This window comes from Cuculus canorus, chromosome 1 (genome assembly GCF_017976375.1).
Source record: "Cuculus canorus isolate bCucCan1 chromosome 1, bCucCan1.pri, whole genome shotgun sequence".
NCBI lineage: Eukaryota > Metazoa > Chordata > Aves > Cuculiformes > Cuculidae > Cuculus > Cuculus canorus.
The window spans coordinates 92,545,987-92,690,165 of record NC_071401.1 but is presented as its reverse complement, the minus strand read 5'-3'; the positions used below and the strand labels follow the sequence as shown (position 1 = coordinate 92,690,165).

The 144,179-nt window shown below is 47.1% G+C and overlaps 2 protein-coding genes across 2 annotated transcripts; both read left to right on the top strand.

Moving 5' to 3' along the window:
* Window positions 1-11,163: 11,163 nt before the first annotated feature.
* Window positions 11,164-52,076, top strand: LOC128851456 (mucin-16-like). The gene is made up of 3 exons (XM_054060506.1): window positions 11,164-13,252; window positions 13,556-35,076; window positions 35,121-52,076. The coding sequence occupies exons 1-3, from the start codon at window positions 11,164-11,166 to the stop codon at window positions 52,074-52,076; spliced, it is 40,566 nt and encodes a 13,521-aa protein (XP_053916481.1).
* A 27,320-nt stretch (window positions 52,077-79,396) lies between these two features.
* ABCG1 (ATP binding cassette subfamily G member 1) lies at window positions 79,397-138,454 on the top strand. The gene is made up of 15 exons (XM_009560876.2): window positions 79,397-79,481; window positions 83,123-83,366; window positions 113,383-113,500; window positions 114,254-114,386; window positions 115,779-115,829; window positions 119,615-119,760; window positions 120,458-120,581; window positions 121,672-121,786; window positions 122,485-122,633; window positions 122,811-122,912; window positions 125,381-125,549; window positions 126,333-126,433; window positions 126,899-127,057; window positions 128,115-128,233; window positions 129,585-138,454. Exons 1-15 carry the CDS (start codon window positions 79,440-79,442, stop codon window positions 129,811-129,813), a joined length of 2,001 nt encoding a protein of 666 aa, XP_009559171.2. The 5' UTR covers window positions 79,397-79,439; the 3' UTR covers window positions 129,814-138,454.
* The last annotated feature ends 5,725 nt before the right edge of the window (window positions 138,455-144,179 follow it).

Genomic DNA, 144,179 nt, shown 5'->3' with positions numbered 1-144,179 from the left:
AAAAAGAGGCTATAGCTATCTTGTTGCTAATGAGCAAAAGTAATACTTCTTTGTGAAAGAAAAGACAAACTGGTGAAAAAAAATTTAAACTAACAGCCTGTGGTTGCTCTACAGGCTGAACTAGTGAGAAATACAGTGTCAGTCACTCTGTCTGAATGATTAGAAGAAAGATGGTCCATGCAACTCTCTGTACGGGGAGGGTGCAATCCAGACTGTAAGAACTTAGCTGAATTCCAAGGTTGTTGAAATAGGGAATTTTTAGCTGCTACACACAGTTGGTTAAGGCAAAGTTATAGGTTGACTTCTTGGAAAGAAATCACTTACCTAACACAGCAACTAATTAATGTTCAACATTTAGATAAGAGAACCCCACACGTTTAGCATGTATTATTCATTATGGTCTCATCTAATTCTGGTCCCGAAATCTTCTAGATCTTGCCCTTGTTAGTGAGACAATGGAAAAAGCATGAATGGAGCCTTTCCTTGCAAAAAATCAGAGAAAAGTTTCCACATATATCTTCTCTGAACAAAAAGAGAGAACACATTCTCACCAGGTGACACCTATGCTTCTAAATAAAAGTGGGCCAGGGAGAGTTCTGACTCACTAAGCCTCTGATCTTTCACAGTACTTAACTGTTAGTTCATTCTCTTTGAGACAAACCTGCTTTAGAGTGATGAGCTTTATGCAGTGTAATTTTGAGCCTTGGGGTCCAGGAGCAGTCCATGGCTTCTATTTAGCAACATTTGTGTTGATCATGACCTTTGGGCACCTCCTTTTCTTTTTCACTTCCCATTTCCAGGAAAACAGATGCCTTTTCTGTAAAATCTTGACCTTGTGCCTTCTGTGCAACCACATGAAGCTAATCACGGCTCTTCTGGAAAAAGTTGATGGAAGTCTGGAATCCTGGTCCTGGCTGTGGTGGTATTCTCTGCATTGTGTTGTAGCAGAGCTAATGCTTTCTAAGGAAAGGCGTGTAGGTATGAAAAAGGACAACCTAAGATGGAGCAAGATTTTTTTGCATAGTTATTACCTATATAAAAGAAAATGATCCACACAGAGGAGACCTTGGCAAAAAAGAGTGCTCCATTCAAAGGTCTTCAACTTTTTTTTTTGCTGGCTTGAGAACAGAACCGTTGCAAGAAAAATCTGTTTATGTGAAAAGAAGCTCTCCCTGAGAAGTGCACTTATTTCACTGCAATTACCGTGGAGAAGATACCACAATTCTTTCAAAAATACTGTCAAAATGGTTTCATTTTCCTTTTATAATTTTGCGTTTTAGATAACATTGCAATTTAATACAATTGGGAAATGAAAGCTTTTAAACTCAGATAAGAGTCAAAGCCATTCAGCCTTACTGTAATCAAACGTTTCCTTAAGACTGATTTTAATTTTTTTAGAACAGTTTATATCACACTTTTTCTGCAGAGAGGTAACATTCTGACTCTTGAGTCAATATGAGGTACAAGTTCAAAATCTTGAAACAACACAGAAATTCCTGTGGCTCTCATGCCTGCTGGCACTTTTGGAAATATTGAGCCCAAATGATTTTCAGGATAGTGTTGCTGACTTCTATGGACAAAGGCTGGTAAGAGGAGAAAGTAAGTTATAAAATACCCTTCCTAAAAATGTCATGAAACACTATCTGTAGCAAAAAAAAAGTGCTTATTGAAACATGCAGTAGGTGAAATAAAAGGATTGATCATGGTAATAGAGTACCAGAGTTCTAGTTTTGGACTATTTCAGTGGAACAATTAGAACTAGCTCAAAATGTTTCTGCACAGCTGCTGATTTTGCACCAGGATTTGTTTCACAGAAAAACACTGTAAGACATGTGCAACATGACATGACTGCCCTACCAACCTGATATCTGGTAGATACCAAAAAAGTCCATCCCACCCTCTTCTCTAGCTGCATGGTTTATGCGCCCAGCAGTTTCTTCAGATTCCATGATTACGTGGCCTCATGGAGAGTCAGCTGGCAGATACTGCTAAAATGAACACTTCAAAAAAAAGATGAAAAATGGCCTAAAAGAGTTTTCTGATAGATCAACTAATTTGGTCCACTAGCTCTTGTGGCTACTTTACTCAGCCTGTGCAAAACCAGCCCTTTTCAGCAGCAGTTTCAGCCTTCCTGTAACAGTGCGCAACATGCTAAACATAATAAATCTCCCTTCTGTTTGCTAATCTGAGCAGCCTAAGTTCTGGAATCCTCAGCTGAAGAAGGTTATGGAACTGTTGGAACGAGTCCAGAGGACAGCTATGAAGTTGACCAGAGGGCTGGAGCACCTTCCATATGAGGACAGGCTGAGAGTTGGGCTTGTTCAGTCTGGAGAAGAGAAAGCTCAGAAGAGAACTTCAGTACCTGAAAGTGGCCTAAAGGAAAGCTGGAGGGGGACTATTCATAAAGGCTTGTGGTGCTAGGACGAGGAGGAACAGGTATAAACTGGAGAGGGGCAGATTTAGACTAGACATTAGCAAGAATTTCTTCACCATGAGAGTGGTGAGACACTGGCACAGGTTGCCAAGGGAAGTTGTGGATGCCCCATCCCTGGAGGTGTTCAAGGCCAGGTTGGATGGGGCATTGGATAGCCTGATCTAGCAGGATGTCCCCGCCCATGGCAGGGTGGTTGGAACTAAGTGATCTTTAAGGTCTCTTCCAACCCTAACTATTCTATGATTCTGTGATTCTATAAAACAGCTGCCCCCCAATGAGTGGTAAGCCACAAGCTCAGGATGTATACATGTTCATGCATCTAAGCAGTAGTCCCGGAAGCTATCTTTTCTGCAAAGAATAGCAATTTCAATAATCAATGTAAAGAAAGTAAATCTCAATTTTGCAGACAGAGGATGGGACCATATGTTCAGGATCCCAAAAGGTGGTTGTAGTAGATCTGGGAAATGACCTAATTTCAGAGAGGCACAATTTAAATGTTTCAATCAAGAGGTTCTCCTAAGGTTCTCCATGACAGCTGTGTCTCTGTATCCGTAGGAAGTTTGACATACTACATAGAGTTGCAACTGTTATGCTACAGGATGTAGATTTTCTTCTAGACATGGGAAACATCTCAGTGATGCTTAGAAGTCCTATTCTGGAGAAAAACGAAATAATTTCAGAATGAGGAGAATGAAACATGAAGAGCAAAACAGCCATTGGAACAACAGGTGACAGTAGCCAGATTGACAGCAGCCAAATCTCCCTGTCTACCATTGTATTTCTGTTAGTTTGTGAGAAAGGCATTAGATCCCATGAAGTAAGACTCCAAGACAGAAGGAACTTCCTTGGGAGGCACCATTTTAGTTTTGTATGCCTGTGCCACTTAGTGAAGTTGTAGTGTTCTTGTTGACAATAAACCTTGACCGAGTGCTGTCTTTCGAATTCTGCCCTGGAACCTACAGCTAATTTCTTAATTATCATCTGTAGCTTATGATTAACATGGATATTTGCTCTCTGCAGTGGTTTATTTGTGTTTCTGAGCGACACACTATGTCAGTGATGCTTCTTGGTGCAGAACTGGACTTTCCTGTTTGGAGTAATTTTCCCTTCTTCCTTTTCCTGTCCAGACCTATGGGCACACTTTTTTCTACACTGCTTTATGCAGTGCTGTGTTAGAAATCCCCCGATACAGCTATGACCAAACTGATGCATCTGCACAGCACAGAAGAAAGATAAGAACGATTGCTAACGAAGTTGAAGAAGCAGCATAGTCTCATTGGTATTATAGTGTTACCTTTTTTCCAGTACTAATTATCTGTAGAGGAACATCAAATTATTTGGGCTTTCCTGATGCTGGTTCTAGAGCCACCCTGGCTGGTCGTGTTTCAGGGATCTCTCTGTGGAGTGTAACCAGGTGAGGTGGACATATTTGGTGATGATGGTGTGCTTTTGGTTTTGTCCCCTGCCCAAATGCAGAACATACTTCCCCTCTCCAAGAAGACATATTTCCTCTCCTACGCAGAAAGCTTCTCTCTATTTTCTGCTATGCTCATTCCCAGAGTATCACATTTTTAAAAATTCATGAGAAGCCTGTTTGGAAGCCACGAAATTTCCAAGTTAGATTGAGAATTCTGGATATTGTCTTGTTCTGTCAATATGTATTCTGATTCTTTACCTGTGCTATCTCTTTGCTATTGTGCTGGCACTTTCTGTTTCATTTCTCTTCCATCTGCACTTTCCAGGATAATGCAATGCAAGTCTGGGAAGGAAACTACCTCTCATTAGAGGTAGTTGAAGCACACTTACTACCTCTGTGGCTCTCTACTCAGCACTGCCTCGTTAGCTCTCCACAAAAGGGATTGCTTTTTGCCAACTTTAAACAGAAATAGTTTCTGGGAAACTCATTTTCTTCCATTGCAGCCCTGGCACTTCTTGTTTAATGACACTTGTTTTTTTTCAAAGCCTCAAGCTCCTGTAGGAATATAGGGCTTCAGAATTCCTAGTTCTGTCGTAAATGTATAGTCGTTATGATACAACAAGAAGTATCTCAGTATCTCAACCTGAACTTCACAGTTTCCCAAATCTAAGAGACAAATAGACTTGCTTTTGCCCTTGTTTATTTTTTCTCTTATTATTTTTTTACAAGTCAAGATCATGATTTTTCTTAGCCTGACTGGGCTGAGCTTTGGATAGTCAGGTATGGGGTTAGGGGTGGAGGGTGGAAGTCAAAAGAATTCAAGGCTTCTGTGAATTGTTTCTCTGAATTAGGACATTTTTTGTGATTTTGTGGTCAGCAAGCCATAGAAGTGTCTAAACCACCTGGGGTCACTCCCCTTCTCTCCCTCTGTATTGCGCTAGATCCCCAAATGGCCAAGATGAACGCAATATGCTGCTTTTCAGTGTGTCTTTGTACAAGGCATATTTTAGAACTGTTTCACCATCTATATAATATGGACCCAGGGCTGTGCATAAAACCCACCGTGATTCACTATCAAGGAGTATTGGTACCATGGTTTATGGCCTGGGGGCTCATAAAGCACTTTGATTTTTGTAGTTCCGCTACCCACAAGCAGGAGGATGGCAGGCTTCAGTATGGGTGAGCCTTAGCGAACAGGAACATTCTAAAGGTAACTGAAAGTCCTGTTTAGCACGAGGGGAAAACTCCATTCTTTCCTTCTTATCATCTGGATTATTCAAGGGTCTACCAGCTGGAAATTTTTATCTTAATCCTGTGAGTAAATAAATGCCCCCAGCCCTTGGTTTGTTCATGTGTAGAAGAGGTTTCACAATACGTAGTTTATACGGTGTGCTAAAGCAAGTAGCTTCTCAGAGTTATCTCAGCACCCACGTGCCCGATATCTATAGTGTGGGAGCTACATGGCTCCCTGAAATGCCCCTGTACACTGATTACCTGTTGGTAGGTATAATGTAATTTCCTTACATACGATTAACTTTTAATGCTGAGAAGCATTATTTTTCCTCTGGAACGCTTTAAACCATCATGGCAAATAAGTCTTTAGTAAATATTTAAACTCATACGCTTTGAATGATTTTGGACTTTTGTGACCAGTAGAAAATACATATAATATCTGTGCTATTTGGAATCACACCAATTTAGAGATGCATGAATCAGTTGCAAATAGTAGAGCTGTTGGAAAAAAAAAAAAACCAAAAACATTCTCTCTGGCACTGAAATTGCAAAGTGAGAAGGTAGTTCTTCTGGAAGTAGTTTTGGACAAGGAAGAGCTTCACTTCTGTTCATAACTAATGTGAAGGTAAACATAAAATAAAAACCTAAGAGATACTCCTGAGTTAATGTGTAATAGCTTGACAGTGGAACAAACCCAGTGATTTCCATTTTACATTGTTCAGGTAGGCTAAACTCCCTGAAATGAGGTTCATATACAGTAGAAGATTCAGTAATAGGGCACTTGTTAGGTAGGTGTTATTGTAAATGATACAGAATGTCAGCTGAAAATGTCACTGACCCAGCAAAAACTTCTTGAGCCACCTTAGAGAAGACAGAAGGGTTTGAATGTCTGAAATCCATTTTGCGGCTGCACTTTCTTACAGTGCAGGTACACACTGCTTTTAACTAAGCCTGTTTGAGTTACAGGCATTATTGTATGGGAATAGGTTGATTACAGAGCTCCTCTTGTGTTATTCTAAGAAGACAGCGGAACAGATCTTGATTTTAACAATGACGACAGTTATGTTGCCTCACACACATTCTTATACATGTGGCAAGTGCAGTTCCTACCTAAAAAGCCCATTTTTCTTTTACTCCCAACACCCACAGAGAAATACACAATCCTCATTGACAGTATGGGTATGTTTTTGGAGGTTCTTGCATATGTTAGTTTGGTATTACAACACAATAAAAGAAGTTTAAACCAGTATTTTCCTCTTCCATCACACCAGAACTGTGACATCAGAATTGTGATTTCCCCAAGAAATTCCATCTTTGACTACTAAATCAGTGAGTGAGTCTAGAAGTGTTTGGTGACAGCTGGCAGAAAGGAATATTAGAAAACTGAGTACCATGAAATGGGTTATCTTTCGGCTGTGAAGAAACCAGCACTTCTCCTAGTATTTGCTGCTTGTGATTCAAGTTGGCTGAGAGGCTTAGATGCCCACAAAAATTGTGGTTTTCTCCCCACTGTATTCTTTGACTTAATAAAAGGTACTGCCTTTGCCAATTCAGCTGCCCTCTATTTTTTTTATTTTCATCCTTCTTCTGAGAAGCTAAGGCCTTAGTAAACATAGGCTTTTAACAATATGTGCTTACACAGATGGAAATTAATATCTTAAGGTTTTTTTTCTTGCTCAGAGATTCTGAACATCCCAAAGGTGCCAAGGTTTTAACAAGTGAACTATATGGCATATCATATTGTTATTTCATTTTGTATCTTCACCTCCTGCCTCTAGGCATAACTTGAGTTTCCTCACAAGCTTTGAAAGATACGTATAAGAAGTGGGTGGTCAATCAAATCTTGAGTTTATAGACTGATGAAATGAGTCAAAAGGCATTTAAAAAATTTGAAACAGGTCACCAGTTTGATACTGGAAACTCTCATATCTTGAAGGCATGTGGCAAAACTTGCTCTGCGTTTGAAAGCAGCTTTTATGGTAAAATATATAGCAACCTGAATTAGACGTTAGTTTGCTTTCGGGTCATAAATTGTCATAGGTGTAAAAAGAGAAACAGTGGAATCCGGGCTGCCTAACAGAGAGACTTACCTGAACCTCAGCTCTGGTGATAGGCTGTAGTGAAACAACCAGCCACTCCAATGTACCTATTTCAATGAAAAAAGAGTAGTCCTTTTGATTTTCTTAAGTTAATGTAATTTGCTATATGTTAGTAAAAATGGAGTTATACTACTAAATCTGAACTTGATTTGTACTTTAGGTTCATAAAGAACTTCTTTCATACAAGTTAAGTGCCATTGTACACTGAAAACCAGTGGTGCTTCTTCTAAGGCAGTTAAAAACATGTCTTAATAGACTTTGCAGCCAATTTTCTATGGCTGTCATTTTGTACAAGATGATCCTGGTTAAGAAAGGTAGGGAGTAGTATATCCTGCCCTTTCCTTGATAGAGACAAAAGGCTGTGGTTTGCAAGAGCATTGCTGCTCCTACATTGTTTGCAGATCAGTAGGACCTACAGAGGTCATAGGAAGGGACGAGGTCCAAACACTACCCTTGTGTGTGGAATGGTGTCACCATAAGTGCCCAAGTTGAGTAAGAGTTAAAGACTGGTGTTAGGCTAATGGGACTCTGAGAGAGAGGACCCTGAAAACATTGATCTCCTATGTAACAGGAAGATAGGATTTCTAGTGATTTATGCAAGAGGAAATAGCTTATATGCATTCTTTAAGCATTTCAGTTAAAACTGCAAACAAGTGACTGCTAAGAAAACATCCGACTGAGTCAGGAGTTTCTACATCAAACAAGGCACAACACTAAAATCTGCTGCCTCACATGAGAGAACAATACTCTTTCTTGGGTTCATTTCAAGGACTATTTGCCTTCATCTTGCCTCCCTATTGAAGTAAAACCAAAACAAAACTAATTTTAGCAAACATAACTGCTGGAGCAAAATATAGAATTCATGTTGTTATAAATATACCAGGTCTTGGCACATCTATAGAAAAGCTTGAAAAAATTATAAAATTAATAACAGTCTTCCTTCTTCAGGCCTTGACCTGCTCCACTCTACCCTGCTGTAGTCCAGACTGGGTGTGGAGAAAATGTAAGTACATTCACTGTTCTTGCTCTGCCAGTGCTGGTAACATCCCCCAGAGATACAGGTATTAACTCCTGGTGTGCTGCACAGTTAAGACCCCTTTCCCTTTGCAAAGGCCCACAAGTGCTCTGCCTGTTTAGCAGCATTGCTCTGCACATAGTGGGTCTGGAAAAAAAAAATGTCACTGGGAACAGGTTAATGAAGGCTTTTATCACCATAAGCCTCAGGTGGGAAAGGGTATTAAAAGTATGACAGTCATATTTTGAGTCACTGGTGAGCCCACAGGCACACAAAAGGCCTAGAGTTTCTATAATTATTTGTCATTGAAGAGAAGGAAGGCAGGTATGGTATTATTGGGGTAAAGTTGTGACCCAAAGCAGGTGACCAGCAGTGACTGGCTCTATCAGCTGCCTGCAGTTAGGAGGAGCTTACCTGCTAAACAAAATGTGTATAAACTCAATTAAGAATGAGAGGCCTGCTTATCTAGTATTTTTTACCCAATAACAGAGATTTACAACCACTCCAGCCTCTTTACAGTACTGAAGAACCAAAGGGTGACGCCTGGTGCATTTCTAGCAATTTGCCACTCTGATACAATAAAACACAAGTTAGAACTGAATACTTCAACATTTACTCCTAAATAATTAAATATAGATGAAAATTCGGAGGGAAAAAAATTTTATCTCCTGATTAGGGCAAGACGTTTGGACTCAAGGCTCAGTTCTGTATTTTAGTGATACATTGCCCAGGCTCAGGGCTGTTAAAATCATCTGCTTATTGAATATTCTGAACAAAAACATGTTCAGGTTTGATGCACTCCTTGATGAATTGACTCACTAGCCTTTGGATCACATTCAGACTTTGTTCCATCAAAGGAAAGCAAGCATACTTCAACATAAAACTTAGGAATTTATTATAGTACGAGTCAGGTGTGAGAATTTCATTACATTGGCCGTGCTCCCATTTGTGTGAGGGATTAGCTGAAGCTGAGACGTAACAATGCAGCCTCACCCCTGTTTAAATTACTAGAGTCTTCAATTCAAAATGCCACTTCACAACGGAAAAGCACACTGCAAGGAGGTGAAAACTCAACATGGGGACTTGGAATTACTCTTGGCATTTCATTTTATCTTTTTTTCTGTGTAAGTTAAAACCTATTTGATCATTTAACATTGCTATATATTTAGAGGATGTCCTTGCGATGTGGTTGAAACTACAATCTGAAGGAGGAGATGAACGGCTAAAAATCAATATAAAGTGCAGTAATATGCAATATTTATGGTTAATTTTTTAATTATTATTTCTTTTGAAAGTGTAGTCTTGCAGCAGGTACTTTAGCAGGGCCATAAAGCGTAAGTAGGTAAGAATAAGAGAGAAATATTTGGAAAACTCTTATCTAAATATGAAACATGCAATGTCTGAACAGATTTTATGACTTTTTTATCCTTGAGCTAAGTTATGAGATGAATTAATGACCTATTTTGGCAATTTTTCTCCCCTACGAGAGTCTTTTGGAAAAGATTCATAACAAAGCATGGACTAGATTGTATTAATTATGTTGTGTTCTCCCTGTACTACAGAGATCTTTTTAAATAACGTATAGAAACTGAGGGCTGCAATATTTTATTCTTACTGTCTAATTTTGTGGCATTCAATGCAGATGAGTATAAGTTTCTTGAGTGATCAGTACTTGATGTTAATAATTCAAGGAATATAAGTACAAGGTCTCTCAATTCAAGCTGTATTGGGGTGCAGAAAGCATATCAGTCTGCAGGAGGAATTTTGTAGGATTCCTCTCTGCGAATACTTTCAGATTTATATAGCCAAACCTGAAGACGCAGGATAATAACTAGGTGATGTAAAGGACTAATATCAATGGAAGGCAGAAGATTCTGTCTGTGTTATTAGTAAGAACAAAATCACTCCTCAAAATCACGGTTAAATTACTTGAGGAGGTAAATGAAGCAAGAACAAACTAGCCTGAATATTTAATCACAAAGGAAAAAGGATTTGATTTTCCCTTTAAAGAATTTTGGGATTGTCAGAAATGTTGGCATCTTCATACTTGTGAACAAAGTAAGGATTTATTCATAGTTAGAGATACACGTAAACAGAGCAAAGCAATGAATTCTAACCCATGATTTTTATAAGTTAGGACATCAGCATAAAGATATGCACAGAAAAAAGCTTTCTTCCTGTCTGTCAGTAAATAAGAAAAACATAATTGTCTTGCAAAACAAAGAAAGTGAAGAAACAAAATATATACAAAGAGCTGTAGAGAAAAGGAAGCTGAAAAAATGTACTGTATAAATTATTAATTTTCCTTGTTAATTCTTTAGACTTTCTAGATTAAAGATATCATAGAATCGTAAATTCACAGAATCATTTAATTTGGTAAAGATCTTAAAGTTCAATGAATCCCACCAAAAACCTGACACTGTCCAAAAATAAATCATGTACCTGAATTAAAGAAATCATAATTAGAGGAAGAAAATAACACAAAAAATTGAAGAAAATATGGACTAGCAATGAAAAAAAGAAATTAATAAGGTATTTTAAACATCTATAATGTTTAAATAACATATAAATAATATTTTAATGTTATTTTTTAATATAACATTTTAATGTTATATTTTATTTAATGTTAAATAAATTTAATAACAATTTAATAAATTTAAATAACAAATAAAAATGATTACAAGGAAACCAGGAAGGTAAAGAACTAACTAATTCTATGCAAATGAAAACGGAAAAGTCATACAAATGTCATGGTTGATAACAAAATAAGGAAGTAAAAACCAAAAAGTAAGGGAAGAGGGGGAAAAAAAAAAAAGAAAGATAAAAGAAATCTTCATACAAGAAAAAAAATCTATTATTGATAGAGTTTTACAGTATTTCACATACTTCCAGGGCAAAGGGGCATAACAGAAGGACAGACCTTCACAAATAACAGTGAGAACAGATTTCATCAACACATACCACAATGACATATCTTTCCCTCTCTGAGCCAGCAACTCAAAGCGCAGCTCCCAGCCTCTCCACCTCCGAGCCATTGGCAGCAGCCTCTGGCACGTCCCCAGCCTCACGGAACACCCAGGGCAGCCTTTCGTCCACGCAGGCCACCACCACGGAGATGCAGTCTGGGCGCCTGACTTCCACAGCCGTCACGCGGGAGAAGGGCACGACGGAGCCTGGGGACACTGCATCTCCTACACGGAGCCCCTTGCCCACAGCGACAACGGCCGCTGCCACCAGCATCGACACGACTCCTCGCAGCCAAAGCGAAATTCCCACCATCAACCAGGCAAGCAGCACCATGGCAGAGCCCAACACCAAGGCTTCTCTTTCACTCTCAGCCACATCCTTGACAACCTTTTCCACGACGAGGAGGGTGGGCACAGAAGCAAAGACGGACACTGTGCCTACAATGCCGGCTCAGGAAGGGAGCTCGCCTGCGCCGTCAGCTGGGACCGAGGCAACGAGCCCTGCCTTCCCAACGACGAGGAGCCAAGCCACTGCCACCGGTGTGGGCACAGCGAGTGCCAGTGCTGCCTCCGTCTCTCCCAGCCCCAGCTCGGCAGCCACGAGCCACTCGTCCTCTTCTCCTGCGGGCTCCTCGGCCGCCACTCCCAACCCACAGAGAAGCAGCACAGGCGGCACCACTGAGTCCAGCTCGGCCACCACATCCCACCCTTCCACGGCAAACGTCTCTTCCATGGCAAACGTGTCTCCCGCGCTTTCCTCCCATCCTGGAACCTCCAGCGCTGGATCGGGCGCTGTGACGGCAGAGGCGTCGACTCAGACCACAGCTCCCAGCACGTCCAGCCCCAAGCCGTCGGCATCCACCTCCGGCACGTCCCCTGCCTCAGATAACACCCAGGGCAGACCTTTCCCCACCCTGGCCAGCACCATGGGGACACAGGCAGTGCGCCTCACTTCCACAACCGTCACGCAGCAGCAGGTCACGACGGAGCCTGGGGCCGCTTCGTCTTCCACGCGGAGCCCCTTCCCCAGCGTGGCCACGGCCTCTGCCACGAGCCTTACCGTCCATCCTCCCAGCCAAAGCCAAATTACCACCATTAACCAGGGCAGCGGCACCACGGCTGAGCCCTACACCAAGACCTCTCTTTCCCCCTCGGCCACAGCGCAGACAAGCCTTTCCACAACAAGGTTGGAGGGCACACGAGCAAAGACGGAGACCGTGCCCATGACACCGACTCAGAAACGGAGCTCGCCCACGGTGCCTACCGGGACGCAGGCAGCCAGTCCCACCTTCCCAACAACGAGGCCCCATGCCACTGCCACCAGCACGGGCACAGCCAGTGCCAGTGCTGCCTCCGTCTCTCCCAGCCCCAGCTCGGCGGCCACGAGCCACTCGTCCTCCTCTCCTGCGGGCCCCTCAGCCGCCACTCCCAACCCACAGAGAAGCACCGCCAGCGGCACCACTGAGTCCAGCTCGGCCACCCCAGCCCAACCCTCCACTGCATTCGTGTCTTCCACGCCTTCCTCCACTCCTGGCTTATCCGGCATCGGAACGGGTGGTACGACAGAACAGGCAGCAACTCAAAGCGCAGCTCCCAGCCTCTCCACCTCCGAGCCATCGGCAGCAGCCTCTGGCACGTCCCCAGCCTCACGGAACACCCAGGGCAGCCTTTCGTCCACGCAGGCCACCACCACGGAGATGCAGTCTGGGCGCCTGACTTCCACAGCCGTCACGCGGGGGAAGGGCACGACGGAGCCTGGGGACACTGCATCTCCTACACGGAGCCCCTTGCCCACAGCGACAACGGCCGCTGCCACCAGCATCGACACGACTCCTCGCAGCCAAAGCGAAATTCCCACCATCAACCAGGCAAGCAGCACCATGGCAGAGCCCAACACCAAGGCTTCTCTTTCACTCTCAGCCACATCCTTGACAACCTTTTCCACGACGAGGAGGGTGGGCACAGAAGCAAAGACGGACACTGTGCCTACAATGCCGGCTCAGGAAGGGAGCTCGCCTGCGCCGTCAGCTGGGACCGAGGCAACGAGCCCTGCCTTCCCAACGACGAGGAGCCAAGCCACTGCCACCGGTGTGGGCACAGCGAGTGCCAGTGCTGCCTCCGTCTCTCCCAGCCCCAGCTCGGCAGCCACTCCCAACCCACAGAGAAGCAGCACAGGCGGCACCACTGAGTCCAGCTCGGCCACCACATCCCACCCTTCCACGGCAAACGTCTCTTCCACGGCAAACGTGTCTCCCGCGCTTTCCTCCCATCCTGGAACCTCCAGCGCTGGATCGGGCGCTGTGACGGCAGAGGCATCGACTCAGACCACAGCTCCCAGCACGTCCAGCCCCAAGCCGTCGGCATCCACCTCCGGCACGTCCCCTGCCTCAGATAACACCCAGGGCAGACCTTTCCCCACCCTGGCCAGCACCATGGGGACACAGGCAGTGCGCCTCACTTCCACAACCGTCACGCAGCAGCAGGTCACGACGGAGCCTGGGGCCGCTTCGTCTTCCACGCGGAGCCCCTTCCCCAGCGTGGCCACGGCCTCTGCCACGAGCCTTACCGTCCATCCTCCCAGCCAAAGCCAAATTACCACCGTTAACCAGGGCAGCGGCACCACGGCTGAGCCCTACACCAAGACCTCTCTTTCCCCCTCGGCCACAGCGCAGACAAGCCTTTCCACAACAAGGTTGGAGGGCACACGAGCAAAGACGGAGACCGTGCCCATGACACCGACTCAGAAATGGAGCTCGCCCACGGTGCCTACCGGGACGCAGGCAGCCAGTCCCACTTTCCCAACAACGAGGCCCCATGCCGCTGCCACCAGCACGGGCACAGCCAGTGCCAGTGCTGCCTCCGTCTCTCCCAGCCCCAGCTCGGCGGCCACGAGCCACTCGTCCTCCTCTCCTGCGGGCCCCTCAGCCGCCACTCCCAACCCACAGAGAAGCACCGCCAGCGGCACCACTGAGTCCAGCTCGGCCACCCCAGCCCAACCCTCCACTGCATTCGTGTCTTCCACGCCTTCCTCCACTCCTGGCTTATCCGGCATCGGAACGGGTGGTACGACAGAACAGGCAGCAACTCAAAGCGCAGCTCCCAGCCTCTCCACCTCCGAGCCATCGGCAACAGCCTCTGGCACGTCCCCAGCCTCACGGAACACCCAGGGCAGCCTTTCGTCCACGCAGGCCACCACCACGGAGATGCAGTCTGGGCGCCTGACTTCCACAGCCGTCACGCGGGGGAAGGGCACGACGGAGCCTGGGGACACTGCATCTCCTACACGGAGCCCCTTGCCCACAGCGACAACGGCCGCTGCCACCAGCATCGACACGACTCCTCGCAGCCAAAGCGAAATTCCCACCATCAACCAGGCAAGCAGCACCATGGCAGAGCCCAACACCAAGGCTTCTCTTTCACTCTCAGCCACATCCTTGACAACCTTTTCCACGACGAGGAGGGTGGGCACAGAAGCAAAGACGGACACTGTGCCTACAATGCCGGCTCAGGAAGGGAGCTCGCCTGCGCCGTCAGCTGGGACCGAGGCAACGAGCCCTGCCTTCCCAACGACGAGGAGCCAAGCCACTGCCACCGGTGTGGGCACAGCGAGTGCCAGTGCTGCCTCCGTCTCTCCCAGCCCCAGCTCGGCAGCCACGAGCCACTCGTCCTCCTCTCCTGCGGGCTCCTCGGCCGCCACTCCCAACCCACAGAGAAGCAGCACAGGCGGCACCACTGAGTCCAGCTCGGCCACCACATCCCACCCTTCCACGGCAAACGTCTCTTCCACGGCAAACGTGTCTCCCGCGCTTTCCTCCCATCCTGGAACCTCCAGCGCTGGATCGGGCGCTGTGACGGCAGAGGCGTCGACTCAGACCACAGCTCCCAGCACGTCCAGCCCCAAGCCGTCGGCATCCACCTCCGGCACGTCCCCTGCCTCAGATAACACCCAGGGCAGACCTTTCCCCACCCTGGCCAGCACCATGGGGACACAGGCAGTGCGCCTCACTTCCACAACCGTCACGCAGCAGCAGGTCACGACGGAGCCTGGGGCCGCTTCGTCTTCCACGCGGAGCCCCTTCCCCAGCGTGGCCACGGCCTCTGCCACGAGCCTTACCGTCCATCCTCCCAGCCAAAGCCAAATTACCACCGTTAACCAGGGCAGCGGCACCACGGCTGAGCCCTACACCAAGACCTCTCTTTCCCCCTCGGCCACAGCGCAGACAAGCCTTTCCACAACAAGGTTGGAGGGCACACGAGCAAAGACGGAGACCGTGCCCATGACACCGACTCAGAAACGGAGCTCGCCCACGGTGCCTACCGGGACGCAGGCAGCCAGTCCCACCTTCCCAACAACGAGGCCCCATGCCGCTGCCACCAGCACGGGCACAGCCAGTGCCAGTGCTGCCTCCGTCTCTCCCAGCCCCAGCTCGGCGGCCACGAGCCACTCGTCCTCCTCTCCTGCGGGCCCCTCAGCCGCCACTCCCAACCCACAGAGAAGCACCGCCAGCGGCACCACTGAGTCCAGCTCGGCCACCCCAGCCCAACCCTCCACTGCATTCGTGTCTTCCACGCCTTCCTCCACTCCTGGCTTATCCGGCATCGGAACGGGTGGTACGACAGAACAGGCAGCAACTCAAAGCGCAGCTCCCAGCCTCTCCACCTCCGAGCCATCGGCAACAGCCTCTGGCACGTCCCCAGCCTCACGGAACACCCAGGGCAGCCTTTCGTCCACGCAGGCCACCACCACGGAGATGCAGTCTGGGCGCCTGACTTCCACAGCCGTCACGCGGGGGAAGGGCACGACGGAGCCTGGGGACACTGCATCTCCTACACGGAGCCCCTTGCCCACAGCGACAACGGCCGCTGCCACCAGCATCGACACGACTCCTCGCAGCCAAAGCGAAATTCCCACCATCAACCAGGCAAGCAGCACCATGGCAGAGCCCAACACCAAGGCTTCTCTTTCACTCTCAGCCACATCCTTGACAACCTTTTCCACGACGAGGAGGGTGGGCACAGAAGCAAAGACGGACACTGTGCCTACAATGCCGGCTCAGGAAGGGAGCTCGCCTGCGCCGTCAGCTGGGACCGAGGCAACGAGCCCTGCCTTCCCAACGACGAGGAGCCAAGCCACTGCCACCGGTGTGGGCACAGCGAGTGCCAGTGCTGCCTCCGTCTCTCCCAGCCCCAGCTCGGCAGCCACGAGCCACTCGTCCTCCTCTCCTGCGGGCTCCTCGGCCGCCACTCCCAACCCACAGAGAAGCAGCACAGGCGGCACCACTGAGTCCAGCTCGGCCACCACATCCCACCCTTCCACGGCAAACGTCTCTTCCACGGCAAACGTGTCTCCCGCGCTTTCCTCCCATCCTGGAACCTCCAGCGCTGGATCGGGCGCTGTGACGGCAGAGGCGTCGACTCAGACCACAGCTCCCAGCACGTCCAGCCCCAAGCCGTCGGCATCCACCTCCGGCACGTCCCCTGCCTCAGATAACACCCAGGGCAGACCTTTCCCCACCCTGGCCAGCACCATGGGGACACAGGCAGTGCGCCTCACTTCCACAACCGTCACGCAGCAGCAGGTCACGACGGAGCCTGGGGCCGCTTCGTCTTCCACGCGGAGCCCCTTCCCCAGCGTGGCCACGGCCTCTGCCACGAGCCTTACCGTCCATCCTCCCAGCCAAAGCCAAATTACCACCGTTAACCAGGGCAGCGGCACCACGGCTGAGCCCTACACCAAGACCTCTCTTTCCCCCTCGGCCACAGCGCAGACAAGCCTTTCCACAACAAGGTTGGAGGGCACACGAGCAAAGACGGAGACCGTGCCCATGACACCGACTCAGAAACGGAGCTCGCCCACGGTGCCTACCGGGACGCAGGCAGCCAGTCCCACCTTCCCAACAACGAGGCCCCATGCCGCTGCCACCAGCACGGGCACAGCCAGTGCCAGTGCTGCCTCCGTCTCTCCCAGCCCCAGCTCGGCGGCCACGAGCCACTCGTCCTCCTCTCCTGCGGGCCCCTCAGCCGCCACTCCCAACCCACAGAGAAGCACCGCCAGCGGCACCACTGAGTCCAGCTCGGCCACCCCAGCCCAACCCTCCACTGCATTCGTGTCTTCCACGCCTTCCTCCACTCCTGGCTTATCCGGCATCGGAACGGGTGGTATGACAGAACAGGCAGCAACTCAAAGCGCAGCTCCCAGCCTCTCCACCTCTGAGCCATCGGCAGCAGCCTCTGGCACGTCCCCAGCCTCACGGAACACCCAGGGCAGCCTTTCGTCCACGCAGGCCACCACCACGGAGATGCAGTCTGGGCGCCTGACTTCCACAGCCGTCACGCGGGGGAAGGGCACGACGGAGCCTGGGGACACTGCATCTCCTACACGGAGCCCCTTGCCCACAGCGACAACGGCCGCTGCCACCAGCATCGACATGACTCCTCGCAGCCAAAGCGAAATTCCCACCATCAACCAGGCAAGCAGCACCATGGCAGAGCCCAACACCAAGGCTTCTCTTTCACTCTCAGCCACATCCTTGACAACCTTTTCCACGACGAGGAGGGTGGGCACAGAAGCAAAGACGGACACTGTGCCTACAATGCCGGCTCAGGAAGGGAGCTCGCCTGCGCCGTCAGCTGGGACCGAGGCAACGAGCCCTGCCTTCCCAACGACGAGGAGCCAAGCCACTGCCACCGGTGTGGGCACAGCGAGTGCCAGTGCTGCCTCCGTCTCTCCCAGCCCCAGCTCGGCAGCCACGAGCCACTCGTCCTCCTCTCCTGCGGGCTCCTCGGCCGCCACTCCCAACCCACAGAGAAGCAGCACAGGCGGCACCACTGAGTCCAGCTCGGCCACCACATCCCACCCTTCCACGGCAAACGTCTCTTCCACGGCAAACGTGTCTCCCGTGCTTTCCTCCCATCCTGGAACCTCCAGCGCTGGATCGGGCGCTGTGACGGCAGAGGCGTCGACTCAGACCACAGCTCCCAGCACGTCCAGCCCCAAGCCGTCGGCATCCACCTCCGGCACGTCCCCTGCCTCAGATAACACCCAGGGCAGACCTTTCCCCACCCTGGCCAGCACCATGGGGACACAGGCAGTGCGCCTCACTTCCACAACCGTCACGCAGCAGCAGGTCACGACGGAGCCTGGGGCCGCTTCGTCTTCCACGCGGAGCCCCTTCCCCAGCGTGGCCACGGCCTCTGCCACGAGCCTTACCGTCCATCCTCCCAGCCAAAGCCAAATTACCACCGTTAACCAGGGCAGCGGCACCACGGCTGAGCCCTACACCAAGACCTCTCTTTCCCCCTCGGCCACAGCGCAGACAAGCCTTTCCACAACAAGGTTGGAGGGCACACGAGCAAAGACGGAGACCGTGCCCATGACACCGACTCAGAAACGGAGCTCGCCCACGGTGCCTACCGGGACACAGGCAGCCAGTCCCACCTTCCCAACAACGAGGCCCCATGCCGCTGCCACCAGCACGGGCACAGCCAGTGCCAGTGCTGCCTCCGTCTCTCCCAGCCCCAGCTCGGCGGCCACGAGCCACTCGTCCTCCTCTCCTGCGGGCCCCTCAGCCGCCACTCCCAACCCACAGAGAAGCACCGCCAGCGGCACCACTGAGTCCAGCTCGGCCACCCCAGCCCAACCCTCCACTGCATTCGTGTCTTCCACGCCTTCCTCCACTCCTGGCTTATCCGGCATCGGAACGGGTGGTACGACAGAACAGGCAGCAACTCAAAGCGCAGCTCCCAGCCTCTCCACCTCTGAGCCATCGGCAGCAGCCTCTGGCACGTCCCCAGCCTCACGGAACACCCAGGGCAGCCTTTCGTCCACGCAGGCCACCACCACGGAGATGCAGTCTGGGCGCCTGACTTCCACAGCCGTCACGCGGGGGAAGGGCACGACGGAGCCTGGGGACACTGCATCTCCTACACGGAGCCCCTTGCCCACAGCGACAACGGCCGCTGCCACCAGCATCGACACGACTCCTCGCAGCCAAAGCGAAATTCCCACCATCAACCAGGCAAGCAGCACCATGGCAGAGCCCAACACCAAGGCTTCTCTTTCACTCTCAGCCACATCCTTGACAACCTTTTCCACGACGAGGAGGGTGGGCACAGAAGCAAAGACGGACACTGTGCCTACAATGCCGGCTCAGGAAGGGAGCTCGCCTGCGCCGTCAGCTGGGACCGAGGCAACGAGCCCTGCCTTCCCAACGACGAGGAGCCAAGCCACTGCCACCGGTGTGGGCACAGCGAGTGCCAGTGCTGCCTCCGTCTCTCCCAGCCCCAGCTCGGCAGCCACGAGCCACTCGTCCTCCTCTCCTGCGGGCTCCTCGGCCGCCACTCCCAACCCACAGAGAAGCAGCACAGGCGGCACCACTGAGTCCAGCTCGGCCACCACATCCCACCCTTCCACGGCAAACGTCTCTTCCACGGCAAACGTGTCTCCCGCGCTTTCCTCCCATCCTGGAACCTCCAGCGCTGGATCGGGCGCTGTGACGGCAGAGGCGTCGACTCAGACCACAGCTCCCAGCACGTCCAGCCCCAAGCCGTCGGCATCCACCTCCGGCACGTCCCCTGCCTCAGATAACACCCAGGGCAGACCTTTCCCCACCCTGGCCAGCACCATGGGGACACAGGCAGTGCGCCTCACTTCCACAACCGTCACGCAGCAGCAGGTCACGACGGAGCCTGGGGCCGCTTCGTCTTCCACGCGGAGCCCCTTCCCCAGCGTGGCCACGGCCTCTGCCACGAGCCTTACCGTCCATCCTCCCAGCCAAAGCCAAATTACCACCGTTAACCAGGGCAGCGGCACCACGGCTGAGCCCTACACCAAGACCTCTCTTTCCCCCTCGGCCACAGCGCAGACAAGCCTTTCCACAACAAGGTTGGAGGGCACACGAGCAAAGACGGAGACCGTGCCCATGACACCGACTCAGAAACGGAGCTCGCCCACGGTGCCTACCGGGACGCAGGCAGCCAGTCCCACCTTCCCAACAACGAGGCCCCATGCCGCTGCCACCAGCACGGGCACAGCCAGTGCCAGTGCTGCCTCCGTCTCTCCCAGCCCCAGCTCGGCGGCCACGAGCCACTCGTCCTCCTCTCCTGCGGGCCCCTCAGCCGCCACTCCCAACCCACAGAGAAGCACCGCCAGCGGCACCACTGAGTCCAGCTCGGCCACCCCAGCCCAACCCTCCACTGCATTCGTGTCTTCCACGCCTTCCTCCACTCCTGGCTTATCCGGCATCGGAACGGGTGGTACGACAGAACAGGCAGCAACTCAAAGCGCAGCTCCCAGCCTCTCCACCTCTGAGCCATCGGCAGCAGCCTCTGGCACGTCCCCAGCCTCACGGAACACCCAGGGCAGCCTTTCGTCCACGCAGGCCACCACCACGGAGATGCAGTCTGGGCGCCTGACTTCCACAGCCGTCACGCGGGGGAAGGGCACGACGGAGCCTGGGGACACTGCATCTCCTACACGGAGCCCCTTGCCCACAGCGACAACGGCCGCTGCCACCAGCATCGACACGACTCCTCGCAGCCAAAGCGAAATTCCCACCATCAACCAGGCAAGCAGCACCATGGCAGAGCCCAACACCAAGGCTTCTCTTTCACTCTCAGCCACATCCTTGACAACCTTTTCCACGACGAGGAGGGTGGGCACAGAAGCAAAGACGGACACTGTGCCTACCATGCCGGCTCAGGAAGGGAGCTCGCCTGCGCCGTCAGCTGGGACCGAGGCAACGAGCCCTGCCTTCCCAACGACGAGGAGCCAAGCCACTGCCACCGGTGTGGGCACAGCGAGTGCCAGTGCTGCCTCCGTCTCTCCCAGCCCCAGCTCGGCAGCCACGAGCCACTCGTCCTCCTCTCCTGCGGGCTCCTCGGCCGCCACTCCCAACCCACAGAGAAGCAGCACAGGCGGCACCACTGAGTCCAGCTCGGCCACCACATCCCACCCTTCCACGGCAAACGTCTCTTCCACGGCAAACGTGTCTCCCGTGCTTTCCTCCCATCCTGGAACCTCCAGCGCTGGATCGGGCGCTGTGACGGCAGAGGCGTCGACTCAGACCACAGCTCCCAGCACGTCCAGCCCCAAGCCGTCGGCATCCACCTCCGGCACGTCCCCTGCCTCAGATAACACCCAGGGCAGACCTTTCCCCACCCTGGCCAGCACCATGGGGACACAGGCAGTGCGCCTCACTTCCACAACCGTCACGCAGCAGCAGGTCACGACGGAGCCTGGGGCCGCTTCGTCTTCCACGCGGAGCCCCTTCCCCAGCGTGGCCACGGCCTCTGCCACGAGCCTTACCGTCCATCCTCCCAGCCAAAGCCAAATTACCACCGTTAACCAGGGCAGCGGCACCACGGCTGAGCCCTACACCAAGACCTCTCTTTCCCCCTCGGCCACAGCGCAGACAAGCCTTTCCACAACAAGGTTGGAGGGCACACGAGCAAAGACGGAGACCGTGCCCATGACACCGACTCAGAAACGGAGCTCGCCCACGGTGCCTACCGGGACGCAGGCAGCCAGTCCCACCTTCCCAACAACGAGGCCCCATGCCGCTGCCACCAGCACGGGCACAGCCAGTGCCAGTGCTGCCTCCGTCTCTCCCAGCCCCAGCTCGGCGGCCACGAGCCACTCGTCCTCCTCTCCTGCGGGCCCCTCAGCCGCCACTCCCAACCCACAGAGAAGCACCGCCAGCGGCACCACTGAGTCCAGCTCGGCCACCCCAGCCCAACCCTCCACTGCATTCGTGTCTTCCACGCCTTCCTCCACTCCTGGCTTATCCGGCATCGGAACGGGTGGTACGACAGAACAGGCAGCAACTCAAAGCGCAGCTCCCAGCCTCTCCACCTCCGAGCCATCGGCAGCAGCCTCTGGCACGTCCCCAGCCTCACGGAACACCCAGGGCAGCCTTTCGTCCACGCAGGCCACCACCACGGAGATGCAGTCTGGGCGCCTGACTTCCACAGCCGTCACGCGGGGGAAGGGCACGACGGAGCCTGGGGACACTGCATCTCCTACACGGAGCCCCTTGCCCACAGCGACAACGGCCGCTGCCACCAGCATCGACACGACTCCTCGCAGCCAAAGCGAAATTCCCACCATCAACCAGGCAAGCAGCACCATGGCAGAGCCCAACACCAAGGCTTCTCTTTCACTCTCAGCCACATCCTTGACAACCTTTTCCACGACGAGGAGGGTGGGCACAGAAGCAAAGACGGACACTGTGCCTACAATGCCGGCTCAGGAAGGGAGCTCGCCTGCGCCGTCAGCTGGGACCGAGGCAACGAGCCCTGCCTTCCCAACGACGAGGAGCCAAGCCACTGCCACCGGTGTGGGCACAGCGAGTGCCAGTGCTGCCTCCGTCTCTCCCAGCCCCAGCTCGGCAGCCACGAGCCACTCGTCCTCCTCTCCTGCGGGCTCCTCGGCCGCCACTCCCAACCCACAGAGAAGCAGCACAGGCGGCACCACTGAGTCCAGCTCGGCCACCACATCCCACCCTTCCACGGCAAACGTCTCTTCCACGGCAAACGTGTCTCCCGCGCTTTCCTCCCATCCTGGAACCTCCAGCGCTGGATCGGGCGCTGTGACGGCAGAGGCGTCGACTCAGACCACAGCTCCCAGCACGTCCAGCCCCAAGCCGTCGGCATCCACCTCCGGCACGTCCCCTGCCTCAGATAACACCCAGGGCAGACCTTTCCCCACCCTGGCCAGCACCATGGGGACACAGGCAGTGCGCCTCACTTCCACAACCGTCACGCAGCAGCAGGTCACGACGGAGCCTGGGGCCGCTTCGTCTTCCACGCGGAGCCCCTTCCCCAGCGTGGCCACGGCCTCTGCCACGAGCCTTACCGTCCATCCTCCCAGCCAAAGCCAAATTACCACCGTTAACCAGGGCAGCGGCACCACGGCTGAGCCCTACACCAAGACCTCTCTTTCCCCCTCGGCCACAGCGCAGACAAGCCTTTCCACAACAAGGTTGGAGGGCACACGAGCAAAGACGGAGACCGTGCCCATGACACCGACTCAGAAACGGAGCTCGCCCACGGTGCCTACCGGGACACAGGCAGCCAGTCCCACCTTCCCAACAACGAGGCCCCATGCCGCTGCCACCAGCACGGGCACAGCCAGTGCCAGTGCTGCCTCCGTCTCTCCCAGCCCCAGCTCGGCGGCCACGAGCCACTCGTCCTCCTCTCCTGCGGGCCCCTCAGCCGCCACTCCCAACCCACAGAGAAGCACCGCCAGCGGCACCACTGAGTCCAGCTCGGCCACCCCAGCCCAACCCTCCACTGCATTCGTGTCTTCCACGCCTTCCTCCACTCCTGGCTTATCCGGCATCGGAACGGGTGGTACGACAGAACAGGCAGCAACTCAAAGCGCAGCTCCCAGCCTCTCCACCTCCGAGCCATCGGCAGCAGCCTCTGGCACGTCCCCAGCCTCACGGAACACCCAGGGCAGCCTTTCGTCCACGCAGGCCACCACCACGGAGATGCAGTCTGGGCGCCTGACTTCCACAGCCGTCACGCGGGGGAAGGGCACGACGGAGCCTGGGGACACTGCATCTCCTACACGGAGCCCCTTGCCCACAGCGACAACGGCCGCTGCCACCAGCATCGACACGACTCCTCGCAGCCAAAGCGAAATTCCCACCATCAACCAGGCAAGCAGCACCATGGCAGAGCCCAACACCAAGGCTTCTCTTTCACTCTCAGCCACATCCTTGACAACCTTTTCCACGACGAGGAGGGTGGGCACAGAAGCAAAGACGGACACTGTGCCTACAATGCCGGCTCAGGAAGGGAGCTCGCCTGCGCCGTCAGCTGGGACCGAGGCAACGAGCCCTGCCTTCCCAACGACGAGGAGCCAAGCCACTGCCACCGGTGTGGGCACAGCGAGTGCCAGTGCTGCCTCCGTCTCTCCCAGCCCCAGCTCGGCAGCCACGAGCCACTCGTCCTCCTCTCCTGCGGGCTCCTCGGCCGCCACTCCCAACCCACAGAGAAGCAGCACAGGCGGCACCACTGAGTCCAGCTCGGCCACCACATCCCACCCTTCCACGGCAAACGTCTCTTCCACGGCAAACGTGTCTCCCGCGCTTTCCTCCCATCCTGGAACCTCCAGCGCTGGATCGGGCGCTGTGACGGCAGAGGCGTCGACTCAGACCACAGCTCCCAGCACGTCCAGCCCCAAGCCGTCGGCATCCACCTCCGGCACGTCCCCTGCCTCAGATAACACCCAGGGCAGACCTTTCCCCACCCTGGCCAGCACCATGGGGACACAGGCAGTGCGCCTCACTTCCACAACCGTCACGCAGCAGCAGGTCACGACGGAGCCTGGGGCCGCTTCGTCTTCCACGCGGAGCCCCTTCCCCAGCGTGGCCACGGCCTCTGCCACGAGCCTTACCGTCCATCCTCCCAGCCAAAGCCAAATTACCACCGTTAACCAGGGCAGCGGCACCACGGCTGAGCCCTACACCAAGACCTCTCTTTCCCCCTCGGCCACAGCGCAGACAAGCCTTTCCACAACAAGGTTGGAGGGCACACGAGCAAAGACGGAGACCGTGCCCATGACACCGACTCAGAAACGGAGCTCGCCCACGGTGCCTACCGGGACGCAGGCAGCCAGTCCCACCTTCCCAACAACGAGGCCCCATGCCGCTGCCACCAGCACGGGCACAGCCAGTGCCAGTGCTGCCTCCGTCTCTCCCAGCCCCAGCTCGGCGGCCACGAGCCACTCGTCCTCCTCTCCTGCGGGCCCCTCAGCCGCCACTCCCAACCCACAGAGAAGCACCGCCAGCGGCACCACTGAGTCCAGCTCGGCCACCCCAGCCCAACCCTCCACTGCATTCGTGTCTTCCACGCCTTCCTCCACTCCTGGCTTATCCGGCATCGGAACGGGTGGTACGACAGAACAGGCAGCAACTCAAAGCGCAGCTCCCAGCCTCTCCACCTCCGAGCCATCGGCAGCAGCCTCTGGCACGTCCCCAGCCTCACGGAACACCCAGGGCAGCCTTTCGTCCACGCAGGCCACCACCACGGAGATGCAGTCTGGGCGCCTGACTTCCACAGCCGTCACGCGGGGGAAGGGCACGACGGAGCCTGGGGACACTGCATCTCCTACACGGAGCCCCTTGCCCACAGCGACAACGGCCGCTGCCACCAGCATCGACACGACTCCTCGCAGCCAAAGCGAAATTCCCACCATCAACCAGGCAAGCAGCACCATGGCAGAGCCCAACACCAAGGCTTCTCTTTCACTCTCAGCCACATCCTTGACAACCTTTTCCACGACGAGGAGGGTGGGCACAGAAGCAAAGACGGACACTGTGCCTACAATGCCGGCTCAGGAAGGGAGCTCGCCTGCGCCGTCAGCTGGGACCGAGGCAACGAGCCCTGCCTTCCCAACGACGAGGAGCCAAGCCACTGCCACCGGTGTGGGCACAGCGAGTGCCAGTGCTGCCTCCGTCTCTCCCAGCCCCAGCTCGGCAGCCACGAGCCACTCGTCCTCCTCTCCTGCGGGCTCCTCGGCCGCCACTCCCAACCCACAGAGAAGCAGCACAGGCGGCACCACTGAGTCCAGCTCGGCCACCACATCCCACCCTTCCACGGCAAACGTCTCTTCCACGGCAAACGTGTCTCCCGCGCTTTCCTCCCATCCTGGAACCTCCAGCGCTGGATCGGGCGCTGTGACGGCAGAGGCGTCGACTCAGACCACAGCTCCCAGCACGTCCAGCCCCAAGCCGTCGGCATCCACCTCCGGCACGTCCCCTGCCTCAGATAACACCCAGGGCAGACCTTTCCCCACCCTGGCCAGCACCATGGGGACACAGGCAGTGCGCCTCACTTCCACAACCGTCACGCAGCAGCAGGTCACGACGGAGCCTGGGGCCGCTTCGTCTTCCACGCGGAGCCCCTTCCCCAGCGTGGCCACGGCCTCTGCCACGAGCCTTACCGTCCATCCTCCCAGCCAAAGCCAAATTACCACCGTTAACCAGGGCAGCGGCACCACGGCTGAGCCCTACACCAAGACCTCTCTTTCCCCCTCGGCCACAGCGCAGACAAGCCTTTCCACAACAAGGTTGGAGGGCACACGAGCAAAGACGGAGACCGTGCCCATGACACCGACTCAGAAACGGAGCTCGCCCACGGTGCCTACCGGGACGCAGGCAGCCAGTCCCACCTTCCCAACAACGAGGCCCCATGCCGCTGCCACCAGCACGGGCACAGCCAGTGCCAGTGCTGCCTCCGTCTCTCCCAGCCCCAGCTCGGCGGCCACGAGCCACTCGTCCTCCTCTCCTGCGGGCCCCTCAGCCGCCACTCCCAACCCACAGAGAAGCACCGCCAGCGGCACCACTGAGTCCAGCTCGGCCACCCCAGCCCAACCCTCCACTGCATTCGTGTCTTCCACGCCTTCCTCCACTCCTGGCTTATCCGGCATCGGAACGGGTGGTACGACAGAACAGGCAGCAACTCAAAGCGCAGCTCCCAGCCTCTCCACCTCCGAGCCATCGGCAGCAGCCTCTGGCACGTCCCCAGCCTCACGGAACACCCAGGGCAGCCTTTCGTCCACGCAGGCCACCACCACGGAGATGCAGTCTGGGCGCCTGACTTCCACAGCCGTCACGCGGGGGAAGGGCACGACGGAGCCTGGGGACACTGCATCTCCTACACGGAGCCCCTTGCCCACAGCGACAACGGCCGCTGCCACCAGCATCGACACGACTCCTCGCAGCCAAAGCGAAATTCCCACCATCAACCAGGCAAGCAGCACCATGGCAGAGCCCAACACCAAGGCTTCTCTTTCACTCTCAGCCACATCCTTGACAACCTTTTCCACGACGAGGAGGGTGGGCACAGAAGCAAAGACGGACACTGTGCCTACAATGCCGGCTCAGGAAGGGAGCTCGCCTGCGCCGTCAGCTGGGACCGAGGCAACGAGCCCTGCCTTCCCAACGACGAGGAGCCAAGCCACTGCCACCGGTGTGGGCACAGCGAGTGCCAGTGCTGCCTCCGTCTCTCCCAGCCCCAGCTCGGCAGCCACGAGCCACTCGTCCTCCTCTCCTGCGGGCTCCTCGGCCGCCACTCCCAACCCACAGAGAAGCAGCACAGGCGGCACCACTGAGTCCAGCTCGGCCACCACATCCCACCCTTCCACGGCAAACGTCTCTTCCACGGCAAACGTGTCTCCCGCGCTTTCCTCCCATCCTGGAACCTCCAGCGCTGGATCGGGCGCTGTGACGGCAGAGGCGTCGACTCAGACCACAGCTCCCAGCACGTCCAGCCCCAAGCCGTCGGCATCCACCTCCGGCACGTCCCCTGCCTCAGATAACACCCAGGGCAGACCTTTCCCCACCCTGGCCAGCACCATGGGGACACAGGCAGTGCGCCTCACTTCCACAACCGTCACGCAGCAGCAGGTCACGACGGAGCCTGGGGCCGCTTCGTCTTCCACGCGGAGCCCCTTCCCCAGCGTGGCCACGGCCTCTGCCACGAGCCTTACCGTCCATCCTCCCAGCCAAAGCCAAATTACCACCGTTAACCAGGGCAGCGGCACCACGGCTGAGCCCTACACCAAGACCTCTCTTTCCCCCTCGGCCACAGCGCAGACAAGCCTTTCCACAACAAGGTTGGAGGGCACACGAGCAAAGACGGAGACCGTGCCCATGACACCGACTCAGAAACGGAGCTCGCCCACGGTGCCTACCGGGACGCAGGCAGCCAGTCCCACCTTCCCAACAACGAGGCCCCATGCCGCTGCCACCAGCACGGGCACAGCCAGTGCCAGTGCTGCCTCCGTCTCTCCCAGCCCCAGCTCGGCGGCCACGAGCCACTCGTCCTCCTCTCCTGCGGGCCCCTCAGCCGCCACTCCCAACCCACAGAGAAGCACCGCCAGCGGCACCACTGAGTCCAGCTCGGCCACCCCAGCCCAACCCTCCACTGCATTCGTGTCTTCCACGCCTTCCTCCACTCCTGGCTTATCCGGCATCGGAACGGGTGGTACGACAGAACAGGCAGCAACTCAAAGCGCAGCTCCCAGCCTCTCCACCTCCGAGCCATCGGCAGCAGCCTCTGGCACGTCCCCAGCCTCACGGAACACCCAGGGCAGCCTTTCGTCCACGCAGGCCACCACCACGGAGATGCAGTCTGGGCGCCTGACTTCCACAGCCGTCACGCGGGGGAAGGGCACGACGGAGCCTGGGGACACTGCATCTCCTACACGGAGCCCCTTGCCCACAGCGACAACGGCCGCTGCCACCAGCATCGACACGACTCCTCGCAGCCAAAGCGAAATTCCCACCATCAACCAGGCAAGCAGCACCATGGCAGAGCCCAACACCAAGGCTTCTCTTTCACTCTCAGCCACATCCTTGACAACCTTTTCCACGACGAGGAGGGTGGGCACAGAAGCAAAGACGGACACTGTGCCTACAATGCCGGCTCAGGAAGGGAGCTCGCCTGCGCCGTCAGCTGGGACCGAGGCAACGAGCCCTGCCTTCCCAACGACGAGGAGCCAAGCCACTGCCACCGGTGTGGGCACAGCGAGTGCCAGTGCTGCCTCCGTCTCTCCCAGCCCCAGCTCGGCAGCCACGAGCCACTCGTCCTCCTCTCCTGCGGGCTCCTCGGCCGCCACTCCCAACCCACAGAGAAGCAGCACAGGCGGCACCACTGAGTCCAGCTCGGCCACCACATCCCACCCTTCCACGGCAAACGTCTCTTCCACGGCAAACGTGTCTCCCGCGCTTTCCTCCCATCCTGGAACCTCCAGCGCTGGATCGGGCGCTGTGACGGCAGAGGCGTCGACTCAGACCACAGCTCCCAGCACGTCCAGCCCCAAGCCGTCGGCATCCACCTCCGGCACGTCCCCTGCCTCAGATAACACCCAGGGCAGACCTTTCCCCACCCTGGCCAGCACCATGGGGACACAGGCAGTGCGCCTCACTTCCACAACCGTCACGCAGCAGCAGGTCACGACGGAGCCTGGGGCCGCTTCGTCTTCCACGCGGAGCCCCTTCCCCAGCGTGGCCACGGCCTCTGCCACGAGCCTTACCGTCCATCCTCCCAGCCAAAGCCAAATTACCACCGTTAACCAGGGCAGCGGCACCACGGCTGAGCCCTACACCAAGACCTCTCTTTCCCCCTCGGCCACAGCGCAGACAAGCCTTTCCACAACAAGGTTGGAGGGCACACGAGCAAAGACGGAGACCGTGCCCATGACACCGACTCAGAAACGGAGCTCGCCCACGGTGCCTACCGGGACGCAGGCAGCCAGTCCCACCTCCCCAACAACGAGGCCCCATGCCGCTGCCACCAGCACGGGCACAGCCAGTGCCAGTGCTGCCTCCGTCTCTCCCAGCCCCAGCTCGGCGGCCACGAGCCACTCGTCCTCCTCTCCTGCGGGCCCCTCAGCCGCCACTCCCAACCCACAGAGAAGCACCGCCAGCGGCACCACTGAGTCCAGCTCGGCCACCCCAGCCCAACCCTCCACTGCATTCGTGTCTTCCACGCCTTCCTCCACTCCTGGCTTATCCGGCATCGGAACGGGTGGTACGACAGAACAGGCAGCAACTCAAAGCGCAGCTCCCAGCCTCTCCACCTCCGAGCCATCGGCAGCAGCCTCTGGCACGTCCCCAGCCTCACGGAACACCCAGGGCAGCCTTTCGTCCACGCAGGCCACCACCACGGAGATGCAGTCTGGGCGCCTGACTTCCACAGCCGTCACGCGGGGGAAGGGCACGACGGAGCCTGGGGACACTGCATCTCCTACACGGAGCCCCTTGCCCACAGCGACAACGGCCGCTGCCACCAGCATCGACACGACTCCTCGCAGCCAAAGCGAAATTCCCACCATCAACCAGGCAAGCAGCACCATGGCAGAGCCCAACACCAAGGCTTCTCTTTCACTCTCAGCCACATCCTTGACAACCTTTTCCACGACGAGGAGGGTGGGCACAGAAGCAAAGACGGACACTGTGCCTACAATGCCGGCTCAGGAAGGGAGCTCGCCTGCGCCGTCAGCTGGGACCGAGGCAACGAGCCCTGCCTTCCCAACGACGAGGAGCCAAGCCACTGCCACCGGTGTGGGCACAGCGAGTGCCAGTGCTGCCTCCGTCTCTCCCAGCCCCAGCTCGGCAGCCACGAGCCACTCGTCCTCCTCTCCTGCGGGCTCCTCGGCCGCCACTCCCAACCCACAGAGAAGCAGCACAGGCGGCACCACTGAGTCCAGCTCGGCCACCACATCCCACCCTTCCACGGCAAACGTCTCTTCCACGGCAAACGTGTCTCCCGCGCTTTCCTCCCATCCTGGAACCTCCAGCGCTGGATCGGGCGCTGTGACGGCAGAGGCGTCGACTCAGACCACAGCTCCCAGCACGTCCAGCCCCAAGCCGTCGGCATCCACCTCCGGCACGTCCCCTGCCTCAGATAACACCCAGGGCAGACCTTTCCCCACCCTGGCCAGCACCATGGGGACACAGGCAGTGCGCCTCACTTCCACAACCGTCACGCAGCAGCAGGTCACGACGGAGCCTGGGGCCGCTTCGTCTTCCACGCGGAGCCCCTTCCCCAGCGTGGCCACGGCCTCTGCCACGAGCCTTACCGTCCATCCTCCCAGCCAAAGCCAAATTACCACCGTTAACCAGGGCAGCGGCACCACGGCTGAGCCCTACACCAAGACCTCTCTTTCCCCCTCGGCCACAGCGCAGACAAGCCTTTCCACAACAAGGTTGGAGGGCACACGAGCAAAGACGGAGACCGTGCCCATGACACCGACTCAGAAACGGAGCTCGCCCACGGTGCCTACCGGGACGCAGGCAGCCAGTCCCACCTCCCCAACAACGAGGCCCCATGCCGCTGCCACCAGCACGGGCACAGCCAGTGCCAGTGCTGCCTCCGTCTCTCCCAGCCCCAGCTCGGCGGCCACGAGCCACTCGTCCTCCTCTCCTGCGGGCCCCTCAGCCGCCACTCCCAACCCACAGAGAAGCACCGCCAGCGGCACCACTGAGTCCAGCTCGGCCACCCCAGCCCAACCCTCCACTGCATTCGTGTCTTCCACGCCTTCCTCCACTCCTGGCTTATCCGGCATCGGAACGGGTGGTACGACAGAACAGGCAGCAACTCAAAGCGCAGCTCCCAGCCTCTCCACCTCCGAGCCATCGGCAGCAGCCTCTGGCACGTCCCCAGCCTCACGGAACACCCAGGGCAGCCTTTCGTCCACGCAGGCCACCACCACGGAGATGCAGTCTGGGCGCCTGACTTCCACAGCCGTCACGCGGGGGAAGGGCACGACGGAGCCTGGGGACACTGCATCTCCTACACGGAGCCCCTTGCCCACAGCGACAACGGCCGCTGCCACCAGCATCGACACGACTCCTCGCAGCCAAAGCGAAATTCCCACCATCAACCAGGCAAGCAGCACCATGGCAGAGCCCAACACCAAGGCTTCTCTTTCACTCTCAGCCACATCCTTGACAACCTTTTCCACGACGAGGAGGGTGGGCACAGAAGCAAAGACGGACACTGTGCCTACAATGCCGGCTCAGGAAGGGAGCTCGCCTGCGCCGTCAGCTGGGACCGAGGCAACGAGCCCTGCCTTCCCAACGACGAGGAGCCAAGCCACTGCCACCGGTGTGGGCACAGCGAGTGCCAGTGCTGCCTCCGTCTCTCCCAGCCCCAGCTCGGCAGCCACGAGCCACTCGTCCTCCTCTCCTGCGGGCTCCTCGGCCGCCACTCCCAACCCACAGAGAAGCAGCACAGGCGGCACCACTGAGTCCAGCTCGGCCACCACATCCCACCCTTCCACGGCAAACGTCTCTTCCACGGCAAACGTGTCTCCCGCGCTTTCCTCCCATCCTGGAACCTCCAGCGCTGGATCGGGCGCTGTGACGGCAGAGGCGTCGACTCAGACCACAGCTCCCAGCACGTCCAGCCCCAAGCCGTCGGCATCCACCTCCGGCACGTCCCCTGCCTCAGATAACACCCAGGGCAGACCTTTCCCCACCCTGGCCAGCACCATGGGGACACAGGCAGTGCGCCTCACTTCCACAACCGTCACGCAGCAGCAGGTCACGACGGAGCCTGGGGCCGCTTCGTCTTCCACGCGGAGCCCCTTCCCCAGCGTGGCCACGGCCTCTGCCACGAGCCTTACCGTCCATCCTCCCAGCCAAAGCCAAATTACCACCGTTAACCAGGGCAGCGGCACCACGGCTGAGCCCTACACCAAGACCTCTCTTTCCCCCTCGGCCACAGCGCAGACAAGCCTTTCCACAACAAGGTTGGAGGGCACACGAGCAAAGACGGAGACCGTGCCCATGACACCGACTCAGAAACGGAGCTCGCCCACGGTGCCTACCGGGACGCAGGCAGCCAGTCCCACCTCCCCAACAACGAGGCCCCATGCCGCTGCCACCAGCACGGGCACAGCCAGTGCCAGTGCTGCCTCCGTCTCTCCCAGCCCCAGCTCGGCGGCCACGAGCCACTCGTCCTCCTCTCCTGCGGGCCCCTCAGCCGCCACTCCCAACCCACAGAGAAGCACCGCCAGCGGCACCACTGAGTCCAGCTCGGCCACCCCAGCCCAACCCTCCACTGCATTCGTGTCTTCCACGCCTTCCTCCACTCCTGGCTTATCCGGCATCGGAACGGGTGGTACGACAGAACAGGCAGCAACTCAAAGCGCAGCTCCCAGCCTCTCCACCTCCGAGCCATCGGCAGCAGCCTCTGGCACGTCCCCAGCCTCACGGAACACCCAGGGCAGCCTTTCGTCCACGCAGGCCACCACCACGGAGATGCAGTCTGGGCGCCTGACTTCCACAGCCGTCACGCGGGGGAAGGGCACGACGGAGCCTGGGGACACTGCATCTCCTACACGGAGCCCCTTGCCCACAGCGACAACGGCCGCTGCCACCAGCATCGACACGACTCCTCGCAGCCAAAGCGAAATTCCCACCATCAACCAGGCAAGCAGCACCATGGCAGAGCCCAACACCAAGGCTTCTCTTTCACTCTCAGCCACATCCTTGACAACCTTTTCCACGACGAGGAGGGTGGGCACAGAAGCAAAGACGGACACTGTGCCTACAATGCCGGCTCAGGAAGGGAGCTCGCCTGCGCCGTCAGCTGGGACCGAGGCAACGAGCCCTGCCTTCCCAACGACGAGGAGCCAAGCCACTGCCACCGGTGTGGGCACAGCGAGTGCCAGTGCTGCCTCCGTCTCTCCCAGCCCCAGCTCGGCAGCCACGAGCCACTCGTCCTCCTCTCCTGCGGGCTCCTCGGCCGCCACTCCCAACCCACAGAGAAGCAGCACAGGCGGCACCACTGAGTCCAGCTCGGCCACCACATCCCACCCTTCCACGGCAAACGTCTCTTCCACGGCAAACGTGTCTCCCGCGCTTTCCTCCCATCCTGGAACCTCCAGCGCTGGATCGGGCGCTGTGACGGCAGAGGCGTCGACTCAGACCACAGCTCCCAGCACGTCCAGCCCCAAGCCGTCGGCATCCACCTCCGGCACGTCCCCTGCCTCAGATAACACCCAGGGCAGACCTTTCCCCACCCTGGCCAGCACCATGGGGACACAGGCAGTGCGCCTCACTTCCACAACCGTCACGCAGCAGCAGGTCACGACGGAGCCTGGGGCCGCTTCGTCTTCCACGCGGAGCCCCTTCCCCAGCGTGGCCACGGCCTCTGCCACGAGCCTTACCGTCCATCCTCCCAGCCAAAGCCAAATTACCACCGTTAACCAGGGCAGCGGCACCACGGCTGAGCCCTACACCAAGACCTCTCTTTCCCCCTCGGCCACAGCGCAGACAAGCCTTTCCACAACAAGGTTGGAGGGCACACGAGCAAAGACGGAGACCGTGCCCATGACACCGACTCAGAAACGGAGCTCGCCCACGGTGCCTACCGGGACGCAGGCAGCCAGTCCCACCTCCCCAACAACGAGGCCCCATGCCGCTGCCACCAGCACGGGCACAGCCAGTGCCAGTGCTGCCTCCGTCTCTCCCAGCCCCAGCTCGGCGGCCACGAGCCACTCGTCCTCCTCTCCTGCGGGCCCCTCAGCCGCCACTCCCAACCCACAGAGAAGCACCGCCAGCGGCACCACTGAGTCCAGCTCGGCCACCCCAGCCCAACCCTCCACTGCATTCGTGTCTTCCACGCCTTCCTCCACTCCTGGCTTATCCGGCATCGGAACGGGTGGTACGACAGAACAGGCAGCAACTCAAAGCGCAGCTCCCAGCCTCTCCACCTCCGAGCCATCGGCAGCAGCCTCTGGCACGTCCCCAGCCTCACGGAACACCCAGGGCAGCCTTTCGTCCACGCAGGCCACCACCACGGAGATGCAGTCTGGGCGCCTGACTTCCACAGCCGTCACGCGGGGGAAGGGCACGACGGAGCCTGGGGACACTGCATCTCCTACACGGAGCCCCTTGCCCACAGCGACAACGGCCGCTGCCACCAGCATCGACACGACTCCTCGCAGCCAAAGCGAAATTCCCACCATCAACCAGGCAAGCAGCACCATGGCAGAGCCCAACACCAAGGCTTCTCTTTCACTCTCAGCCACATCCTTGACAACCTTTTCCACGACGAGGAGGGTGGGCACAGAAGCAAAGACGGACACTGTGCCTACAATGCCGGCTCAGGAAGGGAGCTCGCCTGCGCCGTCAGCTGGGACCGAGGCAACGAGCCCTGCCTTCCCAACGACGAGGAGCCAAGCCACTGCCACCGGTGTGGGCACAGCGAGTGCCAGTGCTGCCTCCGTCTCTCCCAGCCCCAGCTCGGCAGCCACGAGCCACTCGTCCTCCTCTCCTGCGGGCTCCTCGGCCGCCACTCCCAACCCACAGAGAAGCAGCACAGGCGGCACCACTGAGTCCAGCTCGGCCACCACATCCCACCCTTCCACGGCAAACGTCTCTTCCACGGCAAACGTGTCTCCCGCGCTTTCCTCCCATCCTGGAACCTCCAGCGCTGGATCGGGCGCTGTGACGGCAGAGGCGTCGACTCAGACCACAGCTCCCAGCACGTCCAGCCCCAAGCCGTCGGCATCCACCTCCGGCACGTCCCTGCCTCAGATAACACCCAGGGCAGACCTTTCCCCACCCTGGCCAGCACCATGGGGACACAGGCAGTGCGCCTCACTTCCACAACCGTCACGCAGCAGCAGGTCACGACGGAGCCTGGGGCCGCTTCGTCTTCCACGCGGAGCCCCTTCCCCAGCGTGGCCACGGCCTCTGCCACGAGCCTTACCGTCCATCCTCCCAGCCAAAGCCAAATTACCACCGTTAACCAGGGCAGCGGCACCACGGCTGAGCCCTACACCAAGACCTCTCTTTCCCCCTCGGCCACAGCGCAGACAAGCCTTTCCACAACAAGGTTGGAGGGCACACGAGCAAAGACGGAGACCGTGCCCATGACACCGACTCAGAAACGGAGCTCGCCCACGGTGCCTACCGGGACGCAGGCAGCCAGTCCCACCTCCCCAACAACGAGGCCCCATGCCGCTGCCACCAGCACGGGCACAGCCAGTGCCAGTGCTGCCTCCGTCTCTCCCAGCCCCAGCTCGGCGGCCACGAGCCACTCGTCCTCCTCTCCTGCGGGCCCCTCAGCCGCCACTCCCAACCCACAGAGAAGCACCGCCAGCGGCACCACTGAGTCCAGCTCGGCCACCCCAGCCCAACCCTCCACTGCATTCGTGTCTTCCACGCCTTCCTCCACTCCTGGCTTATCCGGCATCGGAACGGGTGGTACGACAGAACAGGCAGCAACTCAAAGCGCAGCTCCCAGCCTCTCCACCTCCGAGCCATCGGCAGCAGCCTCTGGCACGTCCCCAGCCTCACGGAACACCCAGGGCAGCCTTTCGTCCACGCAGGCCACCACCACGGAGATGCAGTCTGGGCGCCTGACTTCCACAGCCGTCACGCGGGGGAAGGGCACGACGGAGCCTGGGGACACTGCATCTCCTACACGGAGCCCCTTGCCCACAGCGACAACGGCCGCTGCCACCAGCATCGACACGACTCCTCGCAGCCAAAGCGAAATTCCCACCATCAACCAGGCAAGCAGCACCATGGCAGAGCCCAACACCAAGGCTTCTCTTTCACTCTCAGCCACATCCTTGACAACCTTTTCCACGACGAGGAGGGTGGGCACAGAAGCAAAGACGGACACTGTGCCTACAATGCCGGCTCAGGAAGGGAGCTCGCCTGCGCCGTCAGCTGGGACCGAGGCAACGAGCCCTGCCTTCCCAACGACGAGGAGCCAAGCCACTGCCACCGGTGTGGGCACAGCGAGTGCCAGTGCTGCCTCCGTCTCTCCCAGCCCCAGCTCGGCAGCCACGAGCCACTCGTCCTCCTCTCCTGCGGGCTCCTCGGCCGCCACTCCCAACCCACAGAGAAGCAGCACAGGCGGCACCACTGAGTCCAGCTCGGCCACCACATCCCACCCTTCCACGGCAAACGTCTCTTCCACGGCAAACGTGTCTCCCGCGCTTTCCTCCCATCCTGGAACCTCCAGCGCTGGATCGGGCGCTGTGACGGCAGAGGCGTCGACTCAGACCACAGCTCCCAGCACGTCCAGCCCCAAGCCGTCGGCATCCACCTCCGGCACGTCCCCTGCCTCAGATAACACCCAGGGCAGACCTTTCCCCACCCTGGCCAGCACCATGGGGACACAGGCAGTGCGCCTCACTTCCACAACCGTCACGCAGCAGCAGGTCACGACGGAGCCTGGGGCCGCTTCGTCTTCCACGCGGAGCCCCTTCCCCAGCGTGGCCACGGCCTCTGCCACGAGCCTTACCGTCCATCCTCCCAGCCAAAGCCAAATTACCACCGTTAACCAGGGCAGCGGCACCACGGCTGAGCCCTACACCAAGACCTCTCTTTCCCCCTCGGCCACAGCGCAGACAAGCCTTTCCACAACAAGGTTGGAGGGCACACGAGCAAAGACGGAGACCGTGCCCATGACACCGACTCAGAAACGGAGCTCGCCCACGGTGCCTACCGGGACACAGGCAGCCAGTCCCACCTTCCCAACAACGAGGCCCCATGCCGCTGCCACCAGCACGGGCACAGCCAGTGCCAGTGCTGCCTCCGTCTCTCCCAGCCCCAGCTCGGCGGCCACGAGCCACTCGTCCTCCTCTCCTGCGGGCCCCTCAGCCGCCACTCCCAACCCACAGAGAAGCACCGCCAGCGGCACCACTGAGTCCAGCTCGGCCACCCCAGCCCAACCCTCCACTGCATTCGTGTCTTCCACGCCTTCCTCCACTCCTGGCTTATCCGGCATCGGAACGGGTGGTACGACAGAACAGGCAGCAACTCAAAGCGCAGCTCCCAGCCTCTCCACCTCCGAGCCATCGGCAGCAGCCTCTGGCACGTCCCCAGCCTCACGGAACACCCAGGGCAGCCTTTCGTCCACGCAGGCCACCACCACGGAGATGCAGTCTGGGCGCCTGACTTCCACAGCCGTCACGCGGGGGAAGGGCACGACGGAGCCTGGGGACACTGCATCTCCTACACGGAGCCCCTTGCCCACAGCGACAACGGCCGCTGCCACCAGCATCGACACGACTCCTCGCAGCCAAAGCGAAATTCCCACCATCAACCAGGCAAGCAGCACCATGGCAGAGCCCAACACCAAGGCTTCTCTTTCACTCTCAGCCACATCCTTGACAACCTTTTCCACGACGAGGAGGGTGGGCACAGAAGCAAAGACGGACACTGTGCCTACAATGCCGGCTCAGGAAGGGAGCTCGCCTGCGCCGTCAGCTGGGACCGAGGCAACGAGCCCTGCCTTCCCAACGACGAGGAGCCAAGCCACTGCCACCGGTGTGGGCACAGCGAGTGCCAGTGCTGCCTCCGTCTCTCCCAGCCCCAGCTCGGCAGCCACGAGCCACTCGTCCTCCTCTCCTGCGGGCTCCTCGGCCGCCACTCCCAACCCACAGAGAAGCAGCACAGGCGGCACCACTGAGTCCAGCTCGGCCACCACATCCCACCCTTCCACGGCAAACGTCTCTTCCACGGCAAACGTGTCTCCCGCGCTTTCCTCCCATCCTGGAACCTCCAGCGCTGGATCGGGCGCTGTGACGGCAGAGGCGTCGACTCAGACCACAGCTCCCAGCACGTCCAGCCCCAAGCCGTCGGCATCCACCTCCGGCACGTCCCCTGCCTCAGATAACACCCAGGGCAGACCTTTCCCCACCCTGGCCAGCACCATGGGGACACAGGCAGTGCGCCTCACTTCCACAACCGTCACGCAGCAGCAGGTCACGACGGAGCCTGGGGCCGCTTCGTCTTCCACGCGGAGCCCCTTCCCCAGCGTGGCCACGGCCTCTGCCACGAGCCTTACCGTCCATCCTCCCAGCCAAAGCCAAATTACCACCGTTAACCAGGGCAGCGGCACCACGGCTGAGCCCTACACCAAGACCTCTCTTTCCCCCTCGGCCACAGCGCAGACAAGCCTTTCCACAACAAGGTTGGAGGGCACACGAGCAAAGACGGAGACCGTGCCCATGACACCGACTCAGAAACGGAGCTCGCCCACGGTGCCTACCGGGACGCAGGCAGCCAGTCCCACCTTCCCAACAACGAGGCCCCATGCCGCTGCCACCAGCACGGGCACAGCCAGTGCCAGTGCTGCCTCCGTCTCTCCCAGCCCCAGCTCGGCGGCCACGAGCCACTCGTCCTCCTCTCCTGCGGGCCCCTCAGCCGCCACTCCCAACCCACAGAGAAGCACCGCCAGCGGCACCACTGAGTCCAGCTCGGCCACCCCAGCCCAACCCTCCACTGCATTCGTGTCTTCCACGCCTTCCTCCACTCCTGGCTTATCCGGCATCGGAACGGGTGGTACGACAGAACAGGCAGCAACTCAAAGCGCAGCTCCCAGCCTCTCCACCTCCGAGCCATCGGCAGCAGCCTCTGGCACGTCCCCAGCCTCACGGAACACCCAGGGCAGCCTTTCGTCCACGCAGGCCACCACCACGGAGATGCAGTCTGGGCGCCTGACTTCCACAGCCGTCACGCGGGGGAAGGGCACGACGGAGCCTGGGGACACTGCATCTCCTACACGGAGCCCCTTGCCCACAGCGACAACGGCCGCTGCCACCAGCATCGACACGACTCCTCGCAGCCAAAGCGAAATTCCCACCATCAACCAGGCAAGCAGCACCATGGCAGAGCCCAACACCAAGGCTTCTCTTTCACTCTCAGCCACATCCTTGACAACCTTTTCCACGACGAGGAGGGTGGGCACAGAAGCAAAGACGGACACTGTGCCTACAATGCCGGCTCAGGAAGGGAGCTCGCCTGCGCCGTCAGCTGGGACCGAGGCAACGAGCCCTGCCTTCCCAACGACGAGGAGCCAAGCCACTGCCACCGGTGTGGGCACAGCGAGTGCCAGTGCTGCCTCCGTCTCTCCCAGCCCCAGCTCGGCAGCCACGAGCCACTCGTCCTCCTCTCCTGCGGGCTCCTCGGCCGCCACTCCCAACCCACAGAGAAGCAGCACAGGCGGCACCACTGAGTCCAGCTCGGCCACCACATCCCACCCTTCCACGGCAAACGTCTCTTCCACGGCAAACGTGTCTCCCGCGCTTTCCTCCCATCCTGGAACCTCCAGCGCTGGATCGGGCGCTGTGACGGCAGAGGCGTCGACTCAGACCACAGCTCCCAGCACGTCCAGCCCCAAGCCGTCGGCATCCACCTCCGGCACGTCCCCTGCCTCAGATAACACCCAGGGCAGACCTTTCCCCACCCTGGCCAGCACCATGGGGACACAGGCAGTGCGCCTCACTTCCACAACCGTCACGCAGCAGCAGGTCACGACGGAGCCTGGGGCCGCTTCGTCTTCCACGCGGAGCCCCTTCCCCAGCGTGGCCACGGCCTCTGCCACGAGCCTTACCGTCCATCCTCCCAGCCAAAGCCAAATTACCACCGTTAACCAGGGCAGCGGCACCACGGCTGAGCCCTACACCAAGACCTCTCTTTCCCCCTCGGCCACAGCGCAGACAAGCCTTTCCACAACAAGGTTGGAGGGCACACGAGCAAAGACGGAGACCGTGCCCATGACACCGACTCAGAAACGGAGCTCGCCCACGGTGCCTACCGGGACGCAGGCAGCCAGTCCCACCTCCCCAACAACGAGGCCCCATGCCGCTGCCACCAGCACGGGCACAGCCAGTGCCAGTGCTGCCTCCGTCTCTCCCAGCCCCAGCTCGGCGGCCACGAGCCACTCGTCCTCCTCTCCTGCGGGCCCCTCAGCCGCCACTCCCAACCCACAGAGAAGCACCGCCAGCGGCACCACTGAGTCCAGCTCGGCCACCCCAGCCCAACCCTCCACTGCATTCGTGTCTTCCACGCCTTCCTCCACTCCTGGCTTATCCGGCATCGGAACGGGTGGTACGACAGAACAGGCAGCAACTCAAAGCGCAGCTCCCAGCCTCTCCACCTCCGAGCCATCGGCAGCAGCCTCTGGCACGTCCCCAGCCTCACGGAACACCCAGGGCAGCCTTTCGTCCACGCAGGCCACCACCACGGAGATGCAGTCTGGGCGCCTGACTTCCACAGCCGTCACGCGGGGGAAGGGCACGACGGAGCCTGGGGACACTGCATCTCCTACACGGAGCCCCTTGCCCACAGCGACAACGGCCGCTGCCACCAGCATCGACACGACTCCTCGCAGCCAAAGCGAAATTCCCACCATCAACCAGGCAAGCAGCACCATGGCAGAGCCCAACACCAAGGCTTCTCTTTCACTCTCAGCCACATCCTTGACAACCTTTTCCACGACGAGGAGGGTGGGCACAGAAGCAAAGACGGACACTGTGCCTACAATGCCGGCTCAGGAAGGGAGCTCGCCTGCGCCGTCAGCTGGGACCGAGGCAACGAGCCCTGCCTTCCCAACGACGAGGAGCCAAGCCACTGCCACCGGTGTGGGCACAGCGAGTGCCAGTGCTGCCTCCGTCTCTCCCAGCCCCAGCTCGGCAGCCACGAGCCACTCGTCCTCCTCTCCTGCGGGCTCCTCGGCCGCCACTCCCAACCCACAGAGAAGCAGCACAGGCGGCACCACTGAGTCCAGCTCGGCCACCACATCCCACCCTTCCACGGCAAACGTCTCTTCCACGGCAAACGTGTCTCCCGCGCTTTCCTCCCATCCTGGAACCTCCAGCGCTGGATCGGGCGCTGTGACGGCAGAGGCGTCGACTCAGACCACAGCTCCCAGCACGTCCAGCCCCAAGCCGTCGGCATCCACCTCCGGCACGTCCCCTGCCTCAGATAACACCCAGGGCAGACCTTTCCCCACCCTGGCCAGCACCATGGGGACACAGGCAGTGCGCCTCACTTCCACAACCGTCACGCAGCAGCAGGTCACGACGGAGCCTGGGGCCGCTTCGTCTTCCACGCGGAGCCCCTTCCCCAGCGTGGCCACGGCCTCTGCCACGAGCCTTACCGTCCATCCTCCCAGCCAAAGCCAAATTACCACCGTTAACCAGGGCAGCGGCACCACGGCTGAGCCCTACACCAAGACCTCTCTTTCCCCCTCGGCCACAGCGCAGACAAGCCTTTCCACAACAAGGTTGGAGGGCACACGAGCAAAGACGGAGACCGTGCCCATGACACCGACTCAGAAACGGAGCTCGCCCACGGTGCCTACCGGGACGCAGGCAGCCAGTCCCACCTCCCCAACAACGAGGCCCCATGCCGCTGCCACCAGCACGGGCACAGCCAGTGCCAGTGCTGCCTCCGTCTCTCCCAGCCCCAGCTCGGCGGCCACGAGCCACTCGTCCTCCTCTCCTGCGGGCCCCTCAGCCGCCACTCCCAACCCACAGAGAAGCACCGCCAGCGGCACCACTGAGTCCAGCTCGGCCACCCCAGCCCAACCCTCCACTGCATTCGTGTCTTCCACGCCTTCCTCCACTCCTGGCTTATCCGGCATCGGAACGGGTGGTACGACAGAACAGGCAGCAACTCAAAGCGCAGCTCCCAGCCTCTCCACCTCCGAGCCATCGGCAGCAGCCTCTGGCACGTCCCCAGCCTCACGGAACACCCAGGGCAGCCTTTCGTCCACGCAGGCCACCACCACGGAGATGCAGTCTGGGCGCCTGACTTCCACAGCCGTCACGCGGGGGAAGGGCACGACGGAGCCTGGGGACACTGCATCTCCTACACGGAGCCCCTTGCCCACAGCGACAACGGCCGCTGCCACCAGCATCGACACGACTCCTCGCAGCCAAAGCGAAATTCCCACCATCAACCAGGCAAGCAGCACCATGGCAGAGCCCAACACCAAGGCTTCTCTTTCACTCTCAGCCACATCCTTGACAACCTTTTCCACGACGAGGAGGGTGGGCACAGAAGCAAAGACGGACACTGTGCCTACAATGCCGGCTCAGGAAGGGAGCTCGCCTGCGCCGTCAGCTGGGACCGAGGCAACGAGCCCTGCCTTCCCAACGACGAGGAGCCAAGCCACTGCCACCGGTGTGGGCACAGCGAGTGCCAGTGCTGCCTCCGTCTCTCCCAGCCCCAGCTCGGCAGCCACGAGCCACTCGTCCTCCTCTCCTGCGGGCTCCTCGGCCGCCACTCCCAACCCACAGAGAAGCAGCACAGGCGGCACCACTGAGTCCAGCTCGGCCACCACATCCCACCCTTCCACGGCAAACGTCTCTTCCACGGCAAACGTGTCTCCCGCGCTTTCCTCCCATCCTGGAACCTCCAGCGCTGGATCGGGCGCTGTGACGGCAGAGGCGTCGACTCAGACCACAGCTCCCAGCACGTCCAGCCCCAAGCCGTCGGCATCCACCTCCGGCACGTCCCCTGCCTCAGATAACACCCAGGGCAGACCTTTCCCCACCCTGGCCAGCACCATGGGGACACAGGCAGTGCGCCTCACTTCCACAACCGTCACGCAGCAGCAGGTCACGACGGAGCCTGGGGCCGCTTCGTCTTCCACGCGGAGCCCCTTCCCCAGCGTGGCCACGGCCTCTGCCACGAGCCTTACCGTCCATCCTCCCAGCCAAAGCCAAATTACCACCGTTAACCAGGGCAGCGGCACCACGGCTGAGCCCTACACCAAGACCTCTCTTTCCCCCTCGGCCACAGCGCAGACAAGCCTTTCCACAACAAGGTTGGAGGGCACACGAGCAAAGACGGAGACCGTGCCCATGACACCGACTCAGAAACGGAGCTCGCCCACGGTGCCTACCGGGACGCAGGCAGCCAGTCCCACCTCCCCAACAACGAGGCCCCATGCCGCTGCCACCAGCACGGGCACAGCCAGTGCCAGTGCTGCCTCCGTCTCTCCCAGCCCCAGCTCGGCGGCCACGAGCCACTCGTCCTCCTCTCCTGCGGGCCCCTCAGCCGCCACTCCCAACCCACAGAGAAGCACCGCCAGCGGCACCACTGAGTCCAGCTCGGCCACCCCAGCCCAACCCTCCACTGCATTCGTGTCTTCCACGCCTTCCTCCACTCCTGGCTTATCCGGCATCGGAACGGGTGGTACGACAGAACAGGCAGCAACTCAAAGCGCAGCTCCCAGCCTCTCCACCTCCGAGCCATCGGCAGCAGCCTCTGGCACGTCCCCAGCCTCACGGAACACCCAGGGCAGCCTTTCGTCCACGCAGGCCACCACCACGGAGATGCAGTCTGGGCGCCTGACTTCCACAGCCGTCACGCGGGGGAAGGGCACGACGGAGCCTGGGGACACTGCATCTCCTACACGGAGCCCCTTGCCCACAGCGACAACGGCCGCTGCCACCAGCATCGACACGACTCCTCGCAGCCAAAGCGAAATTCCCACCATCAACCAGGCAAGCAGCACCATGGCAGAGCCCAACACCAAGGCTTCTCTTTCACTCTCAGCCACATCCTTGACAACCTTTTCCACGACGAGGAGGGTGGGCACAGAAGCAAAGACGGACACTGTGCCTACAATGCCGGCTCAGGAAGGGAGCTCGCCTGCGCCGTCAGCTGGGACCGAGGCAACGAGCCCTGCCTTCCCAACGACGAGGAGCCAAGCCACTGCCACCGGTGTGGGCACAGCGAGTGCCAGTGCTGCCTCCGTCTCTCCCAGCCCCAGCTCGGCAGCCACGAGCCACTCGTCCTCCTCTCCTGCGGGCTCCTCGGCCGCCACTCCCAACCCACAGAGAAGCAGCACAGGCGGCACCACTGAGTCCAGCTCGGCCACCACATCCCACCCTTCCACGGCAAACGTCTCTTCCACGGCAAACGTGTCTCCCGCGCTTTCCTCCCATCCTGGAACCTCCAGCGCTGGATCGGGCGCTGTGACGGCAGAGGCGTCGACTCAGACCACAGCTCCCAGCACGTCCAGCCCCAAGCCGTCGGCATCCACCTCCGGCACGTCCCCTGCCTCAGATAACACCCAGGGCAGACCTTTCCCCACCCTGGCCAGCACCATGGGGACACAGGCAGTGCGCCTCACTTCCACAACCGTCACGCAGCAGCAGGTCACGACGGAGCCTGGGGCCGCTTCGTCTTCCACGCGGAGCCCCTTCCCCAGCGTGGCCACGGCCTCTGCCACGAGCCTTACCGTCCATCCTCCCAGCCAAAGCCAAATTACCACCGTTAACCAGGGCAGCGGCACCACGGCTGAGCCCTACACCAAGACCTCTCTTTCCCCCTCGGCCACAGCGCAGACAAGCCTTTCCACAACAAGGTTGGAGGGCACACGAGCAAAGACGGAGACCGTGCCCATGACACCGACTCAGAAACGGAGCTCGCCCACGGTGCCTACCGGGACGCAGGCAGCCAGTCCCACCTCCCCAACAACGAGGCCCCATGCCGCTGCCACCAGCACGGGCACAGCCAGTGCCAGTGCTGCCTCCGTCTCTCCCAGCCCCAGCTCGGCGGCCACGAGCCACTCGTCCTCCTCTCCTGCGGGCCCCTCAGCCGCCACTCCCAACCCACAGAGAAGCACCGCCAGCGGCACCACTGAGTCCAGCTCGGCCACCCCAGCCCAACCCTCCACTGCATTCGTGTCTTCCACGCCTTCCTCCACTCCTGGCTTATCCGGCATCGGAACGGGTGGTACGACAGAACAGGCAGCAACTCAAAGCGCAGCTCCCAGCCTCTCCACCTCCGAGCCATCGGCAGCAGCCTCTGGCACGTCCCCAGCCTCACGGAACACCCAGGGCAGCCTTTCGTCCACGCAGGCCACCACCACGGAGATGCAGTCTGGGCGCCTGACTTCCACAGCCGTCACGCGGGGGAAGGGCACGACGGAGCCTGGGGACACTGCATCTCCTACACGGAGCCCCTTGCCCACAGCGACAACGGCCGCTGCCACCAGCATCGACACGACTCCTCGCAGCCAAAGCGAAATTCCCACCATCAACCAGGCAAGCAGCACCATGGCAGAGCCCAACACCAAGGCTTCTCTTTCACTCTCAGCCACATCCTTGACAACCTTTTCCACGACGAGGAGGGTGGGCACAGAAGCAAAGACGGACACTGTGCCTACAATGCCGGCTCAGGAAGGGAGCTCGCCTGCGCCGTCAGCTGGGACCGAGGCAACGAGCCCTGCCTTCCCAACGACGAGGAGCCAAGCCACTGCCACCGGTGTGGGCACAGCGAGTGCCAGTGCTGCCTCCGTCTCTCCCAGCCCCAGCTCGGCAGCCACGAGCCACTCGTCCTCCTCTCCTGCGGGCTCCTCGGCCGCCACTCCCAACCCACAGAGAAGCAGCACAGGCGGCACCACTGAGTCCAGCTCGGCCACCACATCCCACCCTTCCACGGCAAACGTCTCTTCCACGGCAAACGTGTCTCCCGCGCTTTCCTCCCATCCTGGAACCTCCAGCGCTGGATCGGGCGCTGTGACGGCAGAGGCGTCGACTCAGACCACAGCTCCCAGCACGTCCAGCCCCAAGCCGTCGGCATCCACCTCCGGCACGTCCCCTGCCTCAGATAACACCCAGGGCAGACCTTTCCCCACCCTGGCCAGCACCATGGGGACACAGGCAGTGCGCCTCACTTCCACAACCGTCACGCAGCAGCAGGTCACGACAGAGCCTGGGGCCGCTTCGTCTTCCACGCGGAGCCCCTTCCCCAGCGTGGCCACGGCCTCTGCCACGAGCCTTACCGTCCATCCTCCCAGCCAAAGCCAAATTACCACCGTTAACCAGGGCAGCGGCACCACGGCTGAGCCCTACACCAAGACCTCTCTTTCCCCCTCGGCCACAGCGCAGACAAGCCTTTCCACAACAAGGTTGGAGGGCACACGAGCAAAGACGGAGACCGTGCCCATGACACCGACTCAGAAACGGAGCTCGCCCACGGTGCCTACCGGGACGCAGGCAGCCAGTCCCACCTCCCCAACAACGAGGCCCCATGCCGCTGCCACCAGCACGGGCACAGCCAGTGCCAGTGCTGCCTCCGTCTCTCCCAGCCCCAGCTCGGCGGCCACGAGCCACTCGTCCTCCTCTCCTGCGGGCCCCTCAGCCGCCACTCCCAACCCACAGAGAAGCACCGCCAGCGGCACCACTGAGTCCAGCTCGGCCACCCCAGCCCAACCCTCCACTGCATTCGTGTCTTCCACGCCTTCCTCCACTCCTGGCTTATCCGGCATCGGAACGGGTGGTACGACAGAACAGGCAGCAACTCAAAGCGCAGCTCCCAGCCTCTCCACCTCCGAGCCATCGGCAGCAGCCTCTGGCACGTCCCCAGCCTCACGGAACACCCAGGGCAGCCTTTCGTCCACGCAGGCCACCACCACGGAGATGCAGTCTGGGCGCCTGACTTCCACAGCCGTCACGCGGGGGAAGGGCACGACGGAGCCTGGGGACACTGCATCTCCTACACGGAGCCCCTTGCCCACAGCGACAACGGCCGCTGCCACCAGCATCGACACGACTCCTCGCAGCCAAAGCGAAATTCCCACCATCAACCAGGCAAGCAGCACCATGGCAGAGCCCAACACCAAGGCTTCTCTTTCACTCTCAGCCACATCCTTGACAACCTTTTCCACGACGAGGAGGGTGGGCACAGAAGCAAAGACGGACACTGTGCCTACAATGCCGGCTCAGGAAGGGAGCTCGCCTGCGCCGTCAGCTGGGACCGAGGCAACGAGCCCTGCCTTCCCAACGACGAGGAGCCAAGCCACTGCCACCGGTGTGGGCACAGCGAGTGCCAGTGCTGCCTCCGTCTCTCCCAGCCCCAGCTCGGCAGCCACGAGCCACTCGTCCTCCTCTCCTGCGGGCTCCTCGGCCGCCACTCCCAACCCACAGAGAAGCAGCACAGGCGGCACCACTGAGTCCAGCTCGGCCACCACATCCCACCCTTCCACGGCAAACGTCTCTTCCACGGCAAACGTGTCTCCCGCGCTTTCCTCCCATCCTGGAACCTCCAGCGCTGGATCGGGCGCTGTGACGGCAGAGGCGTCGACTCAGACCACAGCTCCCAGCACGTCCAGCCCCAAGCCGTCGGCATCCACCTCCGGCACGTCCCCTGCCTCAGATAACACCCAGGGCAGACCTTTCCCCACCCTGGCCAGCACCATGGGGACACAGGCAGTGCGCCTCACTTCCACAACCGTCACGCAGCAGCAGGTCACGACGGAGCCTGGGGCCGCTTCGTCTTCCACGCGGAGCCCCTTCCCCAGCGTGGCCACGGCCTCTGCCACGAGCCTTACCGTCCATCCTCCCAGCCAAAGCCAAATTACCACCGTTAACCAGGGCAGCGGCACCACGGCTGAGCCCTACACCAAGACCTCTCTTTCCCCCTCGGCCACAGCGCAGACAAGCCTTTCCACAACAAGGTTGGAGGGCACACGAGCAAAGACGGAGACCGTGCCCATGACACCGACTCAGAAACGGAGCTCGCCCACGGTGCCTACCGGGACGCAGGCAGCCAGTCCCACCTCCCCAACAACGAGGCCCCATGCCGCTGCCACCAGCACGGGCACAGCCAGTGCCAGTGCTGCCTCCGTCTCTCCCAGCCCCAGCTCGGCGGCCACGAGCCACTCGTCCTCCTCTCCTGCGGGCCCCTCAGCCGCCACTCCCAACCCACAGAGAAGCACCGCCAGCGGCACCACTGAGTCCAGCTCGGCCACCCCAGCCCAACCCTCCACTGCATTCGTGTCTTCCACGCCTTCCTCCACTCCTGGCTTATCCGGCATCGGAACGGGTGGTACGACAGAACAGGCAGCAACTCAAAGCGCAGCTCCCAGCCTCTCCACCTCCGAGCCATCGGCAGCAGCCTCTGGCACGTCCCCAGCCTCACGGAACACCCAGGGCAGCCTTTCGTCCACGCAGGCCACCACCACGGAGATGCAGTCTGGGCGCCTGACTTCCACAGCCGTCACGCGGGGGAAGGGCACGACGGAGCCTGGGGACACTGCATCTCCTACACGGAGCCCCTTGCCCACAGCGACAACGGCCGCTGCCACCAGCATCGACACGACTCCTCGCAGCCAAAGCGAAATTCCCACCATCAACCAGGCAAGCAGCACCATGGCAGAGCCCAACACCAAGGCTTCTCTTTCACTCTCAGCCACATCCTTGACAACCTTTTCCACGACGAGGAGGGTGGGCACAGAAGCAAAGACGGACACTGTGCCTACAATGCCGGCTCAGGAAGGGAGCTCGCCTGCGCCGTCAGCTGGGACCGAGGCAACGAGCCCTGCCTTCCCAACGACGAGGAGCCAAGCCACTGCCACCGGTGTGGGCACAGCGAGTGCCAGTGCTGCCTCCGTCTCTCCCAGCCCCAGCTCGGCAGCCACGAGCCACTCGTCCTCCTCTCCTGCGGGCTCCTCGGCCGCCACTCCCAACCCACAGAGAAGCAGCACAGGCGGCACCACTGAGTCCAGCTCGGCCACCACATCCCACCCTTCCACGGCAAACGTCTCTTCCACGGCAAACGTGTCTCCCGCGCTTTCCTCCCATCCTGGAACCTCCAGCGCTGGATCGGGCGCTGTGACGGCAGAGGCGTCGACTCAGACCACAGCTCCCAGCACGTCCAGCCCCAAGCCGTCGGCATCCACCTCCGGCACGTCCCCTGCCTCAGATAACACCCAGGGCAGACCTTTCCCCACCCTGGCCAGCACCATGGGGACACAGGCAGTGCGCCTCACTTCCACAACCGTCACGCAGCAGCAGGTCACGACGGAGCCTGGGGCCGCTTCGTCTTCCACGCGGAGCCCCTTCCCCAGCGTGGCCACGGCCTCTGCCACGAGCCTTACCGTCCATCCTCCCAGCCAAAGCCAAATTACCACCGTTAACCAGGGCAGCGGCACCACGGCTGAGCCCTACACCAAGACCTCTCTTTCCCCCTCGGCCACAGCGCAGACAAGCCTTTCCACAACAAGGTTGGAGGGCACACGAGCAAAGACGGAGACCGTGCCCATGACACCGACTCAGAAACGGAGCTCGCCCACGGTGCCTACCGGGACGCAGGCAGCCAGTCCCACCTCCCCAACAACGAGGCCCCATGCCGCTGCCACCAGCACTGGCACAGCCAGTGCCAGTGCTGCCTCCGTCTCTCCCAGCCCCAGCTCGGCGGCCACGAGCCACTCGTCCTCCTCTCCTGCGGGCCCCTCAGCCGCCACTCCCAACCCACAGAGAAGCACCGCCAGCGGCACCACTGAGTCCAGCTCGGCCACCCCAGCCCAACCCTCCACTGCATTCGTGTCTTCCACGCCTTCCTCCACTCCTGGCTTATCCGGCATCGGAACGGGTGGTACGACAGAACAGGCAGCAACTCAAAGCGCAGCTCCCAGCCTCTCCACCTCCGAGCCATCGGCAGCAGCCTCTGGCACGTCCCCAGCCTCACGGAACACCCAGGGCAGCCTTTCGTCCACGCAGGCCACCACCACGGAGATGCAGTCTGGGCGCCTGACTTCCACAGCCGTCACGCGGGGGAAGGGCACGACGGAGCCTGGGGACACTGCATCTCCTACACGGAGCCCCTTGCCCACAGCGACAACGGCCGCTGCCACCAGCATCGACACGACTCCTCGCAGCCAAAGCGAAATTCCCACCATCAACCAGGCAAGCAGCACCATGGCAGAGCCCAACACCAAGGCTTCTCTTTCACTCTCAGCCACATCCTTGACAACCTTTTCCACGACGAGGAGGGTGGGCACAGAAGCAAAGACGGACACTGTGCCTACAATGCCGGCTCAGGAAGGGAGCTCGCCTGCGCCGTCAGCTGGGACCGAGGCAACGAGCCCTGCCTTCCCAACGACGAGGAGCCAAGCCACTGCCACCGGTGTGGGCACAGCGAGTGCCAGTGCTGCCTCCGTCTCTCCCAGCCCCAGCTCGGCAGCCACGAGCCACTCGTCCTCCTCTCCTGCGGGCTCCTCGGCCGCCACTCCCAACCCACAGAGAAGCAGCACAGGCGGCACCACTGAGTCCAGCTCGGCCACCACATCCCACCCTTCCACGGCAAACGTCTCTTCCACGGCAAACGTGTCTCCCGCGCTTTCCTCCCATCCTGGAACCTCCAGCGCTGGATCGGGCGCTGTGACGGCAGAGGCGTCGACTCAGACCACAGCTCCCAGCACGTCCAGCCCCAAGCCGTCGGCATCCACCTCCGGCACGTCCCCTGCCTCAGATAACACCCAGGGCAGACCTTTCCCCACCCTGGCCAGCACCATGGGGACACAGGCAGTGCGCCTCACTTCCACAACCGTCACGCAGCAGCAGGTCACGACGGAGCCTGGGGCCGCTTCGTCTTCCACGCGGAGCCCCTTCCCCAGCGTGGCCACGGCCTCTGCCACGAGCCTTACCGTCCATCCTCCCAGCCAAAGCCAAATTACCACCGTTAACCAGGGCAGCGGCACCACGGCTGAGCCCTACACCAAGACCTCTCTTTCCCCCTCGGCCACAGCGCAGACAAGCCTTTCCACAACAAGGTTGGAGGGCACACGAGCAAAGACGGAGACCGTGCCCATGACACCGACTCAGAAACGGAGCTCGCCCACGGTGCCTACCGGGACGCAGGCAGCCAGTCCCACCTTCCCAACAACGAGGCCCCATGCCGCTGCCACCAGCACGGGCACAGCCAGTGCCAGTGCTGCCTCCGTCTCTCCCAGCCCCAGCTCGGCGGCCACGAGCCACTCGTCCTCCTCTCCTGCGGGCCCCTCAGCCGCCACTCCCAACCCACAGAGAAGCACCGCCAGCGGCACCACTGAGTCCAGCTCGGCCACCCCAGCCCAACCCTCCACTGCATTCGTGTCTTCCACGCCTTCCTCCACTCCTGGCTTATCCGGCATCGGAACGGGTGGTACGACAGAACAGGCAGCAACTCAAAGCGCAGCTCCCAGCCTCTCCACCTCCGAGCCATCGGCAACAGCCTCTGGCACGCCCCCAGCCTCACGGAACACCCAGGGCAGCCTTTCGTCCACGCAGGCCACCACCACGGAGATGCAGTCTGGGCGCCTGACTTCCACAGCCGTCACGCGGGGGAAGGGCACGACGGAGCCTGGGGACACTGCATCTCCTACACGGAGCCCCTTGCCCACAGCGACAACGGCCGCTGCCACCAGCATCGACACGACTCCTCGCAGCCAAAGCGAAATTCCCACCATCAACCAGGCAAGCAGCACCATGGCAGAGCCCAACACCAAGGCTTCTCTTTCACTCTCAGCCACATCCTTGACAACCTTTTCCACGACGAGGAGGGTGGGCACAGAAGCAAAGACGGAGAACGTGCCCATAACACTAATTCAGGAAGGGAACTCACCCACAGTGTCTACCAGGACAGAGACAATGAGTCCTACCTTCCCAACAACAAGTCCTAATGCCATTGACACCTTTTTGACCACCAACCAGGGGAGCAGGATGACTTCTGAGCCCAGAACGCTGACATCCCCATCGCACCTGACCACATCACTGATGATCCTATCCAGTACAACTTCTTGGAAATCAACATCTCTTAATGTTCCATTAACTAGCATTTGCTGTGAGTATTTTAGAGCATGATAGTATTTTTTTTTATTAGGAAGAATTATGTATATTTTGAATTTTTCATTTTTTTGTTCTTTTTAGTATCTTCAGTTTTTGTATGAGGTATTTTAAGTTTGATAATTTAATCTGTGCATCTGCATAGATTTTTTCAAAAACTACAGCTGAATTCCCTAGTTTTATTTGTATTGGAACACTTTGTTCTTATGTGGTATGGTGGTTCAGAGAGGTAAAGTGCTGTGTAGTTAGGTTGCATATGGAACTTTATATTTGCTGTAACTTTAAGTTTTTCTTTTATTTTGCGTGGGTTACAAAAATCCTTTCTATGATTAGAGGCTATTCTTTACTTGGAGTAAAGAATACTTGGAGTATTCCATTACTTGGAGTATTCCATCAAATTTATTTTTGCTGACTTTTTTCTTTTTTTGGTAGATCTTATCTTGTGTATATTCAGTTTTTGCCAAGCAACTCTCTGCTGCTTTCAAACCGTATGCAATAATGAGTCTTTCTTCATTTTTCATTAGGTGAAACAGTAAAGACAGAAAAGTGAACAATGCATCCTTTTTGTATTTGACACCAAAAAAAAGTGGTGGGGGATAGGTATTCCATTTTTAGTGCACTATTGTATTTTTCTATTTTGAATACAAATCTAAGGGTTTAATCCTACTGTGGTTTGGAATCATAGTGCTCTCATGGAAGGCAGTAGGAGATACGCATGTAGATATGTATAAGATATAACTTGTTCTTTCAAACCTGCATAAAAATGTTGCAGAGCCTTTTTTCCTTAGTCAGTGAATTTTGCATTTATACTTTATTCCTTAAATATACATAGACTATAAATACCAGTTTTACAGGATTTTCCTTTTTGCTTTTTAGCTCCTATCGCTTTCTCCATACAGTTGGAGCGTGTGACCAGTACAGTGATACAGTTCAGCTGGAAATCTCAAGGTGGCAGAAGAGACAGTCCTTACAGAGTGCATCTGTGGGGAAGCTCCCTTAAAGTGACGAGAATCCTAAACGAAACAAGTACTACATTTGAAAATCTGCTTTCTGATCACGAATACCAAATATCTGTCAATGTTTCAACTTGCTCTAAGAATGTCAGCACTTCGTTGACAGTTCGGACAGGTATTGCCTCAGGAATCTTTTTGTTTGTTTGTTTTCCGTTAGCAGAGATACATAGCTTGAAGTTGAAGCCCTTTTTCATTGAAGATCTACCCATAAATGAATCTTCTACATGCTACACCTATATTGTGTGGTACAGAGTATTTATGAGTTATATTGTGGCCAGCTGTGGTGCAGAGAGTTAACCTCTATGTTCACCTCTGCTCTGCTGTTATCCTTAGAGGTACTTATCTGAGTAAACTTTTTTAAACAATACTTTAGATGGTTATTGTCTTTAATATCTCCACAGCTGCTGAAGTCTTCAATGGAACCACTAGGATTACCAACAAAGTTTTCACATCTGAATATGAGAATAAATCAAGTACAGCATTTAAGGAATTTGAGACTACGTTCATCAAAGAGGTATTTTGCTTAGCAATTCTAAACCAAGATCTATTTTCTATTGCGCTCTTCCTAATGTAAATAATCATGAGGATGTGGATATGAATAATCTTAAGTATGGACAGGGAAGATTGTCTGATGGTTAGAAACAAAGCGGTACTTATTAAGGCCATACTTCTCAATTGTATTGTGATCCTCTGAGGCCTTGGTTTAAATAAAATTCTGTTTGGGAGTTGTGCATACTCTTATACTATGAGAGATGCTTCTAAATGAATTATGGCCAGCATATTGCCCTAACAATTTTTTTACATTAAAGGAGAAGAACAGATAATAACTCAAACTTTTTTACCTTGCAGATAGAAGAAAAACTGCCACAGAAGATCCTAGAATTAATAAAGGAAAAAAAAATGCGTATTGTAATTAATAGCATCAAGAACGGCAGTGTGATTGTGTTCTTTGACATTGTGTTGGATGTAGGAGAAAATATAACAAAACCAGAGATTTCAGACGCTTTTATAGAGGCCCTTAACATGAGTACAGTATTGAAAGCTGATCTTAAAAAGACTGTTATAGAAGGTATGAATTAATTCATCACTGTGAATTCAAGTAGTAGTACATGTTTCACTGGCAGTAACATCCAGTGATGTGGGGGGAGTGTGGGGGAAAGAGAAATACAAATAGTATTCTGTTTATTGCTTTTTACAATGCTGATCTAAAACCTTGTTCTTTTCCTGTTTTGTTTAACTTCACCGTAGCAAGGAATAGTTGTCAGTCAGGATTAAATGACTGTTCCCAACATGCTACCTGCACTGCTGAAGGAGCAACTTATTCCTGTCAATGCAACAAAGGATTCACAGACAACAGTCCCCAAGTTCCAGGGAGAGTTTGTCAGCAAAAGCAGAACCTGCCTACACGTAAATGTTTTCATTTTTTTGTTTATTTGCTTTGTTTTGCTTTCTTAAAAAGCTTTAAAAAATTGCACTTAAGTTTTTTTTCCTTCCCCTGATCATCCCTCAGGTAAGAGTTCATTTTGATTACTTACACTGGCCTTTGATGGGTTGGGTTTTATGTGAGAATGGGTACCAGAGTTAACTACTTAGGGAAACAATGGAAACATATTTTCTGGGCTTGTTTTTTGAAAGTTGCTTATGAAAATGAATAGCCTGATCTTGATGAAACTTTAGAAGAAATTCTACTCACTGCCTCCAAATTGCTATTCTACAGAACAGATTACTACAGTACCTCTGAAAAATGCTACAGAGCGATTTACAGGATCCACAGCTAATTCCATTTTCACTACTACATTTGCATCAAGACCTTGCAGTAAGTAAATATTTAATATTGATGAGATTGAAATTAGATACAATATTCTTGTTCATCAGTCATATCAGCAGTGAGGTAAAATCTCAGGATATGACTTAAGAAAGGGAAGACAGAGAGAACCATTGAAAACACATAATTATTCAAATATCAATCAAGGCAGTTTCGGCACCTCTGTAAAGCCCTTCTGGACACAATAAGGTTCCACTGAGTGCCTGCCCCCATTGAGAAACTGCTGTGATACATGATTTTTCTTAATATTATAAAGCACATTGTCAAATGCCTGTCTACTGCTCTAAACACAAGGTTTCCTTGTGGCTTTTTAGTAATTCATCCTCCTGATGATAACAGTGTGAGTCAAATAGCAGTTGACCTCATAACAGTCATCAGAGCAGCTGCCTTGTCTATGGTGAGAAAGACAAGAAGCAAGTAGAATGTCACCCATTTGTGTTTTGGACTCACCAAATAAAATACATTGTTGAAAGATTTATATTTATAGACCAAGCAGTTTATTTCTGCTCTTATGGGGAAATGGGGTAAAAAGCTGAAATCAGCCCTAAAAAAACTCACTAAGGTTTATGTTGATTTAATTTGTATTTTTTTTACTTCGATATTAAATGTGTGGAATTGCGGAGGTGAAATGAACTTCTCTCATGAAACTTTTTCACTTTACAGTCCCAGTGTCCATCAAAGTTCAGAATGTGACTGGGGAAGCAATACAGTTCAGCTGGACCGGTGGCAGGAGAGGCAGCCTCTACACTGTCTCCCTCATGGACAGAAACCAGGAGATAAATAAAACCACTACAAAAGAGGCAAAAATTTCATTTAAACGCTTACTTCCCGGCCAAGTATACACAATATCTGTTCGAGCGTTATCTTGTACTGAGGATACCTGGACTTCAGTCAGCGTCCGAACAGGTATTTCCTTGAATATCCTGTGTTTTCTTTTTAATGAATATAAACATCTTTGTACACTATGATTTGCATTTCATTCATGAACTACTATTCCTGTAAGTCATCTTTATTGGTCTGACTCCTCTCCTTACTTGGATAGGACTACTCAGATTAAATAGGAGTTCACAAGATTGTTTATTCTGTAAAATTTCTGGTGACGATGTATCATTGAACCCGACAACCCTGTACAAAAATCAAGATATTTTGGTTGTCAATTTAACAGGAAATATTCTGGTAATGTGAAGTTTAGGCTATATGTGCTTTTGTTAATGCAGGCAGTCCTTAATTTTCATTGATATCTTTTTCTTTCGTCCTAGAATATAGACATTAAGACAGATTGTCTAATTGTATCATTTTACTAAAGCATAAAATGTAGAACACATGCTATATTTTTTTCTCAAGATTTCAGATACAACCAGAAAGTATCTGTTGAGAAGTATATAGTCCTGGATGGTGACATCCTTTCCCTCAGCCAAAAGGTTTTGACTAAACTTTTCATATCATGCACAGGGCCTCCCAGGTGACATTGCCTTTTTTACTAGCCTTTTAGAGACTGTACACATAATTTGTATCCATCATCCAAGGGCACTCAACAGGACCTCTGCAGTCGTAATGTCTGTGCATTGATAGTCATCATGTCACAGGCACCTCTGAAAAAAAATGTTGCAGACAGGCACGAACTTGCTTCTCTTGAAAGATCTTCCTCTGCCCACCTCTGCCCACACATAAGCTCTGTAGTGCCCTTAGAGCATTGCTGAGCCTGTGATCCATACCTGCCTCTTACCAAAGTTTACAACAAGTGGTCTGATAAGTATGGCTATGTACAAGGTAAAAATGATAGAGGGTTCTCATCAACTCATTTATAAGCCATCTTGAAAGTCTTTTGGCAGTTAGGTATTCCAAATGGAGAGTACTTGCAGAAGTACAATGTTCTGATGTTCTTGAAAATGTTACCAAATTGCCAATCTAAAAGTTTCTATGATAAATCCATATCCATTTGCTTTTGTGCCAACATTGCCCTCCAAACTTAAATAGTTCCCCTGTTTTCCTTTCCTCATATTGTGCTCTCACTCCTAGTTATAATTACAGACCTTTTCTACAGACAGTGCTCTCAGTCTCTGTTTGCTAGACAAGCCATCTTTTCCATTCCTAAGAAGAATTCGCCTCTGCCTTGCAGGCCACCATCACTCTTCATTTTTTTTAGATAGAAGTCACCATCACCTCATTTATCCACATTCGTAGGTAAAATGAGATTACAGATCAATAGAAAGCAGGCAAACTTGGACCATTGTGCTTACCATATCATTAGTATTCCTGTCTCTACTGGAAACATAGTGAATAATGTGTTGTACAGCTACATATGCTTTTTTCACAGCTGCATCACAGCTGTGATCAGCTCAGGTACCGAAGACCTTATCTCTTCAATGCTTGTGCTGCCAGGTTAGAGAAGACATTTTTATTAGTAATCCCAAAATGCACAGTTTACAGCATATGCCATCTCAGTGCTGCTGCTCCACCCTCACATTGATACAATTCTTGCTGGAAGATACCTCAGTTCTCCCCTGTGTTAATGACACCTAATAACTTTGTGCAATTGGCAAATTTTATGAGCAAACTCCTGCATTTTCTGGCAAGATCTATAATGGAAATGTTGAACAAGTTCTACATCCGGACTGATTCTCAAGGAAAACTACACTAGTATCCTAAACTAAGGTTTCTTCTTTTAAAGATACCTGTTGCCATCTCACCATTGGCCATTTCCTTTAGACAAATCTCTTTTCACTAAAAAGTTACCACTTAGCATATACCACTTGTATAATATTGCTTTGCTATCACTGGAAGATATCTGAAAGTCATGTTGTCAAAGGAAGATACTAGATTATCCTGGCATGATCCACTTTTGGCAAAACCGTATGGCACTTGATCATAGTTTCTCTGTGCCTGAGAAAATTTTCATGATTTCTTTTAGTATCCTTTGAAAGATCTAACTTGACTTTTGGCAATAGCTACTTTCTCTCAGCATTTCTTGACCGCTAAAACGTAACTCTCTTTATTCTACTTTATTTTTTTTCAGTTGTCTAGGGGATTGTCTAATTATTCTCGAAACCATTCTACAGCAGTTATCCTAGAAGTTAAACGAGGTTCCTTCTTATGGACTTACCTTCTGTTGTAGGCATTAGGACCACAAAGCCAAGGGATTTTCATCATGATTTCCATCCAAATCTTTCAGTACTTCAGTCCAGTGGCTTTCCTTTATTAGTATCTCTATTTTCCACTATAAAAGAAATTTTTGTAATCTGAAGTCATGTGCCTTACCAGAAAAGTGTTTGTGAGCTAACTACAAAGAGCAATAAAGACCAAGTCACCTGGATTTTATATGGTGTTAAAGGTTATGTTCAGTTCTGTGAGGACAACTAGAGCTATACCAAATGAGTATAAAAACTGCAACACCATTCTTTACTACTGCTTTGACACATTATAAATAATTTAGATTAGACAGTCAGACAAGCTTAATGACATTTTGAGACTTCATGATGCTTATCGTTTTGAAATGAAATCGCAGGTGACCTCTACTTCTGAAAACTCTATCTAGTTTGCCTCAGCTGTACAAGCGTACAACCTGTATCTCTAACTCCCACAACAAATTACAGTTCCCAACATTATCCCAGTAAAGTTCTGAAATAGAATCTATATACCCACCACCTACCAGTCTTCTGATATCTCCGTTTTTGTAATTTGCGGTTCTAAGTTTTCCCTGGACAAGAGGAACTGCTGCTCAGGTTACTCCTTGAACATGATTAAATGCTTTCAGTTATTTCAGTTTGGAAGTATGGTGCACTAAGTGGAGCTCAAAGAAGGTTTTTTCACCCTATGATTTTCTTGCTAGCAATAATCATGCGTGTGCAGAGGCAATTATCTTGACTTTTTATATCTATTTTACAGATCCTGCTTACTGTTTCAACAAAACCGAGTTTTGCATATCAGAAAATACCGGCTGTTCTGACTTAAAATATATTGTATGCTCACGTAAGTTTTACAGAATTTTAAGATCTCTTTATTCATAACTATAGGGTACCATTTCACAATATAGGAGCTTCCACGAGTGCTTTGCCATCTGCTTTATGATATTGCTTCACAAAACATCTGAAGTTCACACTTCTTTGGTAAGGAAACTGCCTTTGTCAAAATTCAGTGTCAGCTTCCAGCTCTATTTTTAGTCTGGACTTTTCTATATAAAGCATACTTCTTTCAGCTTAGGGCTCATCCACCTACTTGGGTGGATTGAAACATACTGTCTTGCAGAATCTAATAGACTGATCTTGCTTCTGCTGAAATCAGTGGGAGAATGGCTGCTGAATTAGGGAGTAGCTTGCACCTTGAATAATTCAGGTATGACTAACAAGATTTGAGAATTGTGATGGCTGACAAATTTAAAAAAGAAGACATTCAACTCTTGAAGGTTCAGAAGCCAGTGCATTAGGTACTCTTACATTATACACTTTTCTATTATTTGATTAGTTTCTGGTTTTATCAACTAGAATAATAAATACATAAGATAATAAAGGGCAAAAAGCAAGTGTGGAGTGACATCATGAAATTCACCTAATTGTTTCAGCCTTTTTTTTTTTCCAGGTTACCAAGCATTTGGCTGCAGAGTTTTATTAAAAAGCCAGACATTTAACAATACGCTTTACGATTCTAATAGTGAAGGCTACAAAACAATATCTGAAAGTATCAAAACAGAAGTAAGTTGCTGTAATCTCCTTTGTAATTATAAATGAACTTGTACGAAAACTTGGAAACGAGACCTTTATACGTGTACACTGTTAGTCCCAGTATTATACTTGTGTGTACTGTTAGTCAAGATTGTTGTGAATTTGCTTCACGGTAGCGGTTGCTGGACTGGAGAAGGTGTCAATATCAGCAAAGAAATGAAAAGAGTGTGTGGAAGCTTACAGACTGTGGATGAGCCTAGTAAAGCTGACAAGCAGAAGAAGCAGTCTGCTACTCAGCTGTCTTCAGCAGGATATTAAAGAAAAGGAGTAACAATTTACACGTCTCAGGAATCCTGATATACATGAGCCTGTTGGAAAGTTAAAACTTTAAGATTGGGGCAGACCGCTTTTAAATAACTTAATAAAGACAATTATTTTTAGTGTGATCATTATACTTTTTAGCTAAGAGTCTCCATGGATTTCATAAGCACTAATTAATTTGTTCTCACAACGCCAACTCTTTGTAACCTTGTCTTACGACTGCTAGCATCTCCATTTAATGGATAGAAAATTTACTTTAGTGAATTTAAAAGGCTTCCTCCAACCTGACTAAATGCAACAGGAATCCCTTTACTGCCTTTTAATAAGCTTTCACTCAGGTTCTGTGCAACACGCCAGCATGACTGTTATCATACTTTTCTTTAAAAAATGTGAAATCCAAGGAGAGGCTGTACTAACATAACTTAAAATATAGCCTGTTTCTGCATTGGATTTTTTTTACGATTTTAATATTGAACAATTTCTTTGAAATTCCACAGTACTATCACTCTGTAGTTGTAGTTTTGAAATTTTAAAATCACCTGTGTAGGACAGATTTCCTGTCCAGGACACTCATCTTGCTGAGGAAAATAAAAGCATTTTTGGAGTGTCTCTATGTAGTTTGGGGTTGTGGTTTATCCCACAGAGAAAGGCAGAGGCAGACAAATGGGCAATGATTCGGAACAGAGTCTGTCATCACCTATGAAAAATAGTAATCTTTCCAACATTTCAGGTAAAATATCATATTTTTCCATGGCAAGAAGATACCTTTTTCATAGTGGGTTGAATAAAACCCCTAATTTTCTTTGAAGATCAGTCCTGGCAGAAATGTATCTACCGGTCTTGCTTAGAGGGGAGGACTGCTTGTTCTTGCCCTACCTCCACGCGAAAGCACTAGGCAAGGCTGTACTCTTGGAGACATCAGAGTAAATATGAAACCATTACAACTGGTGTAATGGGTCTACATGGTTTATGCTGGAATGATTGAGAGACAAATCAGACTCTTGTCTCTCTTTGTATAGTTATTCTGTAACATCATGATTTTTGATAATCTGGAAATCAAAACATTTTAGGTGTTCTAAACCTCTAACATCAAATTCTGTGCTGGTAGTGTGTGCGTGACCATGCTTTAAGTTTAGTTGTACATGTTAAAAAAGATAGGGAACATTGAAGACAACTTTAGAAATGTTAGGTGCACTTTGAATATTCCACATTTTATGCAAACAGAGTCTCATAAGGGTTTTTAGTCTATAGAGGAGAATATCAAGTTTCAAGGCATTATCCAATGACAGGTAGCTAAACAGATTACTGCTTTGGAAGTCAAACTTTGATTTCTCAGTGTCAGTTACAGACTATGTGCTGTTCTGGAATCCTTTTTCAGTAAGATTTTTAGTCATTTACAGAAAAATTACTGTCATTATTCAGATATTTGATATTCCAGAAAGATTACCCTAGAAGAATGATAATTGCAGAACAAAAGTATTCTGATGTGTTTACAATGTGTGCATTCTTGCTTTGCCTCAGTTCATTGACAAATGGAACAAATATAAATTTCAATTTATACAGGTTGTTAGAGAAATGCGCAGTAAACTGAAAGATGACCATTTTGATATCATTATACTTGGATTCAGACCTGGGAGTGTGATTGCTTATTTTATTTCTCTACTGCAAAAACAAGACCCCGTCGATGTCAATGTCATGGAGGCGTACTTAAGTCAAACATTAAAGAGCAAATTTGGTGACCAAACTGAAGTAACAGTACAACGTAAGTGATGTTGAAACAGCTTCTTTGATTGTATGGGGATTAAAGGGTCCGATCTCCTGCTCTTCACAAAAGCTAATAAATTAACTTCTCCCTTTTACAAGATTCAAGTATTTCAGATTACCTATTTAAATACTCACAGAACGCATAGTCCAGATATCATGTAGATTATGGATGGATGCAAGCTTTCTTATACTTGCTTTTTACTATTTCTAGCTAACATTTCTAAAATGTGTTTTAAATTTCCAGCTCTGCTTGCTCAGTCATCAACTGAAAAAGGTTCCGGCTGGAAAGTGGCAGTGATTGTCCTTGGAGTTTTACTTGGAGTTGCATTAGTAATGATTATTCTGGTAACATTTCTTTACATCTATATGAAGAAGAAAATGGGTAAATATGTCGTTGAACCCAAAGGACTCCTGGGAAATTTTGTCCAGAAGCACTTATAGTATAAGACAGCAGTTTCATTTATATATTTTGGGTAAGGGGAAATTTTAACATATTTGTCTTAAAATTCAATGTTAATTGTATGTATTAAGTATTAACTGCATAGTTAATATATATAAGTTTATATTAACTTATGTATTAACATAACACTATCCTCTTCTTCCCATGTCCATCATCAAATTCCTGAGCTCCTAACATCCTCTAATGAATCATCCTTTTAACATTGCACTCAGATAGAGTGAAGAATTTTCCCCATTGTGCATGTGGTACAGTGAGGCGTGAAGAAAATTTTGTTCAGACTGTTCAGGTATTGTAATGATTCCTAACCACTGACTATAAACAGAGACAGCATCCGAAATACTCAATATTGTCTTATATTTATATGACACATCAAATGGAGTGACTGATCTTAGTACCTGTGGTCACCTGACTGCACTGAGCTCAGAGTCATCTTGTTGGGTTTTATGCACTTGGACAAGAGGGATTTACCTCACCAAAGATTTTTATCACCATATTAAGGTGCCTCTTTCTCTCCAGTGACTACAGAAAGAGCTCAGGGAATTAGTGTTTTAGCATGTTGGTTAGGAGTATAAAGGGAAGTAGGATAGATCTGGGCTATGTGGGCTTGCTGTAAGGGTCTGTGATGGAGCAGGAGTTTGATCTGCTGGCTTCTGATTTTAAGGTTAATTTATTTAATGGCTGGGCTATGGAGAAACAAATGCCTTTATGTGACAAATGTATAGCATGCTAAATACAGATGCTGTTTAATAGGAAATTACCTGCATAGCCTTAACATGTTCCTAAGTGGGGAAGGGAGACAAAGGTTAATTTGGGCTGAAGTATTTTACTGATTTTTGCCTGTCAAAAATGGTTGATCGGGCAAGGATATGTCATATAGTGCTAGTTTGCTCTGCTCTTGGTAATCCTAAAGCAGAGTCTGCTAAATCAACCTGAAAAATCCATTGGCATTGGACCAGACCTTGTGCTTTAGAGCAACGAAAATAAATATCCCTTATCTGTTTTCATCACTCTTAGCTGTAGCCTCAGTGACCCTACAGTCTGTTTCCCCTATGGTGTATTTTTTTCTGCTTGGAACATGTTGTTCAACAAATGATAAAGGGCAGTATATTGTTGTACATATTTTCAGTAGGATTTATGTATTTAATCTCAAACCAGTTTTCCCTGTGTGTGTATTTTGTCTGTATGTCAATGTTCTGCATTCATGTCGAAGCACTGAATATCCTGTTGTGTTGAGGTCCTGGCTTTGCCCCTCAAACAGCTCAGGCCCTTTGTCTTTGCAGATTACATTGCAGTTACATGGCATGGATTAGAGTAAGGATTTGTCCAGAACTGTAGCATGTTGTAGGACATCAGCAGACAAAGGACCTCATCAGAGCAGTGGTGTACAAGAAAATTTGCTGTCTTCTGGGCACAGCCAGTGTTAATTTTTTTTATATCTTCTTTCCTGCATTACAGTATGTTTCCAGGAAGAACCTTGCCATAGACCCTGGTTAAGCAGGAGGGTGAAGCCGTCTTATGTGCTGGCCTTACTGCATAAAGGCTAATTTAGTTCAGGCTGTATCATCACCCTGGTGAGGGAGGTCACACCCAGCCTTGCTCCTCTGTCACTGTGAGAGGCCAATGGCCTGTGCTGGTTGGCAAGAGAAGGTTGTGACATTACCTATGACATCTTTGCATACAAAGCTGTGTTGGTGGTTTACGTTACTCTTGGAATATTTGTTTTTTTGGGGACCTATGACAGATGGGTCTTGTATGACATGCTCTCCATTTCCTTCCATATAGTATCTGTTTGGCTGTCCTGCTGAGGTTTGGGGCATTGAGCCACAGACTACCTCACCGAATGAAAGTCAGTGTGATTAATATTTGTTAAATTTATTTTATGGAGGGTTTAAACATAGCTAAGTCTGGTGCTATATTCACTGAGCAGTCACTTGACAATGTTTTCTGTCAGGAAATACAAGTTCTCCAGTGAGCTATGTGTTGAAAATACAGATAAGCACTTGTGCTTATGTTAATACTGTTTCCTTACTTTTTTGAAGGGTCTACTTTGAATAGCAAACTCTCATTTTTAGTAAAACTTTCTAATGTCCTTGCACATGATGTTGAAATAAAGACCATGTACAGCAGGCTTGTACTATGGAATCCTGGGGCTTGTTCTTGCAAAATATATTTAAACTCTCTGAAAAAAAGCGTGTTTTTAAATTATTTTCTCAAAAATACTTTATAAATAAAATCTCTGGTTTTACAACATTGCGTTCTGAAGGCATCTGCTGTTCTTATTTTGTCCTGTACTTTGGAGCCTCTTCTAGCCACTGGAGGAGAGGCCAGTACCATCAACAACAGAGCTAACCTTGATCCAGTAGACCATTACACAGAGGCACAATCTCTTTTGGTTAGATTAAACAAAAGAAGTTAGACCTAATGGTTCTAGCCCTTTTTTTCCCCATACTCCAACAAAAAAAACCCCTACCACCATACTTTGGTGGCTGGACTTAGAACTCTCTGAAAATGAGAGCAGGAGTAGCCAAAGCTCCCCTTTTCATAGGGGATCACTTCCTTGCTTCCAAGCAGCAATACTACTCAGGGAGATTGAGGCCCAGCCAGTGGGACAGGGAAGCAAATAGCTGATGGTAAAACACTCAAAGGTATCTAGGTAGCTGGCCCCGGTTGATATCAGCGGGATTTAAGCAGCCCCTACATCTTTGTGGGTCACGGTTTATACGACTAAGGAAAGGCACTTTTTCAGGCCTGTTTCAGACACATTTTTTACCCTGGAACTGGCTGACATTATTATGCAGAAACACTTGATCTGCTTTGGCTTCAAGAGACAGGCATGAGCCCCTATCAGTGCAGCAGAACTGTACAAGTCTGATTTCCTATAGGGGCTGCCATCCTGCACTGTCTACACCCCACCACTGCAGTAATGCACCTTCCTGTCACCATGACCTCCTCTGCCCCAGTCCATGGCCATTCCACAGTGCCAGCTTTTCTTCCACAGTGCCTCCAGTCTTGCCTCCTCTCTCCCTCAGTCACAAAAGTTTTATCTCCTTGGACATGTGAACTAGAGAAATAGAACTAAAAGAGAAATAGACACTAAAGTGAGACACTAAAAAATATGAAGACACTCAAGTCAGACAAAATAGCAACAAGAAGGGTCAGAGCTGCAGGTGATCCAAGCCAATAGCATAGTGATGTGCCTTAGCCAAGCTTTCCTATCTCTTCCTAAACATGCTGTAGGATTTCAGGATATCCTAAGCATATATTGACCTACAGACTAAGCAGTATGTGCTGAGTCTATAAGTAAATACTCAGCATAGCCTGGAAAAATGAACTGCAAGATTTGGGTTTTGGTAGGACCTTGTCAGCTGGTGCCAGGAAGCATGAACAAGCAGCAGAAACATCAGACAGCCAGTCCCAGGCCCACACTACTGCACATGACACTGCCTGGCTTGACTAAAGACTGCAGCTAGTCCATATGATTGAGTTTGTAATAAAAAAAACCCTGCTGACATCTGCTTTATACCGTGAAAATAATCTAGCAACAGAAACATTACCACTGTCAATCCCATGTCATTTTTACGATAGCTGGGCTGTCCCAGGATATTGCATTCAGGGGACCCAAATCAATAACATACCTGTTTACCTACCAGCAATCAAGCTGGTGCATTGGTTTGCTGGAAGACTGGCTTCCACTTTATGAGCACAGAGAGGCAGCACTGCTGCTAAAAAGGGGTTTGGTTTAAACATTTTTGCTATATAAACATGCCCATCTACGAGTTGCTTCCAGTGTTAACTGATTCTTTTAAAGACTCTGTTTCCAAACATTCAAGAATTTAGGGCTGTGTTCAACTTGTAGTTAGAAAGTTTGAAGTGAGAAACTGGGATTCAGCCAGCTCACATCCACTTGATTGTCTCATGGACCCAGTTAAAAGATTGTCCTGAGCAAGCTCTTTTGTGCTGTAAGGCTGAAGCCACATCTCTCTAGTTACTCATGCTGTCTAGCAGACATCTGTTTTTCTCACGGTCAGATATATGTGAAATTGTGCTAGAAAACGTAGCGATAGTAGATGCTTTAATTTAAAGAAAATGCAAGCTTTTGTCACTGATGTTGTAAATGTCCAGTTCTAAGATCACCATGATCCTATGCCAGCAGCAATGTTAGTGAAGGTTAGGCCGAATTATAGACAATTCACGATATTTTTAGATAGTCTTGGTCCTGTCATATGTTTAAGGCACTGTCTATGTGGCCACTCAAGTCACTGAAGACAAACTCGGCTTACTTTTCTGCAGTTCTGTGCTCTGTCTGTCTGGTTCATATTTTTGCAGTGAGTTAGTGCAGCTGTGTGATCCCACAGCAGACGTGCACAGTGAAGCAAAAAAAAAGGTTTAATTAGAAAAGACTGCGTGGAGTCAGATTTCAAAGGTTCTTTTGTGGCAATTATTCCATCTCCTATACTTCTAACTTCATAAAGATATGGGATTTTTTTTATGATGATGCTGGATGAATATAACACTATATCTGAGCTTCCAAAAATCTTGTTAATATTTTGATTAAATATGCATGGAAAACTACCCATCAAGGTATTAGATCAAAGAAGGGCTGCACTGTGCAGCAGTAGCCACCAGATGGTGCTCCCTGTACCGGTTTCAGCTGCCTGAAGACCTGGTTACACCGAAATCTTCAAGAATTCTTGAATTTTTGGCTTAGTTTTCGGGACAGACCAGGCTGGAAACTCACTTCTCTTTCAATGGCCTTTGCAATGCCTAAGTGCACTTGAGTTCTGTCTTAAAGCCACCCAAGTGTCTTCTTTACTAGCATGTGAGATGGCATAAGGGTTGAGAAACTAATATATTTCATCACTCTGAAGAGGTGACATGGAACAAAGAGATGGTGGACAAGCAATTGGAGTTCCTGCTGCCTGCAGGTCACCTGGGCTAAGCCCTGGCATCAGACTCTGTGGCCATTCTGTCACAGGCACAAAGAGCAAGGCAGTTCTCTAGTTGCACATGCAGTTAAAGTAACGGGAATTACAGCCAAAAAAAAGAGGAAGGGATAATGGTGTCTGTGAGAATCTCAGTGCGATCCAATCTGTCTCCTCGAGACTTTAAACTAAATACTAGTTTAAAGTATAGCCCTGAACTCTGTGAAAACATTCGACTAAAAAGGTTTTGATTTGTTTCCACACAGTCCTCTTCTGCTTGCTTTTTTATGTTCTGGGTTGGTGCAAGACGGAATGAGAATGGAGGGTGGCACATTGGCAACACATGAAGCCAGTGCAGTGGTCAAGGAGCAATGAGCAGTCACTTGCAGAGGGAGGGGACTGATGTGTTTGTTGGAATTTGCCATTACTGTTGTGGCAATGAGAATCACTAACTCGTTACCGTGGTTTGGTATTGATAGCAGGCCCTAAGCTTTTATTCATCTCATTGCAGCTATAAACAGCCTACTCTTCTGATTAAAAGTTTAATTGTGCATCAAGTGTGTTCAAAATCTTAATTTGACTTCTCACACTGAGAAACTTTATGCAGTGTATAAACTCTTCATCATTTCTGCTGTTCCTCATGGAGAATTTTACATTGGATTCACTGAATCAGCAACTTATATAAATTAATATTAAAAAAGACACAATTTTACAAGCGTGGCAAAATTATCTGTGTAAAAAACACCCAGTGAATAAAAAAAAATATTATATGCTAGCTCTCAGATAATTAAAAACTGTGATATTCCAACTGTCATTTTCCGTAACTGTCACTAAGGTCATTTCACACGTCTAATCATCCCTCTTGTCTAAGGAAACTGATAGCTATAGATTGCCAGCTATCAGTGAGCCCACTTTCTCTTATGCACCACATACAAGAGCCTGAATATCGTGCCATTAGTTTTGAAATCCTAACTAGTGTTAAAGGAAAAGATCCTTTTCTTTCACTTCTCCTGAATGGGGCCTAAACCCATGATTAGTATTCGTTGAAGTCATCCCTGGAACAAAGAAATAAGAATGCATAATTGGTAAAACATGGTAAACAGGAGACTATCTGCTTGGCTCAGGTTTGTCACTGCTGTGTTCCTCAGCCTACAGGGCAAGTAATACACCATAGCCCTACAGCCATGCACCAGTGGGCTGTCCTACAGGGCCAAAGGGATGAGTAAGTATAACCTCTCAGCTCTCCTTTTTGTCTTTCTAGTAGAAAGGGAAGACTAGTAGACTAGGGAAGAGCAGATCGTCCTTGGCCAGGTGTGTGGATCTGGGGGCTGCTACCTAGCAGGGCTGTTTGGGAAGAATGAGCTCTCCCTGCAGGAACTATGGCTTCATCTCTTCCCAGAGATGCAACTGTATTTGCTGTGTGGTGCCGTGACAGGGATGAAGCCATTTGTCTTGCCTTGGGCTGGCCCCTGTTGGCAACGGAGAAAAATTAGCACCTTCAGGACATGATTCATCTGCCCCGTTTTAGCTTTCTACTTCGGATAAGATGAGATCATCCCAAAATATCTGGTTTACTCCGTTAATTCTGAAGGGAACTTAGACTAACACTAACTCAAAATCACCTTATCGTAACACAGTTGCAGGTTCTCAGACAAAATTCCACTCCCCAATAGCTTTGTCCATCATGTCAATACCTGGTGGGGTGTGTCAGCAGGTCTGTGGCATTATAGGTCTTGGCAGGGCATTATACTGGGTTATGGAGAAAGGCGAGCAATTTTTGCAAGCATTGGCAATTCAGCAGCAGCAAGACCTAACTAGCAACCTGCAGCTCTGCAGGGGCAGAGCTGGCACAAGAATTTTTGTATTTTGTACAGGATTTTGCCAATTTAGGTTCTACTTACCACAGGAGCTTTCACAACTAAAGTCTTTCCTCCCGTTTTTGCTTCAAGTATAATCGGGATGGGGGCCTTACTAAAGGGACTTTGACCTTGGAGGAAGTCATGTGGGATAGGACAGACATCCCTCATGTCTTTCCATCCCATACCCTTCTTGCCATGCCTATCAGGATGCACCCTGGCCCCAACACACGTTAGAGAAGCTGTGCAGTGGCGCCAGCACACAATTGAACATGTCATTTTCTCTGTCACAGTGCTGCAGCATCCCATCCTATGCAGCCTGCATATCGAGCTGCAGACAAATCACCTGTATCAGCAAAGACTGGGCAAGCCAGGGTGTAACAGGCATATGTGTGTGCAGATTGTATTGGAGGAGTGAGGAAGACAGAAAAAAAGGATTAAAGTAAGGACAAGCTGAAAACTCCTTTAATGCTAGCTTTTCAGGATTTGCTAGTGCATACTGCTGGAACTAGAAAAGCTAGCTAAGAAGAGTTTTAACTGTTCTGCTTCTTCATAACAGATCACCACCTAGCCTTGCAAACTCATTGTGCCTATTGCTGCCCTCAGCAGCAAGGAAGCAGGAATGTGTTATTACTGTGCAAGCTTGATAGGAGACGCCTGTTCTGATTCTCTCTGCTAGCAACCTGCCTGTCTCAGACAAGCAAGCTGGCAGCAGCAAGTGTCTAATCTGACAGGGTGATGGAAAACAAAGTCCTCCTCCTCTTCTTTTGTAAGTCCTCCTCCCCTTCTTTTGTACTTTGTATGGGTGTGAAGCCTTGTGGTTGTCCTGTTACAATAATGACTGTGGTCACACGGCTTCGTGAACAATTTCCTCAATTCTAGCAAAAAGTTCTCAAAACTTAGAAGACAGAGTGAATTTGTAGTTTATGCCATGCTTGAAAATTTCCTTTTCCATGAATTGTTCAGACTTACGCTAGAAACTGGTTCCTGCTTCACTGTAGCAACTCGGTATTTGCTGGGTTGTCTTTAACACCTTTTGCAACATGATGGTACAAATGTGTGCAGTTCATGTGCAGGAAAATATAGTCCAGGCTGTCACCGCCGAAAAAAAAAAACCCTAGCAATGCCCTAGCAATGGCAGCTCTTGGGTCACTGTAAAGGGTAATCTGATTTTATTCTGTTTGTGCAATGTCAGAAGTGATTGATATCTTAAATATGAGGAAATAGATTTTCCCCTGTTGTCCTACAGATTGTATGGCAATTGTCTCTATCTTGTTCTCTTTTATGAAAAGAACCTCTCCATGCCTAGCTGGGAACAGTCTCCCTTTTCATTCTCTACATTGTAAAATGCAGTTCGTAATTATCTCATGATGACTTTAACTATTCATTCTTTCAATAAGGTTACAAGCACCACATCTAATGATTTATTTAATTTTTCAGTTGACTACTCAGCTCTTAAAAGCTGTTAAAATAGAAGGAGATGGCTATTCAATTTTGGAATTACCTCTGACAGACTCAGAGACACAACTGATTGTCATTTTTTTTAGATCAAAAACATTACTCTGGAAAACTGCCAAAATCAAATGGCTCTGGTGGAACCTGCTTGTTTTCCTGTCACCTTGTTCAGACTCTGGTCTGCAGGTGCTGGCCTTCAATCCACTGCACCAGCTAGGCTGGTGGGGAGCTGGGCAGTGAGAACTTTCACCCATGACTTGCTTGAAGGCTCCTTCTTTCTATAACCCTCTTCTCCTCTTCACCTTCCCTTCCTAATAAAAAGCTAGTAGGCTACTACAAAACTGGAAGTATAGCTTGAATAATATGATGCTGAGACATTTCCATCCACTGTGGGGTTATGTTGTCACATCCTTCAGGCCTACCCTCTTCTACTCAGAAAAGTTACCTGAGCCAAGTTTGAGGGATCTCTACGCTAGTTCAGGATGCCCAGGTGTGTGGTCTGGCCCTTAGCAACATAGCCTGCTGCCACTGAGCATACATCACGCCATGAGCGTATGCACACACAGTTGCAAGGAGCTTCTCACCAAGGGTGCTCTACATCCCAAAACTCCAGATGTTCAGAGCTCATGCAGAGATAATGTAGAAAGTAGATCTAAATGGTTCAAACTAGAAAAAGGAAACAGAGCGATGCTTATTGTCCATGCACTACACGCAGTGCACCTGGTAGAACTAAAAGTAGAAAGAATTTACCATGGGAGACATGCTGTATTTTGCAGCTGTGAATAGTGAGACAATGCTGGAATTTTTAAAAGTACTGATTTGGTAACACTTAAAAGCATTGTGTCCAATATAGAGTATCTTGGCACTTTTTGTCTTACTGGACTGGAACCCAGTGGTTGCTGAGGGATCATTGATGCCAGTCTGCCTGTTTACAAGCACGGCAACAACAGAAGAGTCCCAGTAGTGCTCTGTATACGGGACAGACCCACTATGAACCTGACATGACTCATAGCACTGCGGAAAACAGCAGAGTAATTGAATAAAATTTGGGGAAGGAGCTGCATGGCGTGAGCAAATCAATGAAGTCGAAGTACTACTTCTCAGGCCCTTAGGATGGAAGATGATACTACATAGACTTGCTGGCACTAAACTAGTAAATCACTGGCCAGGACAGTTTACAGTCATGATTCCTAAAAATATCTCTACAGAGAACCTTGACTGTGTTGAATAAAATGTGGAATCCTGAGGAAACTTCTATATTCCTGAAAATACGGCACCAGAATTCAGAAGACCCTAGAGCAATGGCTGGATCAGGATAGGGTCTGCAACACCAGCTTAAGACAAAGTAATAGAAAGGCTTTAATAATGAACCACAATATCAAACATGATGTGTAATGCCATGTGCTAAAAGATTGTCCTTTTCTGAATCTGCTCTAGCCAGATCAACCATGTTCTATGAGTAGACACCAGCCTAATTTATGAAAATAAATGCAAGCTCACATGTGCTATAGCTACATTTTTGTGAACTTTGATTTGGTATCCTACAACAAACTGTCTAATACTCTGCAATACCATAAAATGAGTCAAATAGTTTAGCAACTGGTAAACTAACATTTCTCAGGGCAGTCATCACTGGGGAAACTCCTAATCAGAATATTTTTTATTAAGATTCCGCTGGAGATAGTGCTAGGCCTGAAGTGATTAGTATTTACATTGGTGATTTGGAAGTAAATATAACTCCTCCACTGATGAAGGTGTATTACTTATGCAGAATTGTAAACAAAGAGGCTAGAACTGTTGCTTGCAAGGGTCTTGACTTCTTGACAAACCTGACTCACTTAAGCAAAATATATTTACGTAGTTCGCTGCACAGATACACTTCTAGGAAAAAGAAATGAAGGTCATGCCTACAGAATAGGATGCTGTATCCCGGCAGGAATGGGTTCAGAAAAGGATTTGGCAATTGAAAGATAAGTAAATCAGCACGAGCTTCCACAGTTATGCTGTGGCCAAAAAAGGTTAATGAGATGCTTGGATTAACAGTGCATAAGCAGGGCAGAAGTAAGGTAATGTTAATGCTAAACATGGCATTAGTGGGATCAATGCTGGAATGCTACATCAAGTTTTGGGATCAATTGCTTTAAAAATTGCAGGAGAAAACACTTCATAGAGAATGCTATTGGGTTCAGTGCATTTAGCTTATCAAAAAGAAGACTTGCTAAAACTTGATTATAATGTCTAAGCATCTGCCTCCTTGGGATTGGAGGAGGGAAAAGTACCAAACTGTAAAGGGCTTTTTAACCTGGTTAATCACCCATGTAAATAAATAGATGAAAATTGGGATAAACACATAAGTACTCTACAATTTTTTTTACAGCAAATGTCTAACTGGTGGAATAAACTATAAAAGATAACCTTGCCTTTCTTTGATTTGGTACCTTCAAATAAAGTCAGAACACTTATTCTGAAAAGAGCTGAAAATTACTGACTCCCATAATGGGTAACAGACTATGACTGAAGGACCAGTGACATACAAGGAACCTGACTAGCAGACATGGTCCCAGTCTGACATGCATCTGCTTATCAGTGGCCAAATAAATACAAATTAGGAAAGGCTTTCATATCAGGCCTGTGGACTGACCAAAGAAGTCAGACACTACTGAATGCTATGGCTGTGAGGTTTGTGACTCTGCCAAATTATTTGCAGGGTTCCAAGTACAGTACTCTCAAGTCTCTATTAACTGTGCCAGGGATTCCAAGGAGCTAATCTCTCCAAGCTGACAGATCGCCACTCTGATAACCATGACAAATTTGAGTGCAGTTCAGGGCCTGCAATTTGACTCCCTCATGGGTAATACAGCTCTGTTTCCCTGGGAGGCTTCCTGGTGACTGGACACCTTTAGCAGAGTGCATGACACTCATTTCTTGTTCATTGACGTACTTCTGGGCAAAAGCATTACCAAGTACATATAACAAGAAAACAAGCATGTACTAAGCTTACCAGCTCCCACTACACTCCCTTCTGCATGTAGAACTGGTAGGTGGCTGATAGAAGCATGTTGGTGCTTTGCTCCCCTGTCAGTCTAGTGTGGGCTACTGGAAGGAACGAGTGGGACAATTTTGCAAATGCCTTGTTGATAACTACACAGTTATGAGGGGGTTTGTAGTTTTCTTCCCCTAAGCTAAAGCAGAACATCCAACTTCTCTGTGAGACCGAGACTCAAAACCACTGAGTTTGTTTACTGGGAATCATGGTCATTATCTCCCAGAAATTTCAGCGCTGCAGGAAATAAATCTGTACACCTGCAGGGAACATAGAGGGAGGCTCATGTCACTTATAAAATGGTCTTTGAGATGTGGCAGATGGCATGGCCCTGTGAAGTAACTGAAGTTTGTCTTCTGATTATCACATCTCTCTGAATGACCCTACAATCCCCAATACTCTGTGCTTTTGCTGCCAAGCATGTACAAAACCACTTGAGGTGGATAGGATTTGGAAAAGGACTGGTTTTCCCTATGACATGGATAGTTGGAGTGCTTTTCTAGCAGGCACAATAACTGCTCCACCTAACCCAGGGGAGAGTGTTTGAACTGGAGACTCTTGTCCTCCATAGAAGAGATGTATATTTTGGGGCGAAACTCCTGCCTTCATGAAGTTGTTTAACATCACACTGAAACCCAAGGGGAGGGTAGCATTCACATCCCTTCCCTGGTTGGTGGTGTATAGCTGCATTTTCAAAGCAAAACAACCTCAAGAGGAGACACCCAATGCTTTCCCACAGAATACTTCATGTCTGTGACTCAGACCTCTCTGTCTCCCAATGGGCCTGTCCAAAACCTTCCTTGAAACTGAGCAGAGACCAAATTCCAAATTTGGTCTCAGTAGCAGGGCTATTGAACCTAATGGGATAGGTGGTGTTTTCAGCTTTCTGTGAGAAAAACATGAGTTGGCATCATGGCTGAGCATCCCCTTTAGAAACAGCTTTCAGGGACTAAGTCCAAGACCTCCATGCATGAGTCTCCCCTTAACGTGTCTTTCTGCCTAACTTTTCCTACTGATGTCTGCGTATCCCTTTCCCGGGTGCTTGATTGTCTGCTGTGGCACTGTACAGGGAGCCTAAGCTGGCAAAAGATTTTGGAAGACTGGTGCCATGTCTAATTTTCAAGTTGCTTTTGAATTGAGACTGCAGTCTTTTCATCAGGCTGCGAGAATATTTTTTCGTCTAACCTACTCATGACAGAGTTGATGAAGTTTTTCTGCTTGACTATTGCTGCATGAATGCTAACTTGCTCCCAGACCCTGAGGTTACAGTCAGGGAAGGTGCAGTCTAAGGAGACATGATGCCTAAAATCCAGCTGCTCTTAGCTGTGATTTCCAGCCAGTAGTCTGAGCACTGTGTCCACATGTCTGGTTCTAATGAGGGCAGTACGATTTGAGAGTGGCTGCACTGTAGGAATGCTAAAATATGTCTGAAACAGTCTCTGTGTTGGGGGCCTTTTCCCTAGAGCCCTTGTCTGCTTCCAGCATCATATATGGGTGACAGAAAGATTTGCTATTTCTCCTCTCATGATAACTGAGGGAAAGTAAATTTGCTGTGAGCGCACTATGTTGACTTCAACTGAAAGTAGTGAGTTCATATAAATTATGCTCAATCTCTGACAAAATAACTCCATTTGTTCAAGCAGGAAAACTGATGATGTGTTTTCTTGCTCTCTTCCAGCAAGTCTTTGGAACAGCTGGCTATGGCAACATAAATACAGACTGATGGACCACTATCTCCTGCAGAGCTGAGGTAATCCATTACACCTACTATTACTTCCTTCCAGTGTTATTCTCCTCAGTTTGCTTGAGCCAAAACACTCAAACAAATAATCCTCTTGCATCAAAGTGAGCATTGTACACCCTACTGATTCCCATGAGTACAGTAGAAAAGAGCCATAGAAATGAATTGCAGCTAAAACCGGTCAGAAATAGATCGGTGTTTTGCTCTTGAATTTCATCTCTATTACACTGTCCATGGCTATTCCAAGTTAGGTGTCTGGAGCTGTCCCCCACTGATAGGGAAGCCAAGGCCAGAATCCATCCCAAATCAAGGTAAATATTTAAGGAAAGACTGACTTTTCTTTTGGGGATTCCCATTTCTCTCCACTGACTGAAAGAGAATCTGCATAACCAGCTTATCAATTTTCTAGGCAGCTTGTTGTGGTTTGGCCCCAGTCAGCAACTAAGTACCTCACGCCTTCCCACAGTGGGATGCGGAGGAGAATCGGAAAGAAAAAGATAAAAGCTCATGGGTTGGGATAAAACCAGCTTAATATACAATAAAGGAAGAGAAAAATAATAATACTAGTCAAGAAACACATGAACTGAATAATGCACAGTTCAGTTGCTTACCAGTAGGAAACTGATGCTTACCCTGTTCCTAAGCAGTGATCCCCCACCTCCCAGACAACTTCCCCATCTTATATACTGAGCATGATGTCATATCATACCAAATAATTCCCGGGCCAGCCTGGGCCAACTGTCCTGCCTGGCCCCTCCCAGCTTCCTGCGCACCCCCTGCCCTCTCAATGGCAGGTCAGTATGAGCAGCTGAAGCAAATTAACTCTGTCCCAGCCAAACACAGGACACAGCTAAAATTAGATACAAATCTCACCCATTATACGGAGTGTACCTAGCCTGAAAGGAATAACTGATTATGTTCTTCAATATTAAATAGATCTGAAGGCAGATCTGTTTAAACTAACTGATCACATTCTTCTCAAACAGCATTATGTGAATATTTCCAGTAGAGACAGGGAAGTATTAATGTTGTGTACAAAAAGACACAACAAAATTGAGAGGGGTTATCACTGTTGTTCCAATAAATAGCAAAGCAGAACAACAGGAAGGAAGAAGAAAGATGTGACATAAGCCAGGCGTTTATTGTATTTTAATAAGATACTTCTTTAACTTTCCAACCCACTGCCAAAAAGTAGTAGAATAGCTTTTTTAGTTGGAGACCTGGGCAAGGCAGATAATAACTTCCTAGTAGCAAAGGAAATTTTGGTGTGTCAAACTGGTGATTTGTTTGATGTATCACCTGAAAGTAATGTGTATGCTGATGTCTTTTAATTCTAATACATGGGAACTGAAACAGAGAACAGTATCTTTTCAGTTAAAATAATTCTTTTCATTAAGACACTGATGACCCCCACACACTATGCTTTCCTCTCTCCTTTTTTTTCTTTTTTTTTTTTTTTTTTTTTTTTGAGTACAATGAAGACTCATGACTGCTAGATGCCAGAAAACCAGACTCTCGGCCCTTCTCAGGACAAGACCATACGTTTTCTTCACAACTTCATCTTTATGCTGTTTGGACCTACCAATAGTCTTTCACTAAACTTGGAAATAATTGGGGTAAGGCATAAGAAGAGAGAAAACATACTTCAGAAAGCATCCAAAACAACGCATATTTTCAAATGGCAAAGTGACACATCGTCTGGGATAAGCTGTTGTTGTTGTGTTTTTATTTAGGTCAATAACTGCAAGGGAATTTCACAGTGGGATATGTTTCTTTGTGCTTTCAGCTCCTTTGACTTTTTAGATAGATTTAGTAGCATAATTCTGAAATGAAAACCCTAAATGTTAATATTTCACATTTTTTTTAAAAAAGACATTTTTTCTCAAAAGCTCCTTGAATCTTTTCTATAGAATTCTTTAAACTGTGCTCAGACCAGCTTAAAGTAACAGCAAGTTGCAAATAGCTAAAGTATTTTTAAAATTAAAACTCATGCTAAAATATTTTGCATTTTGTAGTTAATACTTTCTTTTACTCATCTGCCTCTCCCACTCCTCTCAGTTGAACTACTCCTACATGTTGTATCTCAGCAGTTAAGTCCATGTTGACCTCTCTATTTCCCTGGGCTATACTTCTTCTATATGTGAACTAGTTCTTCTACAGAGACGCCAGAGCTATCAGTAGTGTGCTAAAATGCCTCCCGGGATTGTGCTGTAAATCTGCGCTCTCCTGCTGTCGGTGTGTTCTCGCTTTGCCCTGCCCTTCCCAGTGCATTTCTGCTTGTGATGTCCTTTTTCCTTCCTGTGGGTTGCACCAGTCCACTGTCTGTAATGCTTAGCCTGCTGTAAAGCCTGGAAGCTACTACTATTTCCTCATCTATTTTAGGAGTCAGAGTTTTGTCCCTGCCTGCTTGTCCTCACCTTCATTTGTAGCTTCCCTTTTTATGTCCTGGATTTTTTTTTAACACTGTTTTGTATCTCTCTTCTTCTCTCCACTCCCCCCCCCCACTCCCAGCCCTGAGTTGTGTTTGTGATTTTTTTGCCTGCAGGGACCAGTGGATCACCTGTAAAGTTAATGGAAGAGTTAATGAGGGAGTGTAGGAATGCAGGAGACTGCTATTTTTAGCATGCTTTATCTTATGCAATCATTTTTTTCCCTGTGTGGTATCAAAATAGATACCAAATAGAACTTGGTTTCTGAGAAACCCGTTCTATGTCTCAGTGTTTTACAAGACGCTCCCTTAGATACTGATAATGCAGCCACTGTGAAAAAAGAAAGTCCTCAGGATCTGATTCTGTGCTCTTCCCAAGGAAAAACTCTTGTGGAAGCCAACAGAAGCACTGCTTAAGGCTGCACGGTTGCGCCATCATTTGTCTTTGTATCCTTGTCTAACACCTATGCCTCTGTGCTACCTCATCCAGTGAGGGTAGTTTTCATGTGCACTGATCAAAACCATACAGCAAATACGTGGTTGAGCCCACACTACTACTATAATATTGATATAGAAGCCATCACTTTATTGATCAGGGGGATATAACACCGCATAAACACAATGCAATGCTACCCCTTGCATGCTGCTGGCCTGTGAACAAGAGGCAGTAACACGACGTAGCTGGCGATGCAGGTGAGCCCATCGGGGCAGCCCTGCAGCCAACAGGTACCATGTGCCTTCCTGCAAAGGACCGCGTCATGAAAGGCGCAGTTCAGCCCTTAGTACCATAAGCTGCTTACAGACAGAGCTAAAACTTCTGTTTGTGTAGCAGATTTCAGCAAATTCAAGTTTTGTTATAACCTATATGTTGTTTCCCTTGCTTCATCTGGAGCCTTTATGAAGCTAATGAGGAGAATAAGCACCGTGCTGGGTCTGTATTGCACATTCACTAAAGTTAAGGTATCTCCCTTCGTCTTTCTGTATTTCGTTCCTCCTTCCAACTAAAACACGTGATGTCTTTACACAGTTTGTTCTACCCCTTAAATGCCTGAAACACATACAGCAGTATTTCACGGACCTTTTCAGATTCTGTAGGAAGATGATGCAGCCTTGTCAATGTTTCTAAGGTAAAACAGAGCACACAAGCTTAAATAAACTTTAGGTTCTATAGACATGTGCTCCAAAACAAGGTAATTAAAACCCTGGACCCCCACTACAAGAAATTTTCATAATGACTCTATATTTGTAATATTAGGAGATAACTGCATATCAAAATTTCTTCTCAAACACAGCTCAAGCCTTCATTGAGGATTTCTGGATGGGCCCATCCACGTTTGGTCTGATATTCGCAACAAGTAGGCATTTCTTCCTCAATACATGAGTTCAGCTAACAACTCAATGACCGTAAAGGTCTTTTCCAACCTAAACGATCCTGTGATTCTGTGAGTGGAAGGTGAGCAAGTCCCAGGGCCAGGAGAGTCACTCGGTCCTCGTGCAGGTGGGACGCCACGAGGCACAATTAGACGGTGCTTTGATTCCCCTCTTTTCCTCCGGGAATGCCATCCTGCATCCTCTCCGGGAGCTCACCGGGAAGCCGGGAACTAGTAGTGCCAGCTGGGAGCGTGGAGAAGTGTCTTTTCCAGAGGGAAAACCCCACTGCCACCCGCTGCCGGTGCCCACAAGGTGAGAAGAGGTTGCCCGGCCCTCTCCGCGGCGGAGGGGCGACCTGCGGGCCGGGGCTCCCCCACCTCCCCCCGTTCCTGCCGGGCCGGAGGCGGCCCCGGAGCATCGCTCCCTCCCTCCTTCCCTCCTTCTTCCCTCCTTCCCTCCCTCTCTGGGCGGAGAAGCGGCACTCGAGGGCTCCGCCGCCGGCAGCCGGGCGGGCAGCGGGGCACATGGCATGTCTGATGGCGGCTTTCTCCCTGGGTACCGCTTTGGTAAGGGATGTCCTGTTTGCCCTCCTGCCTCCCGCCGCGCGAGGGGCGAGCGGGGGTGCAGTCATGGAACGGGGATGCAGCGAGCGCTCCATGGGGCGCTTTCCCACGCTTTCGAGCGGCCGGAGGGAGCTAGGAACGGGGTTCTGGGGGCTGCAGTCATAGAATGGGGCTGCAGAAGGGGCTCAGTGGGGCTCTTCCCCACTGTGTCAAGCGGCCGGAGAGAGCTGGGAACGGGGTTCGGGAGGATGCAAAGAATGGGGATGTAGAAAGGGCTCCACGGGGCTCTTTCCCACTCTCCCGAGCGGGCTGGGGAAGCTGGGAGAGGGGTTCGGGGGGTGCAATCATAGAATGGGGATGCAGCCAGCGCTCCATGGGGCCCTTTGCCTCTCTCCCCAAAGGGAAGCCGGTGCCAGCCGGCGGTGCCCGGGGCTGAGTCCGGGATGCAGGAGGGGGCGGCGGCGCTGCGTTTGACCGCTGGTTACCCCGGGCTGTGGCTCAGGCTGGGGGATTAGCGGCGGCTCCGAGCATGCTCCCTGCGCCCCGTCGTTTTCAAAACAGATTTGCGGAGGGACCGTCACCTTTGCATAACACCGGGGGGCAGCGGGGTGAGGGGGGGACACACAGGCGTTCAGCTTGGAGGCGGCTGGAGAAGGAGCGAGAGGAGCCCTTGGGACCTTCCTACGCCTTCCAGGGAGCGCGTTTGGGCGATCCGGCTCCATACGGGGGGAAATAAAATTATGTGGGAAGCAAAACTCTGTGAAACCAACTAAGACATGAGCGCAGTCTTTGCGAACGTAATGGTTTTCGTGCCTGGTGCGCGGGGGGTGTTGGAATGGGCAGTGGTTTGGAATGCACGGCTGTACCTAGGAGAAACAAGGAATTGGTTGGTGTTAGGGGGCGTAGGAAGGGAGTTCAAGGTGTTCAGGGCCAGGCTGGATGAGGCTTTGAGCAGCCTGATCCAGCGGGAGGTGTCCCTGCATATGGCAGCAGGGTTGGAATTGGATAATCTTTAAGGTCCCTTCCAACCCAAACCATTCCGATTCCATGAGTTTAGGCGTGTTTAAAGAGGGCTTACACAGGGCTCGGCTAAGTTAGTGGCTGTCGTAGCCACAGGAGTTGTCCATCTTGGTGCAAGCAGCAATAATCCCACTGTTCGAGGGGCAGTGGGTATAAACTGGAGAGGGGCAGATTTAGACTAGACATTAGGAAGAATTTCTTGACCATGAGAGTGGTGAGGCACTGGCACAGGTTGTGAGGAAAGCTGTGGATGCCCCATCCCTGGTGGTGTTCAAGGCCAGGTTGGATGGGGCCTTGGGCAGCCTGATCTAGGGGGAGATGTCCCTGCCCATGGCAGGGGGGTTGGAATATAATGATCTCTAAGGTCCCTTCCAACCCAAACTATTCTGTGATTCTATGGGGAGCTGTTTCCAGCGCCCCAGGGTGCTCTGGGGGATCCTCGCCCATAGCAGGTGGTCCTATGGAGGAGGCAGGTGGGTGAGCAGGGCTGGCAGGGCTCTGTCATCCTGTATTGAAAACAGGCATTTCAGTCCACTGGGTGGTTGAAATGGCTTGTGTTATGTCCTAGGAATGAAAGTGTCTGGCTTCATACTCACAGATGACTAAGTAGGCAGAGACAAGAACCTTGTCCAAAGGATGCTTCTTTTTCAGTTGATCTGAACCGGCAGAGCTCTGACTGTCCCATGAATGCTCCTGGTGACCTGCTTATTGAGTCTTAGTGTTTGGGTATTCCCTCTGACTTGTGAAGGTGCTCAGTGGTTCCTCAGAACCAAATAGCTTATGAATGCCAAAGGAAGCCTTGAAAACATTCAGGAAAGAACATTGCTAAGTCACCTTCTCTTATTTTTAGGGAAGAGGGATGTTGCCCTGCTTTAATTGTTCAGTTCTAAGATGGTTCACGTTACTCTCCTTATGTTCAAATTACATGCCATCGCAGTCAACTCTTTAAGAAATCGGGAATAAGTGTTACTGGATACCTGACCTCTGAGTAAGTTGAAAGCATGATTAAAAACCCTTTCTTAAGAAAATGTGGGAAGTGGAGCTGATTTTACAGCCAGAAGAACTTGGAGCTTGTGCCCGAAGAATCTGAAGATGCTATCTATGTACTACTGTTTTGGGTTTTTTTAAGTTTTTTGTCGGCATTCGTGACAAGTGACTGATCTGAGCAGCACTGTTTTTGCAACATAAATGAGAGAACCGCTAACCATGACAGAGAGGGTGAAAATGGCACAGTGAAAAGGAGGCAATGTGACTTCTTAGTTGCATTGGAGGTCAGGTTGGGAGAGTCAACAGCATAACCTACAGCTCTTTGTTTGAGGATGTTCAGTACTGATGCCTTGAAAAGTAGTGCAACATTGATGTCCCTCACCCTTTGGGGACGTGTAGATTGTGGGGCAGTTGGGACAACATGTAAAGCCTAGCACATAAGCCAGGTACAGAAGTCTTTTCCAATGCAGATCTGCATTAAGAATACTAAATTTTCTTATAGACAACTATGCAGATATGGGGCCCTGCTTATGGTGTACTCCAAACAAGTGACAATGAACAGCCTTTGAACTATTCAAAGTTCTGTTTAGCTGAAGAAAATTCATGGTTGTTTTACTTCTGGCTTTATACTTGTCCTGTTGATATTGTTGCAAAGAGGCCATGCAGTTAAAAGGAAGGGAAAAAGTTCAGATTTTGTGTGCATAATAAAAAAGAGAAGAAAGGCAGGTGACAGGCCATTGTCATAGTCAGAAGAAGAGGGGGAAAGAGATTCAGTCCAAAAAAATGCTAATTGTATTACACTGAGTGCTACCTAGTAAGAGGTATGGCTCTAAGTATAGAGATCATTGACCTTTCAGTGTCAATGGTGCAAATACTGGACAGGGTTTAATTTTCATGCAGCTGGTAAGGTTTCCATTAGGGATCACTGTGAAGCAAGGACAGCGTACAAGGATTTTGGGTCTAAAGCGCTGTGCTTTCCTGACAGACCTCTAGGAAGGAAGTTTTACTGGCCCATGTTGTCAGGTCTCCAGAACTGTGAGTGCAGGGGCAAATAAGGCATAAATAGTACACTTCAAAAGTCACAGAAATATAACTTGTGCAATTTCACATTTGCAGAACTAAGTTCTGATCCAAAGGACTAAGAACTCTTAGAAGTTTTGAATGGTTGTCTTTTGAAATGTCTCCAAAAATAATAGTTCAGCTCTCTCCCTTCCCCCTTCAGCTCTGTCCCAATACAAGTCTTGGAATCCGAGTAACTAGAACCAAATTCTTTGAGTGCTTGAGAAACCAAATACAATGGGGACTGAACTTATAAATGGTGTATTAATCTGGTGCAAGAGCTACTCTGTTCTAAATATAATAATGTGCTGTGTATGTACCCTTTGAGGGGAAACCTGTGATAAAGGAACTGCCTTTTGTGCGCTGCAAGTGCAGGAGTTTCTTTACCTCTTCTGTCAAGATCCTGGCAAAATAAACAAAAGATTGTTTTATTTTTTTTCCCTTTCAGCTTTCAGGGTATTACTGTGCTGGTTTCTTATGTTGTTTAAATAATAATTCTTCTAATGCAGAACGCTTTGAAACGTGTTCCTAAACAAAAGTCTGTGAACTTTGTCAATTCTCCAACTTTTTCTCTCTAGAACGGCAGCAATTCCACTTGTACCATGGCTGAGCCAAAGTCAGTGTGTGTTTCAGTGGATGAAGTGGTCTCAAATGGCACAGATAATCAAGACATTCGACTGATGAATGGACATTTAAGAAAGGTGGACTGTACTCTCACAGAAGCTCATCGTTTCTCCTACCTGCCCCGCAGACCAGCTGTGAATATTGAATTTAAAGACCTGTCATACTCTATACAAGAAGGGCCGTGGTGGAGGAAGAAAGGTGAGGAAAACTTAATGTTTTGGCTAACATACAAATGTTTCTGCCAACGTGGGTGGTGGTCATGATAGGTGGAAGGAATCTGTTTTGGATGGCGAAGGAAAGCGAGTAAAGGGAGTGTGTTTTCACAGTTGGTTTTTGCTTAGCTTCTTGGTATACTCACTACCCTCTCAGCCAGCACCAGGGAACTTTGTCAAAGCCTGATGCCATGGGGTGTGTGGCCCCTTGCACTCTGAGAAGCTGTAGATGCAGTAGTTCATACGACTGCTTATTTCTGCCTCCCAATTCTGAAGCGTTTGAAGTAAATATAGTATTGCTGTGCTGCCAGATATCTGTTCTGTGATCTTACATGTCTACAATTTATTGTTGAGGGTAGGTAGAGCATGCAGTAGTTTAAAGATGGAAGTGGGAGGAAAGAGGGTGCTTTTTTTACTTTTGCAATTGGCTGTTTTGTGAAATTGTTAGTTTTTCGGTACTCTTTCAGAGCAATAAGCATCTCAGAATTTTAGAAGGTATTTGAAACCAGAATAAAAATTGTTTTCTTAAAACGCTGTGTTTGGAAATAAATGCTCTGAACTATAGGAATGTCAGCCCATCTGTGTCTCTTGGTATTCTACAATGCATCTCTCTAGACTTACTATTTCTTTTAATTGATTAAATCACTGGCTATTGCTAGGACTGAATCGGGAGGTTTAGTTAAGCACCAGGATGATTTTGCTAGCTACTTTGCTAATAATACACAGCAAGGAATTCACAGCCTATAACACAGGGTACACCAAAATTATGAAGGTACTGGATGCATCTCAGGGAAGCGAAGTGTTACCACTTTCTTCTCACAATCCAGTTTCACTTATAGCTCGCTCTGAGACTATTTTTCTGGTGCTGATTTACTGATGGGAGTAAGGAGGGCATATTCAGCTCTCCTTTTCGTATGGTCTTGGTCTATTCCAATTCTGAAAGGTGGGTGTAAGATGGCTCTGTCCTTTCTCATCTGCTTTGCATTTGGTTTTTTTTATACCTTTGTCTGCTTTGTGTAGTCACATGTTTCCTAAAGAGTTTTTGGGTTTTTTTGTGTGCTTGTGTGACTAGTCATCTTCGAAAGGAAAACTAGGTTGTGAAACCAAATGAAGTAAGCGCAAGAGAAAATACTGAAATCTTCAGGAGAATTTTGTGTACTGAATTACATAATTGCTCTTCCTTGAGGAATTCTCTCTTAGAAACGTAAATTGCTACGATTGCGTGCTTTAGTTCTTTTTAAGAGATAAGCCCCTGCCAGTATGCTGCTGACCTGAGCCATTCTTGATATCGGCACTTACTCTGAATCTATAAATCCACTGGCTTAAAGGTTCCACTTGAAATTGTTTCACAAAGTACATTGCTGCTGTCTGGAAATTGTGTCATTATCACAACACCGAGGCTTTAATAGTCTAAAAACGTGTGGTATGAAAAACACTGGATCTGTCGTCATGGAAGTGTTACTGTGTGTGAACAGCTTGTGCATACAGTTACTCATTTGTTGAAGGATGTGCAGACTTGAGGCTTTAATGGGTTTTTCAACATCAAAACTGTATGTGAACACATCTACTTTCTTTTAATTCTTCACTTAAATTGCATGTAGCCGTAGGACAAAAACTTGGTTTGGCAGAAACTTTTGTACATTCAAAATTATTTTTAATCTTATCAAAACAGACTCAAAAGTTGAACTTTTTTTTTTTTTTTTCCCCCCCGAAGAAATGGAACTATGCCAAAATGTCTCATGAAGGATTAAAAACTCGGAGGTTTGGCAAAAAATGATTGAGGGGTCTGGACCAAAACCGTCTATCCACATTTACTTATGTGCCTGAACGACTTGGCTTTAACAAAATGGCTCATACTGACAAAATGTCCTGCTACTGAAAAGGATTGGATGCGGTGTTTAGCTCTAGGACATGGTGGCTTTAAATATGTCACTACACTTGGATTTGAAAGAGCAGATTAAACTTCTCTGGCTGTTTGTGACCAAGATTTCATGTTCTCCCCTCCTCACCTGGTCTTGCACCGTATGTCTTTCCTTGGACTACTAAGGACAGCCTCCAAGTAGCCATGAGGCTTGCTGTCTGCCAACAGGTCTTGTCATTCTTCTGCTAGCCAAGGACCTAAAACAGGCTTGGGGGGTTTACAGTCATTGCCAAGCTGATTATGAGCCAAAGTGTACTCTCATTGCAGGTAAGGTAAACTGCATAATGAGCTGTCTTTGGAGGACATAGACAGATGGAAGAAAGTTGTCTTTCTCTTCTAAGCATTGGTGGGAGTACAGCTGGAATACCACATACATTTTGGGGTCTTCTAGAGGTACTGGGAAACTGGAGATGGACTGTCAGGGATGAAAATAACTGGTCAGGGGACCTACAAAGAGAAGCTGAGGAAGCTCACCAACTATACATTGTGACAGTGGAGCCAAATTCCTGTCAGTAGTGCCAGAAGAGCCAATAGCCACATATTGCATTTTAGGTGGCCTATGGTGGACGTTGGGAAATATCTGTTCACTGGGAGGTTTGTGCAGCACTAAGACAGGTCAGCTAGAGGTGGTGTGCTTTGTCCATGCTAGAGGGTGTAGATGATTTGCTTTGGCAGAGCCACAGCTGACCTGATCTTGTGTGGGTGATCATCTTGTTCTGAGCAGAAGGCTGGACTAGGCAACCTCCAGAGGTCCTTTCCAAGCAACACTGCTATGATTCAGTGAATTGCTAGCCAGATCATAGAAATCTTCTATAAATAAAGTTTCCTCCTATGTTTCCTGCTCCTGGGACTGATCCAATGTATTGATTTTAATAGAAAAGTTTCTCCATTGGAGAAATAAAAAACAGAATTGTCTGAACTGTCTCAAATGGAGGTAAGGACTGATGTGTCAGATTCCTTGAATTGTTTTAGTGGTCTGCGACAGAATTGTTTGTGTGCAATTTGGGATATGTTTTTTTTTTTAAGTCAGTGGGCATGGAGGTTAATACATTACATGTAAAACTATTCTGAACTCTTCTTACTGGTTTCTCCTCCAGTGGGAAGTGGAATTTGTAGTGGGGTTTAATCTGTCTCAGCTCAACAAAAGGGCAATACTGTGGCTTGAAACACTGGTGGGTGTTTTAGCTTTGCGCTATTTTTTGGTTCCCTGTGCTAAAAAGATCTGTCATTGCCATGATGTGGAATTTTTTAATTCACTTTTTTTTTTAATGAAAACACTAGCAGAAAATACATTCCTGAAGGTACATAGTCCAGTGTGGGAAATGCAACCAATTTTTAAAAAACAGCAAACTTGTATGCACGAGCTGAAAAAAAGTAATAAAATGGGAGAAGTCTCTCAGTTCACATTGCTCTTGGGTGCTGATTGTGGCAATAAGTGATAAGAGATGCCCTTATGAGAATGTGCCTTTCAAATTAATGGTGTTTCTATTCTGAAATGGAGCTTGAAAAAGAAATACTGCTATTTCTACATCTTTCTCCATTATTGTAATGAATTAGTTAAAACTTTTCATGAGTGTTGGATCACAAAGGGAGAAATAGAGTTTCCTTGCAAAGACAATTTGTGCCAGCACGTTGGAAAGCTGAAGAGCAACAACAAAGAAAATGTACTCCCTTCAGTAAAAATGATATTGCAAAGTAATACTAAGGTTATGCTCTAACTTAACAAAAGGAGGAATAGTTAGTAAGGCTGCCATTCTGTTCTCTGCATAGCTGTATTGTTCAGACAGTGAGACTCATGGCATGTACCATCACTTACTTTTTACTAAAAGCACAAAGAAATGTGAATTTGCATTGCTTGTCAACATCAAAGAAATTAAATAAGCTATTGTAGGCTTCAAATTAGAATTTTTCATTGATTTGTGTCTTAGCCTTAAGATGCCTAATTTATCTATTAAATCTCATTTTCTCTTTAAAAATAAGGAAGGGCATTTTCATTCTGAGATTTATACAATAAATGCTGTTCTACACATTTTAGTGAAGTTTTCTTAGATTCGTACCAAACGTTGGTAAGACTCTGAAGCTGATTCATTCATGGTGTAATTCCTCTTGAAGTGAGTGGTTTTAACAGGGAAGGAAGGAATCTAGCGAGTGAGTCCTTGATCAAAGCAGCTATATCTGACCATTTGGTTCAGTAGGATTTCTTGTCCATATGGGAATTTGGTCTCACATGACTTTTACATTTTTCCCAGAAAGCTTTTAGGGATTTAGTCAACTGATAGAATCAACTGTTCCTTCAGTTTTGAAAGAAGAAGGTTGCTAAGTGACTTAATCCAGATCTTGTGATGGTAAGGATTTTCCAGAACCAAAAATGGATCTTGATCTTTGAATCCAGCCTTTGTTAAGCATGTGCCAGGCGTCTCCTGCAAGTCAGCAAGGTTCCAGATTTGTGTAAGACAGCTTCAGGACTGCCGGAGCAGAGACAGTGTATGTAAGGTTAAGGTGAACTGACAAAGCCAGAAAAAGAAACTTCAGCACACAAAGAAATAATAAGGCCACTTAGTCCAAGAATGCTTTCTCCTTTCTTTTAAGTGCGGTCTGGCTGGCTTGGAAGGGGTCTGGGGAAAGAGGAGGGTCCTCTGTTAGATTCAGTATGGGCTTCTTAAATGAGGAAAAGCAAGATCCACAGAGCTTCAGAACAAACTGTGGGCAAAATGTTAGTGTCTTATCACAGAGCCATTTATCTAAGTTTTGAAAAAGAGAACTGAAGGTGGATCTTATCTTGGCTTCTGATCTGTCTGTTTAGCTGCAATTTGAAATGCAAAGCACAGAAGCATATGTTGGTTTTACCAGTTGCTTTGACCAGTTTATAGAAAAATTATAGATGTATAGGTTTTAATTCTAGGACTGCCTGAAAACTGTTGACAAGAGGACACAAAAGTCAGTGCCTTAGCTTTCTGCCATTTTTGTTAGAAGGGCCATCAAGTTATCTGAATAGAATGAGTGGTTTGGGGATAAAATATGAAGAGGGCAGAAAAATTACCTTGGAGCCGTCTGGCTTGGTCAAATTCATTGAACTTTACTTTGAAAAGATACATGCAGTCTACATACCTACCAAAGGACATTTGTCCTATTGTTTGTAGGTGTTTTTTGTTATAATATAGGATGGAAATGGAAGTATTAACCCTACATAACTTGAGTGCATCCAGGAAGAAAGTAGTAATAAATTGGCTTCCAAGACTCCACAACAACTCAGGGATTACTTTTTTTTCTCTTCAGACTTGTCAGTATTCATGGTTAATTAGGCAACATTTTAGTTGGAAATTTCTCCGTTGTTATTTTTAGGACCATAATGACTCATTTGTGCTGCACTCAACTGTAAGTTCTGGTAGGATTTGGTCTTTAGTAACCTCCAAGGGAATGGTCTTTAGCCGGTCAAAATGCAGCCGAGTATTTTTATGGGGCAGTTTATTAGCAATACAGAAATTCGTGCTCAGCAAAAAATGTGATATTTCTGTTATTTTGGGTATGTGCTAATAACTCGGACCCTGTGGAAATGATCAGCCAGAGAGGTGCTGTATTTTCTCACAAGATTGTTGCTTCATAGCTTTGAGATTCAGCAAATTAAACGGCAGGAGTGAAAGCAGGGGAATGAAGGACTGTGATTATTATGGATGGCTCCTTCGCGTCCGATGGGGAAACATGGAGGCTTTGGCAGGTTGATTGATATTCATGAAATGAGAAAAGTGTCCGTCACAGTTTGAGATAGTGCCATCAGAACAGCTAGATCCCTACATTTCAGCTGGGAGATTTGTATATTATGTTAATACTGATCTCTGTATAAGATGGAAAATTAACCCACCGTCAAATCGTCAGCCGAGATTTAAACAGGCTGGGTTTCACTGATTTGCTTTCGTGCTCTGTTACAAATTAGTTCTGGTACATGTGCTTGGACGGACCTGTTTGTTTTTTATTTAGTGAGGCTTTTCTTTGCTGCATCCTTTCTGCGACTTCATTTAAAAGATTTCACCCCTCCCCAGAGATATCCAAAGACCCAAATGAAAAGAGAGGAATGGCGGGGGGAGGGCAGGGAGGGGAGGATTTGCCCTAAATTATTTGCTAATCCTTGCTGGAGGAGTCGGAAAAAGCCTGTCCTCATCCCCAGCAGGTGCACTGCGGTAGAGGTGCCGCATGCCCGGTCTGGGTCTCGCCCGGCGCGGTTACTGGCGGGCAATGCACTGTAATAACCTCGCAGTGATGCTCCCTCCCCACCGCCTGGGCCCTGGTTGGCTGCTCCAGGCTCTGTTGCTAAGATGGGAGGAAAAGATGCAGAACAGTAAAGAGCAAAACCTCCTTTGCGAGACAGGGTTTCAGGTTTGGTGTGGTTTTTTTTCGCCTTTTTCTGACAGATGGGTTGTATTGTTTTCATCCATTTTTGCCTGCTTTGTCTGAGAGCGTGTTTTCATCTCAGGGAGCAGGATGTATGCAAATTAAGATCCATATGTTAGAAAGAATAAACAAGTTAAGCTGGTTGAAATGAACTGTGATACCAATAAAAAGCTCTTTAAGCAAATATTTTGCGGGTTTCTTTTTCAGTGACTTAAAATATTAGTGAAATGAATGAAAATGAAACATGATTTTAAACAGAGGATTTCTAAATGCATATTTCAACCTTGATAAAGTCTATGCAGCTTTTCTTTTACCACTTAACACTGTTTCAAACTGGTAAAAATATACCCAGAAGTTGCTGTTACTGGAATAGTCCACAGCGTTTCATTGAGTGATACATAACTCCTCCAAGCATCCTCTTGCATGGGCTGTGTAAAATAGAGGTTACTGGGGACAAGTCATATTCAGCCCCTTTGTGTGACTCTTCTACTGTTTCCCCGCTGAGTAGGATCTTACTTCGGCATTCGTTATTTTCCTCCATGCGGAACCTCTTGTTATTGTTGTGGGTTTGTCTCAGGGAGGGGCTGGGAAGGGGTTTGCACCTGCAGCTTTGTTTGGAAATGTGCCTGAGTTTCACTCAGTAAGGTTTGGCCACTGAGTTTTTGTGTGAATAGAACGTATTTTTCTTCTTTCTCGATGCTATATTCTTTATTAAAACTAAACATTACAATGACCTGACTGTTCTTCTTTCTAGCTAATGTTTGAATGGAATAAACTTTATTAGTCGCTGTTGTGAAAACTTGTGGCTGAGGAAGGAGGCTTTGAAGAGATACTGGTTAAAACATTTCAGAATCTTATGTGCCAGGTGACGGCCGTGGTGATGATGAGTTGTCAGGAGTTTGAGCTACGGTCACTGCTGCTTCCATCTCACAGTAAGCATGTTTTGGGGGCTGGCTGTAACTCACCCTGAGAGCCCTCCACTACAAATCTTTGTACACTGAGTGGGATTTGATGAAATGCTTTGCTGTCCTCTGCCCATACACAGTCATCTCTTTGTCAAGGTGTTGAGGAGGTAGAGATAGCATGCACCATCATATGCGTGTACTTTTTTTACGCTTCCAAGTAGAATTCAGTCCAAAGTCTGAAGATCTGTCTTAAGGAAGATGAAGTAAGAGTCATTTCGCAATTGAAGGCTTCAGCCATCAGATGGTTGATCAGGATTCTCCAAAAACTTCAGTAAAAGGAAAGAGAAATCATAAAAGCTAGCTCAGGAGTAAAAATGCTGTTTAAGTCCATTTTTACTTGTGTATTTACATGCCATTTTGGAAAGTGCCTTCTGGAAGCCTATGGAATCTAAATATACCTGCTTACAAAAGCAGGTCTTTTATTCTCAGGGGATTTAATATCTCAGTGTTCAGCTCTGTATTCTCCAAGAAACTAATTGCTTCACACTTCCCTGTAGCATTGTTCTTGCAGGTAAACTGGCTGGGTTTGGGAAGGCAGAGTTCAGAGAATATGATACTACTCAAAATGTGGCAGACCCTCACAAGGAATACTCAACTGTATTATAATTCACGGTATTATAATTCACCCATTAAACTGATGAGTACCTTTGTGTCCTGTATTAGAAAACAGGCTTTGGTCTTACTGTTTCAAATGAGCATCTCAAGACTTACTCCAGACGACATGTAATGAGAATCCCAGCTAAATTTACATGATAATTTAGCACACAGAAGTGAACTGATTTAGATTTAAAAATAAAGCATTTCAAACCAAAGGATGGGTATTGAGTCTCAAGATGTGTGTCCTTGAGATAAAGCTGAAATGCATCAGCTTTATCCCCAGAACCTCTGAAACTTGCACCCCCTCTGACGTGCATAAGGATATATGTCTAACATAAGGCTGAATTTTTGATGAAATTAAGCTGGGAATTCAGGTCAGCTTGCTATTATATGAAGTCAGAGAAAGTCCACCTGGCCCAGCCCCTTCTCTGACAGCAGGTAGCACTGAATGCTTGAGGAAGAGTTGAAGTGCAGGCAGGCTGTGGTAGTATTTCCCTGGGTTCTTGCAGCTTGCAGCTCAGAGGTTTCCTGAACTAGATCTAAGTATCTTTGTGTTTACTAACTCTCAATGGATTTTTCTTTGGTAAAATCATTCACTTACTCCCTGAACCTAAGCAGGCTTTTGGTGTTCATACAGTCACCTTGCTGTTTGCCTCCTTTTTCAAACCATTCAGGAATAAGGCGAACAGCACACAGCTTGATAAGGTTTCCCTGATATTCAGGGGTAAGTTTTCTTCATTGGTTGACATCTGACTCATACTCTTTTGTTTTCTGTTGCTTTATTTGCTTTCTTATTTATTTGAGAACTGGCTGTCTACCTGCTTGTGAGATTAAATTATTTAATAACTTGAATAAAAGACCTTGTTGAAACATGACATCTGTGTATGATAAAATGGCTCGCTTTGGTTTAGCATTTACTACCAAAAGACAGCACATGCAGTTTGTTGTACAAGATCTGTTTTTTTGTCCTACATGAAAAGCATTGGGCCGGTAGCAAGCTGAGATGTTAGTTGTTCAGATTGCCTGCCCCCTGTGCCGACTTCAAATCTAGAAGCTAGCAATTTCTGTTTAACACCATTGGTACAGAGAACAGCAAAACTACCGGCCCTTACTTAGACTGCATCATGTGGAAAATCTAGTTCACTAGTATGAAGGTAATTGACAAGCACAGGTTTAAGTGCTGAGGACTGGCAGAGTCCTCCTCATCAAGCCCAGGACCAAGATGTAGTGGGCATCTTCTTGATATCAAAGCCTATGTTCATTGGGAAATGGAAAGACTGAGAGTCCCCAAATCCATCCAAATGTAGTCACTTTCTAACCAGCTTCAAATACATGAAAAGAAGTTGTGGCATGATAAAATGTGTATGGATGAATTCCAGTCCTTTTCAAACAATTTAACTTCTTCATCCCCAAAGCAACATGTAAAGTACAACGGAAGAGGGTTACAGTACATGCATAGAAAGCCAAGCAGTTGCTGTCAGTAAGTATTTGAATCTCAGTAGCTTCCTACAGGTAGATGTTATTATGTATTTAATTTGTTCCTGAAATAATTATCGGGAGGCCTGCTAAAATATCCCATTGGTAATGATTCAGATGTTTGAAAATGACTCTCTTGTGAATTATGTGCTGTACTGCAGACCTTTGAGTTTAATTTGGTCTTTGGATAGTTTGTCCCTAATGAAAGATTTCAGAATGAATATTCAATACAGTGTGTAAGCAGTAGTATAGAATACAGAAGGACTACTGCTGCGTAAGTGTCTCTCGAATGAGGACAAAATATGTCTGTCTAGGAAATGGTGTTGCTGGAGACTTACGCTGCAATACGTCTTGAGTCACGCTGCAGGAGTTTTTGTAATTGCATTTCCCAATTGGACTTCATTGTTGCTGTTAGGCTTGTATTCTCATTTCCAATTCATTTAGACTTTGCCGATATCAGGAGAGAAATAGATGCACTCTGAAGACTTAATTCTCTTCAGTGAGCATGGGATGAAGCTGTCCAAATTCTTGTCAGAAAGAAGTAAGTGGAATTACATAATAGTCAAACCAAGTTAACCACTTGTTTCTTTGGGTTTTGTTACATATCTGTTCCAAAGAAAAATAAAAGGCAGAGACCTTGGCTTTACGAGATAATTTACCATCTGCCTCTCATCTAGTATCCACTGCCTACATCTCTTGTGCAAGAATCATATTTCTTCCTGCTTTGCATGTTTAGAATAATAACAAATGTTGCTTATAATTGCAGTACATCTGCTACAGGAGAGAGAAGAAGATGGAACATGCCGTGGTGGGGTTCTTGGGCAAATAAGAATGAGAACTCTTCTCTGTCTGTTGCTCATCTTCAGAGGCTTGGCTTTTATGCCACACAAGAGAAGAAGGAAATTTCAAATGAAGTGATACACATAGCTAATATGGAATTTGAAGGAAAAAAAGTCTGAAGTTTTGAATACTCTTGTTAAGCAGTGGAGCTAAATTCTGCCCTGTTGCATCTGTTTTGTGCTTGTAGAAGCAGTCAAGTGGGTGAGGCTTTACCAACAGAGCATGGCTAGTATCGTTTTCTTAGTCATGATCTAGTTACTACCTCAAGTGCTTCAGAAATTAAATATGTCACTAATAGCATCAGCATGACAGTGCTAGAATCGGTGAGTACACAGTTAAAAGGAAGGGGATTGAAGGTAAGTTTTTGCTATTAGAGCGAGGGCAGTTATTTTTCCTGTGTCAGCCAGCCACAAACAATGCAGCTTACTGAATATGAATAGTGAGGCCTGACTACCCAAAATAACTTTCAAGCTTATAAAGCTGAAAGCTGTGTCTGTCTGGGATTGATTTCCTCTTCCTTCTCCACTTGGAGAACTGCTGCCACCAGAGAAATGGGAGAGTCAGAAAGACAAGGAAGAATCCAGAAGGGTGTATCTGTCCACAGCTGGCCATGAAAAGTTACTGTCTCGGGCTTTGGTTTTGACTCTGGGTCTTGGAGAGTTACTTGAAAGAGAATTTGCCCCAGAGGAGTAAATTGACAGTAAATAAATACTAAGCATGCAGATGCTGGATCAGAGACGTTTCTGAAAACCAACTGGGTCAGATCTGTTTTGTAATCAGAACTGTAGGTTCTTCACAAGAAATTTGCAAGAGTTTTTAATTGTGGTGATTGCAAAACAAGACCATTGGCAGTAGCCAGACCTGGTGGGGCTTGAGGACCCGAGGGGATTACTCCTGCTCCAGCCCAATTGGTACTTGGCTTTGGCAGCCTCAGTTCTGTATTTACAAGTCCAGTTAGTAACAAGGCAGAGCAGTTATTCCCAATAGGCACAGACACACATCCGTACATGTGGTACACTCAGCCAGCCATATGGACCAGCATAAGGCATATACAGATGGCACTTGTGCAAACCTGGCGATCATCAATGGTTTGCTGCCATTCCTCCCCTATGACTGCTTGTGGATTGTACAAGCACACAAGGTGGGTCGCTCCACTCATGGGTTTTGGACACTGTCAATCCAATCACTGGCCCAGACTCTGGTCTTCAGTTGTTGGTGCCTGGACCTACAAGCCCTCAGGTTTGCAACCTCTCACTCCAGTGTCTGATGCACAAACTTATTCTACTCACAGGTGAGTCCATCATGATACTTGCTAGTGTACATGCACATAGGCTCACAGTAAAGTGCATTCCCACAATAGATGGTTGGGAATGGTGTTTAGCACGAGTACAGGTTCAGCTGTAGCAATCAGGGGCAGGTCTCGGTCAGATAGGTGCACTAACTATCTTTAATTTATCAGGCTTCTTCCTCCTCAGTCCTTTATCCATCCCTTTCCCTGCCTTTGGCAATTCCTCTGAACATCCTGTGATAAGTATTTCTCACTCTCTGTAATGCCCATAGCCACTCTACAGCTGGTTTTACATCATCCCAAACTTACGTTCCCCCCTGCGAGTCTATTCCCCAGCAGGTTATTGTCCCCTTCATTTGCATGGCATTCCAGGGAGAGAAGTTCCCTGTTGACACATCTTGGTGGGCTTTCTTCGAAAAACAGTGCTCCTGTCCTTTTCCTGTGAGCGTCTTCAGAGTGGCTTAATCAGGGGGCTGTGTTTGCACTGGGTAGTTTAGTAGGGTTGATCCCATGAACTTTGACTTGGTCTCTGTGCTCAGTGTGACTGACCTCTTGTCATATAACTGAGCAAACACCCTTTTTAGACCTTGGATGATCTGATTTTTATAAGCTTTCTATTTAAAAATAAATGAAATAATGTGGCTGGCCATTAGCTTGTTTAAGTCCATGGTAAGTTTCCTTGTGTTGTAAGTCATCATTGAAGTGGTACTCAAGTGGAAACCTATGGTGAAGTGGAATGCTACAGAGGGTGGAAGCAAGGACAGTTAGCCTGGTACTTCGTTACTCTCAAATGTGAAAATTTCAGGAAAGTTGTGAGTAACTGCAAGCAGGGAATCGAGTTGCTGCCACTTGCGATTATAATAAATCAGGTTCTCCTGTCTTAGAGGCTGACTTATGACAATGTGTGCAAGCTGCTATATCAAAAACAGTCAAAGGAGGTTGACAGACGTTCCCGAGGAAGGTTGAACATTTGCTTTCTTGTCTGGAAGAAAGACGATGTAAACCTGAAGGAGAAATACATTACTTGAAGTAGTCGCAAGCCCATGAGTCCTGGGATTACTGTAAGACCAGATGTTCACAGAGAATGATCGTGTCTTGTCCAGTAATAGTATGATACCTGGGGACACTAAAAAAAGATGGAAATTCAGAATATGCATAACACTTAACATTTTTACACTTTAGCCTCCAAATGGAATTATTAACATCAGTCTCCTGAATCCCATATACTATAAATATGCCATGTATACATTATAAACCCAAACAAATAAAAATAAAGCAGACTTTCCCATGCAGGGCATAGCTGTGACATTTTAACACTCAGCATTTTATTCTTATTGACAGGTAGTAAAAATAAATTCCCCAAGCAAAGTGAGTTGGGGCAAAAAGTGACAGACTTTCAGCAATGACTAAAACTAACTTCAAAGCCGGCCTACAACTCAGAATCTGAGATGTTCATACTCTACTGCTTTAAAAGTACAGGGCCAAATGAGCCTTGAAATCACCTCAATAGCTTAATGGGTAGATTTTACACAAGGAACAGGTATCGACAGTCTGCCAGGAATATTGTCTTAAGATGGAGCATTTTGGACCAAATTCACCCTGACATAAATTAACTGAAATTAATAAAGCTTGCTGAAGGAAGAGTATGGCCTAATATTTAAAATACAGGTTTTCATTAATTAGAATGGTTTACTGCTAAAACCATGTCTTAAAAAATACAGAAGCCAATGCAGTTCATGAGAACTATTAGTGATTAGTTTCAACCACTGTGCTGTTTGGGCCATACTAGACTTTTGACTGCCGGGATAATAAAGCAAAGGCCGTCTGTCACCTATTCCCTCCTATCATTCATAGTTGTAACCTAAGAAAACTTGTCCTGACTTAGATTCCAGTTCCTGTCCAGATGTCCATCACTACAAATGAGAGAGTGCAAGGCATGTTTATGTTGTGGAAATGTGTTGGCAAACATCATTCAGTGTAGGCATGTCTCAGAACATCAGAGGCCACCCTTTCGGAGGGCAAGGAGTAATGTATTGCCTCTTACCAAGATTCCTAAATTGTCATTTTAGTAATTGATGAGTATATTGTATGTGTTGTCTTTATAAATACAGATAAATATGTTCAATATAATGTATATATACAGATACATCTAGTGTATTTCTATAGTTGTGTGTGAGTATATATATGGATACATATTATCTCTGTTTTCATATATATATGTATATATGCACATATGCCCATACAGTCAGGTATATTTATGTGCAAAAACTAGCTGTGTATCGTTATAACAAATATTTTGAAGGTAACGTTTTTATAGAGGTGTATATTCCTCCTCCTTTGTAGTGACAAGATGATAAAATTATAGAAAAGAAGTAACAATCTGATTTTTTTAAAAGCAAAAAGTAAAAGAATATTAGTTGCTTAGAAGTGGTTCAAATCTGTTGCTATTGGATTAACAGCATAACAAGCTAAAATAGCAGGAAAAGTGACTGAAAAATGGAAGTTGTTTTGTCCACCTGAATGCCAGTGGTGTAAAGAATGGTACAAAGAAAAGACAGCATTTTGCTGATGCTTTTCAATAGAGACTTACTGAATTCCGTAAGTTGAGCAATTTTCTGCCCTCAGTCATTTCTCTCGTAATCAGATTTCCTGTGCTTTGTTCTTGTTTACTTTAGTTGTAAGAAAGGAGAGTTGGTGCTCTCATGTATCAATGGTGGGTCCAATTCATACACGTTTTGGCAGTTTTGCCTTTTTATAACTACTGACGTAATTTTCTGAATTTCCTTCTTTATTTGCTGAGCATTATTGCAACTCACTTTCTTGCTGGGTGTAAAGGAGACTGTAATTACGTGCCAGATAAGTGTCTGCTACTGCTGTTGGAGTAGTGGTTTGCTGGTGATGGGAGACTAGAAGAAGTGTGTATCCTGTGATGCAGAAGCAAAATACCAAGACTTCATGTAAACTAATGGGAACATGGGCTTCGATTTGCAAGAGCCACTGAGAGGGGTGCAAAGAACAGGAATATGGTAGAGATGTTCTTCTGGCTACTTTTCTTTGGGGCTAGAGATCTTCCTTGACAGCACCGGGGAAGACAAATAACAGCGCCCAACATCTGCAAAAGGGGGGAGCATCTCCCAGAAACAGCTCTGTACACACAATGGGTGTCTGCATTCCCTTGTGGCTGCATTTGCCTTCCCGGAACACCTCTGATGTGGGGAAGGGAAAGGCCTGGTGAGGATATTGTCTGATTGTGGTCCACCTTGAGAGAGATCTGACTTATCTCAGAGATGTGAGCAGGAATGCTCCGTGGTCTCTTCTTCACTGGCATGAAGGTAGTGGGATAGGTGGCAAGAGCTGCACTGTTGTCATTGTTATTTTTGCGAGCCACGCTGGCACTAATACACCTCTGGATTTGAATGAATTGCCTAGTGCATTTTAGAAGATTGTCTGTCTTGTCTCTTCTTCTCTAGCTCTGCTAATTATCCACACTTGCAGCCTTCTGTGCAAGTGCTGACACTAAAACATGTAGGAAGAAGTGGCTCCAAATGCTTCCAGAGTGTTTACAACTGTACACAAGGAAAGCAGATTGAAGATGTAGTCAAGATTAACCTCTCCTTTTGTATCGCAGTATCATTATCTAATTAGATCAGAAGCAAAGCCCTGCGGCTTAGTCAGTATTAGAGCGTAGGCACCCATTTCAGGAGGAAGCCTTTGAGAAGAGCAATCTTCAGCCGTCCACCTACACCATTTTCTTCGCGGCTTTGCAAGATGGAAAAAGTGACAGATGTAAACCTCTGAAAGGCAGTTGCATGTTTTCCTTATGTGCATTGCCTTTAAAGAAACTTCTGCTTCCTGAACCACTGACTCTTGGCTGATCCCAGTGGGTGACCCATGTCTTTACTGTCCCTGGGCTGCTGGGGCAGAGACACAATAGCTTTGCTGGAATTCAGTGGGTCAGACCCTGAAGAGACGGTCTGCCGGTTTCAAGTCACCCATGCTATTTTATTACAAGCACAGGTAGCTTTTATGGGGGAATTGGAGCCATGATTCAGATAAATTAAATGGAGAGGGAACAGAAGCGAGCGGGGAATTCTTCCTGGGTGCCAGTAAAGGTCCTTTACTTGAACAAGCTCTTGTCAGCCAGTAGTTACTCTGCATTACTGCAGAAAATGGTCAAGATAGTTCAAATTTATTGAGATACTGCAGCCGGGGTAGTTGCTGCACAATTAATAGGTTTCATTCTTGGGGTTTATATACATCGGGACTCATGCCTGATTCGCTGATTTTGGTTCTGCATCAGTTGCAAAATGACTTGCTGGTTTAGGTTTAGCAAATATCCCTCTAGAAGAGCACATCTTTTGCAATTTCCCCAACCATTCTTCTGACATAACAGATGGTGGTTTTTTTCTGGGCAAAGTCAAAATGTGGGTTTGATTAAGTTTTGAATTTACCACTCTATGTGAAACTAATCCTGGTGTGACCTTTTGCTTTTCTGACATATAAGAATCTCAGAGCAGTGTGTTGGACTGCTGTAGGAAAACACCCTGTAGTAAACCCTTTCATTGTATCGGGATAGTTTTATCATCGGCAGATAAATAGAGAGTGTGAGAAAGAAGAATAGAATAGATCAGATTCTGTCCCTGCTCCAGAATCTTGATCTTAATATTCGATGTCAGTCGACTAAGAACATGAGACCATAAGTCTGGCCAGGCCACGTGGAGGCTACTGTGCTAGCAGTAATATCAACTATAAAATACCAAAGAGCTCTTACAAATATTCCAAATGCAGAAGTAGAAACTCACCTGTTGGGTGAGTAATGCTGCCCATAGGACTGCCTGTAGCCCAGCAGAGTGCAATTGCTTCATCACTGTGCGTAATGAAGCTGCTTAACTGACAGTGAGATTTTAAGTTATACAAGTAACCTAGTATAGCATAATACATATATCGCATAAATTAACAATTATTGAAATACAACAATACATTAATAACAATATTAATACTGCACTATTATATCAATAATAATACTGTAATGTACTTACAAACTGCATTATGGACCTGAAGTTTTCTTTCTTCTCTTGTCTTCTGGAGTTAGGCAGAGGGGTTGTTTAAGACAATCCAATGCTATCACAACAGAGGATGCCTTCAGAATCTTTTATAAAAATTTAGATTAATAGAATTGTAGAATAGTTGGAGTTGCAAGGGACTTTAAAGATCATCTAGTTTCAACCCTCCTGCCATGAGCAGGGACACCTCCCACTAGACCTGACTGCTCAGGGCCCCATCCAACCTGGCCTTGAACACCTCCAGGGAGGGAATTTCATGCAGTACTGTATTAAACTGCATAATTCCTTTTCTTGTTGAATGCACTAAATTTAGATCACGGCCAATTTTAATAACACTTTTTCCTTCCTCGTGCTGTTTTATCACTTTTACCTGGGTTTCCCGGTCTGTTACCTTCCTTTGCTTCTTCAGAAGATGATTGCTGTTGTTCAAGGGCCATATTGAATGAAAATAGGGCATCTATAAGACCACTTTCAGGAGGATGTTATTGTAACTGTGTTTGTTTACATACTGTATGTTGTTTCCATCTCTACTAAGCTCTGTCCTTAGCTGGGAAGTCATTAAGTGAAGCCCAACGGTGACTCCATCTCAGTCAGACCCAGTAGAACAGCTTACGTGCAAGTATTTACCTTGTAGATGTTTGCAGCTAGTTAAAACCTACCTTGAGATTTTGCGTTCCTGGTATATCAGTATTCCTACGTATAGAAAGTTTCCAGCTGTTGATATTTAAATCTTGCAATATTACTGTGTCTAGATTGTCATGAAACCCTGCTTTTGATCTCTCAGCCTGTGTCACCCGGTGAACTAGTGTAAACCTGTGGTGCTGTACTGATTTTAGTGGTGCCATGTTTCTATAAGGGAACTGAGTCCAGAAAGTGCCTGTCATTTTTAGGGTCAAAGCATGAGTTTTGTGATGGCATGGATATTGTTCTAACTGTGTCTCTTCATTATTTCGTTTAAAATGATAGAAATTGCAAGAAAAAACATGTAAGCAGCCTGAACTCTTATTGCCTTTTTCTTTATTGCGTGTACTGGTGTGTTAATAGGTAGCATGGAGAAATGACTCGCAGAAGCATGTTAAGCACAGGTAGACCAGTCATAAAGAAATCATATATACTAGGAGAATAATGAAACTTCAAGACTTAAGTCAGGCTTAATTTTCTGGTAATATATCCAGCTGGTGATTTTCTGAAATGTCATGTTGTCTTGACTTTGAAAAACAGTTTTATTTTGTAATGTACTTTACAGGGACATGCAATTAAAAGGCTGTCAGAAGTTTGTATGTGCCTCCTTTATTAGTGATGCACCTGAGTCTTCAGGCCATTAACATAACAAATTTCTTTTGATTGACTTCCAGTTTGAGGAGGAAGCAACTGCTTTGACTACCAATTTTTTCCTGTCCCAACAGACTAGTTGGATTAGCCAACATTCATCCTAAGTCTGTCCATAGCTTATCCTTTGCCTTTTCCTTGAACAATTGAATAACCTCATTAAAAGTTACAGGATTTTCTGGAGGTGAAACAATGCAGAGATATATAAAGTATAAGTGAAAGGACTGTTAACACAGCAGGTCTCCTGACAAGCCAATAATGAAAATCTCTCTGAAATTTTTCTATATCCTCTTTTTGTTGGAAAGAAGTAGTGCATCAGAATAGAAACATGTTGTTTCTTCACTATATTTGTTCTGACTACATTTTCATAGAGAGTTTTGAGGTCGAGAGCTTTCTAGTTAAGAAGAGGAAGAGAGAAAGCCCAATCTCGCTGATGACTTGTAAGTTTAAGAGTCCTGAATTGGCATTTTTTATATGATTCAAAGACTTGGCCTTGGTTCACTTTTACCACACTGTGCCCACTGGCCTATGGAATGACTTGTTACTGATTTCTAAAAAAACAACAAAAAAACTATCACCAAACCTCACAGCTGGGTTTGCTATTTGCCTCAGAGTAAGAACAAAATAGAAACTTGAGTCGGAAATCATGCTTTTATGAAAAGAGTTATAGCTTCCCAGCTTGATGTACCAGTCATTTTGTAGATGATTTAGAAAAGACGGGGTTTCCAAAATACCAACTTATTCTGATGCCTTATTTTAGCATGTCCTGAAATTGTGAATTCAAGTTCATTAGCGTTTTTTTTAAACTTCAAGATATTTTAATGTGTACATTTGAATTGTCTTAGTATGCAAAAGAAAAGTTAATCAATTTGATGATACTTATATTGCAATCTAAGTGCAACTGTCAGGTGATTATTTCTGTTTTCTGTATGAAATGCTGGCATTTTCCTCTGAAAGCACTGGTGTTTACACGGGACATATTATTGATAAAACATTTAATTGCTGAGGATATGTGGTTAGCAGCAAGAGTCAAGCTTTGTTCCTATGGCTTTATAAGCTTCAGCTAATTCATAATATAAAATGTAGGTCAACTGGAGCTTTTTAAAACAGATGGAAATTTAGTAGTTTATGGCAGTTGAAAGGATGTATGTCCCCACAAGGATACCAGCTTCTCCAGTTCTGAATTGCAGAAAAAGCAGAAATCAGACTGCTGAAAGGCGTTCATTCGAACTCATTTTCATTCCAGAAGTAGCAATGCCCTGTGCAGTTAGGTTTTGTTTGTAACATACTCAGCACTGACATGCTACAGAAGATGATAATTAGTTCAATGGTGTTTATATTTAGTTTGCTGACAACGAAAAGTATTTTAGTTTGGGCAACTTCATTAGTGTAAATATTCAAGAAGAATGATGAAAGCACAGTTCTAAGTAAAATACAAGAACTGGAGGTAGTCCAAGGTTTATTTCTACAAATACTCCAGGTTTCCCTTTCTTTTTACGTTCAGGATCATAGGTTATATCTATTATTAGATTAGTGCTAGAATAAAGTAAATATATTATCCTGTGCTTCTATTTTATAAAAATCTTGAGAGCACTGAGGAGAAATGAGCAGAATCAGTATGGCTGTATCTTAAATAAAAGTCTCCCAGGACACGTGTACCAGCCATATATGTGGCTGGCCACAGGAATGTCCCACTACTGTAGGAGCTTCTTCAGCCTTAGCGCTTCTGAACACAACTATTCTCATTCACTGAGCTCTTCCAGTTTTGGAGGGCAGTTGCTGAAGTTTGTGTTCTTGTCTCTGGTCCTGGGTGTATATAGCAGAATTAAAGACCGCATGCAGGAGTTAAAATTTCACTTTTTAAAACAGCTCTAATATTTGCCTCTAAAGTGTGTTTCAAAGGGTCATCCTGGCTCCAAGCATTCCTCAGCCTGCTTGTGGTAGAGGATGGCATGGGAACATTGGGAACATGAGGAGATAAAAGTACTTCTTGTGCTTTGCAGTGCAGAATTGGTTTGAGAGGGTGGGAAGGGGCAGGAGGAGGATGTGTAGGAGTTATTCAAAGGTTGAATGGCCAAGATGCTTGGCAGTTCTTTAGAGAAAGTTCCTGCAACAAACTGTCATTCTATTGCAGTTGGACAAGACTGCTGTGAAAACCTGTTCTTTGTTTGGAGTCAAATGTAGTTGTTGAATTATTAAAGCTGACTTGTGAACTGTGATTTTTTTCTTTTTTAAAGATCAAACAGTAGGGGAGCTTTTAAATTGCAGTGACCGGGACTGAAAACATTTTTCAAAATCCAAGAAATGTGGCTCCTCATGTCTGTAAGGGAATACTGTCTTTTGAGCATATAAATAATTTCAGAAGTCTTTGTTTTAAACAACAATTCTTGTTCCTGAGAGGCTGGGAAAAGCTTTGGGGTTTTTGCCTATGCAGTTTGCAGCAGACATTTCATCATATTCCGGTTTAACGTAGACTTTGTGACAAAGCTCTACTCAGAAGTTTTAGATTTTAGCTTTTTTTGCTGTAACTTTAGAAAGCGACAGGGACTTCCCCTCTAGCCCTTATACAAGCAGGTAGGAGGAGAGAGTCCAAGTTTTTACTTTTGCTTTTTTCCCTTCTCAGTTTTTGCATCGTGTGTGCGGTAAGGAGAAGCTGGGAGAAGGAAGGGAAAGAGCAACACTAAAACATACAATGATGAACATCAACACAGGAGACCCAAAGTAGTGTTCTGTGAGGAAGGAAGAGTTTCTGTCTCCCTTGTTGCAGAGTGACCCAGCTGGATCTGCACTTTGAAATGAGGGCAGATGGGGCTGTTCTGTTCATGACAGCTGCTGGGCTATTTTGGAATATCTCCTACTGAAAGATTTTTTTCAAAAGGAAAGGGATGTTTGGGAGGGTTCTGGTTTTATCTATTTGTAAGATTGTGAATAATAATATTTGTACTTTGAGGTATAAAGGTACTGCAATTATGTGAAATTGCTTTCTGCCTGACTGGCATGCGTAAACAGCTTTCATCTCTAAATGCATGTATCAAGCTCGTGACTTCACTTTGTCATTTGATGGAATGTGTCAGCCTTTCATTTCAAATGGTGTTGGCTTTTCTTTTGTCAGGAAAGACCTTTCTTGTGTACTTAAGTAATAGAAACAAAGGCAATTAAAAGGCAGCAAAAAGCAATTATCAGACAAGGATTAGGCTATGGATATTGCTTTGAAAAGACTTTTCCACTAGATTCAGAAGGAAGATGAAGCTGTGCGTCATTCATACATGTTTTTTTCTTTTCCCTTTCATGTTTCCTAAGGGCTGAAGATAAATTAGGGTGCCTATTTTCTCTGCGGGCAGAGTACAAGGTATGCCCCAGATCTCCAAATGCTTCAACGTGTAAATACTGCTTCTGAAGCGATCAGGTTTTGCTGCAAGTACAGATTTATTTGCATTCATGTTTGAGGGTTACTATCGTTCATTGACCCATTTAATTGTCTTTCTCTAACCTCAGTTGCAGTTGTGTGGCTTTGTGTGGATGTGTATGGAAGATGAACAGCTTTAACTCTCTCAGGCAGAAACATTCAGCAGAGAAATGGATAAGAACGGAATATTGCCATGGATGTATCTGATTAAAATTAATAGGCAGGACCCATATATAATCATCATCCTCCTGTAAAACTTATTAGAAGGCTGTAACCTTGCTGCAGGACTGGCTTAACAAAGCTACACAGAAAAGGTGAATACTGGGAAAGGCTCAGAACAGCTGTTAGTGTGGGACTACTCTCAATCAATATGAGGTATTTCTCTAGCAAGAAAAGTGTCTTGTAGTAAACCTGGGCCGGTTATTGGCTCAGGTTGCATCAATATGTTGCGCATATACTGCAGCTCTGCCTGGTCATAACTGTAAAAAGCATAAACTTTAAGGGGGTTGACACAAACTCTATTCATCTCACAGCATGGTGGGGAGGTGTAATCAATAGTTGCAGGAAGAAGGAGGTATGCCCAGAGTGCTCCTGACTCCTGTTCTCTTTCTCCATACTAATGGAGGAATGCAAGTTTCAAGGTTTGTAAATACTTTGTCCACATGCAGGCACTTCAGCCTCCTGCTATGTGGTGGTATGAGTTCTGTGTGCATAAAAACCGGGTTGGTTATAGAGAAACTGCCTGTCCAGGAGATATGGTAATCATTCTGAGCTCCCACTGTTTTTAAAACAAAGATGCACATCCTGAGGGTTATTTATCTCTTCCCAAAATAGGAATGCAAAATAGGTGGAATTAATAACCTCTTAGGTGTGCCTGTTTCTCTCCATCGGTAATGAATAGGCCCCAAACAATGAATTTAGGTTAAATGTCAAACTTCTAGCTGTATGAAATTAGGTAGATTGAATGCTACAAGGCTCGCTGTGAGTATGGGCTAAGCTCTCCATCTAAGTTATGAATAATCCATGCCATGATCACTAAGTAGGAAATCGGCTGCAGATCTAGAGCAATATGTTTAAGAAGGCCTGGTCGTGGGCTATATTAAGAAATGCAGTTTAGGGATTTTTGGGGTTTTTTTTGTAAAGAGTGAAAGATTTATTCTGTTTTTAGGTTGAGAGGAATGGATTCCTCATTTCTGGGTTGGAAAGGACTTTGAGGCAAATGAATTTAATTTGGTTCCTTCAAGCTTTTCTAGCATCTCTGTCCTGATGTTTTGGAGCCTGGTTTGCTGTTATAGACATTTACATAACGAAGGTCGTTTCTCTGAGGCAAGGTACAGGAATGCATTACAATTGTAAATTCCCTTAATTGTCCTAAAGCAGGGCTCAGAGCTTAGACAATGGAAAATCCTATTGTTCTATGTCCCTGAGACATGTGAATAGAGTAGAAATGTATGGATCTGTGAATTCTAAAGCTAAAGTGGAAAAATAATCAAAAGTTTTACTCACTTGTGATACACAAATTATGGTGGAAGCTATGAACCAGTGACCAATGAGTTTACAAGTGGGTTTGGTAGATAGTTACATTAAATGTGTTTATTACATATAGCGCGATTTCACTCCCCAGGCTTTATAGAGGAACAGTTTGGGACAATATGTATAAAGTTGCTGTTATTAAAGCAATATAATCTTTCACTTGATTTGTTTGGAAAGTGTTGTTTGTCCCACATATTTTCTGGAAGTTATAAGGTGCCTCTTCCCAGGTATTGGTACCTGTAATTGACTTTGACTTAAGCCTGTTTGAGCTCAGTGGGGAGCTTGGGAAAGAAATGCTCTTTAAAATAATCCTCATCAACAGTTTTTTTAAGTTCAAATTATTGAAATAATGATCAATTGATACAGGCAATCCCTCTCATCTGAAAATCCAAACCCTCTTACTTAAACATTAGCAAAGCCTGTTCATACCACTGAGAGGATAGCATTCTGTATTCATCTTGTTTGGGCAGCATGATGCCCTAGCTATTTAATAGCAGAATTAGAAATATACAGAAAACGTCTCTGTGGTGGTATATCAACTTGGGGAAACAGCATGGCTTTGAACTAGCTTTCATTTAGGAGAGAAGCCCCAGATTTCTTCATTTTATCATTGGGAGGTGATTTCATTTTTGTTTTATACTAAAATAAAGCAAACCAGCGATCTGGTTTGGAATGAAATTACTTGAATGGCCCAGCGTGAATTGTGCGTAAGGGGTAATTTCATTTAACAATAAGTCCTGGGTTTGTTTCAGGGTGGAGAAGAAAAGAAATTGGTCCCTAAATGCCCTAAAAGAATGCAAGAAATGCATTCCTGGGTGGCACAAAGTGCTAGAAGGTCTCCAGCAGCTGAAAGGGCTGTCCCACCTCCCTGCCCTGCTTGTGGACCATGCTGTCTTGTCCTGGCAGTGACAGTCGTGCAGCCCATGCAACTGGAAACAAACCCTCTGTATTCTTGATTTCCAAGGAGTGGTTTCCAGGTGAATGGGCTTGCTCTCCTCACTGATTGTGTAGTCATGTTTGAAAACAATTTTAGGGAAAGAGATGGGAGGGTGTCCTGGGGAGAGAGGGCAAAGGGCACTGAGCCTTTCTGTAACAATATCATCTTCTGTTGCTGTAAGCTGCTTCTGAAACTGTATACTCCAAATAGCCCAGACCTACAAACTGGACCACAATCTTGTAATGGCTACTAGTCACTCTACACATCTCTTGACATATGTGCAGTTATCACATTTGCATGCACAAACTGAGTGGCTCTGTGGTTGTTGAGTTGTAAAATGGAACTGTAAATCATCAGGAACTAATTATGCTCAATTATGTTATTTATGTGCAAAGAAGAGCAACCTGCACCTCTATTCATGTGCAAATAAACTATGACTGTGCCCTCTGAAAGTAGCACAATAAATGCAAGATATTTACTGTCACTGGCCTCAATCAATGCTCTGCAGTGCTAACCTCCTGGTCTTCTGTAGGTGTGTACTTGCTTCTGCGGTTTAGGAAGGTGTTCACTCAGCATGGGGGTAGGCGGAGGAAGTAAAGCATGAGGAGAGCTAGAGAGATTCCATGGGACAGTAATATGGGGTAGCTTTCTCCAGGAACTTTACGTGAGTCTCTGTGCTGCCATTGCTTGCTTATCCCAGCCCCACAGGGATAAAACTCTGCTAAATGAAGCAGGCCAGCATAGTTTCTAGCAGTAAAGATGTAGATGTTTTGCTGTGACAGTGTTTTCTTTTCCGGGGTGAGAACAAGAGTGGGAGAAGAATGGGGCAGGAAAACTGGTTAGTCTATTTACATGTAGATATATGGAAAAAAAATTTGCTGGCATAAAGAAATAAATTTCCTAGTTAATGCTTTATTACAGTTACAAATGTTTCTACTGTAAATCTGTCCTCGGGCTGTTACCTCTGTCTGTGTGTGTTTCTCATCTTGTGCTTCTCTGTGGAGTTTCTGCCAGCATTCCCCAACTGTTCAATTTTCTGATATAAATCTGAAGAGTCTACAGAAGAAAGGTCTCCTAGATATCATGAAGATGTTTTCCACATCTGAATGGACTTCTGCAAGCTCTTTCACTCATCCATAAATTACTAACTTTCCTTTTAGTATGGTATGTGACCAGTTTAGTTTGTGCTTCCCTTGCTTGTGTTTTTGCACAGTCGATAGTCCATGGGATGATCTTTACCCATCAAGACGTGGATATGGTGGATCTTGGGAGCAGCAGCAAAGTCATGGATTTGCTAGGAGCATTCTTCCTTAATAGGAGGACTCTGCTCCTACCTCAAGGGGAAAGGTGTGCTTGTGGCATCTTGATTCCGCTTCCCTTATATATATGGGTTTTATGTTAGAGAATCCCTGGACATTGGCATAGTTTTTTTTTGTTGAAACAAGAGGAAATGAGAGGAGGATTAAGCCTATGAATTTTAGAACAGGAAGATGCAATGGAGTTTCTTTAATGAAACAGTATCAGTATACAGTGCCAAGAAAATACTGCAGGTTTTCCTCATGATTTAACAAACAATTTGACTGATGGCACTGTAAATGAACAAATTTATGTATTTAAATTTAAATTGCTGTTTAAAAAGTATGTTGCTTGTTGAAAGTATTAAAGTAAAGCAGATTAATAGCATAGTACTTACCAGAGGTGTCTTTTATATTCCCACCTGGATGTTTTTGAGCAGGAATACATCGCATCCCACCTAAAAAGTACCACAGAAAGACATAGTCCTTTTCTAATAAAGAAATAATGCACTTTTCATGGTGGCAGGTAGGGAGTATGGAAAGAGCAGGGTTAATAATGCCTTTGGTTTTTACACTTAAGTGCCAAACTGATTATTTTGTGGCTTGGTTTTCAGTCGTTTATAGCTTTCCTAGACTTGAGCTGTTTATGTTGGCGTCCTATGTTACCTATTTGCTGTAGTTATTTTCTGAGAAATCTTTGAGCAATTTCAAGCCAGTGGCACTTGCAGGTTACCAACAGCTATTTCATACCTTCAGAAGAGCTTATGATAAAAGAGAAACAGTTCAGATATATAGGGAAGGGCAAATCCTGCTCTAATTGCAGCGAGCAGGGAAAGCCTGCTATGGTCACCCAGGAACCGAGATGGGCTTCTGGTACCTATTGATGGATCCAGAATTAGGCTACAATGTCTAGAAGCTTCTAGGAGTCTGTGTGGCATTTCTCTGAGGAACAAATGAGTGTACTACTGGTGATGAAATGCAAATGAATGAAGCATTTTTGTCAAAAACCTAGAGATGGTATTTACCTGAGGAAATTCACTGTGAGGGTAAGTGTTTTAGTTATGAATTTTTTTGGTGCTGATTCAGACATATTCTGAAGCATTCCCTCCTACCTTAGGTAGGGGAAGGGGGTGGCTTTCTTCTTTCCAGATTAATCTGCCTCTTGAATGGGGGTCTGTTCAGGCCACTGAGGGTCTAATGTCATGGTGCCTGGAGTTTGCTTGCAATGGGAAACCCTAGCATGGGAAAAAGGAAATGCATTTCACATCTCAGCAGAAGCAGTTGAACTCTGGAACGTGAGGTGAAATTGAGACCAGAAAATTTTGCATCACTGGAATTATCTGTTTCAGTTTTAATTTCTTGCTTTTTGTACTTTATTTTTAGTGGGTTTGGCTGAGAAAGGCTGAGTGCTTGTTTTAGTCAGTAATGGTGTATTAATGTCCTGTTGACAAATTCATATTTTAAGTAGTTCTTGAAAACTGATATTTGGATTCTTATGGGCGTTGGTCCCTAAATATATTTTAAAGGTAAGGTCACAGTAACTGAAGGAGGGGACATAGGAAACTGAAAGGATCCAAGCTATTTTTCAATTAGAAATCAAAACAGTTTTAAGAGAAATAACTGAAAGTCATGATATTAAACTTGATCTTGATGCAAGTCCTGTCCAAAAGGAGACAGCCACTGTGGTGCTCAAACTGAATGGCCGCTTCATTCATCTGTCTTGGAGTGAGTTCGCTTTAATACTCAGCCTTTCATTAAAGTCCGGGGTACCAAAACTCCTTGCTGCACAGATCATCAGCCAGTGGCCTAAGGAAAATGAGTAAGCCAGGTAAACTGGGATCGAAGACAGAAATTCCTAATATACAGCAGGTGGATATGAAGCAGTCCCTGTACTGTAAGAATACAATCCTTTCAAATGCATAATCCGTTTCTTGTGGAAGACATGTGGCCCAATATAGAAGTTTTAGGTCAACTGATTCAGTTAAAGATTAGCCTCAATATTCTGAAAGAGAAGATTTTAGTTACTTATGGTCTTTAATTCCCTATAAAGGATTGTACTGGGCACCTCACTACTGCTACAGTGTGAAATCTTTTTGTGGATTTGCTAAATTAACCTTTGTAATAGAAAGTCGTCTTATGTGCTTGTAGTCAAAAGAATAGATGGTTTTGAGTTTGTAGCAACTTAAAATGCCAATGATTTGGATCCTAATATAAAATTCATAGTTTTTTTCTATTTCTTCTTAAATCATGTTCCTCTGCTCTTTGCAAATGAGTTCCAGAGGTATGTCCTGTTCTGATTTAACATTTGTGCAGGATACTTACAATGGAGATCAACATTAGAGGGGCAGAAATGAATGCAGGTAATGAGGGGGGGAGATACTGCCATTAAAGGTAAACTGATTATCATTTGTGAAATTATGTTTGGAAAAGTGGTTTTAATGGATGAGATGTTAAATGTCACAGTCATGTACTGAGAAGAAAGGCTTCAGTTTTAGGTAATGGTATATATGTTGATACATATTTTCAAATTATCAGAGTGTATTTTAGGTTGTACCTCCCTCAGTATTCATAGCAGTACACATTCTTTATGCTCCCCTGTGAGTCTGTGCAATATTTACTGTCCTGATCTTGAAACTCATGATGGGCTGAATATTATGGAATTCTGACAAGAAGCCTTTACCCTGGAAATCTGGATCAGAACAATCTCGTACAATAGAAACTGTTGTAATGGAGTTGCCATGTGATGTTCTCTCATTTTGAACTGCTTTGCGGTACAGACAGGGAATAGACAGACACCAATGAGTACTTTACCCTGTGCACTACTTGTGGGACCCAGTGGAAGAAATCCTATCCCAGGGGTAGTTAATGAGAGGCCAACTTGGCCAGGTTTTGACCAGTGTAGGAAAGTGTCCCAGCTGTGCGTAACTTGGTGTGGGTGTGTATAATGCAAATAATTGGTGGCAAAGCCTAATGTTTGAGTATCTTACATTTAAGGGATAGTGTGAAGCACTCTATAGGTCCCACTTAGTAAATATTGTCGTGTTTAGAAGGTCTGTTCTCTTCCCTACGCTTTCCCTTCAAATGCTGATTTCCAAAAGGTGGTGACATTGGTTTGAGGGACAAGCTTGTCAAACCTTGTTGGGGTGCCATGGATTTCTCTCTTTGAAATAGCTGGTCATTTTGATGTTTGTTCTTAGGATTTGCTTCATAAACAGGCAATGTGAATACACTGCTTTTTTCATATGCATGATATCTTCTAGCTTCCAAACAAGTGATTCCTTCAGGTCGAAGATGAGATTTTAGAGTGAGGAATTTCTGGCCTGTTTTTAAAAAAAGGCTGTTATTTTGATATGTTTGGTCAGTTGCATTTTTGGGGAGAATTGCCATGAAAATGATAGAATCAAATACTTCTAGAGAGACTTTTTGTGGCTACTGCTTTCCTCCTGGAAAAGGAGGACTGGGGAATGCTTGTTAAAGAGCATTTGCTGTGGATTTGGGAGGTTCCATGGCAGTGTTACAGTAATGTTTTTGTGCGAAAGTTTGCTCTATGTGGCATTGAAAGGGTGTGAACGGAGAATAGAGAAAATTTAAAAAGGATACTGAGGGGGTTGAAAGGAGAAGATAATTTGCCATTCATTTTCTAGGAGCTTGCAGACAAGGTGATTTTTCTACAGACTTTCAATGTTCCAGCTACATCTTATGCTAATAATAATAATCACAGTACTGTGTAGGTTATATGTGGCCTATAAATGCTGCCTGCATATACACCGATATGGCAAAATGGATTGCCATATCCCAGCACTGCCTGTAAATGGATCCTCCGCCCTTCTGTTTTGTTTTTAATTTAATTACAGAAATAATTTCAATGTATTAGTTTGGTTTTAGACATCTTAATTTTTTTTTAATTATTACAAGTTTTAACTAAAAGCACTGGTAATAAAATTAAAGTAAGCAAGCAAAAAAATAAAAGGGAAAGATAACCTCAAAAACTGAAATGCCTATCAGTGCTCTCTCTATCCTCCACATTCAGTTATTATACTTAAAATTGGAATTGTGCAGACAGGTACAACTAAGTCCGAATCTGGAATTCTCATTGGATTCCAGTTTGCTTACACCTAGAGTAATGTGGAGTTTTGGGCTTTAAATTAATGTTTATTGGCAAAGGTAATTTATACAGGAATAAGGTGAGTTATTTGAAGTTGGTGTTGTGGTTATTCTAGAACAGCATTGCCCGAGGACACACTTATTGTGGCATGATCTTGTGAAGTGGATTAATCTACATGAAAAAAATCCCATATATTCTTTAACTTGAATTAGCATTTTCCTAGGAATTATTTTTACAGTAATTGTGGTCAGTCTCCCTGCCTAGACGAGCCTTTATAGTTCTTATGATAAGAGAGTCCTTCTGGTGAGAGAATAAAGAGAGATTGTCTTTTCCTGTGTGTCTCCTTTTACTGTGTTTCTTGTCATACCCGTTTTGGTGGGGAATGAACAAAAGCATAGGACTTTGCCTTTGAGACCCTGGCCATTACTCTCTAATGGTGAGAGGGCAGAATTTTGACATTGATGTGGTTGGAGAGCAGTCTGCTCTGAAGCTGTGGAGTTATGTTAGCTGGGGAGGTATTAGGTATGATAACGAAGGCATGAGCATCCTAGTAAAATATTCAAAGAAGACTCTTAGCAGATGGCAGCAAGGCTTCTTAGCTCTATTTGAAAATTTTCCTAGAGTGAATCAAAAGTGTGTGATCCTGTAATCCTACCGTACTACTTGTGTAGTGGGAGGAGGATTCCGCGTCTGCTCAAAATTTGGCTTTTGATAGTTATTGCAACGCACTGTTCTTAGCATCAGCCTCTCAGTAGGTACCTGCTAATTCCTATTTGTCATCATTGTTTAGAGGAAATAAACTTTTATTGCCTACCAGACATGATTGTGAAGGGTTTAGTGAACTTTTCTGTCTTCTTTTAGGTTATAAGACCCTTTTGAAAGGAATTTCAGGGAAGTTCAGCAGTGGAGAACTTGTTGCGATTATGGGTCCTTCAGGAGCTGGGAAGTCAACACTCATGAACATTCTGGCAGGATACAGGTCAGTAATAATGAAAATCTCAAGATAAGATCACTTATTAGCCTGATGGCATCTTGCAGACAATAGCAGAATAAATCTTACCCCAATGTTTGCAGAAAACAGGTATTTCACAAATTTTTAATTATATTTTTATTGCTTATATTTTTTTCCCCTATTTGGTCACTTAGGATTTCTCCGTTAACAAATTAGATCCAAAAATAGGAAGTAATTTAAACACTAAAACATAAAAAAAAAATTTCTCCTTTCTAGCTGTGTAACAATTCTGACTGAAGTGTCTTATGTTTGTGATATTTTTAAAATTACAATTTATAAACACTCGAAAAGAATGACCTTTTTTTTAGTTGCCACTTTCTTAATGCTGATATCTTCTTCACCAAACTGCAGTGGTGAAGTGACTGTAGTTTATCTTCCTAAATCCCCTCTTGTATGGCTCAATACAGAGTGTCTCTTTGTTGTCATTAGGGCACAAGGAAGAAGATCGAGAAACCTAAAAGTGTCACTGGGATGGCTTGATGTTTTTTCAGACACTCATATAAGACAGCACACATTTTGTACTAACTTTAAATAGAATTTTCAGCAACATTTTGTGAAGCCTCTTATGAAAGACAACATAATGATGAAATAAATCAGCTTCTGTCCACTGAATCTGTTTTAGTGCATAGTGGGCAATAATTACCTAAGACTTCCACATAGTGAGGCCTGTGGCATCACAAGTGAAGGCAAGATTCAGCCCCAGTTATTGGTTCATTTCAGAGAGACGGGAATGAAAGGAGAAATTCTCATCAATGGACAGCCTCGTGACCTGCGGTCTTTTCGCAAAGTCTCCTGCTACATCATGCAAGATGATATGCTCCTTCCTCATCTGACTGTCCAGGAAGCTATGATGGTGAGCTTAGTTTCTGGCTCTAATTTATTTGGGTGGGAGAAAATGGAAAAACCTCCATGTATTTTTCATATGTACTTACTCCTGGTAATGCCACAAGCTGTTATCTCTTTGATCCCACTCAATGAAAGTGCTTGTACTTCAATGTTGCCTTGAATTCCATTTGAGACTCGTCCTTCTGAGGGTTGCCTGACCTTCTTTAGCTTTATAATTGCCAATTGATGACCGATGTTACGATTTAGAAGGACATCTAAGGCAGTACTCCTTAGACCTCCTAAAGAAAGGAACCTGCAGTTTTGCACAGAATGAGCCTTTGGAGACACTATTTTTATTCTTGGGTGGTGGTTGAGTACCCTTGTCTCTCCCTGTCTTCCATGTTCTGACTGCAAAGTGTTATTTTGACTTTAGCATGGTCTCTCTACCACTTATCTTCTTTCGTGCCTTCTCTTTGTTAAAGGAGTTCCAGTTCTTTACAGGAAAACAACAGGAGCAGAATAATCCCAAAACTTACAGGCAGCATATGTTCTTCTTACTGATTTTCATAGCATCAAGAAGTTTACCTAGTTGCTAGCTTGACCAATAAGTCCGAAAGTGCCTGTTGCTCAGTTTGAGAAATGAGCCAGTTTTTCTTAAAGGATGTTTTGAAAATAAGGCGAAGAAGGCTGCTCATCCTTTATGCCAGCATCAATTCACAAATATTAAGACCAGAAGAAATCACTGTGGTTTCTGTGGCTATTTTTTCTGGAAAGGTTCTCCTCTGTGAGGAAGTTTTTCTTCTCTTTTGCTTACTTGAACATTGTAGTCAGAATTTCAAAGGACCACTTTTGTAGAATTGGGCACAGAGGATACTTGCTGTCTAAATTAATCAGTCAAGACAGACAAAAATATTTACTTAACAGTTTAATTGCTTCTAGTAAGGGTTAATTATGACTTCCTGAAGAGCTGCCTCTTAGGAGAGCAGATGACATCTTTAACAAGATTATTTATTTATGTACTTATTTGTTCACATCCCGGACAATGGCAGTCTTTTTGATTATGATATGGATAAAGGACAAATAAACTGTGATTCTAACACTGTCTGGGAGGTTAGTGGCTGTGCAAAAAAGCATAAACTCTCCCATCTTCTTCTCAAGCTCTTAGGCTTGGAGAATGGCCTCTCTTTTTTAATACGCTTTTTGTCAGATACTTAACTGATTGCTTAAATCAGATTATACTCAAGTTACCTGCTGCACAGGCATGTGTGGTGCTTGTGATTTGAATATTATAGTTCAATTTACTGAGTTGAAAGAAGTTGTAATACGGTACATTGGGATGTTGTGCTTGAGATATCCGCTGTTAACTGATTGTTGTGCTTCAGACCTGTTCAAAATCAAATTCCATTCTGTTGATTTCCAGGTATCTGCTCATCTAAAACTTCAAGAGAAAGATGAAGGCAGGAGAGAAATGGTATGTCTACTGTCCGTCAAACTGAGAATATTTGGGGATGCCAAATATTTTTGTGAAGTGATCTTTGTAAAGCAGACTTTTTTTATCGAACATGAAACTGCTTTGGACTTCTAATGATAGACTAAATCCTAACCCCAAAGTTGGCAGATATCATTATGAGGAAATGTTTACTACATTCTATATGAAAATTGCTTTCAGTATGAGACCGAGTAGATAGTTGTAAAAGATCTACTGAAATGAATCTACAGGTTTTGTAGGATTCCTTTCAAGGTAGCTTAGCATCTTATATTCTCTTACATGTCTGAGGTCTCGGGCATCTTATATGTGGCAAGGTGAGTCATATCTGGCAATGGTGAGTTATTGTAGCCTTTAATTTTTTCATGGACTAATGAAAAACTCAGCAGTTCTTGTAACTGCTGGAGAAATATCTGTGCTCATGTTTGAAAGCATTGATGTTTATGGCTATGCTGGTGGATTATTGTTAATGCAGTTGCAGTTAAGATAAAGACGAACGTATTTTGAAGCTGTGTTGGGTGACTGAGGTTTGGACAAGTGAGAAACCAGGCTAAAACATGCACTTTTCTAAAACATGGGGAATCAGTTACAGAATTTACTTTTGCCCATTTGCTGCACTGTCCTGCATCTGCCTGTGGCTGATGTACGATTTTCCTGAGTGGGAGAAAAGTCTTGGTATGGTTTAGCCCATGGAGACCTATAACCCAGCTGGACCTGCACTAGGAAGTGCTCCTCTCACCCATCTGATCACCTCTACTCTTAGAGGAATCGTTTGATCTGATGCAGGGCTGTCCTTTTAAAGAATACTTTGAACGTGTGTCATCAGACAAAATAACTTCTGATGTGTTAGCTTTTTCATGACACGAGACTGCTTTCCCAACTAAATTTTGGTTTTTTTAAAGGGTTGGAAATGTGCCCTTTCTACACCTTTGTTCTGCAGTTAAAATGTCTGGGTTTGTGTATTTCTAAGGACATTCAGAGCTCAGGTGCCCATCTCTGCTCAGGTGGAGTTACCAGAACATGACGAAGCCTAGGAGAGGAACAGTTTGGTGCTGCACAGTTTCAAAATCATATGTACCCACAGAGGATAATGCCTAGAGCTTAACATAAACAAAAAAATCGCAGCACTAGTGAAAGTAGAGGTGGTTCAGGTTGCTGAGAGAGTTGTGAAAAGTGAAACAGTAGCTCAGAAAGTGTTTGGAGGTCATTTGGCTGGCCCCAAGCTATGTTTCAGTCCAGCATCTGACAACACCAACAAGGAGACAGTATGATCTCTCATACATTGCCTCCTTGAGGAAGAAACCTCTGTTATTTGGAAGTTTTGCTGAGAGCCAGTGGGACTCATTTGATAACATGGCCCCATGGCTAACACTGAGATTTACCTTCCAAGAAAGCTAGCTGCTCCTTCTGCATTTGTTAGGGACATGTATATTACTTTGGACAAGTATTCAAGTAGATTAGTAACTCAGTTGTCCCACCAACTGAATTTGTGGTGAGAAAGGGAGATACTATTGGTATAGGAAGCTCCCAGTGTTTTTTGCTATATTTACATCTGTTAAATTCAAGTTTTGGACTTTGGATTATTTTTCAGTATTCTTTTTCATAAATAGAAAGAAGGGTGAGATTTTCATTTTGGTGCATTTTGTGCTCCAAAAGCCATGCACTGAGGAGACCCTCTGTGGGCAATTAGGAAATCGTGTAGGTGACTGGAAGGAGCCACCTTGCAGGACTCAACTGAAAATAAGATATGGAGGAAGGAGAAGGAGATCAGGGAATATGGGAGTGGCAGCAGAGAAGGGACAGGAGCAAGTCATAGCCTGCTGTCTCTCGAACATGAGAAGCTTCGTGCTCTTCCCAGATAGCAGTTTTAAGTCATTTTTAATCCAATGGAGGCCTGAACTTGACTTGTTTGCCTTAATCATTTCAAAGGAGTCTCTTATTTGAGTAAAAGATGCCTCTGGCAATAGCTGGCTTCTGAGGCTTAAGCAGAGGTTTATAAAGGAAAAGGTGAATCTGCTTCTGAGCCACATTGTGAGAAGTACAGCCTTTGCCTGAAATGTGAAAACTCTGGCATCTTCAAAGGTAGAGCAGTCTTTTTTTTGTGGCTGTCTTTTGTCCATATTTATTTCCAGACGAGAACATTTGGCATTTCTTTAGTCTCAGAGAATCCTTGAAAATTAGAAAGAGCTGCAGAGCGGGAAACTTACAGGAGTATCACCATATGTTTGGTAGCTTAAGATTGCTTTGATTCTCTCAAATACCTTTTTTTAGTAAGCTAAACACAGATTTTTTTATGGGGAAAATACATTTGTTTAGAAACAGCTGCTAGTTTTATTTGTACTTAGAAAGTCTTAATTTGTTTACACTTTAGTTATGCTAAGCAAGTTAATTCACCTGTTCACACCGTCAATGTAATTACAAACAACTCTTTGAGGAAAGAACTGTGCTGTATGCATTTTTCAACACATATTAGAAGGGCAGTGATTTTCTGGTTTTTGTTAGTGGCCTGTATTGGACTAGATAATTCATTTTATTGTTGTAAATTTTAAGATAAATGTTTATCATAGATAAATTTTATGAATTTATGCAATTGTGTGAGCAAGATTATAGATTCTTGTTTAAAACTGGAACAAGTGAAAAATCCTCTAGTGAACCATAGTTTGTTTCTAGTGGACCTAGATTGTGCTGCCTATGCCCGTAGGATCCTTCTTAGAGATAAAGGGAAGGAGGTAGTTGGGCACTTCTCTCAGAACAAGGGTTAGTGGGTTTTGTTCGTTTTTCTCACTCTCTCACTGACAGATGTAGCTCCTGGAAATCAAAGTCAGGACAAATGAAGGGTCAGCTTCTGGGTGATCTAAGCAATTTTTACCATGTTAGCAACCCTTTCTGCAGAACTCCCTCCATCCAAGCAACTATTACTATAAAAAATATGAGCTCGTTTTCCTATATTTCAGTGAAGCATTTAATGTCTGGGCTTGCTTTCTACTTTGTATGTAGTAGAGCTTTTAATGTCATGAGCAACGTAGCTTGAATTCCCTCTTTTTATGCCTATGATGCCAAAGAGCTATTTTCCTCATATAGGACTACCAGGCCAGATCTACAATCACTGAAACAGAAAAATTCATAGCAGCTGGGATTGTTCTCCTTTTGCTCCAAAGACAAGCTGTGCCCTTCCTGAGGCTGTGCCTTGAGAAAATCCCAAACATCTGAGAGTGTGTGTGACAACTGAATTGGCTCTGAGGAGAATGAAAACTCTTAAAATCAGTGGCTGCACTTTGAAGATTAGACTGTGAAGAACAGATGAGATAAGCGCAGGCCATTTCTCTATAGAAACCACTGATTTTTGTTATAGTTCTCCAGTCCCTTGTAAATACTGCCTAGAAGTTCTCTTGAGAGAAGCTTCTTGGTTTCACTGTTTCACAGCTCCTCACATGCTGCAAAGCTCTTTTGATGTCAGTGCTGTGTCCAAGGGGTACTATAGAAGAACTGATTGCTGCTCTGTTTTCACAGGCAAGGCTTCTGTACTGAGACGGGACATGTAGGGCAAACAAGTACAGTTTGGGTCAAAATAGTAAATGGTAGGCTGTTAAGCCCCGCTGAATCTAATCCATGTTTAAGATCCACCTTTGCTACATTAGATGGAAAATGCTTTGTTGTATGAATAGGTAAAACAAAGTCATGAGCTAGTTTACGTTCTTCAGGAAAATCAGTAGAGAGGCGCTTTTTTTGTGCTAACAAATTTAAGTGATGCATTTTTGTGTTTTTTCTAGGTAAAGGAAATATTGACAGCCCTTGGTTTGCTGACATGTGCCAACACAAGGACTGGGAGTCTTTCTGGAGGCCAGAGAAAGCGTCTTGCCATTGCTTTGGAGCTGGTGAACAATCCTCCTGTCATGTTTTTTGATGAACCAACCAGGTACTTCAGGACAAAAAATTAAAGATAGACAAATATTGCTTTATATAGTAGAACAGTGCTACGGAAAGGTTATTCACCTCTAAGTCCTTGGAAAAGGCTGATTTTGTGTTGCCTGTAAGTACTGAAGAAGGCCACAAGAAATAATTTGATTTGGGTACTTAGTGCCTTGGGTCACAGCTGTAACTGAAAGACCATGGGACTATAAATAATTTTTAAGGGAGACACAAACTGAAAGAGGAAGGAAGAGAGAGGAAATTACTTTCAGATTGTGGCATAAGTTTTCTTTTTCAAGCAAAGGTAGCTTGAACATGCATTTAAAGGTGTAACTTTTAATAATGAATGTAGCGTATTTAGAATCAAATTCTGTGATCAGCCTAAGAGGAGGCTGTGAGAGCTATGAATATGTATCTATTCATTAAAGTTGGGAGCATTTAAATCTGCAGTCCTAAAATGTAGAAATCCCCTTAAGGCAGCTTTGAGAATACTCTTATTTTTCATTCTCAGGCATGCTTCCGACTTAATTAAAAGACTGATGGAGAAACACAAGCATGTGGTTGGCATATGATAAAATTAAACTGCTACAGAGAAAATGTATAAAAGAATAATAGAAAGAAACCAAAGTAGCAACTATGTATGCTGGGTTTGAGTGGTGCCTATGGTCTTGTGGATAACAAGGTGCTTCTTTCTTTTTATTCAGCGGCTTGGATAGTGCATCGTGTTTTCAGGTTGTCTCTCTGATGAAGGCTTTAGCCCAAGGTGGCAGGTCCATCATCTGCACAATTCATCAGCCCAGTGCTAAACTGTTCGAGTTGTTTGATCAGGTATTGTTCTCCAACTTCTTGTCTTTATGTGCAGTTCAGGTAGGTTATACTTTCAAGGCTACACTCTTCAATTAAACCCAAGTTCTAGTGTATGGCTCCAAATAAAACAAAGACATTAAATAAATAAGAGCAAAATATACTTTTGATTATGTTTTTTTCTTCTTCTATGCTTGTTTCCCTTACTGACATATAATGTTTTTAAAGAATCTGGCTGGTAAGTTTGTGAAATCATGATTATCACACTTGTGATTTTCATGCCTTCACCCACCACCGCTCCTGGGCACAGGGCTGTCAGTAAAATAAATTAGAGCAATTTAAGAGCAAGAGAGCGTTAGTGCCAATGTCTACAGTTTTGCTAATACACATTCGCATCATAGCTGCATAAGTGTAACTTTTAAAAGAGTTTATTTGTGTGAAATAATAATTGAATTTAAGTCAGTTGAAGATCTTTTCTCCAGCCTAACAACAGGATGTGGATCATACATGTTTAGGTTAAATTTAAACTTACTTCCATCTTTATAATTTTGAAGATTTAAATCAGAAATGTGAGAGTAGGAGAAAACCACCACACCATAGGTGAACAAGCTGTTGCAGATTGCCAGTCTGGCGCAGAAGTTTATTTAAAGTCAATAGCGTGGCTAAAAGTAAGAATAATCGAGCTGTTTCCCATTGCTCTGCTGGTCTACCTCTCCTTCCATTCCTACATTCACCAGCCTCATTTCTCAGCCCAAAATATCCATAATGTGTGGAAATTAGATGACTTGGTGATACCGTTTCTTGCTTATTTTCGGCATGTGTCTAAATCTGGAATGACTGTGTTTCTGTGTTAATGTGCTTCAAGTCCTGGAGGGAATGTTTGCAGAATTCAAACCTTAAGCATTTTATTTTCCATTAGTTGTATTTTTATACAAAGGGAGTTCCAAGTAATGACAAATCTTTCTAAGTCGTTTTTGTGCAAGGACAACAAGAGGTCATTAGGTTCATGGACTGTTGTCATACAGATACTGGGTTCAAATACTTTGCTACTGTTTCATGGTTTTCTTTTTTCCTTTTCTGTTTCTTTTTTCTTTTTCTTTGCTTTGTTTTTCAGCTCTATGTTTTAAGTCAAGGTCAATGCATTTACCGTGGGAAGGTATTAAACCTAGTCCCTTACTTGAGGGATTTGGGGTTGAACTGCCCAACCTACCACAATCCAGCAGATTTTGGTAAGGAACATTTGAATAGTTTATTTAATTTATTTTGTATTTGATTAGCACCTTCAGGGTGATGGAGACGATAGTGTGTTTTATACTTTGATATATATATACCTGTGTGCCTGTGTATGTGTATGTATCAAAATTTGAAACAGTTATTCAGGTTTTTTTTCTAAGTAATTTGAATGCCATCTAGTGGTAAAATTCAGTGAATATGTCTCTTGTGGAAGTCTAGGTCCAGGAAATGAAAGCGAAAACATATTGTTTAGTGTTTCATAGCAATTGATCTTAGTGACTTTCCAAAGTGGCTTAAGTAATGTGTTTTTTTTTTAACTTGAACCGTCCCTCTATGGTATTGTACAGCTAATAACATTGAAGGTCTTTTCATTGTTGTTTCTGAATTCTGAAGAAGCAGTAAGGACTGCAAAAATAGACTTTTGTAATTTTTAATTACTAAGACAATCCCATGTTCACTTGTTTTCCTCTGAAATGGTTCATTTAACTTCTAGGATGAAGAGAACTCCCTGAAGGTTTATAGAAGGATACATTTATATTCATGGATATATAAATGAATTTGCATGTAGCATTTTAGAGTCTGGTTTAGGCAAAACTCCTGTTTCTGTCAGTGCAACAGAATCAAGGGCATGTAATGATAAGGCTTGTAACTAGTCATTAGAGTAAACCAGTAACTTGCCTTCTGGTTTGTGTAGTTATGGAAGTAGCATCTGGTGAATATGGAGACCAAAACGGCCGGCTGGTAAGGGCAGTACGAGAGAGGATATATGACACAGACTACAAGAGAGATGTTGGCAGTGAAAATGAGTTGAATCCCTTCCTCTGGCACCGGCCCTCTGAAGAGGTATTCTGTATATCACAACTAGTAGGCATGAGGTTGGAGGGGATGGAGGGAATTTAAATCCTTCATCAATGGAGAAGGTTTCTGGGCACATTCAGCTGATAAGAGCGGGGTTTTGTGAGTGAAAACTAAGCAAGTTACTGCAAAGAAAGGAGTTTATTCTTTTGTGTGTTTCCTCAGGATTCTTCCTCCACAGAAGGCTGCCACAGCTTCTCTGCCAGCTGCCTAACCCAGTTCTGTATCCTCTTCAAAAGAACTTTTCTCACCATCATGAGGGATTCGGTAAGACTGTATTTACAATTTTTGTAGCCAAAAGGTCTATTCAGTTGCTTGTGAGGTAGTGTAATACCCCTTAAAGGTCCTCTCCAACAGCCTCTGTATGAAGATTCCAAGGAAAGAGACTGATCTTTCAGTCTTGCTGTTAACTAACTGTGCCGTCACAACTTGTGAACAACAGTTTTCTTCAAAGAAACTCAGAAGCATCCAATCTAAAAACCTAAAGCCTAAATCCCCTCTGTCCTGGCAGGTCACTTGCTTCGACAGTTATGTGTCCCACTGAAAAGTGAGTGAGAGGTTGTACTGGTGTGTCCAAAAATAGTTTTTCCAGAAAATTCAGTGTGGCTGAGATAATAATTTTATTGTGATGTAGGGTTAATACTTCAGAGTATTTTTTTGTGAAATCTAAAATTGGTAAATAAAAATGTTGCTTCTCTGAAAAGGAAACATTTCCATTTTTCATACATTTAATATCAAGATGAAGTAAGGATCATAGTGAAACTCTCCATTCCCAAGTTAAAAACCCCATATCTTTCACCTCTTTTCTTAAAAATAAACAATCCTCTGCGAAAGCCCAAGCCATACAGTTTTCCTGTAAATTGACTAAATGTTTTGGGTGCCTAATTTGCATCACCAAAATTCAACAGGAGTTGTTTTTTTTTTACTCAAGAAGGTTTTCCTTATCTCTAAGTAGCTGGGCTATTAGTGTATTTAAGACATGGGTAGTATTTACATTGTCTGATTCGTGCTCCTGCTTTGAAATGTCTTGTAGATGGGTTTGTCTTTTCATTACTAGGCATGAATGAAGGAGATGAGCTTCCTCAACTAGACCTTACTTCCACATCCATCCAAGGGACTCGCCCATGTACAGTGTGATTGGTACTGGTTGGCTGACTGCTTTTCTCAGCGGCAAATTTGCAATTTGATAAATCTGAGTAGGGTATATCTGCTGCTTTTTCTGCAGTTTCCAAGGTTTTTAGTGCTTTACATGACAAGAAAATAAGACAATATACACATTAGTATATGCATTAATTTGACCTACTTGTCCTTAGTAAAGAGGAAGGTCAATATATCTATACTGGCATGCACATGGTGGATTGAATTGAAGTAGTTTGGAAACCAAAAGCAGCTGAGCCACACGGAACTGAGCACAAATGAGTTACCCTTGGAACAGGGTAAACTGAGCTTCACTGAGCTCCAGCTGCTACAGCTACACAGCTCTTGCCCTGCACTCAGGGACTTCTCTCTTTAGGACACTACCGTTTGAAGTGTAGACATGTTCACACAGATCTAGAGGCCTGGAAGAAACCTGCTAGACCATTGTGTCCAGGCCTCTCCTATCAGGTAACCATAATGTTCCTTCCTTTTCAGGAAGGGAAACACTATATAAAGTGCCATAATAAAATCAATCAGCTGTTTTCCCCTCTGCTCTGATTGGGAAGATGTAGCAGAACCATGCTATTGTAGTTGTTAGGAGGCATCTTCTTACTTCAGTTCAACTATATTAACCCTATTTGTTGCTTTGCCAGCACATTTCTGTGTTATAACTTGTTCTTCTCCTTTGCTATTTTATATTATACTGCATTTGTAATTCAAGGATTAATTTAAGTTGTTGAATTTTATCTTCCTGCAATCTGTAATAGTTTGCACATCTGGTCCAGTACCAAATATTTGGTCAAAAATAAATTGACATGCTCATGTGAGCTATTGTAAGCCAAAGCACACATATGACTTCACATTCTCCATGTTGCTCAACTCTGGTTGAGCTCAACTCTGGTTGAGCAACCAGAATGCCTCTGGTACAAATGGAGAGCATATCTCAGAGGCATGTGAGCACTAACTATGGATAATATGGTTCTCAATTTGTCGTCTCATAGAATCTCATAGAATTCCCTCCACCAAGGGGAGACTGTAGCTTGCTTTCTGACATGTAGATGGAAGAACAGTAGTGTTGGTAATGGTTTTTTCCTGCTCTACTGTAAAGGTTGGCAATTGTTCCGCATTTTACTATTTCTTTTGTCATTCATTCCTACTCTTGTAGGAATACTGTATTGCAGAAAAGGCTCATTTATGCCAGATTAAGTTAGTTTTGTCTATACAAGCCTGAAATACCTTTTCTATCTCCCACCTCCTCTGACAATTTCATCTTTTAGTGAGAGAGGAAGTCTGCTTCTTCTAATGAATAAGAGCCGATGGCTCTGTGAGATTGTCCAACAGTAAGATTTCAGTTTGTAGCATTTGCAGTTTCTTCCTTTGTTTACAGGGAGAAATTTTCTATACTGTAATAGGCGTGTGTCTGATTCACACTGGGGAGCTCATTACTGTAAGTTTTCTTTATCTGAAGCCCAGTTTGGCAGTAGGAAGTGAACATAAGTACTCATTTTCTGCATTTTTTTAAATGATTTCAGTCATATTGCCATTGTTTTTGAACCCAGACTTTCTGATCAGAAATACTATTCATTCTTTGCTTGTAGGTCTTGACACACTTGCGTATCACGTCCCACATTGGTATCGGGCTGCTCATCGGACTGCTCTACTTAGGCATTGGCAACGAAGCTAAGAAAGTTCTCAGCAACTCTGGTTTCCTCTTTTTTTCCATGTTGTTTCTTATGTTTGCTGCGCTCATGCCAACTGTCCTTACATGTGAGTACCAGTCATACTACTAAAAATCAATGGGCAAAGAGATTGCAGTAAGCTGGGAGAGTGTTGTTGTGTATCTCTTTTGTATAAGATAATGTTTGACTTGGCACTTCTAAGACAGGTGTGGGGGTTAATCTTGCACTCACTGAACTTTTGCGTCGAGGCAAACAGAGATAGGCTTGTCTGTTGGCACCTCTCTTTCACTAAGTTTTGCCAGTGTTTTGCCAGTGTTTCTCAAGCCTGACTATTCACTGTTACAGTCCTGGACTGTAATTTCCTATTTTCCTAAAGTGCCAGTGCATCTCAACTGAGTAATGAGCTTGTGGTTGGTTTTAGGCAAGATGTAATGTTTTTTCCAGGCCTTCTAAGTCATAATGTCTGCATGAGATTAGCATATCCATGTGGTGTCAGAAACAAAGTCTTGCAGTAGGGACTGTTCCGTTCTTCCTCTGGGAGCACTGTTACTTTGGATTCCCTGTCGGACCAAGAGGAGTAACCAGGTTCTTTATGCTTTGAAACCATTTTTATTTCAAAAAGCTCCTTTGAAGGAGGTTCACATCATCTGAGTAGACTGGTATATAACCTAGACGGTGAGCAGCTCTTGGGGTTGATCTCTTACATTTCATTGCAAGTCATTGGAACTATTGTTGGTCTGTCAAAGGCCTCACAGTTCCTGTCCCACTATAGGACTGCAGTAGTTCAGGATTAGGTATGGATAAAGTATGTTATTATGTGCAAGAATATTGCTCACTGACAACCTAACTTACTAATTTGTGTTGTCTGCAGTTCCTCTTGAGATGGGAGTATTTCTTAGAGAGCATTTGAACTACTGGTACAGCCTGAAAGCCTACTATCTCGCCAAAACCATGGCTGATGTTCCTTTTCAGGTATATGCTCTGATTTTCAATAAAACATGAGATGTTTAAGTGCATGGCATCTTCTTGACAAGAAGATCAGTACTGGTGTTTTATCCATCTGAATAGTGAAGAAACTGTCCATATGTGTGTGCTGAACCTTCAGGTCCAAGTCAGAAGCACCCTAAGAATAAACAGCCGGGCATCACAAAAGCCGAGACCTGCCCCAATTTTTTTTGAGTAAACAGATGACCATCTTTGGTTTTGTGCAGAAGGGGAATTGAAAAGAGTTGTGAGTGAGATCTGTTTTTTAACCCTGAAGGAATAAGATAGATATCACAATTTGTGGCAGGTGTATTTATTCTCCTCAGCTATGCCTGTCATGTAATAGAAAGGCTGACAGCTGTGGATTAACAAGAACCCCATGTTTTTATCTTATTCTGAGTAACAATGAATGTTGGGCTTTAAGGGACTAACTCCAAGTATATCTCCTTGCAGATCATGTTTCCTGTGGCTTACTGCAGCATTGTGTACTGGATGACTTCACAACCCTCTGATGCACTCCGATTTGTCCTCTTTGCAGCCTTGGGAACCATGACATCTCTGGTGGCCCAGTCACTGGGTCTTCTCATAGGTGCTGCCTCTACATCCCTCCAGGTACTAATGGTGTTTTGTGGTCTCACAGGAACCTTGTTGTCCAGTAACACTGCTTACTGTGACTCCTACTCTGTCCCCAATACATTTGTTGAGAGATTACAGGCAAAAAGCTGTCTGATGTAGCTACTTAAGGCTTCTCACTAGCACCATGAGAATGTACATGCACTGGATGTGAGGCTCTGGAGTTTCTTCCCCATCTGAATCGGGCTGTGCCTGCCCGTGCTTGAGTGAATCCTCACTTGCTATTCATCCCAGGCTGAAGAGGTCCTAGAAACTGCAGGATAATTTCTACGCATCTGTGAAGCAGAAGTAGGCCATGAGGGTCAGTAGCTCAGGAGGAGGTTCTTCATTATGCATATGAAATGCTTCTGCTCTCCCCAGAGATACCTGTACAGCCCTTTGCCCTGCAGGGAATATAGACAGGACAGACTGGAGCTGTGGCAAGATCTGTCTTTCCTCCCAAAGCTACCTAGCTGGAGCTGTTCCATATCTTCTCCACCATGTTTTAGGAACACTTGAAGCTACTGTTCATATGATGTTAATGAGGAAGGAGATCTGTGTATCCTCAGTGGAGAGTGAGGAAGGATAATATTTTGGAAGAGGAATCTCATACCTAGAGAAGCAAAGGAATCACAGTGCCCATCTTGCTCTGTAAACTCCTTGGTGGTTTCAAGTCCTTTAAAGAACAAATCCCAGCACAGCAGCATTGCCAACTAATAGAAAGGTTTAGGAAGAAGGTTCTTCTAATAACAGCATCTAACCTCCCCCTCACAAGAAACCTTGTCCAGAAAAATCAGTAATTTCCTGGTATTTGAACTGTGAAATTTTGGAGAGTAGCATTTTAAGAGAGACTTGAATGGCATTGCTCCTGACTGCCTAAAGAATATGTTTGCACTGCTGGTTTGGATTTGGCACAGAACAGAGGACTTGCCATAAGTCTGCTGTTTAAATGCTGATTTCCTCACTGGAGGTCAGGACATCAGATGGAAGAGCACATTAATTTTAATTATTTTCTCTGGCTTTCTCACAAGAGACTATCTATTCCTTCCCTTCACAGGTGGCCACTTTTGTGGGCCCAGTTACTGCCATCCCAGTGCTTCTCTTTTCTGGGTTTTTTGTCAGCTTTGATACCATCCCAACATACCTCCAGTGGATGTCCTACATTTCCTATGTCAGGTACTGCTAGGGAGGCCATTAAACTCCCATCTTGGAAATCTTGTTTGCCTTTACTTGTTTGGTTATTTTGGGTGCCAAAGAGGCTATGTTCACAGCACCTTCTTCTAAAGTATAGATGCGCATATGATGTGTACTACATTACCTCACTGCAATTTATGTTGTATATGATGTGAAATAAATAGGAATATTCAGTACAAGGTTGCAAGTCCATGTCTGTCACCTCAGATTCAGTTGGATTGCACAGCATGCAAATCTCCATGGATTTTTGCAATAATGAATTTCTGAAATAATAAGGACAGTATTCTCAAATAAGAAATCGATGCCAACACCTCATTTTGGAAGAAAATGCTATAGAAATCACTGCTCTATCCTAGGTAGACTTGTTGGATAAAAGCATGGGATTTGTGCCGTCTCTAATCTAAAGTAGTGTTTCAAAAACCACAGGCACCTTATATCCAATGTCTGTTGGTCTTGCTGTCGGGGATAGCTACCTTAAGATGGGAGGATTGTCATCAGGAAATCTCTGGAGGTTAGCACAGAGGGATAGTTTATACGCTTAAATGTTCATAGCTGAAATTAGGTGAGGTGATTTGTCCTACCCTTGCTTTTTCCCCACCCTGCCCAAGCTGCTCTGTTACTGAGAACGGCCAAGGTAAAATATCCTCTCATTTGGCAAATGAGGTCTTGCACCAAGATCTAACAAAGATGAGAGACTACATGCCCTAAATTAGTAGCTAGAATTCAAGATGAGGCCTTAAAACATTGTCTGGCCCATGTGGGGTCTCCTGAAGACGGCAGGAGCTATCATACACATGGAATCCATGATGGTGTATCTCCTCGCAAATTCAAATCCTAAGTATACCCACTGGCAGGAAGACATGGGAATGTGCGTTGTTAGTTAAACTATAGCACATGGAAGGAAAGAGAAGAGATGTTCTAGACTGATGACAGTTTTGATATATTTCTGACTTCAAACCATAATTTTATCCCTGTTGCTTAGCTTCAAAAAACAGAACTAATGATGACACTTTTAAAAGGGGAATTTCTGAATGTGAGCTGAAAGTAGTCTGCTTTGTATTTTATGTTTTTCTTTTGAGAAATTGCTCTGTATACTAACTGGAAGCAGTTAAAGGCAAAACTTCTGTCCTTGTTCAGTCTTATGTAAAATGCCAATGATGTGCCATTTGCTTGATTGTAAAGGGCTAGAACTTGCCCCAAGACACAATGTCTAAGAATGATATTAAAGCCCTCAGTGCTTCCAGCTGAGCTCTCATAGGGATTGTATTATTGGTGGAGTACTTCTAACAAATCATCAGGACTTTTCCATGTAATCTGTCCTTCTTCTTTCCAGGTATGGGTTCGAAGGAGTTATTCTCTCCATCTATGGACTGGATCGAGAAGATCTGCATTGTGACAAAGATGATACCTGCCATTTTCAAAAATCAGAGGCCATTCTGAGAGAACTGGATGTAGAAAATGCCAAACTTTACCTGGACTTCATTGTTCTTGGGATTTTCTTCATCTCTCTGCGCCTGATTGCCTATTTTGTTCTCAGATACAAAATCCGAGCAGAGAGGTAAAGGCAAAACAGCTAAAACAATGCAGTAGGAAGATCTTTAGACATGCAATAGAGGGCACTTGACATTGTCTCACTGTGGCAGGCCAGTCTCCAGTGCCCAGCTAGATGCTGTTAGGACTAGCCCATAGAGAACCACAATGGGGTAGTGGACATATAGTGTTAAGCCAATCAATCCTGTTGGGTTTGGTCATGTTTTCATTACACTTTCTAGCTTTAACTAGGAAGAAGAAATAGAAGGGAATTTTACACTGCAGAATATCAATATCAAGGCAGTGTAACTGTAATAAAAAAACCTGGCTGCTGGAACTTTCTTGATGAAAACCAATTTTGTGATAAGGCAACACTGGACCTGGTAGCCAGAATAGTATAATGTGATCGATAGTTGACAAAGTAATGAGATGCAAAATGGGGAATGCAAAGAAAATAGGGTTCTGTCATCTTTTTAAATTTCGAGTTTCATCTTTGCAGTTTTCTATGTATTATTTTGCAGTTCTTTTCCACAGAATTACCCCTTCTGGCCTAAAATCTGTAAATGCATTAAGGTAAAGATATCTTTTTAATATGGATACTTTTTTAAAACAAACCTGAAGTGATTCAAGTAATTATTCTTGTTTCTGTCTAAATTTAGAATTCTGGTGCTTTACTTGTCGAGCTGGTCTCATATCAGAAAATTGTAATGATAGGAGGAAAAGGCAGATTTTGAGTCTGCACTAAACCTGTGGTCTGTAATTGGAAGCAACAATAGGTAGCACAGGCAGTCAGACATGTTCAAACTGTCAAATGATTGAAAAGACATTCTTCTGCAGTGTCTTTTAAATCCTCAGTATTTGTGATATTTAAAATACTAACTCTGCTTATTATCTATTTGATCTACCTCCTGCGAATGAAAAGAATTAAAGCACTCCAAGTTTTATTTTTTCTTAAATTGTGACAGCAAAATCTATCCCTAAAACCTGAGTGATTTTTGAAGCCTGATGGAGTGAAGGCTCTATTTACCACTCAAAAGTTGGAGTATTCTGTGAAGACACTTTGCTTCATATGGCAGTGTTCGTTGTATCTGCAGCACACTACATGTAGGACTCCTCAAAATATACGAATGACCTTGTAATACTGCAGGTCTAATTACGCCAAGCAGTTTTGTTTTTATCCCGAAGGGTACGTGCATGACGTGGGAATTAATAGCTCATTGATCTGAACACCAATGAAACCATTAAAAGAATTTGCTTTGCATATCTCGCCTTTGTAAACTTGAGAGGTGGAATTCTGCCAGGTTAATCTGAATTTTGACACTGGTTTTCATGGTTTGGATTTTCAACCCAAAAGGAAATTGTGGGGCCCATACTCATGTTGGACACCTTGCTGAATTTTTATGTGAATTCCACTACCTTCTTCCATCACTGTGCATTTAATTTAGTGTCACAGACCTCCAAGTCAGACCTACAAATTCTGCAAACGCATTATTCCCGTGCTAAGTCTTGCAGATTGGAAGCAGCTCAATGTCAACAAACCATTCAGGAGCTCAGCAGCTCATGACAGTAGAGTAGATGAAGAGAGACCTTTGCACATCTGCTGGTCACCAGCAGTTACAGTTCACAGGCTGTTTTTGACAACCCCATGGCTATGTCAATACTGGTAAACTAAATAGTGCCAGGATAATAGCTCTGTTAGTTCTCAGACAACTGGGGCTAATAGTAATTGTCCCTGTACTGCACTAACTTCTAAACAGAGCCCAAACATTATCTGGAAAAGCTCTAACTGTGCTGGGCTACAGCTGTGGCATTTAGAACTGAAGACAAGGCCCTAGTTTTCCTGGCCTGTTCCTGGCCTCTGTTTAATTTACCACTATAGACATAGACTACATGTATCTGTTAAACTCAGGATGCTTGAATTAAGACTGTGTTCCGAAAAACTTTAAGGCAAGTGACACGTTTTAGGAAGGTTAGCTGAACTTTCTCTGAAAAGAAGGTTGACCTGTGAAAGCAAAGTCAGTCTTTACTGTAGACGAAAAAAAAATCCTTAGACAATCTCTTTGCATAGTGGTGGTGTTTTTTCACAAAAAGTCCTGGAGCCAGCAGAGCTTTTATACAGCTCTGCAGCTTCTCCAAGTATAATCACAAGTACGCATTGACCCATATGGCTGTCAGATATGAGAAATGAAGAATTTTAGTCATTCTAAATAATACTCAGAACAGTGAAGAGTTTTTAAATAAGCCACAAGCTGAAATCTCTTGGCACAATTCTTGATTATTTCAAGACTCTGAAAATATTTGTGAATATTACAGGTGGTTCAAATCCTGTTTGCAAGCAGACAAAAGACTACATTTGCCAAATTACTCTTTCCTTGCATACTGCTTGTTCAGCTGTAGGCTGGCTGAAAATGAAAGAGTGTGACATCCATGGCATTAAATACCTTCAGGGCTCGTGTTTTGTATTTACCAACACCACTTACCAAATACCACAGTGAAAATCCATTGCAGTGTACCAAATGAAGTGACTTTGCTGACATTTCATCACTGCTAATTTACAAGATGACAATGCTGTCTGCTCCCATCTAGACCAATTTAGCAGTATGGGTTCCTTGGATGTTTGTTATCTGCACCAATTCCTCTGTTTGTAGACTCTCCTATTTTATCTCTTTAGTCTGCAGCATGGCCCTCTCTACTGCAACTTTATATTGCATTATGTAGTCAAAAGTCTGGTCCTCCATGGGTATTCCTAAGAATATGCATGCTCTGGAATAATTTTTGTCACTACTTTTTTTGCTAGATACACTTTCTCCCAGCCATCTGCTGATAGCATTTAGCTGCAAGTTACTATTCTAAGGAACACTTTCAGACTGTAGTATCCCAGTAAAGCCAGAAATGAATACTCTTGAAACTCAGTACTACGCATAAATGAGATAATCATTCTTTCCCTCCTTAGCTCTAAAATTAACTAATGATATCTCTTTTGTCACTACTGTGGGACAGAAGTATTTAAAGTCCACCCCAATTATGTTTTCATATACTGCCAAGATTTTTAACATAGTCTCAGCATGGCTTTTTTCTATTTATGTGGGTATAAATTCCAACAGGCTGGTATAAAATGCATTCCTGGGTTGATGACTGAGCATGCATGTGCTATAGTGTTAAGCAAGCCCATTGTGAAGCTCTGAAGGCTTCATGCAAGAATAATGAGGTCAGCAAGATTCTAAAGATTCCTCAATTTATATAGCTTTATATAAATAGCCATAAACTGGTTGAAATCAATGCCATTATTACTATTCAAACCAGTCACAATCTGGCTAAAAGTCATATAAGGGACTAAAGGTTTTTAAAGGTCTCTTGAAGACTGAATGAATGATTTTTGTTGGGATTGCAGGAAGACTTTAGTGTACTGTTGGCCTTCTGGTTCTATTTCAACTCATTTTGACAATTTGCTTTGGTTGCTGTCTGCGCCAGCTAAGACTTCAGGTGCTTCAAATGGGTTTTTGTTTGTTTGTTTTTCATCCCGGAAACTTGCATATAATCTGAAAAACCCTTTAAGGTTTTAAAAAGAACTTAGACCATTATTATTTACAATTAAATAAAATATTTGGAAAGCAGATTCTATTCACATAAGAAATTGAAAAAAAATTATCTTTGTAGATCAGAGGTTGTAATTGGTGCAGAGTAATATCTGATTCTGAAATCCTGTTCACTTCTTAAATTTTGGAGCCCCAGATATATCTTTTCATTAAAGGAGAGTTACATATGTATATATATGCATAATAGGGAGAGCTGGTTATCTAATCAGGAGGTAATGAACACTTGAGTCCAAGTACTGGATGTATCAGGTGACTGGCACTTCGATCTATTCTTCTGTGGCAAAGGCTATGTTGTCAACAGAAATTAATGTTTCATTAAACATTTGTTTCTGGAAAGAAGTATGATACATACTGACCTGTACCACCCCAGTGATCCTCACAGAGGAGGTCTAATTACTCAACGATGGATGGTTTTGACTCTAATGGGATCCTTTGAAGCCCTGTTCCAACAAAGTGCTGATGTATCTTAATAACTTCTCAGATCTGCATTGTCTCATGTGAATCAAAGGAACAACTAATGCCTTCAAAACAAAGTCCAGGCTTAAGTGCGTTGCTGGGGGAGAGCTGTATTGCACAGGCAGACTGAAATGTTGGCTGTCTAAACAGATTTGGAGACTGTACTCAAAAGTCTGTTTGCTTTGGGTTAATCTCTAGGAGATGACAGCTTTACAGTGATCTTGAATCAATCTTTTTGAATCACAAAATACTTCTTTGGAGGGGAAGAGGAGAATAAAAATCAAGCATGGAGATGAGTGTATATTTTTCTGTATATTTACTATTACTTTGCGTAATTGCTTTTGTTATCTGCATAGTTGTGGTAAGGAGAAATGAACTTTCTTTTTTTTTTTCTTTCTGTACCAGAAATGCCAATCCAGAACTGCTTTACATTTGAACAATGTCAGCATTTATTTTTACTTTCCACACTAAGCAGGAAGGGTGATTATTTTTCAGTGTTAACTTTTATTGGAATATGATTTTATTCTTTTGTCTTCTGTTCTGTGACATTGTTCAGGAACAATGACAAAGGGCAGTGGAGACACTTAAAGGTGTAATGGTGATGTTTCTAAATTGAGCTCCTCAGAAAATGCATTTGAGGAGGGTGCTAATGGCACATTTACCTCTTTCCACAGCCTGCTGCACCTTCTTCCACGTTGCCTTTGCTCACAGAGCTTCAGGTCCAGTCTCATTTGGTGGCTGTGAGAGAGAGAGGGGCAAGGAGGAATGGCTTCAAGCTCCACCAGGGGAGGTTCAGGCTTGACATCAGCAAAAAATTTTTCACGGAAAGGGTCATTGGGCACTGGAATAGGCTGCCCAGGGAGGTGGTTGAGTCACCTTCCCTGGCGGTGTTTAAGGGCCAGGTGGACAAGGTGCTGAGGGGCATGATTTAGGGAGTGTTAGGAATGGTTGGACTCGATGATCCAGTGGGTCCCTTCTAACCTAGTGATTCTGTGATTCTATGATTCTATGTGTGTTTGTCCTACATAAAGCAGGCGAGCCCCTGAGCACTGCAGTGCTGGTTATAAGCTCCTTTGGTGTGATGAGGTTAGTTCTGTGGGGAGTTTTTTATACCTGTGGAATCTGCTTTAATACTCCTTGATGTTAGTGCAGCAGTAGGCTGGCTTGGAGTCTTCTTCACAGTGGTAGAGCACAGCATTTTCTGTCCCAGTCTGGCAGTGGCTCTATTCTGGGAAGATTTTGAAGTGCATCAGCTGTCTTGGATTGAGTAGGATTTAAACACAAACTTGAATGCTTTCCCAAACAGAACAATTCTCTTGAACTGTGTGTGGTTTTGGCCAAGCTTTGTGAGTTAGTTAGAATATGATTGAAAAAGACATCAGCTGCAGGAGTAGCCGCAAAGCAGAGCTTCCTTCTGAATGCATGGGTAGAGCTAAGATGGCCAGATGCAGCACTGGATCAAGGTGTGGAGGGAGAGGAAATTATATGCATGCTATGGATACCTTGATTCAGCGAATGAAATTCAATTCTTTTTCATCTTCATCAGCTGGATAGTGTAATTGAAGATGATGTATCTCTCTACTTTTCTCTGCAGTAAAAGGAAAGAAATAGCCATCTTCAGGACAAATGGACCCAAAGTACTTCCATAATTCCCTGAAGCATGTATTTTTCCTAGCATCTTGAATTCTGGCCCATACGGTGTGTTTTGTTATAGCAGTTGCTGCATTTGAAATCACACCTGTTCCTGGGGGTTCCAGGGCAATGTCAGCTGGAGCAAGACTGGATCCTCATTTTGCCAGTGGTTCTGGCTTTTTCTATCAGACCTGAAGTGGATAAATTGATGTTAGCAGGGTAATTCAGCTTCCTGGACTTACTGAGCTGAAATGTACGCATTTCTTCCGGTTTCCCAAGCTCCTTCTCTAGTTAATGGGCACTAGACAGAAGCTACAGAGGTGATTCTTCACACTGAACGTAGTATTTCCTTTGTGGTTTTTCGTAGGCGTGTGTTCTGGGCACTGGCAGAAGATTTGGAATTAGGTAATGTGACAATAATGCATGGTTTGTCCTCAGGGAGGTACATAATTATTGCACCGAGGAATGAAAGAGCCTAGGAACTTTACATAGTCTGTCTACCTGCTCTGGACATGTCAGGTTAGAGGAGATGAGCCCTTATATGTTTAGAGCTTAAAGTTTGGCACTTAGACTTTTGGAGCTCATACCTCTGGAGCTGGAAGTCAAGCAATTCCTTGCTAAAATGGAATCTTATTAAAACTGGTCTTACATTGTGGGTGCCATAACACTCTTAATAAGTAGGTGTGGTGTTTGAAGTTACCTTGTTTATGTAGCCCTGCTGTAAGCAAAAAAAAAGTCTGGGTTTCACCCTGAACTCTTGAGTGTTAGGATTGTTGATTCCTTCAACATTCACGCAGGGCAGCAAAGACCCCTGCCAAAAGCAGGAATGTTAGAAAACGCTGAGGTTGGTTTTGTCAGTAGCTGGCCTTACACTCCTCCAGAGTGGGCTGACTGTTGTAGGTAATTGGTCTGTCTTTCTGCAGAGTGGATCTCAGTGGTAGCTGCAGAGATACCATCCCACATGTTGTTCTTTTCCTTTGAGAAAATCATCTTCTCATATGTATCCATTTTCGTACCAGAACAGCCTGATAGGGTACGATTGCTCAGGAATTTCTTTCTTTTAGTTCTGTATGGAAAGCCATTTATAAAGTACAATTATTTGAAAAGCTGTTGGGAACTAGATGTAGGCAGAAAATGACACTGTGTCATGTCCTTTGTAACAGTTTGTGACAGGCTGATCATTACTGTGCCCATGACACTACCACACAGCACTAGTGAGTGAATAAATTAAGTGCTGAGTGTCACTGAAGTTAATCATGAGGTCTGCAATTCATGAACAGGGGCAGTAGCATTTTCAGGGATCAACTCCTACTGTCCTCTTTTTAAATATCTATTTTGATAATATACAAAGAGATTGATGTAATGTATTGCACGGAGTGTTTTTGTAACCCTAGATATCATTCTGCCTATTACATGTCCAAAAGTTGCAGGTTGAGCCTGCAAAAGTAACGAGTTTCCTTTTAATTCTATGCTTATACTAGCCCATTTCTGTACACATTCACGCAGAGTTTGTGAAGGAGAAATGGTATTGTAGAGCAGGAAACTTAGCTTCAGTGGTTCTATTATTTTGATATTTTACAGCGAACTATAACTTTATGCACTTGTCAACTGGTGAAACTTCAAGAAATTTAGATTTCAGTCGAGACTTATTGCCAGGACGGTAAAACAAGGGGTGACCAATCAAAATACGTATCCTTTGGCACAAGAAATCCCCATGGCTCAGCCTGCCAGGCTGCATTCTCTGCTTATGCCTTTAAGATACAGTGAGATTTTGTCAACCCTTTTTGTTCTGGCGGCCTTCATGCAGCTCAGCCCATGCTTACCCATTGCTTGTGTCCTTATTGCTAGGTGTTTGTGGTTGATGTCCATGTGGGGTGTAAAAATGAGCTGGTTGGGAACAGTGCGAGGTAGGAAGGAGGTGGAGGGATGACTTCTAGAATTCTTTGAGCTACCAAATACCTAATGTGCTGGATCTATGGGTGTTCTTTACTCTTTCAAGAAGCAAAAAAAAAAGTAAAATGTCTTTTTAAGCAGATTGCAAGGCAACATGGAAGTCTTTACTTTCAAAGTTGGTGGAGTTTTCCTACTTCAGTGGCATCTGTGATGTCTTTTCTGCTGACCCCATTGTAGCTTATTTTAGTAGATTATTTAAGGTAACCATTATACAAAATCCTTTCTATTACTTCCAAAAAACAGCTTTCCTGGCCTCAGTTATAATGGTACCAACATTTACCAAAGTAAATTAGTTGTTGAGCAATTAAAAAAAGTGGAAAAAAATGCTCTTAAATTATGGTAGAAGTAGTGTAATTTATGATAAGATTTACCCTAATGAAATTACAGTGAAAATTAAAATTTGAGGAAAATATTATGCTGATATATCAAAAAAAGAATGCAAACAAGTCCTGCAGTGTACCCAAGCCTTTACATGTGTCAGTAAAGATTTGTGAAACACCCTATCGGAGTCAGGTGACTTTATTGTGAAATACTGCCCTTGAATCTGTTACTGAATTATTTAACATTTGTTCTTTTGTTTTTAAAGCAAGAGTCAATGCAAGGTATCGTTTTAAATCAGCGTGCTAAAGTGTGCATATTCAGTATATCTAATATGTCATTGTTGTCTCTTGTTTCTGTAATGCATTTGCATTACTATGAATCAGTTTTATTACGCTTCTCTAGAGACTATTGCTGCCTGCACGCTGTGATATATTTGCACTGTTGTAGATATATATATACACGTATATATAATTATATTATATAAACCATGTCTTTTTCAGGTTGCTTGTTACCTTTGTAGTTCATGCTTACCGGTACAGTGAACCTGAGTAAAAATGTGGGATGTGGGGCATTCTGATGGTATATTACAATAATAGAGAAATCTTTGTATATTTCTGTATACTTAATACCTGTAAGAAGAGATTTGTATGTGCATTATTTTCGAAACTAGGGCTTTGTTTTCTGAGACTAGAGATCATTTATGATAATGTAACAAAAAAAAAATCAAATAAAATGTTATTATTTTCAGACAGTTGCCTTTGTCGCTGTTCTCTCTCAAAAGGAAGCAACAGGTGCGTTGGTAGTGATGGGTTTTCACTGCCTGCTCCTAGGCAAGGACATCGAATTGCCTGTTTCAGATGTACATTGTGGTGGTTTCAGGTAACTCCCAACAGACAGGTTAAATATGCAGTAAAAATTTTTAAAAAGATTAAATGCAGTCACATTGTTTCAGAGCTATATTATATTATATTACATATCTATTATAGATATAAGATATATATCATATATATTATATTTATATTCAGAGCTATATTATATTATATATGATATATATCTCTATTGTGCAGTACCCGACAGTGAACAACAACACTGCACAAGGAAGAGTGCAAGGACAGAACAAGCATCAGGAGGTGTTTCCTCAACAAGACCTAGACAATTTGAGGACATCCTGAACCAGTGGGATTATCTTTATATTTCCTTCACTTTTGATGGGTTTTTCTTCCACAGACTTACCTGCAAGTGTCAGCAGGTGTTCCCCATGCTATTGCGTTACAGGAGGCAGTAAAGTGTCCTTTCCCCTTTGCTTTCTGCGTGGCATTCTGCAATGTGTAGATTTCTTCCTCTCTTGCTCCCAACCAAAGAGAAATGATGTTTTATTCTGCCAGTCACATCTGTCCCCCATTTTACATTCTCCCTTGTTCTGCCACAACAACCATGCTGTCTTCTGAAATGACCTGTGCATTTCTGTCATCATGAAGTCTCTTCAGTTAGTTCAAAAAGCCAGTATTTTTCCTCTCATTCTTCTCCTGAAGATCCATATTGTCCAAGAAATGACATCTTGCTGTTTTGCCATTCTGAAGAGCCTTCCAAAATGCTGTCCATGAAGCAGTAGGGCTGCTGCCTCCTATTGCACTGGCAGGAGGGTGTTGGCAGATAACTTGACCCGTGTAAGACCCCAAGCACAGCAATGTCAGAAGAAGGTTTTCAGTGTAGGTATTGCTAACTCTGCCGTGTACTTTGTTTGGCTTTTCATGCAGTTATGCTCTTTGCTTATTGGATTTAAGATCATCCCAGACAACATCGCTGTCCTTGTGTCACCCCTTCTGACCACCACAGCAACAAAAGTATCTGCACTGTCACCACAGTTCAAAGATATCAGTCATAACTTTTACAAGTTAGTTAAGTGTCCAATCCTGGATAATGTGAGCAGTGATGCTTAAAGGATAAATTACCCTAAGGATGCAATAGGATTAGATTTTCAAAACTAATGGCAAGACAGTTTCCTAATATCAGAGATCATACTTTATGTTATTCTTTATAGACCTGCAAATAATACTAGATTGAAGGTATTATGGTTCCAAAACCTGCATGTCTCCCTGTGCCAACTGTCCACAAATCAGGAAGGGAGGAGGAGGAGCAGGAGTCTTTCACAGCCTGATTAGCAACATAAATTAGTTTGGTTTATATTACAGTTAATACTATGAAAAAAACCCACTTGTAAGCTTCTCATTAGCAATGCTGCAAAAATCAATATACGTCACATTCAATTACCAGACACTGTTTAGTCCAAACGGATTCATAAAATAAAAAGCATTTGAAAAGAAAGAACGTTTTACGTTGTATTTCATAATAGCTATCCACTTTAAACCTACTTCGCAATTCAGGTTGAAAGGTGTTGGAAGCCAAGGAAGCTGCTGCAATAAGAATGATTGCCTCTTTCATCATGGGAGGGTACAAGGTTCTGTGTGATGCCCAGGTGAGCAATGAGCAGCAATGGTGCTGCCAGTTGCTAGCATTGATATCTTACCTAGGGGAAAACTTAATAAAGGGCTTGGTGGGGAAGTTTATGCTGGAAGCCCTGTTTCAGGCAGAAAAGGTGTCGAGGGCTGGATTAATCAGATTTGCGGTTAACTGCATCAATTTCTTTTTTTTATATTAAATTTCATAGCCTTGTTTGTTTTCTTTTTTTTTTCTTCTGTGCCTTGAAGATTTTTTCAAGATCTGTGAATGTTTTATGCAATGTTAACTTTGTGCTGCATACCTGACATACAACTTTTGTGCCTGTCCCTCCACACGCTTAGGAAGTCTAAGAAGCAATTTAATATTGGATTTCTTCCACAGGTGGAAAATATTGTCAGAATATGAAGCTGATCCATTGTCAGCCTCGAAATGCAAAACCACCTCTCAGAGTTGCACTATTTTCTCCCACTTCTTCCTAGCACATAGCCATTCTCTTGTGCCTCTTGTGCAGTTCATCTGCTCTACTGGGCAGGTTGAACAAAGTTCCACCTGTTCCTAGGACCTCCTTGCTCATCCGCACCAGCATCTGTGGAGTCAGACATTAAGCAGATTTCATGGCTTTATCAAAACTCTTACAGGTGCATTTTGTCTTTATCCTGTGTAAAAATCAGAAAGTACTCCCAAAGCAGTTAGAGAAGAGCAGTCAGAAAAGTAAAGCTTTTGATTTTTTCCTTCTGTTTGTGGAAACCCATATTCTAAGTTTTAGTGAATGGGGCGAGTCTGAAAAAGGGTCACAAGCAGAAATCCTGTCTGTCCTGGCAGGATTTGCTTACCAAATTTACCTTTCATGAATCTTCCTGGAAACACCACAGACCAAAATCATCAAGCTGATGGCACCTGCTTTCAACCAAACATCAGTCCGCTCCTATGTTGAGTCAGATTCAACTCTTTTTTACAGGCTTCAAAACTTCGGCATTTCCTAGAGTTTCTGCAAGAAGTTCAGTGATAAAGGTGTTTGGCTCAGCTGCAGTGAAATATTTTGATTCAAGACTTCCATATTTTCATTTCAATTATGGTGTTTCAATATTAAGTCTCTCAAAGTTTCTATTTTCCAAAATGACCTTTTGTTATGTTCAGAGATGGAAGTGCTTCTTGAAGGAAGACTGGGAGACCTAACTAGGAGACAAATGGGACCAAGACCCTTAAAAAGCCTATTTTTGCCTAGTGTCTTCTCTGAGGGAAATTTCTTAGTACCACAATATATACAAAGGGCACCCACAAAGCTCAGGAACTTACTACAGCTAGAAAAATAGGTATACTAGTCTTCACCGGAAAAGTACTTTGTGTTCTTACCCTGCTCACCTCTGACAGGCACACAGAAATTTTACCGTTCACTAGCAGGGAGAGTAGCAGCAAATGACTGCAAACACTTGAACAGAACAGCATGCTTTTCTATAGCATCCAAGTGCTGCTAGTTACTCCTAGCACTTCAATGTATGATGCATTGCAGCACACATATTGTAAGGAAAAGTCTATCTGTTTGGCCATTGTCTTCTAGTACTAAGAACATGTTTGTATTCTCCTCCTCCCGCTGTGTATCTGGTGGAGTGTACTGAGACGTGGACCATGCATGCTGTCCTAGGTAGTTTTGCAGCCCACTGTTTTATATCCTGACACTGATAACTGCAAATGCTTTAGAAGCAGGTTCAGATGGAGGAAAAGAAGTCTACAGAGTAATAATGGACTGTTCTGCCCAGAGAAGGCTTGTTTCTGACAGAGAGCTTCTTAGGAAACTCACCTGAGTGCTTCTGAAACTCGCACCTGAACTTCGACATAAGGAAGGCTTTGCAACCCACACCTCAGAGCAGCGAATTCCCTTTCTTGGACTCAGGCAGTGAGGACAACCTCCTGGAAACTGAATCTGGATCTTGAGATCGTAATTCTGCCTGGTTTTAACAAAAGGATTCAGTTTTGGTTCTTGTAATTTACCTACTGCTTTCCAAGCTTTTTAATAGCATTATGATCAAGTTTTCAAGCTTTATTAAAACCAGGAGCTCATTAGAGACTTGCGGCCGAACTGTGTGATTTAGCTGCTCTCAACAGAGGAAGATTTCAGTTTCTGTTTTCTTCTACACTTTGGTTTAGCACCTTGCCTGAAACCTTCCTTTGAAATGGGAGCTTTGTCGGAGGAGGTACACGGTATGAGGTGTAGCAGGAAGCGTATCCTTTCCAGAGACATTTGAGAATGGGACCTAAAGTAAGTGGGCACATTAAAATACACATTTTTGGAGGTGTTTTCAGTTATAAACCTTCTTCACATTGCCACAGGTTTGTTCTTTGTTGCTAGCACCCATCTGCTTTGACAACCTTGTCTGTCCTAGTTTTCTCCCCTGTTAATTCTGTATGTCAGCTAAATACAATTTTCCTGATGTATTACTTCAAAATGAAAGATTTCTGAGATGTTTTTCTTGGCTACAATTGCTTCAAAAGCAGCAGAATATTCTCACTCACTGAAGAAGCACACAGGCAATCAATCTGTAGTGTCAAACATTTTCTATTCAGCCACACTGGTCACACAGCTGTCATGATTAGACAGTTTAGGACTACCAGGCATTTGTGATTTTAAACGTCATTCACTATCTGCGTAATAGCCTCATCAGCACAAATGCTTTGTGTCACAGGGAATTGATTCCTGTTATGGGAGCTGACAAAAACCACGTAGCTGATATACTACTTTCACCTGCAGAAAAATATTCTGCACTTTGTGTATTTATTCAGCACTGGCTGCACAGTGATGAGGGTGTTCAAGCACAATTGCAGAGATGCAAAGGGTAAGTCTTCATTTGGCCTCCTCATATTTGCTTGTTAGAAATGATTCTTGTTTGTGACAGTTCTGCATTTTGTTAGAAGAGAAGCTTCATTATCTTCTTATCCTGCAGCTCTCCTTTATAACCCTTTTGGTCACTGATGGACAGAGAGCTAGAAAAACATTTGAAATGACTCAGTGTGGCCAACCGTCAGTCTCAAGGCATGTGGGTGCAATCTATTTCCTCATACAGATTAATTGGATCAAGTAACCACTCTGAAACACTAAAAATAGTTTTAAAGTTTCTGTTTAGATTTCTCTTCCTAGTGCTGGATAGAGCTACATACAAGCTAAATGAATGAGGAAAAAAAACTAAGAAGGGACAGAAAACGACAGATTTTACACAATTCAATGTGAAGCTATCTCAATCACTTTAGCCAGTGAAGCTTGTCAGTCTGTTGACACAAAATAAATGATCAAACTGTGGATATCTAGTTGTGTCTATCTGCTGGCCAGACTGTGAGGTTCAAAATGGAATCAATTGCTAGCAACCAGGACATCTCGGTTTTGTGTGCAGTGATTTATCTTTCTTGAGTCTCTGCCACCAGGTTGGCTAGGAAAGCTTGCACCAAGTCAGAAATCTGTGCCAGGGCAGTGATGGTCCCCATCTCCCTCTCTCTCCTGCCCCTTGAGTGGCTCTCTCCAGCATGAAGAGGCACTGGTGGGAAAACCCAAAGAAGGAGAGCAGACACACACAGCTGCTTATCTGAACACCCCTTAGAACTAGGCAGGAAAGAGGCCTTTCTGGGCAGTTAATTTCACCCTGCTGAGGACGCCTGAACTAGTCAGATAATTCCCGGCCCAGAGGCGTCTTTTTCTCTCTGAGGGCTGTGAACAGGGACCATGGTGACTGACTTAGGTGAGGGGAGTCCACAGAGTGACCTTGAAGGTGAGGAGAGGAAGGTTCCTTCTTCTGCAGCCACATACCTGCAGGTCCTGTACACTCCTTGTGCGTGCATTCCTGTTTGGGGATCTTGCTTTGCTCTCGTTTGTCTCTCTCTGCCATCTTCAAATCCTCAGCAGCTGTGTGTGGCTTTGATTCTGCTTTGTCAGTTTGTTTTCTCTCAAAAAAACGTTAAAGAATTTTAGGCATTTTTTAAAGTGCATTTGGGTG

What these genes read in the sequence shown, in the direction of transcription:
- LOC128851456 (XM_054060506.1), top strand. Translation starts at nt 11,164, where the DNA reads ATGACATATCTTTCCCTCTCTGAGCCAGCAACTCAAAGCGCAGCTCCC. An exon ending in GAGCCAAGCCACTGCCACCG is followed by an intron (nt 13,253 to 13,555) that starts GTGTGGGCACAG and finishes CCCCTGCCTCAG; the next exon opens with ATAACACCCAGGGCAGACCT. An exon ending in CGGCAAACGTCTCTTCCACG is followed by an intron (nt 35,077 to 35,120) that starts GCAAACGTGTCT and finishes TGGAACCTCCAG; the next exon opens with CGCTGGATCGGGCGCTGTGA.
- ABCG1 (XM_009560876.2), top strand. Translation starts at nt 79,440, where the DNA reads ATGGCATGTCTGATGGCGGCTTTCTCCCTGGGTACCGCTTTG. An exon ending in GCCGTGGTGGAGGAAGAAAG is followed by an intron (nt 83,367 to 113,382) that starts GTGAGGAAAACT and finishes GTCTTCTTTTAG; the next exon opens with GTTATAAGACCCTTTTGAAA. An exon ending in GGCACCGGCCCTCTGAAGAG is followed by an intron (nt 122,634 to 122,810) that starts GTATTCTGTATA and finishes GTGTTTCCTCAG; the next exon opens with GATTCTTCCTCCACAGAAGG.